This window comes from Odontesthes bonariensis, chromosome 6 (assembly GCF_027942865.1).
Source record: "Odontesthes bonariensis isolate fOdoBon6 chromosome 6, fOdoBon6.hap1, whole genome shotgun sequence".
NCBI lineage: Eukaryota > Metazoa > Chordata > Actinopteri > Atheriniformes > Atherinopsidae > Odontesthes > Odontesthes bonariensis.
This window is the reverse complement of record NC_134511.1, coordinates 25,949,165-26,065,144: the sequence shown is the minus strand read 5'-3', so window position 1 is coordinate 26,065,144 and position 115,980 is coordinate 25,949,165. Positions and strand designations below refer to the sequence as shown.

The following is a 115,980-nucleotide window of genomic DNA, read 5'->3' as shown; positions in this document are numbered from 1 at the left end:
ATGATAATTAAATTAAATAAAATTCAGTTGTAAGCTAAACTAAAAAGGTAGGTGTGGAGGGGGGCGTGGTGCATCAGGTGCAGAGGGGAGGTGTGAAGGGCTCAGAGGACAGTGGGAGGGGAGATGATTGGCACACCTGCACATCATCAGCTAATCATTCTCCCCTTTATCAGTAGCGTGCTGGTCCGGGCAAGAGGACAGAGAACCGTGAGATGACCGGTCGGAGAGACAGCAGGAGGGACGAGAGCAACGTACCGGAGAGGACGGCGATCATCCCCTGTGTGCAGCCTAGTGAGCCTTGGTTGGCACAAATAAACGGTTAACTCTCACGAAGTGGTCTGTGTGTGTGTTGGGGAACCCACGGTGGCACGAATCTTGCCACAACTGGCGCCCAACGTACCCCAACACCCAAGATGACGGAGCCACAGCAGCCGGTGAACACACTAGCAGAAATGCTGAGAGAAGTGGCTAAGATGAGCCACGACCAGGCCGCCGCAAGCAGACAGCACCTGGCGGCTCTTCATACTCAGGGGGAAAAGCAGACACGTCTGCTGGAGGCGATGTTGTCCCAGGCAGGGGCAGGGGCACCGGGCCCCTCACTTTCTGGGATGACCATCCATAAGATGACAGCGGGGGATGACCCTCAGTCATTCTTCGAAATGTTTGAGGCGACAGCGACGGCGTGTGGCTGGCCCACGGCCCACCTTCCGCCGGTCCGGGAACGGTCCAGAACGCTGTACGGTAAGGATTCGGGGGGGTACACATCAGGCGATGGTGGACTCGGGCTGCATGAAGTCCATGGTTCACCAGAATCTGATTCGGCCCGGGGCTTTGATAGAGGCGAGCTGGGTGGATATTAAATGTGTGCATGGGGATATTCACAGATACCCTATTGCGTCAGTGGAAATTCGATATAAGGGGAAAAAGCAAAGTGTGAAGGCTGCGGTTAGCTCCCGCCTGGGGCACCCTCTTATTTTGGGTACTTATTGGCCGGGGTTTGATAAACTAGTGGGGCAGTGTGTGGGGGTGCGCTCACGACCGACAGAGATATGGGATATGTGTGCTGTGCTCAGCGGTGACGCGAGGTTGTCCGACACTGCAGACGGGGAGGGGGAGCCGGCGGCGCCTCCGCAGGTTCCCGTGTTTGACTCCATGGAAGATTTTCCACTTGAACAGTCTCGTGATGATACTCTGCGCTTTGCCTTTGACCAAGTGATACGAATTGATGGTCATATGGTGCGCCCTGGTGCAGCGTTAACGTTTCCACACTTCTCATTACGGAAGGACAGGTCGTACCGAGTGAGTCGTGACACTCAGAATGAGGAGATAGTTACCCAGTTGCTGGTACCAAAAAGCTGCCGGGAAATGGTTTTCCAGGGGGCTCACTACAACCCGATGGCTGGACATATGGGGTATGAGAAGACACTGAACCGTGTAATGGCCCGATTCTATTGGCCTGGCATTAGAGCGGACGTTCGCCGCTGGTGTGCGTCCTGCGCTGAATGCCAGTTGGTTAACCAACCGGCCATCCCGAGAGCGCCGTTGCACCCGCTACCACTGATTGAGGTCCCGTTTGAACGGATCGGGATGGACCTCATCGGGCCATTTCACCGGCGCACACGTGGATACCGATTTGTGTTGGTCCTCGTGGATTACGCAACTCAATATCCAGAGGCAGTGCCGCTGCGCAGCATATCGGGAAAGAGTGTGGCGCAAGCGCTGTTTCAGGTTATCTCCCGAGTCGGGATCACGAAAGATACTCTGACTGATCAAGGCACCCAGTTTATGTCACGAATACTGAGAGAACTTTATGGATTATTGGGCATCAAGTCTATTCGAACCAGTGTGTACCACCCGCAAACTGACGGCCTCGTCGAGCGCCTGAATAAGACTTTGAAGTCCATGATCCGTAAGTTTGTGCACGATGATAAGCCAAATTGGGATAAGTGGCTAGATCCTCTGCTGTTTGCAGTGCGCGAGGTTCCCCAGGCCTCCACAGGATTTTCTCCCTTTGAACTGCTGTTTGGCAGGAAACCACGTGGGGTTTTGGACCTGGTAAAAGAAAGCTGGGAGGAAGGTCCAAGCCCTAGCAAAAACGAAGTTCAGTACGTCCTGGACCTGAGAGCAAAAATCCACACACTGGGTCAGTTATCACGTGAGAATTTGCTCCGGGCCCAGGAACGTCAGCAGCGGCTGTACAACAGAGGATCTAGGCTGAGACAATTTTCACCGGGAGATAAAGCGCTTGTATTGCTCCCATCTTCCAGCTCGAAATTACTCGCCAAGTGGCAAGGGCCATTTGTGGTCACACGGCGAGTGGGTGACGTTGACTATGAGCTTGTGCGATCTGACAGGGGAGGGGCGACACAGATTTACCACCTCAACCTCCTTAAAGCATGGAGGGAGACAGACGCACAAGCCTTATTCAACACCATGTTGAGACTCACCCGGGCGTGACAGTGCGTTCACGACCCTATCGGTTACCTGAACACAAGAGAAAAGTGGTTCAGGCAGAATTGAAAGCTATGTTGGAAATGGATGTAATAGAAGAGTCCAACAGCGCCTGGTGTAGTCCCATCCTTCTTGTAGCCAAGAAGGATGGGACTATTTGGTTCTGTGTGGACTATCGCAAGGTGAATGATGTTTCACAGTTTGACGCCTATCCTATGCCCCGGGTCGACGAGCTCCTGGATCGCCTTGGCACAGCTCGATTTTTTACGACGCTGGATCTGACCAAAGGCTACTGGCAGATTCCATTGTCTCCAGAGTCCAGGGAAAAAACGGCCTTCTCCACTCCGTACGGATTGTACCAATTTGTCACATTTCCGTTCGGGTTGTTCGGGGCCCCAGCCACATTCCAACGCCTCATGGACCGGTTGCTGCGGCCGCATGCTGCATATGCTGCCGCCTACCTGGATGACGTTATCATCCACAGCAACAGCTGGGCAGAGCATGTGCAGCAGGTGGCTGCGGTGCTTGAGTCACTGAGGCAGGCTGGGCTCACGGCCAACCCGAAGAAGTGTGCAGTAGGTTAGGCTGGACGGCTCCCCGGCCTTAGTCGGGCGGTGGGGGTATGTGGAGGGGGGTGTGGTGCATCAGGTGCAGAGGAGAGGTGGGAAGAGCTCAGAGGACAGTGGGAGGGGAGATGATTGGCACACCTGCACATCATCAGCTAATCATTCTCCCCTTTATCAGTAGCGTGCTGGTCCGGGCAAGAGGACAGAACTTTAGGAACAACTAAAAGGCCGGTACCAGTGGACCTCAGGGTCCGCGAGGGCTCATAATTTAAAAGCAGGTCAGATAGATAAGAAGGCCCAAGACCATTAAGACATTTGTAAACAACTAAAAGAACCTTAAAATCAATCCTGAAATGCACGGGGAGACAATGCAGCGATTTTAAAACTGGTGTAATGTGTTCCCGCCCTCTGGTCTTTGTCAGCACATGTGCAGCTGAATTCTGTATTAATTGTAGGTAATAAATACTTTTTTTGGGAAGACCAGAAAGCAGGTCATTACAATAATCTATTCTACTAGAAATAAAAGCATGCATCAGCACCTCCGTGCTGGCAAGAGAGAGAAATGGGTGGACTCTAGCAATATTTTTAAGATAATAAAATCCTGTCTTTGTTACATTTCTAATATGTGGGATAAAATCCAGCTCAGAGTTAAAAAAGAACACTCAGATTTTTCACATGTTGAGAAGATTTTAAGTTTTGTAGTTTTGGTAAAATTATCTCTCTCTTGTCTTCAGGACCAATAATTAAAACTTCAGTCTTGCCCTGGTTGAGCTGTAAGAAATTCTCTGCCATCCATGACTTTATATCTAAAATACAGTTTAAAAGAACATTTACTGGTTCTAGGTCATCAGGAGACACGGCAATGTAAAGCTGTGTAAACTAATGCCATGTCTCCTGATGACATCCCCAAGTGGCAACATGTGCAGATTAAAAAGCAATGGGCCTAAAATTGATCCTTGGGAAACCCCACACTTGATTTTATGAATTCTCGAGGAGCATGTATCCATACTTATAAACAACTGTCGATCTGTGAGATAGGAGTACACTGTAAATGCAAACAATGTCCTGACTTAAGATGAAATAGTGAACTTAACTTAATTCATACTAGTTTTTTAAGTTTACTTTCTTACACCGAGTTTCCTGCACTTTTTATCCGCATACTTGTTTAATTAAGTTATATGAACTTGGTTTTTCTGAGTGCGTAGCATGGTTTGTGGTATGAGACCTGAGTTACAGAGCTGTGCACCCAGGGCTCTCAAGTTTTCAAGTTTGCTTGGAGTGAGATTCGGGCGGGGAAGGGGCCGGGCCTTGTGCGCGGCGGGGTTTCTTTTGGATTTTTTTGGGGGGGGGGGCTGGTCCCTTGCAGTATCCCATCGCCATAAACTAGCTACTTAAGGAACAAAGAAATTGTTTTATTTATACCAAAATCACAAATCTTCACTTTTACACTAAATTCTGCTATATTTGAAAATAAATTGTTTTAGGTATGCAAAGTCTTATGCAAAGTGTTGTTGTAAGTGTTTGTGGCAGATTTTGATGCTTGATGACTGATATTGGGGGCTCCCATTTAAAGCACTGTGGCTCAATGTCAGCCATTTTCACAGTCATGATGGATGACAGAGTTCCATTCAGAGCCAACGTGTTCCTGTCTTGGTTTTATTGAGCCCCACCATGGAAAAAACCCTCTCTGCATCAGCATTTCAGTGCGGCAGAACTAATACCAGTTTGGCAATTGTAGATAGCCTTGGGAACCTGCTCATACCAGTCACCTTTGAAAAAAATTAACCATGGAAGCCTAATTACACTCCTACATATTTTTCATTTTTCATTAAGTTGCTCATGTCAAAGGATGTGTGCTGAATATTTAGGCCTACTACTCCAACGAACACTTTAATCGGCAGGTATTGGTCTTTTACAAAGAGTAGGAAAACTATAGTAACTAATAAAAGATTCAAATAAATGAAGATGTGACCTGCTGTCTGCTGATGATCCTGGCGGTTCTCTTCCACCTCCAGCTCGTCTACAACTTCTGCATGCGTGCTTGCAGCTGAAAGCTATTTCAGACCTCACCCCGCAACAAGAAATTCTCTTTTCTGATTGGCTGAGAAATTCTATTTTGTGATTTGCCGATGGGTTGCTGAATCAAGACAGCTGTACCAGAGCTATAGTTCTGAGCTGTACGAGCGCACAGTAACCTGCCATTGACTCGTTTATAGTATCGGCCATTAGAATTTCTGTGCGACGAAGTTGATCATTTCTCAGCGTGAGAAATGGCATGTGTGGCGTGTGAGCGTGTGAACTTGTTGAAATGCGTGTGTCTCACGCTCATTGCGTGAGACTTGAGAGCTCTGTGTGCACCCCAGTGCGCATGTCCATTTCCGGTTAGCGCGCATCTCCGAATGATGCCAAACTCATGCAAGAGGTCAAAGCCACGCACATGGCCCCAGTGCTCTCACGGAAGGTTAACTCTAGCGTCGGTTTCGCTATGTGTAAAGCTTTTGTTTTTAATCTTGTCAATATGATTTAATGTTTGGAATGAGAGTTGTTCGAAGAAAGCCGACAACTCTTATCTCTCCGACTTTCTGTTGTCATGTTAGCTTGTGTGTGTCTGCGCGTGGGTTCACAGAGCAGACGTTAGCAGCAGCTCAACATGAGCGAATCCGAATAAAAGTGATTTGACTCGGCCTGGAGCGAGCCCCAGTCAATAATATTGTTAATATGTAACATGTCTCCGCCGGTTCCTGTCTGCTAGCAACTGGATTAGCGTGCGCTGCTAATTTAGCTGTTTTTGAGTTGTGTGGGGGAGGGGGGAGGGGATCTTAGGTGGTGTCTCTGCCAGTTAGAAAAAAGGAAACCTTGGTCACCAAGACCGTGTCTGCCACCAGGGTACCAGGTAACCGTCTCCCAGCCAGACCAGCACAGCAGCCGCAGCTTTTCGTCCCTCTACACCTCCCCCGTCACTGCTGCTTCTTGAAAAGAAGCTTTCTCAGTAAACCGGACCAAAATCCTTCCGAGGTATTGTCACTCTTAGTAATTTTTCTTTCATGTTTATTTTTGTGTCTTAATTTGATCCACCATTGCAAAATTATAAAATTAAAAACCTTTGTAAGAAAATGATGAGAAATGTGACAAAAAGTTTTTTTTTTTTTTTATTGTCTTATAGACAATTGTTTGCCATTTCCAAAACAGATTCGGACTTTACAAGTTCACAAGTAAAGAAAGGACATTCCTAAAAAAAAAAAAAGGTCTTGGATTGTGGCTAACTGTCCTCCACTGAGGAGCAAATCAGGTTTATTGTTCTTCATTCAGGAATTCTTTTCATGGTTTCTCTGTTAAATGATTTAAAACATTTCAAATTTAATAATTTTAATTATTTTATTCATGCTATCAGTAAAATGAGACGTAGGTGAATATAGACTAACAAGGTAATACAATTAATTCACTGATATTGAAGCTCAACAGATAACTGTTGTTTCGTTAGATTATTTTAATGATTAGTTGATTTATCATTGAGTAAATTTGGTCATTACTTTCTGAGAAATGAATGTATATGACAGTCAAATATACTATTGGCATTAAATGACTACCATGGTGGAGTTAAAGGTAGGGTAGGAGATCCTGGATTTTGAGTCCAGCGAAGCTGCATTTTAAAAATACACAGGTAAAAAGTCCCAACCCTTTTCTTCACTTTCCCCCCGAAGGCACGCCTCTAGAGTACATGAACGAGCACAAAGGTGCACGAGCGCTGTTCTGACAGCAAGCATTGATCGTTGCCGTATTTAGTATATGATAACTATACGTTTAATAATGCTAGGTGCTAGCCAAGCTGGCTCTAGTTTAGCTTCCTGCCAAGCTTCTGGACGCGTAATTCGTTCACGGAGCAGGGTACGCGCACAGGGGGAAGGAGGGGGAGGGAGGAGCAGATTGCAGTTTGATAGACGGCATCAGAATCCAATCATTGTTAACGGTCCGTTCAGTGTGATTGGATAGTGTTTTTCCTAGATTGTACGTTCTAGAGGCCACTAAAACTTTCATATTTGTGTCAAAACTTTTAATTAATTGGTTGCAATGGGGGTGTGAAGAGTATTTCAAGCAATATGTAAAAACATGTTCCAGAAAAAGATCCCCTACCCCAACTTTAACAATCCATTGGATGTGGGTTTTTTTGTCTGTTAAGGTATTTGCCGAGTTCTACAGAGTTACCAGTAAGAACCTCAAGAGAGACTTCTACAAAGCTCTGGACCGCCATACCACTCGTCTCATTGACCTCTTCAAATCCAAAAAAGGTGTTGTCGGCCAAGGTGTTGATCGCCTCCTCCAGCCAATCAATACACAAGTAAGTATTGTTTCAGATTCTTCATCCATACCACCTTATGGTAGTGTGCAGTAAGCTTCAATTAGGCCTACAGCTGCTACTACAGTACAAGTAATTCTTTAGGATTCAACATTGTAACTCTAACACATATATCCACAGAATTGTTTATTTTTATATAATTTTGCTTTTATATAGTCTTCTGCTTATTGTTTTTTGTCATCTTCTCCATGAGACCAATGGCATCACCACAACACGCACTGCTGTCCTGCAATGTTTGCCCCTGTATATAATGATATGACCATCATACAGTGCACATTTTAGGACATCATCAGACCCTAGGTTCAATTCTCAGATTTCAGAAAAAACAGCATTGTTCAAGTCTGGTAAGAAACAAACATCTTTTGCCAAAGCTTAGGCAGGGCTCTAGACTAACTTTTTGCACTGGTGGCACTGGTACACCCAACTTTTTTTCTTAGGTGCACCAGCACAAAAGTTAGGTGGACCCAAATTTTCAAACGCATTGCATTTAACATCGCAGTTTTACAGGTTCACTTTTTTTATTTATTTATTTTTAAATCGTTGTCCATATAGGCAATATTGACTTGTAAACGATCAACTAGCAATCTGGTCAAAATAAAGTTCTTTATTTTCAATTCATTTTTATTTATATAGCGCCAAATACAACAAATGTCATCTCAAGGCACTTAGTAAGTCCAATTCAAGCCAATTAGAATTCAATTAATTAATAATAATCATAATTCATAAAATAATCCAATTCGTTCATATAGAGCCAATTCAAAAACAATTTCCTAGCTAAGAAAACCAACAGATTGCACTGAAAACGTTTTGTTTTTCGGTCCAATCTCCCGGCCTGAGCGTGCCTGAGGCGACTGTGGAGAGAAACGACTCCCTTTTAACAGGAAGAAACCTCTGGCAGAACCAGACTCAGGAAGGGTGGCCATCCGCCTCGACCAGCTGGGGTTTGAGAAGACAGAAAGGGGGGGGGGGGGGGCCGCGGCGGCGGCGGCGGCGGCACTGTAACACCATTCAAAGGATATCTGTTGGAACAGGGAAACACAAGTTAATGACCACAATAATATCACATATACACAAAGAGAGTAAAGTGAGGAAAGGTGTGACAGATGAGGCCCCCCAGCAGTCTAGGCTTATAGCAGCTTAACTATGGGATGTTTCAGGATTACCTGAGCCATCCCTATTCAAGGTAAACACAAGAAACTTGTGCTAACGAAAAAATAAATAAATAAATAAAGGACCAGACTCAGTGAGTAATTCCCTATACTCCCTATATAGATCTGCGCCTCACACCACAACAACCATCTTTTTACAGCCACAAGCTACCTCAGCCTCTCACCAACTGCACACCAGTCACAGCGGGGTGGGGATGCAAACCCTGGTTCGGGTAGGGGGAGAAATAAAAGAGGTAAGATAAGCGGGAATGGGATTCAAACCCTGGTTCGGGTAGGGGGAGAAATAAAAGAGGAAAGATAAGTGGGAATGGGATTCAAACCCTGGTTCGGGTAGGGGGTAATGAAAGTATAGAAGGTGCCAGAGGTGGAGGCAGGACAAGACACACTAGCAGATACAGCAGACAAACTCACCTAAACAGTCCTATAATCACTAAAAATACCAGCAAAAACAAAGCCATACAACTCACTCTCACCAACTGCACACCAGTCACAGCGGGGTGGGGATGCAAACCCTGGTTTGGGTAGGGGGAGAAATAAAAGAGGTAAGATAGGCGGGAATGGGATTCAAACCCTGGTTCGGGTAGGGGGTAATGAAAGTATAGAAGGTGCCAGAGGTGGAGGCAGAACAAGACACACTAGCAGACACACTATCAGATTCAACAGACCTAACTATAAGCTTTATAAAAAAGGAAAGTTTTAAGCCTGGTCTTAAAAGTGGAAAGGGTGTCTGCTTCCCGGACATTTACTGGCAGCTTATTCCACAATAGAGGGGCCTGATAACTGAAGGCTCTGCCTCCCATTCTACTTTTAGAAACTCTGGGAACCTCAAGTAAACCTGCAGTTTGGGAACGAAGTGCTCTGTTAGGAAAATATCTTACAATGAGATCTTTAAGATATGATGGAGCTCGGTCATTAAGAGCTTTATATGTAAGGAGAAGAATCTTAAATTCTATTCTGAATTTAACAGGGAGCCAATGAAGAGAAGCTAAAACTGGAGAAATATGATCTCTCCTGTTAGTTCTCATCAGAACTCTGGCTGCAGCATTTTGGATCAACTGAAGGCTTTTCAGAGAATATGTGGGACAGCCCAATAATAAAGAATTACAGTAATCCAATCTTGAAGTAACAAATGCATGGACTAGTTTTTCTGCATCACTCTGAGACAAGATGTTCCTGATTTTAACAATATTACGAAGATGAAAAAAGGCAGTCCTAGAAACCTGTTTTATATGCGAGTCAAATGATAAGTTCTGGTCAAAAATAACTCCAAGGTTCCTCACTGTAGAACTAGAAGCCAAGGAAATACCATCTAGAGTAACTATATAGCTAGATAATTTCTCCCTGAAACGCTCAGGTCCAAAGATAACGACTTCAGTTTTGTCTGAATTTAGAAGCAGACAGTTCTGAGTCATCCAGGTCTTTATGTCTTTAAGACATGCTTGTAGTCTGACCAACCTATTGGGTTCATCTGGTTTTATAGATAAGTACAGCTGAGTATCATCAGCATAGCAATGGAAATTTATGCCATGCTGTCTAATAATGTTACCTAATGGAAGCATGTATAAAGTGAAAAGAATCGGTCCAAGCACAGAACCCTGGGGAACTCCATGACTTATTCTGGTGTGTGAGGAAGATTCTTCATTTACAAGAACAAACTGAAATCTATCAGATAATAATGACTTAAACCAGCCTAATGCAGTTCCTTTAATCCCAATAACATGTTCAAGTCTGTGTAATAAGATACTGTGATCGACCGTATCAAATGCAGCACTGAGATCCAACAGGACAAGCACAGACACAAGTCCGCTGTCAGAGGCTAAGAGGAGATCATTGGTAACTTTCAGCAGTGCAGTTTCTGTGCTATGATGCACTCTGAATCCTGACTGAAACTCTTCAAACAGATTATTTCTGTGTAAGTGATCACAAAGCTGAGCTGCAACTATTTTTTCAAGAACTTTAGACATAAAAGGGAGATTGGATATAGGTCTATAATGAGCCAACACTTCTGAATCAAGAGTAGGTTTTTTAAGTAAAGGTTTAATTACAGCAACCTTAAAAGTCTGAGGTACATATCCTGTCAACAAAGACAGATTGATCAAATCCAATATGGAAGTGTCAATTAATGGGAAAACCTCCTTGAACAGTCTGGTTGGGATTGGGTCTAAAACACAAGTTGATGGTTTAGAAGAGACTATTGCTGTTGTTAGTTCAGAGAGATCAACTGGGCAGAAGCCGTCTAAATATAAATCAGGTTCTAAAGATACTTCTAAAGCTGCTGTACTTGATGATACATCACTGATAATAGTGGGAAGGACTCCATCAATCTTCTCTCTGATAGAAACAATTTTATTAATAAAGAAGCTCATGAAATCATCACTGCTGAGAGTTAAAGGAATAACTGGCTCAGCAGAGCTCGGACTCTTAGTCAGACTGGCTACAGTGCTGAAAAGAAACCTGGGATTATTCTTCTTCTCTTCTATCAATGATGAATAATAAGCAGTTCTAGCTTTACGAAGGGCTTTCTTATACATTGTTAAACTATCTTTCCAGACTAACTGAGACTCTTCTAAATTAGAGGAACGCCACTGTCTCTCCAGATTTCTTGCAGTCTGCCTTAAAGCACGCAGCTGTGAATTATACCAAGGAGCCAACCTCTTCTGACTGATTACCTTCCTTTTCAGAGGCAACATTGTCCAGTGCTGTACGCATTGAAACTATAGTGCTGTCAACAAGAGAGTCAAGTGCTGCTGGAGTAAAGTTTAGGTAGTCGTCCTCTGTCATATCTGCACATGGCAGTGAAGAAAAGGATGATGGAATTAATTCTTTAAATCTGGTTACAGCATCCTCTGGTAGACACCTTCCATATGTAAATTTCTTCTCAGAAACTGTATAGTCAAGTAATGTAAACTCAAAGGTTATCAGAAAATGGTCAGATAAGACAGGGTTCTGAGGGAACACTGTTAACTGTTCACTCTCAATGCCATAAGTCAGAACAAGATCAAGGGTGTGATTAAGGCAGTGAGTCGGTCCATGAACACTCTGAGAAAATCCAATAGAGTCCAATATAGAATTAAAGTTCATATTCAGGCTGTCATTTTCAACATCTACATGAATATTAAAGTCACCCACTACAATGACTTTATCTGTACTCAGCACTAACTGGGATAAAAACTCTGAGAATTCAGACAGAAACTCAGAATAAGGGCCAGGTGGACGATACACAACAACAAACACAAGAGGTTTCTGGGATTTCCACTTTGCGTGGGAAAAACTGAGAATCACAGATTCAAAAGAGCTCAAACTAATCTTGGGTCTAGGACTGATTAGTAACCCTGATCTGAAAATAGCTGCCACTCCTCCTCCTCTGCCTGTGGTTCCAGGAACGTGAACATTTAAACAGTCAGAGGGAGTTGATTCATTAATGCTAACATGATCCTCCTGCTGCAGCCAGGTTTCTGAAAGACAAAATATATCAATATGATGATCACAAATCAACTCATTCACTAACAGAGACTTGGAAAGGAGAGATCTGATATTCAGCAAACCACATTTAATAGTTTGATGTTTTTGTTCAGTTAAAGTTTTTGTTTTAATAATTTCTTTTTGCACAAGAGGATTTGCTCCTTTTGTGTTAATTGATTGGGTGGGTAGCAGCAGGTGGGAAGCTGCAGAGAAGTGTGTAAGACTACAACTCTGCATCCTGGTCTGAACCCTGGGTTGTCATGTTTTAGGGTGGCAAATAAATTCATCCATATTTCTAGAAATGAGAGCCGCTCCTTCCAAAGTGGGATGGATGCCGTCTCTCCTCATCAGACCAGGTTTTCTCCAGAAAGATTGCCAATTATCTATGTAGCCCACGTTGTTTGCTGGACACCATCTAGACAGCCAGCGATTGAAGGTGGACATGCGGCTAAACATGTCATCACTGGTCAGATTTGGCAGGGGTCCAGAGAAAACTACGGAGTCCGACATTGTTTTGGCAAAATTACACACCGATGCAACATTAATTTTAGTGACCTCCGATTGGCGTAACCGGGTGTCATTAACGCCGACGTGAATAACTATTTTACCATATTTACGTTTATCCTTAGCCAGCAGTTTTAAATAGGATTCTATGTCGCCCGCTCTGGCCCCTGGAATGCATTTGACTATGGCCGCTGGTGTCTCTAATGCCACGTTTCTGAGACCGTTAAAAAGTGAGAATAAAGATCTGTAGGAGTGTGTTAGAACAGAACAGTAAGCTATAGAGTTTAACTATGCAAAATTGTGTAAGTTATAGATCGAAATAAAGTGATTATCAGTACTCCAAGTGGAGCAAGAAATTCCACAGTGCACAAGCAAGGTAACAGGAAGTGATGCAACACGTCTTACCGCAAAGCGTCACAGCGGAATCCACAGTGTCAAAGGCTGCTCAACTCAAGGGCTGAAGGAGAAGACAACTCAAATAAGGCATGAAGCACAATTCTACAAACTAACTGAATTTAACTTACTAACTACTTACTGAAAAAGTGTTGGTGCTTAAAGTGCTTCACTGGCCTGAAATTTAAACTTAAAACATCTCAAGATAAATTAAATAAAAAGAAAATCTAAATTAAAATTGCAAGTGTTTTAAGGGCTTCAAACTGACCATTTCATGGCTCAATGTCTTATGGACTATCCTCCATTGCAGTCACATGCCCCTCGGATTGCCAACTCCTGTACTTGGGTTAAATATATATATCAGTGTATTCACCGGTCTTCCTCTCCTCAAGATACGGCCGTACAGAATGACGCATTCCTGAACGATCAGGAATGCCATGTACTCACTGTTTGCAATTAGCACAGACGTCTTTTTTTTTTTTTTCAACGTATCTGCGATGACTCCTATAAATTTCGCGCACGCGACATCATTGCTGTACATCAGGTTTACGTTCAAGCTATTTTTCTTCTGAAGGATTATTTCGGACTTGAACTTAGTGAAGGGAACTTTTGCAATATGGTCGGCAACGTTAAACTTGATTATCATCTCGGCCTCGTCCGATGATGTGTTTGCTGCCGCCTGCCGCTGAAAGGCAGCGGGGAGAGGGGACACTGAGCAGGTAATGTGTTTCATAGATGCGTTTTGCTTTTTCAGCATTTCAATTCGAACCAGTCACAAATACACTATTGCCACACTTTACAGTAAATGCAGTGCATTATATTATCGGCTTTACTGCATCTTAGCCAGGGAAACTGGTCAAGCCACTCTCTTGGAAATGTATACACTTTACCCCTTTTAATTTCAGTTGGTTCTGGCTCGGAGTCTATCGTATGTGGCTCATTATCTGATGCTAGCTCCGGATGCTAGCTCCGGACCAGGGCCTGACATAACGTGGGAGGTTGATTGTTCCGTGTCAGAGCATTAGTTCGAATCAGGCCTTAACTTAAAGCAATACTATGTAACATTTCTACCTTAAAATAACAGCTTGAAAAAAATTGTGCGGCTAAAATGAGTTTTAATATTACGATTGGCCTGTCTCCTATGCCCTTCGGGGGTCTGAGTTGGAATAACTGCGCTATGTAACTTTGCTGGACCGGCCCGGGAGCTGAGCGGAAGTACTTCGACTTGCTTTCTGGCACACCTACCGCAAAAACAAATAGACCCCTCTCACGCTCCCAGGTACATTTGATTACTCTTACCTTCTCGGTCGACATAGCTCGCACCTTCTGACTCCTCGCCGGTTCGTCAACAAACGTGAAACGTGAAAGCGAAAGGGTGTTGTATTTGCGACAGTGTAACAGTACATTACCTCCAAGCCTGTAGGGGGAGCTCCATAATGGGCTTTTTGAGATGTTACATTGTATTGCTTTAACGAAAAAGTTGTCAATCATTCTTTTCATCTTATCACCCGCTGCTACCTCCACTGTTTATCTGATGGGCCGAGGTTCATCACCTCTGTCTGACTACAGGATGTGCGTGTTCAAACGTACACGGGCCAATCAGAGGGGGGTCCCGCCCTTCACTATCTCTGATTGGTTTACTTTTCCATGCCAAGGCCCCCCAAACAGTATTAGCTTCTGGCCGGGGACCCCCTTTGCAAACCACAGACAATGCTACAATGTATGTAAAGGAACATCAACATTTACAACGTATTTTCTTTCTTTTATTCACGGACAGTAGCTCGCTGTGTGAATGCAGCAGATTGTCTGACTAAATCTTTACTAAATGCTCTTCTTTACGTCTGAAGAAGTCTACCGTTTTTTCGGACTCTGCCAGATGTTTTTGTATCAAGTGACGCTGAAGTTTCGAAGGTTTTAAACACACATTTGAGAGGGTCTCCAGACGCATTTCGGGCAATCGTGGCCATTTTTCTGTACGGCTGTAAAGCCAGACTTAATGTATGCTGCCTCGTACTTTCTGATTTTAGTTGGCCAGTTCTTAGGTTTTTTTTGCAGCAGTGTCCTCCACAGAAGGGCTGTTGGTCTGTTCCTTCAGTCTCTTCCTAGTCAAAAATCTGTCCATTTTGGCTAGCTACCTACACGCTAGCTTGAGGAGCAGAGCACCTTCAGAACAGGCGCAAACCGCCAGGTCTACGATGTTTTGACTGGTAGCCAGTCAGAAAGACAAGCATGGCAAATAACATTATGATATGATATATAATTATAAATTGTATTTTACAATACTGTTTAAAAAAAGTGACTATTTTTTTACAATGATGTTTAAAAAAAGTTGGATTCTATTTTTGCATTTTTTTCTTCCCTCCAATTTTCTGAGGCCCCCCCTAGTGCCCCGTGGTGGCCCCCACTTTGAAAACCACTGGTTTAGACCACGATATGGGTCTAAATGTGTGTCTGTTGTTGAACCACAGGGAGACTTTCAGAGTCGCGCAGACTTTTTTTTTCCTCCTCGAACGGGTGGTTGCACCTGTGCGACCTCAGATTTTTTTTTCGTTGCACCACTGAGAAAATGGGTCGCACGTGCGACCAAATTGGTCGCACTCTAGAGCCCTGTTAGGTGTAGTGCACCTGGGCTGCAAACAGCCAATGGTTAAATTCCCCAAAACTGAGGTCAAGTTAGATATTATAGTCCGCATTCACACTTTGCAAACCAAACATATTTAAGTGGGGATGTCACAACATTAAACAAGTGACATATTTTTAATCAGTTGGCAGTTACAAATTTAATGCCTCACATGTAAAGCTGAAGGAAAGTAATTTTCCATCTTAGTCTATGGTGAAAATGTTTAATTTCCATTTCTGCCTGATATAAAATTGGGTTTAGAGGGTTATGTCACTAAATTGCAACTACACATCTATGTTTTGTATGATTTTCAATGCATGCAAAGTTTGAGCCAAATCTGAGCTTCCCAGATGAAGTTGTGTGTGTGTGTGTGTATATATACACACATTTTTAAATGCTTTTTGATAAGGCTTAGTGCTGAAATGCAGTCATTTCTACCTGCTCGTAATCTAAAGGGCTCTCTAAAACTTTTGTGCAGACACTTTGATCCTAAGAGTGAACACACTATAACTGTGGGTCTTAACATCCGACCTAAATTTATTTGTGTTTTATTTTGAATGCAGGTTACGGACACTGCAGAGGACTTCACCCATGTTTTCTCTCCTCTACTCACTGACTGGCCTGGTTATCTGCTAACAGAAGGGTTTGGACGAGAGCGGAACGATTAATTACAGTATTAACAAAAATCTCCACATGGCTAAGTACTACTATTCAAATTACAGTATGTGTAATTTGTGTATATGTTGTGCTAAAGAGATGGTCTGACCTTTTTATTTATCTATCACCCCAATTGTTCAGCCAAACTTTACCTTTGATGGTCAGTTTCAGAATGAACTGCATGTTGATTGTTGTCATTGTCATTTACAAATACTGAAATGAAAATAAAAAAACATGTTCATAATGCCATTTTGTGAATTTTTATTTTTAAGTTGGATAAACTAAGATATGTTAAGTGCATTTATTTAAAATTAAGTAGTGCTCACTTACTTTGGCACAGTATATTAAGTTAATGTGACTTATTTTTATTGAGTTCCTGTCAACTTTATTGAAGTGGATTACACTACGATGCCTCAAGTGTAATTTATTACAAATTTCAAGTGATACCCACTTTTTTTGGCAGAATATATTAAGTTAATGTGACTCAAAGTATTTGAGTTGTAACAGCTTGATTTCAATTAAACTATACTGAGATACATTAAGTTCTCACAACTTCAAAAAAAGTAGGCTCATTTAAGTATAATAATTTCACTCTACTTCACACAATTAAGTTTGTTTACTTACTTTTCCCAAGGTAATCGGTTTCTTAAATTTCTTTAAGTAAACTCAACTTGTTAGATCTGGTGATCTACTGTATCAAAAGCTGCACTAAGATCCAGCAACACCAGGACTGAAAGCTTCTATGAGTCCGTGTTACAACTGAGATCATTTTGTTACAATTGGCAGCTATGAATCTGAGCGAGTGGCCATGACTTGTGGAGTCCCACAGGGGTCAATTCTTGGACCTCTTCTGTTTAACTTGTATATGCTCCCTTTGGGTCAGATATTGCAGAACTTTAACATCAATTATCACAGTTATGCAGACGATACACAACTTTATGCGTCTGTCACCGGACGACTGCAGCCCAGCAGATGTACTGTGTCAGTGTCTGGAGGAAGTAAACACCTGGATGAGAGAGAATTTTCTACAATTAAATTAAGACAAAACTGAGATCATTCTGTGTGGTAGCAAAGAGAAGAGGGTCAGCATTGGTAAATATCTTGAGACTCTGGCCCCTACAATCACTGACCAAGTTCGTAACCTTGGAGTGTTGATAGACTCAGATCTGACTTTCAGCAGCCACATCAAAGCTGTCACCAAGGCAGCTTTTTACCATCTCAGAAATATCAACAGAATTAAAGGTTTCCAGGAGAAACTCATCCATGCATTCATCTGCAGTAACTCCATTACTGGACTTCCCAAAAAGAGCATTAAACATCTGCAGCTCATCCAGAACGCTCCTGCTAGAGTTTTAACCCGGACTAAGAGATCTGAACACATCACACCAGTTTTAAAATCTTTACACTGGCTTCCAGTCAGTCACAGAATAGATTTTAAAAGCCTGCTGATGGTTTACAAATCCCAGAACGGTTTAGGCCCAAAATACATCTGTGATATGTTTAGAGAATATAAACCTAGCAGAGCTCTTTGATCCAAGGACTCAGGTCAGCTGGTCCAGTCCAGAGTCCAGACTAAACATGGAGAAGCAGCATTTAGCTGTTATGCTGCAAACAAGTGGAACAAACTGCCAGTGGAGATTAAACTTTCACCAAATGTAGACATTTTTGAGTCCAGGTTAAAAACATTTCTTTTCTCATGTGTCTTTGCATGAAATCTGCACGATATCTTTGAACTAATCTAGACTGTTGCTTGTTTTTAATAATTTTAATTCATTTAAATTCTTTTATTTGTTTCTCTTTAAATTCTTTTATGTATTTTTAATGCTTCTTCCACTCCTCGCTGCAATGCTTTTATTTTATGTAAAGCATTTTGAATTGTTTTGTACATGAAATGTGCTATACAAATAAATTTGACTTGACTTGATTTGAAGAGGTGTCAGCCATGACAGCCTGACAGTGTCTAAAGCCTTCAGCATCTCATGCATTTTATCCATCCTCAACGTCTTACCGCTAGGAAGCTCTTTAACTAGCTCAGCTCCCTCTGTCCAGGTGATGAGACAGTCTTACCCCAATTCCACAGACTCTGTCTCCTCAACGGAGGACATGCTGACCAGATTGAGGAGATCTTCAAAGTGCTCCTTCCACCGCCCGATGATATCCTCAGTTAGAAAGCAGGGGTATGTCCCAGGTTGTGCCTGGCCTGGGACAGAACTGCTGTCTCTATGTCACTGAATGGTTTGCTGGAGCATCCTTGAGGCCAACCCGAAGTCTTCTCCATGGCCAAATTCCTCCCATGCCTGTGTTTTACCTTCAGCTACCACCAGCGCTGTTGCCCTTTTGGCTACTGTCAACTGCTTCAGGTGACCCCCGAGACAACGTAGCCCAAAAGGTTTCCTTCTGATAGCTTCCCTCACCACCGGCATCCACCAGCAGGTCCTCCTGCTCCAGCCACGACAGGCACCGCCAATTCAGGCCACAGCTCCTGGAAGCTCCATCCGCGATGCAGGATCTGAACACGGTCCATTCAGATTCCATGTCCCCATCCTTCCCCGGTAGATGAGAAACAGATGTGTATAATTGGAATATAATTTGTTTTCTAAATGTTAATGTTCTGCTATTAATTTTGACAGTACAGTCCTTCCTCAAATCTTCTCATTGTTGAGTTTGTTTTATTTTAAACTGACAGCAGTAAGGTGCACTGTAAAAAAAAAGTCCTCTGTAAAATAACAAGAAAAATAATTTGAACAGTACATTCCTGTATTATGTATGAAAGGATATTACAGATAGGATGGTGGTATTGGACTTTTAGGATTTCGCCTGTCCCCTTTCTGGATCATTAACTTCTCTACCTTCTCTGTGTATGCCCTTGGCCTGGAATAAAACTTTGGATTTTTGGATTGTAACCTGTTTTTAGTGTTCTGAATATGAGTTCCTCTTCTCAAAAACTGCTGTACAAAGGAATGAAATGCACAGATTTTCTTTAAATTGATACATAACTGGTACCTATGAATGCTTTTTTACTCTGTGTCTCTCTGTCTGGAAGGTTTACTAAATCATCTTCAGACAGACGGATGCCTCTGTTCAGGGTTGAATGTATCGAACCGTCTTACGGATCAGACATATTGTACTGACTTTTCATGTCTGTTTTTATTTTCCATAATTTTTTGTTGTTTTGTTTTATGTTTTTTTCCTTTTGACAGACTAGCAATGTATGTCACTGTAGTGAGCCCCCTAAGAGGATGAGCTGTAATACCTTTGATGACATTAATTGGGTGGAGTTTGTAATTTGTCTAAAACTTTTGACTTCATACTTGCATACACTCCCAAAATTAAGGCTGTTTTCTTCACTCTGTAAGTGACTATGTTAATATGCAAACACACCATATAATTGTGGTGGCCACTATGATCACAAATGTTACACACATGCTAACATTGTTGGCATGCTTTGTTCTTGTTAATCCTTGTTTCAAACTAAATCATTGTGAGATCCACTGATTTACAATGGTTCTTCTTGCACTCGCTCTCTCTCTTTTCTCTGAAATCTAATCAGAGGTACAGAGTAATCCATATATGTTAATGATATTATTCCAATTGAACAATACCTTGTTGTGGGAACTGGAGTCAGATAACGTCACCCTGACCTTACGTTCTCAACTTAATTTGATGTTTGTGTGTGGCCTGCTAAAAGTAAGTAAGAAAGAAACATATATCAGGGTTTTACAGGTTGGCAGGATCCAAATCGGGGCTGAGACAGAACAGGTGGACAGGGCCGCTGACAGGTTTGGCTGGGCCCGGGACAAAATCCTCTGAAAGATTTTATTTACAAAATGAATGAATAAACATGCAACTGCAGAGAAAGGTCTTCCTGTGATTCATAAAGAAAACTGTGTGACTGGGCTGCAGCTCTGTGAGGGAATAGGTTGATTAACAGGGTAGCTTGGAAGCTGGAAACTTGAATCCTGATAAGTACTGACCGGTGGCTGGGGAAGGGGTAAACATGAACAGACTTTCACATGGCTGGCTCGTGGTGGTAATCCTTGGCAGTGCAGTGTGACTATAAAACCTCTGACAGTGCAGGAAAGCTCCGTGATGCTGAGACTGTGACAAATGGTTAGTTGGAGATCCTTTGTCCAGATTCCTCTGTTAACAAAATGACAAAGTTCTGTACTGTCATTCTTTTCACGATTTCTAGCAAACTTGAGCTAGTCATGAATAGTTGGCCGGTGAAGTTCCTACTAGGAGTGAAGAACGATCTGGGATCACACCAGATATATATGCTTAACATCCAGTACTTTAAACATTTACATTTTGCTAATATAACCTAGGATCCTTACATTTGAAACTCACAGCAACTCGGGGTGGTCCTGTTAGAACAGTGTAACCTACATAGAGAGACAAAAAGTTAGACTGCTACCTGCTGCTTGCTTAGATGATGCAGGAGTTGAAGGACAGTGCTGGTCTGTGGTATATAGTTCCAGGCCACAGCTAGGTCAAAAACGTATTTCAACATGAAAACCAGCTTTCAATAGGAGCATTCATCCAACCTATGTTTTGATGTCCTTAACTTTAGGAACAGACAGGTTTTGCTTATCATCGTTGATTTATGAGAATTAGGGGGAATACCCGAAACAGTTAGAATGTGGTTTGTGCCTACAAGGGTGGTATGACATTGTGCACCTTTCCTTTGCAGAGCTACAAGAACAGGAAGAGGAACACCAGTTTGTGGTTTACACATGTGAAATCAGCAATGTTAAAGTTTGGAGTGCCACTAGTTGCTGTGTTAATTCTGCAAAGAGCTGGTGCATTAGCAGTTTAACAGCTTATCTAACAATTGCGAGACAGGGTTGTGTGGTGGTAGGTGTTTTTGGTGAGGGTTTTTTATTGTCTCTGGCCCAACTAAATATGAGAGTAAATTGGCCTATAGTGTGAATATTATCTATGTTTGAGAGAAAAGATGTGAATTTAGGTTCGATTTTGCTTTTTTTAAAAACCCATCTAATTTAGAATGACTGTATATAAAAAATATCTAAATATTGTTGCATTATTGTTGTAATGCTACTGACCATTGGTTGAAGCTGTCACACCCTAGTGTGAGTGTGAAGCAAGAGATGAGTCAAAACTTAGGTGGGGGCAGGATTTCCTCCAAGCAGTTGAGGAGGCAACACTGTGGTGGCAGCAAACAGTCTGATGCCATCTCATGAAGGTAAGAAGCATCCTCTCTTTGCAAACTACCAATTTCACTGACAAAGTAAACTGATTTAAGTAAGAAATATTTTACTAAGCTGATAGAATGCTACTTTATGTATCCACAATAGGTTTTCATTCAGATTTATTTGTGTTGGTGAGTTAGTTTTATAAACTGATTTTGTGTTGTCACCATCTATCAGGATGTACCATCTATGCAACCCTGTGCCAGTTTTATTTCCCAAATAACCTCAGGATCAACATACACAATAAAGTTATTTTAATGCAAAAATGCGAAAGAAAGAAACAGAAAATATATCTCACACATATACAGTATATAGTAGATATATAGATAGATAGATATATTTATCCATATTTGTATATATAATTTGTTTCTTTCTGACCGTGCCATTGATCTCAATCATTATTCTTCCTTTCATCATGTTTGTCTACTCTCTACTACTGATGACTACTCTATCTGCTTGATATTATTCTGACATAAATGCTGTCAAATGTTAGATGTGTATTCTCACAGAGCATGTGAAACTATAATTATACCTCAGATCTACCCTTCCTTCCCTTTTAGGGTTTCATACCAGAGATCTGTGCCCTTTTGACCTGGATTACACCCAGCCATGACAAGATCTGAATCCAGAGCCCTCTGCTTCCTCTTCCTCCTCCTTGTCCTCAGCTTCTTCTCACCATTGTTGTATTACAGTTTCTTGGACTATAAGCTCTATCCGCATCTATACACTCCACCAGTTCTTCAGAGAAATATAAGCATTTTGCTTTGGCACTGGCCATTTGGCCGTTCGTACAGTCTTGATGGGAACAAATGTCTCAAGATGTACAACATCAGCCATTGCTTCCTTACTGATAACACATCCTCATTCTCCACTGCTGATGTGGTTGTGTTCCACCATCGGGAGCTGAGCAAAAATCGGTCAGTTATGCCCCTGCACCTGGATCGCCCTATCTCCCAGCGCTGGGTTTGGCTGTCCCTGGAGCCTCCTGTTAACAATGCAAACCTCAAGCAGCTCAATGACTTTTTCAACTGGACAATGAGCTACAGGCGTGATGCAGATATATTTATCCCTTATGGAAAGACCATCAGAGGCACTTATGAGCTGGGCTTTCAGACTGCTTCAAATCGCTCCTGCTTTGTCAGCTGGGTGGTCAGCAGATACCAGCTAAACCAGACTCGTACTGGTGTTTACCAAAGTCTAAAGAAGTACATCCCCATTGAGGTATATGGAAAATGGAACAAGAAACCTCTGCCAGAGAAGAAGCTGCTATCCACTATTGGAAACTGTCTTTTTTATCTGGCTTTTGAGAACTCTGAGGCAAAGGACTACATTAGTGAGAAATTGTGGAGGAATGCGTTCCAAGCAGGGGCCATTCCAGTGGTTCTTGGCCCGAATAGGGCAACCTACGAGGCTGTGGCTCCTCCTCATTCCTTTATCCACGTGGCTGATTTCAGGAGCACAGCAAATCTAGCTGCTTATCTGAAGCATGTGGCTTCAGACAAGCAGGCCTATGAGGAGTTCTTCCGTTGGCACCGGACTCACAAAATCAAAACCTACACTGACTGGAGAGAGAGGCTGTGTCAGATCTGTGTTAAATATCCAAGTTTACCAACCAATAAGCTGTATCATGACCTGGAGGGATGGGTTAACAGCTAAGATTTTATCTCTTCATGCTTTTAGGGGAATTTATATATTTTGATTGGAACTCCTGATCCTGCTAGGCCACCCCAAGCAAATGTGAAAAACATTACATAAAGTGAAATGCTTCTTAGTTAGTTTTACTAAAACAAATGTGAACTGCACACCACAAAAACAGATCTCGAGTGGCTGATTGGGTTTGCTATGTGATGTGTGAAAATGCAGAAGTGGGAAGTTGTGTGTAACCATAAATAAGTCTGTTGCATTTGCTCTAACCAAGGAAGCATGTTGTTCTTGTTGTTCACAACAAACTCAGGATTAATGAACAAAAAATACATTTATTTTGGTTTTTAATTGTTTTGTGTATGTCTACCCACAACGTTGAAAGTGCTTCAAGCTAAATAATTATCCCGTTCTGAGATTTAGCTTTACAAAGGCAGATTATTATACTAACTATGTAATGACCAGATCAGAAAACCCGATAATTCAGCCAGACACAAGTTTAGTGGTAAAAGGTTTATTGGATCAAAGGTGCTGGACAGGAGTTGAATGTAGCTGGAGTCCGGATAATCCTCCAATAAGGACGTGGATCCATGATGGTCAGAGTCCGCTCCAGGGTACGGAGAACAGGGCCAGAGATGACAGAGTCAGGGGTAATCCAAGGTTGGTATGATCCTGAGGATCCAGGGAGGTCTTCTGGAAGCAGAGGGTTATAATCCACAAAACTGATTCAGGCAAAGGTCGGAACAGGAAATCAGGAAGACAAAGTAGAGAGGTGAGGCTAGACATCTGCTGGCTGTGAGGCTTACGATAATCTGGCAGGGATCTCTGGCAGGAAGGAGTTGATATAGGCGGAGTGCAGAGTGGGAGAGAGCAAACGTTAATCAGGCACAGGTGAATATCATGAAGGCAATTAGTGTCAGAGCAAGGAGCAGACCAGGAAATAAACAGATTCCAGGCTGCGACATTACAAACTATACTTTTTTATATATATATAATCTTTGGCTAAGTAGATGAGAATTTGAGAATTTAATTTGCATTCAGCTGTAAAAACTAGAACCTTTTTTCAGTTTATGTGACATGTGTGTCCTTATAAACTTCCATCCATCCATCCATTTTCTGTACCCACTTAAAGGGATAGTTCGCCTCTTTTGACATGAAGCTGTATGACATCCCATATTAGCAACATCATTTATGAACATTGACTTACCCCCCGCTGCGTCCTGTGAGCGGAGTCCCAGCTGAGTTTTGGAGTTGACGAAGGTAGTCCGGCTAGTTGGCTGGGGACACAAAAATAAAGCGTCTTGCTTCTCAAAACAATATGCGTTCAAAAGAGTAATACATTTGCATCACAAAATCGTTGTACAGGAAAAAGTCAGACCTCACATCGCTTGGTGCTATTTTTGCCTCCCTTGATATCAATGCATCCAATGTAAACCGTGCAGACCGAAGAGCAGACCCAGCAGTCCCCTGCTTCCGAGCAGTAAACACCGTAACATGTGCGGCTATCGCTAGGTGGCTGGGAAAAAATCTGGAGCATGCGCAGAACGCAACGTCTAATTCACCACGTGCTTCAGCATCTACAATCAGGTTTAGTGTGACTTTTAACTGAGTTATCCCGGGGTCTTAATCCGATCGCGAGTAACCCGATTAGATTCAATTTCTTGTCAGATTAAGGTGTAAACATGAATTTAATAACTCAGTCTCATTGTAATTTAGCCCTTAATCCGATTTTTATAGTGCCATGTAACCCCACTGAGTGTCACATGGCCCACCACATTTTTACTGTACAAGGAACCTTGGAATGATCTTTTACTGCCTTTGACAAAACAGATTTGTTCAGTCATCAAGATGAGATTTTTTCAATTAAGACTACGCAGTAAGGTGAGGACTTACATTCCTTTACATGACTTTGAGAGAGTAGTTCATGTTTCCCCCATCTTCTCGGTGGAAAGAAACAGTATGATAATATCACACCTGTTTTAGCTTCTCTACACTGGCCTCCAGTCTATTACAGGTTCCAGTTTAGAATCGTATTGCTTGATTTCAAGAGTATCAAAGGCATGGCACCACCTTACCTGTCTGAATTTTTACAGCCTCAATCTCCATCCAGAGCATTGAAGTATATAAATAAATTGCTTTTGAAAGTAATCAGATCCAGGCTAAAATATAGAGGTGATGGAGCCTTTTCAGTTGTGGCTCCTAATCTTAGGAACAGCCTACCTTTTCATGTCATAGCAGCTCAGATCATTTTAAAACTTTGCCTAAAACCTATTTCTTCTCACTAGCTTTTAGGCCTGAGTGGCATATCTAGACTTTTATCATGCAAGCACTGTTTGTATTTCATTCATCTATGTGATGCCCCACTGTTTTATTTTTAACTCAAATGTATTGTTGTTTTCAAGAATCATATCTGTATTTATTAGGGCTGGGCAACGATTAAAAATTTCAATGTAATTAATCACATGATTTCCCTGATTTATCACGATTAATCGCATTTGTACGCAAAATCCAAAAATGAATTCAAAAGTTTATTACTAACGTACTAATGTCTAGTTTTAAACATCGTGTTCTTAACTAGATTTATTTTGGACATTTTATTGCTTCTTATCTCTTCACTGTGATACTTGCATTGAAAAGCTGTTTTCAGTTCATCTATGTACTTTGGTATCTCTCCCAATCAAATACATTTTAAGTAGGGCTGGGCAACGATTAATATTTTTAATCTAATTAATCACTTGATTTCCCTGATTAATCACTATTAATTGCATTTGTATGCAAAATCCAAAAATGAATTCAAAAGTAGTGTATAGCCTTTAGCATTTAGTTTTATTTTAAATGTGCTGCCATATGAATGAAAGTGCCATAACATTTGTTGTGCAAACACACTTTTAACGTCAGCATCTTTATGTAGTTTTTATGTAGAAGCCTCGCGCCACTGTCTGTTTCCTTGAATGACTTGCTGGTATCAGTTGTGTGTTTTGCCTTTAAGTGATATTTTAGACTGGAACTACTACGCTGAGAAGACAATTCAACTTGGCAGTGTTTACAGATGACTTTGGTTCTGTTGACTCCGCCGTCTGGAAGAACTTTAAAATGAAAATGGCCGAGTAAAAGTTCCGTACCCTTCTCCATGTTTGGTGGATCCGCCGATTGCTTTCTTTTCCGGTTCCGCAGCAGACAGCAACAGACTTTTACAAAATAAAAGCCTGTGAGCAACAGACTTTTACAAAATAAAAGCCTGTGAGCAACAGACTTTTACAATAATAAAATAAATAATAAAATCTGCGTTAATGCGTGATAAAATATTTATCGGTGTTAAATAATAACGAGTTAACGCGCCCAGCCCTGTATTTATTCAGCTTGTATAGCGCATTGGTCAGCTGCATTTGGGTTCTTTTGTAAATGTGCTATAGAAATAAACTATGACTCGACTCAATAATTAAACTCATCCAACAGTCAATGGCTCATGGTTAGAGACCGTGAAGGCAGACGGATGTGTTAAATGATGGTGTGCAAAAACTGTTATTAGAGTAATTTAGAGCAAGCATGAGAAACTTCCTTAGTTTTTCTTTTTTGAAAAGGCATACTTTTCAGAACCTCATCAGGATAAGAAACTGAAATCATAACTAAGTTGTAGAAAGGATTCTTAAATTCTACAATCCATTTTCTTTTTTCTTTCTTTTCGTCACAAGTTAACTTGGAAGTCTGACGGGGATTTGACTCCAGTAAACATGACTTCACTGTAGCATGTGAGGACAGCAACAGTGTGGTCCTCACAGAATAATTTAATATACTCATAACTTCCAGTTTAAGACTGAAAGTTGATTTCTGCCTAGAAATGGCTTGATTTCATTCAATAGTCTCATATTTTCAAAACTATATCGCATCCAGTCCAAAGGACTGATAGGATACCCTTAAAGTGTCATAAATACAACTTTTAACCTGCCAAAAAGTAATTATAGCTCTTAGCTTTAGACTGAGAGTAGTTAATATCACTTTTTTTTTTTTTTTTAATTATCATGTTATTCAGGTGCCTCATGAAATTAACTCTCCGCATTTTACCCATCCAGGTTGGCACCTGTTGAACACACATGCACATGCACAGGGTCACATACTCATGAAGACAGATGCCGTACACTGGAGCGGTGGGCAGCCAATCACAGCACCCGGGGAGCATGGGGGGTACGGTGCCTTGCTCAAGGGCACCTCGGTCGTGGCAAAGAGGTGGGCTGCCACCTCTTCTGTCTTGTAATGGCTAGAATTTGACCAAGGACTTTATACTTTAAAGATCCTACTCCACCTTTTCCATTGCATCTTCTGTAACACATTTAAAGGAACATTACATCTTATTTAGGCAGTTTTCATTCTTTGCTGTTTCTGAAATAGTGAAATTACTTGGAGTGAAAACATCTAGTATAAGTAGTATAAAAAAGCTTTGATACACTTTACTAAGCAGTCATCATAGGGTCTTAACTTTTTATAGCCCTTTCAATGTATTTAAAAGGTGAAAGAACATATATGGATTGCAATTTATATAAGTCCTCAATTTAAAATGCCTTCCTGACAGAAACGTTTTATTATTAAGATGGGAGCTGTGATAATTTTTTGGTAGTTTAAAAAAAGTAATAATACAATTTTTAGATATTCCAGTGAATGAAAAGCACTGGAATCTTTAAATTTGGGCTCTTTATTGACAGTGAGTCTAAGACGGAGGGTTGTAAAAGGTTTTAAAAACAGAAAGAGCCTTTCAGTCTCAAATAGGGAGCCGAAATCACTTTTTTGACTCCCTGAATAGGATGTAATAAACCTTGAATGTGAACATAAATTTGTAAGTGTAGAAATTAAATAAATAAATACATCATTAAATAATTACTTAAAATTGGAATTAAATACATAAATCATTAAATGATATTTAAATGTCATTAATTAATTAAAATACCAATTAATTTTATGTAAAAAACATATAATTATTTCACTATTTAATTATTTCATGGTCCTTGTGTTGCTGTGCATCATTAATTCATTTTATCTGTCAAACTCGCCCATCAAAGTCAGTGGGCGGATTCCTAACACTTGCTTGGTTACCCTGCACATCAAGTCAAGCCAAATCGATTCCAGATAATGGATTGATGCAGAGCAAGTGGACACATTCCTATACACTGGGTGGCGCTATTCACCTCTACATTGATTTAGAGCAGGGGTCGGGAACTTTTAACACTCAAAGAGCCATTTGGACCCGGTTTCCACAGAAAAGAAACACTGGGAGCCTCAAATACTTTTTGACAAAAAAAATGAAGATATTGCTTTTTTACCTTTAAACAACTATAGTGTGTTGATTACGAAATCCATGAAGTGCTACAGAGAAAATGACATTTTATTTATGTAATGAACACATTTTGAACTCTTTAAAATACCAATAATAATAAAGAAAAACACGTCGAGTTGAATGTCTCTTTCTCACCACAAATTAGGCATGCTGGTAAGCCACTCTCGTCAGAGGTAAAAGCTAAGGAATCTGCCCAGGCATCATAAAATGTTATATTTTCTTCAGATATTTTTCTTTTCTTACATTTCTCCATACTTGGCCAACCTGGGCTTGAAAGTCTCGATAAATGCACAGCACAGCACAGTGAGGAGGTGTGTTTGTACAGACAGCTGTACGAAACTGCAGTGAAACAGCACAGGGAGCAACGTAAACTCCCAAAATTGCTGCACAGAGATTGGCAGAACTTTGGGGAAAGAGGGAGAGTTCTGTAAGAATGTGTGGAAGAAGCTACGGGACAGATATGTGAAGGCAAAGAAGAGGGCAGAGACTCTGTTGATGCCGGGGGCTTCAGACCTTTACCTCTATTGACTGAATTAAAAAATTAAAATGATCTGAAAACTGCAGCAGTATCATTAATTACAGTATTCTTGCTCTTGACAGCGGCATTGTTTTCTTCTCCACTTTCGTGGTTGTAGAGTAGAGGTAACCTTAACGTAGCAGCGCCACCTCTGTGACGGAGAAAATTGCAACTACTCGCGCAACGACTTGCGCCACTATATAGGGTCCTATGGCGGGCACGAACTCGTGACGTCATCAACACCGCTCGCGCGAGCAGATGCGGCAACCATGCTAGAGCCTTAACGGTGCGTTCACACCAGACGCGGTCGGGCGACGCGATTACATACAAAGTCAATGCAAAGACGCGATTAGACGCGGATTCGAGCCGGCGGCGCGATGAGGCACGGTGAGGCGCGGTGAGGCGCGGTGAGGAGCGGTGAGGCGATTGCCGCCACGCAAGTGAAAATCTGCGATTCGCGCGAGTTAAAAAAATCCAACTTTGGCGAAATATTCGCATCAGACAGCCTATCAGCGTTGAGATTCTGGACGACAGTGACGTGGAGACAGATGGACAGGCGCTCCGCAGCTGAAATGGAGTCGTGTCTGTGACATGCAGATGGGACTGCAGATGGATATTAGCTTCTAAGCTACAATCTGGTGCAGGTCATCTCTTTACTTTGTAATTAATGTACTTTGCACATGGTCCCTGACTAAATAAAATAAAAAAATTAAATCACCGCCTTCTCCAGGAGTTCCGTCTGGATGACGGCCGCCTCCAGCGGCACCCCAGGCCCACCAGGACCCAGCCCGACGACCCGCTCGGGAGGACCGGCGCCGCGATCTCTCGGCAGGACACCAACCACAGGCGCCCCGCAGCTGAAACGGAGCCGCGGCCCAGCTGCGGAGCGCCTGCAGCCGGCGTTCCGCCGAGAGATCACGGCACCGATCCTCCCGAGCAGGCCACCAAACTGGGTCCCAGTGAGCCCGAAACACCGCTGGAAGCGGCCGCCACCCAGACGCAACTCCTGGAGAAGACGGTGAAATTATCCGAGCTGAATGCACCACCGGATGATGTCACTTACCCAGACACGACGGCGTGTGCGTTTCAGACGAATCTCGGACTGCCACAGCAGGTACAAGGACACGATGGTACTTATATCAGCCATGGATAGCCCCTTGAGCTATTCACTTGTTTTTTACTCGCGCGAAGGAGGCGAGTGAATTCAATTTACACCCACGGCAACACTCGCGCGAGTAACGCGGTGCGATCACTCGCACTGCGTCTGGTGTGAACGCACCGTAAGGATGAAAGAGCCGCAGGTGGCTCCGGAGCTGCGGGTTGCCGACCCCTGGTTTAGATACTCTATCAAACAAAACTTTATTTGCAACCACTAAAAAACTGTTGCGTCCCGGTACCAGAGAAGCAGTGGAGTACTTCTCCTAAATTTTCAGTCACTCTGTGGTCAATATCGTTGTCGGAAAGTTTATTGAAACAGCTTCAATAAATTCCTCCACTTTATTTGCCACATCCTCTGGGTCAGCAGCTCCTACTTCAGACCCAGACCAAAGCAATCATCAGACTAGATTAGCGTTAGTCTCGGGCAGAGCTTCGGTGGAGCTGGAGGAGGAACGGCTGTCGACACTTGATATAAGCAGGAGGTTGGGCCAAGCAGGACTGGATAGTGTAGGGGTGAGATTGCCACCTTTCATGTGGGTGACCTGGGTTCAAATTCCCTGTATGAAAAGTACCTCCAGCAGTGGTCCTTAGGCAAGACCCCCTTAGCCTAGACCCCCTTAGCCTACCTGTGTAAGTTGTTTTGTATAAAAGCGTCTGCCAAATGCATAAACATAAACACAAACATTAAAACCACTTGGAGTTCAGTTCTGGAGAATTGCAATGAAATCATAACGAAAAATGACAATATTTCTTTTTTTTGTCTTTGTTCGTTGGGGTGCCAGCCTTTTGTTTGTGTTTTTTGTTTTCGTTGCCCGTTTTAGTCTTGCTGCTCTCTGCTGGTTCTTTATATTGCAAAGTGAACAAGATGATCCTCTGCTCCACACCAAATTATTTTTTCCAGTAACCAGTCAGCATTTTTGTGAATGAGCAAACATTTTTGTCGCTTGAATCTGTTTACCTGGAGTTGTTTTTTGGCCAAGTAATAATGCATACACCAAAGCTCTCAAGTTGCTTTAGTAAGTACCTTTTGTTTGATGTGCCGTCTCGCAACACCAGCCCAAAGCTTGCAATGGGACAGTGAGAGAGGAAAGCCTACCCAACGCACACCATTGAGAGGCCTGCAATGAGCTGACTGATGAATGAACCACGGGCAATCCAAGGATCCACAACGAACGGGAGGACCTTGGAGGATCTTCAGGCTACTTGGAGTGGAGGACGGCTCTCGGTGGCTAACTAGCGAAGCAGGAGGACAGAGCTTAGGACTGGAGCGTGGCCGTGAGTCTGGAGTACCCTGGATTTAGACTGTTCTTAAATTGACTTTTAAAAGGAGGCTTTCTCCTTTTTAAGAACAGACATTCTTTTATTCTTTTAATTTTTTATATCATCATTGCAGTAAATTATTGTTGCATACAATTGCCCTCTCCGAGTCGGGAATGAGATCCTTCCCCAAGTGGAGGAGTTCAAGTATCTCGGGGTCTTGTTCACGAGTGAGGGACGAATGGAGCAGGAGGTTGACAGGCGGATCGGTGCGGCGTCTGCAGTGATGCAGGCTCTGCACCGGCCCGTCGTGGTGAAGAAGGAGCTGAGCCAGAAGGCGAAGCTCTCGATTTACCGGTCAATCTATGTTCCTTACCCTCACCTATGGTCACGAGCTGTGGATAGTGACCGAAAGAACGAGATCGCGAATACAAACGGCCGAAATGAGTTTCCTCCGCAGGGTGTCTGGGCTCTCCCTTAGAGATAGGGTGAGAAGCTCGGTCATCCGGGAGGGGCTCGGAGTAGAACCGCTGCTCCTCCGCATCGAGAGGAGTCAGATGAGGTGGCTCGGGCATCTGGTTAGGATGCCTCCTGGACGCCTCCCTGGTGAGGTGTTCCGGGCCCGTCCCACTGGGAGCAGGACCCAGGGAAGACCCAGGACACGTTGGCGAGACTATGTTTCTCGGCTGGCCTGGGAACGCCTCGGGGTCCCCCCAGAAGAGCTGGAGGAAGTGGCCGGGGACAGGGACGTCTGGGTCTCTCTTCTAAAGCTGCTGCCCCCGCGACCCGATCCCCGGACAAGCAGAAGATGATGGATGGATGGATGGACAATTGTGTTCGGGTTGTTAAGTGCTGCTCGCCCTCGTAGTCAAAAGAACCTGGTACTGTAGAGGTGGTGGCGGCTTTGAGAGCGACCCCACCTCCGCGTATCACAAATATAATTAAAATGAATTTATCTTTTAAAACATGACACGTTTCCTGGAGTTCTTGAACTACAATTAATAACTTTTTTTGGTGGGGAGAAAAAAAAGATGTTTCACTTAAGGTCATATAAATATCAATTCATTTTATTTCAGCTTTATAATATCCACATGCAAGCTAAACGTGGTGGTAACATATTATATATAGTCTCAAAACACTTTGTATCAAAGGTAGCAAGCCAAGATGGTTACATCTTCCTTTAATAGACTAATTCACCCTTAGAGAGTGACCAAAACAAAGGCTTTTGCTTAGCTTGCAGCATTGGTGAAGGGAAAGCAGAGTTGGGGTGGCTCTAGCTCAGGAGGAAGAACAGATGTATGCCAATCAGCAGGTTGATGATTCCACTCCCACATTCCAAAGCATCCTTGGGTAAGACGCATAACTACTGATGGGTCCACTGGTGTATTTTATTCAGGATAGATGACAGCTTTTGCAAAGGAAAAATAGAAAAAAATCCATCTGGGATGTGCCGTGGGTAACAGTGCCAGTACCATCAATTTGGAACAATGAGCCTCATGCAAAAACATTTTCATATATTTATTCTAAATTTCTCTCACTTTTTTCGTACAAAGATCTCGTACGAACACGCCATGTCAGATTCAACAAACGCTCTTAACTTTAAAAAAAAATGTGTGTAAACGACCTGCGTAAATGATGAATGCCACCCGTGCGTATTTAAGTGCACGTGCAAGAGGATAGTAAATTTGCATACTCCACGCCCTAAATGATACCATATAAGGCTACGCTTCCGAGTCATGAGAATGGCATCAAGGTGCAAAAAGAACAACTTTATGGGCTCTGAGATTGAAGTTCTGCTTTCAGAGATCCAAAAAGGAAAACCTGTTATTTTTAGCAGTGTCAGCAGTAGAATTACGGGACCTGCTAAAGTGAAGAAATGGGAAGTTATTACGAGTGCTGTTAATTCCGTGTCACCTGTAGTTCGTAATGTCACCAAAATAAAAAATAAATGGTTTGATATGAAAATGGCTTAAAAAAAAATGGCCAGGCGCTCGATGACTGCAACTAAAGCCGTGCAATCAGTTGTTGCCTCATCATGATAGCTCTTTGATGGGGCGGTCCATGAGGGGGGGTCTTCTGGCATGTTGTCTACCGGCTGGTTCAGGTTGTGGGAGACCTCCGTTCATGGCAATATTGTGCAAAACGCAGAATGCCAGAATAATCTGGCATGCCTTCTCTGGGCTATACAGCAGTTTTCTCCCCGCTGTATCGAGACACACCCACCTGGCCTTCAGCACACCGATAGTGCGCTCCAAAACAGCACGGGTGCTTTGATGCGTATATGTGTGCAGTCTATTGCTCCGATTATGTTTGGCAGTCCAGCCATGACCTGAAAGTCCCTCTTAATTTGTACTTGTTCGACAGCAGTGTATGGGAATTTGATGTACCATGGGTGATAAACTGATGAGAGTTTTGATGACCAAGGGGAGCGCACGACTCACAGAGGACTGGGACACACCCAATCTATCTAATCTCCCTCTGAAAGGTTCCCGTGGCCAAAAATCCAAGGGTGGTGAGGACCTGGATGTCCACGTGTGGTGGAATTGGGTTTGATCGTCGTGTTTCGCTCTGGAGTTGTGGCTCTAGCAAGCTGCATATTTGCAGCAGCACAGTCCTTGGCAGTCTAAATCACAATGTCAGCCATTCGTCTGTCTCCGCAAGGATATCTACACGGTCTCGGAACACACGCTCTCTTCCAAGAGCCTGACACACTAGGGTATCCAAAAGTAGCAAGTCAGCCGCAGGTTACACTTCCTATTGACCTTGTTATATACAGAATCAGATTAACCTTCAATTAGTGTATCATTTAAGTCAAACAGAATAATGTCAGCATCATTATGGGGTATAATGCATATATTTATTTATGATTGCTTCAAAGTAATTAAATATACAAGATTTTAGTCAAGATTCAAAAAGAACATGTAATTGCTACATTGAAAAAAAAAAATTCTTGCAAGCTCAATGTCACAGTTGCCAAATTCCATATATTAGGCTTTTATTGTCACTGTATTTAAAAGAACAAGAGGGGTCATGAATATTTTATAATATATTAAATTTGGACAGCTTCTTCCCATTTCTGAGGTAGGTAAGAATGATCTGATTCCTCACATACCAATGACTTTTGCAATATTGTCTTAAATGTATTATTGAAAGTCTAAACTTGCAAAATTGGCTGTCCCTGACAATAAGATGTAAACAATTGTCTGTCTACAAAGAGCTTTGCATTTTTTTTTATGTTTCCCAGTGAGTACTCAGTAGGATTAAGAGATTTTACTTTTTATTTTGTGGAAAAAGTTCCAGAGAACACAAGTAATATAATTTCCCTTTTTGGGATTAATAAAATAAAGTACCCTGAAAAATACAGTCCCTAATAAGGAAACTATCGCAGAGTGTTTTACACTCCTCATGAACCCAGGGGAACATTTACATTACCCCTTATGTACAGATGACAAAACCATAGGGCCAATCCATGTTAGTCTGTTCTCATATATACAAGATAGACTCTCTGTTTCAGAGTTCAGATAAAGACTTCAAATTATTTTAAAATCATATATCTATATCTCTCAATGTGTTTGTGTATGTATGTATGTATATATATACATGTACACAAACACAAACCCACACACATATATTTTAGTGTGTGTAAAATAAAGAAAATCCATAATAAAACTGGTTTCTTACATGGCATCATCAGTCCATGCATACAGAAAGACTGAGAATAAAATTGCTACATAACATACTTACAGATTGTGGTGCTGCATGGAGCATGCTATATCAAAATTATATTTATTCTTGAAAAATACTGAAATAAAACCAAAGTCTACTGTTAGAACTCATTTCTTCAAGAGCACTTACTGATAAATAAACACATGTGTTCATGGACAGATAACAGTGAACTGATACAAATACTTAACTATTCCAGTGGCATCAGAAAACTATGCAATGCATTCTGCTTCAGTAACACAGTTGGGCTCAAACAGATTTGCTGTATAGTCTTCTTCCTGATCAAAAGTTCTCTGATACAGGTTAACAGAAAACTAAACAAAAGAAACTGTGGCTATAGAGTGAGAGACACTTTTTTCAGATTAAGTCGTGCTTCATAAGTGAATCCAATACTGCTGAGTTTTTAAATCGTTAATCTGTGCCTCCCTCCACATCCTCATCCTCTCCCTCCTTCACTCTCCCTCCATGTGCGGTGCCTTACTTTCTCAACCCTGTTCTTGAAAATGGCTGGACCTGGAAAACAGCAGTGTATGTTTAGTGTGTACATTTATGTAAATTCAATCAGTAATCCACACAAGTGCTGCATTATAAATACGAAACATCTAAATGTCCAGGTTTACTTGTGGAATCTCAGCAGGTAAAGAGTGGAATCGTCAAACAGAGGGTTCTTCACCTCCATTTCACCAGTCTGAAGATAAACAGAGTGTAGTTCATAATTAGAAATAAAATCTTTTCTTAATTAAAACAAAAAAGTACGCATGCACAGTACAATTAACCATTCAGTGAATGAAGATATTGTTCTGCTTCATTGTGTTTGAGTTTGCATCAGAATCTTTATGATGTCTTTACTATATCGAATAATGTTAAATATCTCAAGATATGCATGAATGTAAACAAACAATAATAGTGGCTCTGTTGTGTTGGAAAAGTCTACAAATAAAATAAAAAAATCTAATAAAGAAAGGACAGTGTTGTGTGGCAAATTTGATCCACTGCAGCAGATGAAATGAGAAAATGTGTGTGTGATACTTATTTTCTGTCCTGAAGTCATACTAACATTTAGGGTCATCTACTGTCTGAAATGTATTAAATATTAATAACTATTAGCGAACTATAAGTTCCTGAGAAGGAACAAGCCAAACACGAGATTAACACAGAGCCGTTTCCATATTTTTGGCCACTGTGGTTTGAAGAACATGGAAGATATTAAGTTGGTTGCAATTTGAGCCACCAAAAAACACTACATATAACATACTGGGCCTACTTTTTATGTCTCTTTTGTGTGGTCTTAATATTATTATTATTCTGATATGAACAAACAGTTTTACAGTATCAGCTGTGATAATCAAAAATGTTCTCACTGGTGCCAGTCCAGGACACTCATACACAGTGAAATCTCCATCCTCATTCTCCTCATCTGTCGATGCTCCTGAGTCAGGAACCTTTGGCTCGTCCCTGTGTCTGCAGAGGACACACACACAACACAAATGCAAACACATTAGGTATTCAAGAAGGATAATACAAGAGGGCAGAGGGGCAGGGAGGCATAAGACAGATACACATGATCAGGAAAGATGAGCGGGAGCCAATGAGGTGACTCACTTCTCCAGGGACAGCATCTGCTGCTTCTGGTGCTGGTAGTGGTACATCTGGGCGCTGTGGGCCAGATTTTTGTCCCCAGGCTGGAACACACCAAGGGGCAGGTGGACGTAAGAAAATCAGTCGTCTTCAAGCACACCCAGTAACTTTGTAATTCTGAACTCCCTGAAATTCCCTTTTCAGATCTTGTTTCTACCGCACAAGCTCAAACTGTTTAAAGGACAAGCATGTTTGTCATTTTTTGGTATTTATTGGTGTAGCATGGCTTGAGCTACACAATTATGCTGGACATAAGTTCTGGAGAGTTTGGAACTATATATGTCTATGAATGTACCAAGGAAGTGTAACATAAATACATGGTCTAGTGAGAGGTCTTTAAAGAGCTTTTAGCAGCTTTTTAGTCAACACTGTGTACTTCACTTTGTTTGTGGTAATACAGAGATTTTCTGCTTACAGAGTTACAAAAGGTGTGAGCCCTCATCATTCCGTGAGCAGGGTAGTCCACCTTTTGAGTTAGGTGCACGCCTTTCTGCAATCTGAAACAAACCAAAAAAAATAATTAGGTGATGCATTTGAAACTGACCGACATGATTGCTGCTTTGATTTGAACTATTTTTAAATTTGCCTAAAAGATGTTCCATAACATTGAAGATGAGCAATACAAAAGTAGACTATTGTGATATAACCTAATAGTAAATGAACTGTATTTATTTAGCCCTTTTCTACCCACTCAAAGCACTTTTACACTCAACATGGAGTTCAGTGTCTTGCCCAAGGACACTTCAACATGTGGTCTGAGGAAGCCGGGTGTCAAACCAGCAACCTTCCAGTTTGCAGATGACTGCTCTTCTTCCTGAGCTGCAGTCGCCAAGATTAAGTACTGTCCAGGTTTTAGGCCATTCATATGTAAACACCATCATCTTTGTCCCTCTGCCATAGCTGCTCGTCTGTGTATGCTCTGTCCTCTCACCCCCCAACCAGTCGAGGCAGATGACTGCCGTCTGGTTCTGGTAGAAGTCTCCTCCTGGTAAAAGCAGGATTTTTTTTTCTCTCCGCTGCTGCTTGCTGCAATGCTTTCTGTTAGATTCCTTAGCTAGGCAACCTTTTATGAAAAGGCAAATAATAATACTGTTATAATAAATTTGACTGAATTACATAACAAACTGAATTTAATTGGAATTATTCTTATTGGACTGAATAGAACTTCTTTGTTTTATCTTTGAAAGTACCTTGAGATCACTTTTATTGTGAATTGGTGCAGTAGAAACAAAATTAAGTTGAAGTTAATTTCATACAATAAATTTGTCAATTCAGAAGATATAAGATAATAAGGGAAGTGTTAAGAATTTTAAGCAAAAATAACAAGGAAATATACTTGCTTCCATATTCTTAAATATGTTTATGTGCTATTTTGCTTGGTTTTATTGGTTAACTTAGATATCTGGATATCTTGTTCCACAGATCACACACCCGTCGTTTCTTTCCTATCTTTGAGTTTTAGATTGCTGATCAGACAAAACAAGCAACTTTAAAATACCTCCTCAGGATCTGGCAGGATATTCTGATATTTCAAAGCCGTCTAGAAATTATTAATGAGATGGGGGAAAAATAATGTGCTTGCAGCCCTAAATGTAAGCTGTCCGTAGTTTCGGGCAATATTCAACTTGCACTTGATCATTTTTACACCTCAAGCTTTAAAACTGACAGAAAATTCTGAAGTAAGTCTGCAGGCGATTTATTTATTTTTTTTCAAATCTCAAAAGGAAGAGCAATGTTCCAGCTGTCATTTTAAAATATTGAGGGAGAAAGATATATCTTACCTGACCCAGCAGGACCCTGCTATGATCAATGCAAGTGAACCTGCCACCACGAAGACGCTGCTCATGACTGAGAAAACACAGAAACAGACGGTGTGCAGTGCAGGTCTGCATGTGGCAGAGGAGGAAACTGTCTCTGTCTGAGAGTTCACTAAACTGAGTGTCAGTTTGTCAGTAGTGGCTCTACAGTATCCAGACCAGTAATGGAGTGTGACAGAACTAATTGGCACTAACATACAAGTTCTATTGTGTACTATCCTGTAGTACCATCAAGGTCAGTCCCGAGATTTCAGTGGATTCAGAACTCACAAAGAAGATCATTTAACTAAGCTGGTCTAAATGTTCTGCATTGTAAAGTTCTCAGAATGCCTGTTTGCGTCAAGATGGATGCTATTCCAAATTCATTTTCAGTCTTTTCTTGTAAATGGGGCAGTTAAATCAGACTCCCCTGTCAGAAGTCTTGATCATCAGTCTTGACAAAATCAGATCTCCAAAATCCTGCAGGAGTGGGATCATAAGTAATGGGGGGTACGGATATCAGCAAATACACACTGAATCTGAACTTCTTCTGCTTTTATCAAATTATATCTTACTAGACTGTGTATTATGTGTTTAACAGTCTGATTTTCTTACGATATTTTTTCTCTAGTCGAGATTCCTGCTTGCTGTGGAATAAACATGTAAACCAAACTCAACTTAATCAGTCTCCAGAGTTGTTAAGTTCATTTCAGATCATCAAATGAGAACAGAAGCTTCAAAACCCTCTGTCTCGTTCATATGCCTGGAGGGTACCTGACATTATGAGCAGCTCTTCATAGAACTGAGGTCAATCTCTCCAACAAGTAAGAGGTTGTTGCTAACAGAAAAGACTTACTGATGAGTACATGATCAGTAGAGGGGTGGGGGAGGATGATGGGATTGCTGAGCAGAGCGGGGGTGTGGTTTGTGGTGGTGCTTGGAGGTGTACTGCTGAAAGAGACACTCTGGCTGGCGGGCTGTTCTGTCAGTGACTCTCGGCTGGGCTTATCGAGCTGCTTGGATTTGACATCCTGGAAAGGGGGGGCTGAGAGAAAGAACAAAGAAATTTGAGTAATTCTGGCAGCAGCGATTTGATGGTGAAAATAAAAAAGGGAGGGGGGGTGGGGTAGTGGACTGTTAAGTACCTGGCACCACAGATTCCATTCTTTGCTCATTGATAATGGTGGAGAGGAAATCAATCTCCTCATCTAGCTCCTGGTAGGTGTTCACCTTACCTACAATAAAGCAAAAACAGAATTTGTCATCTCCTTTAACAAAACACTTGTTTCTACACAGGCTCAATCTATGCGCCAGATCACTGTGTTATGAAGGGACAATGAAAGTCAAGCTGCAAGGGCCATGATATCCTGACTTTTATTATCCAAATATTACCAGAAGTCCCCAGTTTTCATTATATAAATCTTGGATTTATAAATGTAAATGTCATAAATGTAAATCTAAAACTACTGTAATTGTTCTTATGGGGTCATTGATAACTACTGATAGCCGTGGGAGTTAAGTCAGAGGAAGTCACACCGGCCTGAGAGCAGAGAGATGCGGAGGGTGTGTCCTGAATGTCAGTTGTACTTAGTAAATGTGGGAGAATAATTGTGTGTGTATAGACAAAGTACCGGTCAATAGTACACACTTACCCATTCATTTTGAAAGTCTAGGAGTGGTTGAAAGCCTCTATACTCTGATCACTTTAAAGTGAGTTTGGATGGCAACAGACGCAGGAGAGATAGGCAAATGTGGATCAAGGTAGACAAGGTTTTCATTAGAATCATGGATGAAATGTGTTGCTGTAGCAACAGGGAGGATAGAATGGGATAACAAAAGAAAAAAAAACCTGGTCCATAAAACTCCTATTTTTTTATTCGAGTCCCGCATCGGACGGCCCTTTGCTGCATGTCGTTCCCCCTCTCTCTGCCCCATGCATCCTGTCTCTCTTCAACTATCCTGTCCATTAAAGGCATAAAAGCCCCCCAAAAATTATATAAAAAAAAAAAATGTATCTTGTATTTACTTGAAGATGTTTGTCCTGTTTTTGTTAACAGCCTTGTTAGGCCTGTTTCTGGTTTATGTTGCTGGTTTGGATTTATTGCATTGGGGTCCTTGAATGCTTTAGTACTTTTCTATTCTGTGACTGCAAATGTCATTGTTACAATCATATTTTTATGTTATCTTGTTGTTGTAGTGTCTCAGGTTTCTAGAACATAATAATTAAGCTTTTATTTAACTGTATATCTCCTTGTCTCCATCCTGTGAGATTGTATTTTGGCCCGTCCTTAATTTGTTACAGGAGTGTTAAAAATTAGCCTGGCTGACGTGTCCACATCTCGATGAGATGGTGGTCTGGGAACTAGGTGTGCATTTTCTCGTATTCGAGGCGTGGTTTACGAATGCCTAGAGCCGTTTATTGGGCGCTACGAATGTCTATCAAATGGTGTCTGGTTCTTCCCATGCTGCTTTGCGCGCGATTCATAGCCAGTCGTATCACTTATACCAGATGACGTATGTAGAGCGACAGAAATTCGACGAGGAAGAAGAAGAAAAAAAAGTCAAATAAAAGTAAACTTGCGTTCTAAGCTACTTAAAACACTTTCTAAGGCTGCATCGAACGGTAACGTTGTGTCCGCTGCCATGTTGGATTAACACTCTACAAGCTTCGGTGTCGCGCATAGACATCGTCATCGTCTTTTTGCCCTCCCCCCCCCCCCCCCCCCCCCCCCCCCCCCCCCGTTCTGTGATTGGTTCCCTAACTCAGGCAAAAATAAGGGTGGTGGTTTCTAGGCTGCCTTTGCAGTGAGAATGAAATTGCGCGCAAAGCAGCATGGGAATTCCCAGGCTAGTTAAAAATGCCATTTTGAATTAAAGAATAGGGTGTGGTTCAGTTGTTGTCTTTTGCTTACTAGATTACAGATTTTGGGAGGAGTTAATAAAATCTTTTGAGGTAGCTTAGAAGTGTGTTCATACTTCATTGGTTAGAATTTACAGAGCTGTGATGTGCATTGTTGTCTCATTTGGCTGGTGAAAGGTCAATGTGAATAGATCCGATTGGAAGCATCTGAGTAGGGCAAAAGTTAGGGCAACGCCCTTAGCTTGAGTCACATCAAAACGGGTTGAGCAATGACCTAGCTCTAAATTTTCAATAAGTTAGCAAGGATTAGCATTAGCAATAAAGCTAATATTAATCTATCTCCAAACTAGCAATCACAATAGCAACAAACTAAATTAGCCTAAATTAGCCTAGCATTGAATTAGCATTGTTTTTTTTTTTTAACCCAACTTAGAGCAGAAGCCTTTTAAGCTAACATAATTTAACATCAACATTAACACCAGCAGTAGCCTAGCCTAGTGATAGGCATATTTGGCAAGATACAATTTGACCTGGCCTAATATCAAGATAGCATTAGCATGAGCCTAACCTACACATAGGCGTGCAAAACGTTTAGGGGGAATGTCCTCGTTTAAACATATTTTCCATGATAATTGTGGGCCTGACAGAGAGGAGAAAAGGTTAAGATAAGTTAAGAAGATTAGACAGAAAATGTCTTTGGAAGAGGTGTTGTGGATTGGACCCCAAATGTCATTGACAGGAATGAATTTATTTACTTTATTCATCATCAACTTTGAGGTCAATAATAAGAGACCTAATAAGAGAAAAAGAAAAGATCAACAGAGTTGGAAGCTTGGCCTGAGAGCAAAGTTTTTAACTAAAGACCAGCTGAGCAGCATCACAGTAAATAATGAATCACAGAGATTAAAAGCTCCAAACGCTTTTTCAGATGACAGACAACCCCCAAACCATCATGCTGCTCCATAATGTTACCAATTTAAGTTTATTAGTTGTTCTCTTTGTCATAAATACTCTCACCCTAAGATTATCTCATCTCAACCCTGCTTCCTTCTTCTCTCATTCAGCCCTGAGAGTGAGGACAGTCCAAACAATACGTTTATCTACAGATTCTGGGTGCTGGTTGATCAGTGGCCTATACTTTAAGAGTACCAGAGTCATATATAGTTATTTAGTAGATGAGTTTACAATGTTAATATAGGTTAAGTTTTTTCCTAGAGCAATTCTTATTAATTTATTTATTTATCTTGAAATTAGGGCTGGGCGAGTTATTATTGTGTTAACTTGTTAATTATTTAACGCCGATAACTATTTTATTGCGCATTAACGCAGGTTTTATTATTTATTTTATTATTGTAAAAGTCTGTTTTCAAGTCAAGTCAAGTCAATTTTATTGTCAATGCTGCCATATGTGCAGGACATACACAGAATTTAAATAGTGTTTCCCTCTTATCCCTGGTGCAAAACAGCAATAAACATGAAGTAAAAAATAATATATATATATATAAAGTAGGAGGTAAAAAAAATATATATATACAAGCTAAAAGATATATAAAAACAGCAATGGCAAATCTGTATATATACATATATATATATATATACATATGGCAGTATAAACAGATTAACAGTATAAACAGAATTTACAGTATGGACAGTGAGCTATGTACAGTTTGTGTGGGTGAAGCTGTCTCTCAGTCTGCTGGTTCTCACCCGGAGGCTCCTCAGTCTCCTCACGGAGGGCAGGAGTCTGAAGAAGCAGTGGATGGTATGGGTGAAGTCACCCGCAATGCTGAGTGCTTTGCGGGCCAGGCGTGTGTTGTAGATATCTTGGAGGGAGGGGAGAGGGGTGCCGATGATCCTCTCAGCTGCTCTCACTATGCGCTGCAGGGCCTTCCTGCAGGATGCAGTGCAGCCGCCGTACCACACAGTGATGCAGCCGGTCAGGATGCTCTCGGCGGTTCCACAGTAGAAGGTGTGCATGATAGGGGCTGGTGCTCTGGCTGTTTTCTGTCAGTAGAGGCGCTGCTGAGCTTTCCTGGCCAGCAATGCGGTGTTACTACTCCAAGAGAGGTCCTCAGTGACGTGCACAACCAGAAACTCTCTCCACAGCATCACCATTTACTGTCAGTGGAGGGTGATGGGTGGGGGTTCTCCAGAAGTCCACAACAATCTCCTTTGTCTTCCCCACATTAAGAGAGAGATTGATGTTTCTGCACCACGCGGCCAGTTGGCTCACCTCGTCCCTGTAGTTTGACTCATCGTTGTTGTTGATGAGCCCCACCACAGTAGTGTCATACGCAAACTTGATGAAGAGGTTGCTGCTGTGTGTTGGTGTGCAGTCGTGAGTCAGCAGGGTGAAGAGTAGGGGGCGGAGCACGCATCCTTGGGGGGCCCCTGTGTTCAGTGTGATGGTGCAGGATGCGTTGCTGCCGACCCGGACTGCCTGTGTCTTCTGGTCAGGAAGTCCAGCAACCAGTTGCACAGTGAGGTGTTCAGTCCTAGACAGTCCAGTTTCTGTATCAGCTGCTGGGGGATGATCGTGTTGAAAGCTGAACTAAAGTCTAAGAACAGCATCCTCACATATGAGTCCTTAGTGTCCAGGTGAGTGAGAGCTGAGTGAAGGGTGGTGGAAATTGCATCATCAGTGGACCGGTCGGCCCAATATGCAAATTGGTAAGGGTCCAGGGAAGGTGGGAGGATAGATTTTATGTGCTGTATGACTAACCGCTCGAAGCCCTTCATGATGATCGGGGTCAGTGCCACAGGGCACGTTGAAGCAGGATGGAGAGGCTTTTTTTGGAACAGGGACGATGGTGGTACTCTTGAAGCAGGTGGGAACAACAGCTTGGCTCAGGGAGGTGTTAAAGATGTCTGTGAGGACATCTGTGAGCTCTGCACAATCCTTAAGCACCCGGCCAGGAATGTTGTCAGGTCCTGCAGCCTTGCGAGTGTTGATCCTGGAGAGGGATCTCCTCACGCTGGCTGAAGACAGGGACAGCCCCTGGTCATCTGGAGCGAGTGGTGCCTTCTGTCAGGGGTGCTGTTGTCAGCTTCAAACCGTCCAAAGAAGTTGTTCAAACTGTTCAGTAGAGTGATGTCATTGTCACAGGTCTGTGGTCGGGGTTTATAGTCTGTGATGGTCTGTATCCCCTGCCACAGGCTCCTCGTGTCTCTGCTGTCAGTGAAGTGGTGCGTGATGCTGCGTGTACACCAAGAGCGACCTCCGCTACCTGGTAGCGGAGGTCGCTGGAGAAGCTTCGCTTGAGAATTTGCTTTGGTAGCTTTGGTAGCTCGTGACGTCACATTTAGAATGTTCAATTCTTAAAGGCCCCGCGGCTGTGCAGCACCCCCCGCGGAAAAAAACATGAGGAAAGAGAGGGCAGGGACACGTGTTGTTATTTTACAATTTCAAGATATACATCACTTTACAAATGATGTAAACTACATTAGGTACACCTGAGAAGAGCAGGAATAGCAGAGGCAGCTGTGAAAATAAACTAAATTCGAAATAAAATCCGAAATAAATCCAAAATAAAACGTAATTGCAGTGAGAAAGGTATGTGTGGGGTTACTACACTATTGTATTGAAGCACTCGACACGGCAATTGCAACAGTCTCAGGATTAAACGACTATTGTTTGGATAGGAACTAAAGTTTACACGTTTGTTTCCGCGAACCCCGCGGATTGTCGGACCCCTACAATCTGTGGATTGTCATTGGTTTTTCGCCGAAACGCGTCATAGCTCATTACCATAATGTTAGCTTGAGTTTAATCGCTGGAATCCGCTCTGGTCGCTCAGGTAGCTTCGCCACTGGAGAATCCGCTCTGGTAGCCCAGGTAGCTCACCCTCCATAGAGAAATAATGATTTCCGGCGCTCAGGTAGCGTAGGTCGCTTTGGTGTACACGCAGCATAACCCTTCTGCTGTACTGCTTCTTTGCTAGTTTGATGCCATGGGACAAGTTGGCTCTTGCTGATCTCAGACCAGCCTCATCACCTGCTCTGAAAGCAGCAATCCAGGCTCTCAGTAACCTATGGACTTCCCCCGTCAGCCATGGTTTCTGGTTGGCCCGTACTGTGATGGTCTTGGTGTCTGTGACATCATCAATGCATTTACTGATGTAGGCAGTAGAGTGTCTGAAAACTCCTGGATGTCGATCTGGTGGTTGTAGGTGGCTGCCTGCTTAAACATGTCCCAGTCTGTGGTGTTAAGGCGCTAGCATGGTTGACCGCGTCTGTCACGGCGGTGGTGGACCGTGACGTCAAAATGAGGTTTCAGGCCTGGCACTTCCCTTGAAAAGACGGCGCAGCGCATTGTCGTGCACCAGTCGATTTTTTGTAACTTGGCGGCGCCACCAACGAAAAACCGGATGGACCAATGTGAGACCAGGCTCAGTGAGGAGGTGCGTTTGTACAGGCAGCTGTACGAAACTGCAGTGAAACAGCACAGGGAGCACGTAAACTCCCAAAACTGGTGGACAGAGATTGGCAGAACTTTGGGGAAAGAGGGAGAGTTCTGTAAGAATGTGTGGAAGAAGCTACGGGACAGATACGTGAAGGCAAAGAAGAGGGCAGAGACTCAAAAAGTGGTGATTGCCGGGGGCTTCAGACCATCACCTCTTTTAATTGAATTAAAAAATTAAAATTATCCAAATACTGCAGCAGGATCATTAAAGACAGTATTCCTGCTCTTCATTGTTTTCCTTCTCCACTTTCGTGGTTGTAGAGTAGCTGTAACCTTCACGTAGCAGCGACACCTCTGTGACGGAGAAAATTGCAACTACTGGCGCAACGACTTGCGCCACTATATATGGCAGGCACAAACTCGTGACGTCATCAACACCGCTCGCGCGAGCAGACGCAGCAACCATGCTAGAGCCTTTAAAGCAGTCCTGAAGTGCTGAGGAGGCACCCTCTGGCCACACACCCGTACCTGCTTCTGGACCGGTCTGGTGACTTTAACCTTTGGCCTGTATGCTGGCATTAGCATTACAGTGACGTGGTCTGAAGCGCCACGATGAGGAGGGGTGAGGCCTTGTATGCTCCTCTCAGTGTTGTGTAAACCAAGTCCAGTGTGTTGTTTGCCCCTGTTGGAAAGTCAATGTGCTGGTACAACTGAGGAAACACTGTTTTGAGATTTGCATTGTTGAAATCTCCAGCCACAATGAGAAGTCCCTCTGGATGGGCTGTCTGTTGATCACTCTATCGTTGTTGTTACAGCTGGGAGGGATGTAGACTGCAACAAGCAGGATGGCAGAAAACTCCCTCGGTAGATAGAAAGGCCGACACTTAATGATCATAATCTCCGCAAGGGGTGAGCAATATCTTCAAACCACCACAGTGTCCTGACACCAAGCATCCCTGATGTAAACACAGACCCTGCCACTGCAGATCTTACCTTTTCCAATGAAGGCTCTGTCTGCTCTGTAGCATGTTAGCTAGTCAAACTGGATGGCAGAGTCCGGTATGTTGTTGTTGAGCCATGTTTCGGTGAACAAAAAAACACAGCACTCTCTCACAGTCTGCTGGGTCGATTTCAGAAGGTGTATGTAATACAGTTTGTTGTCCAGGGAGCGTACATTGGCGAGTATGATGGACGGTATAGTGGGCTTGTGTGGATTAGCCTCTAGCCTGGTCCGGATACCCCCACGCTTGCGGCGCTTCCTCTGTGGGTGTACTGCAGTGGTTGGGTTCCATGCTGAAGCGGGCCGCTGGAGTAGACCGAGGATGTGTAGCTCCTTAGTGTGTGCCAGGTTTAACTTGCTGAAAAACTGTTTTCCGATATCAAAAAGAGTCCCCCGGCCTTATGTGCGCCTCGGGATGGACAAACACAACGAGAACATAAAATCACTCGAACACACCGACGAAGACAAACATGTATACACCACATTGTCGGGACAGAGAGAGGCGGCTGCGTCCGCACGTGCCGCCATCTTGAAAGAGAAAAACCTGTTGCTTAAAATGTATTTGATTGGGAGAGATACCAAAGTACATAGATAAACTGAAAACAGCTTTTCAATGCAAGTATCACAGTGAAGAGATAAGAAGCAATAAAAAACTCTAGTTAAGAACACGATGTTTAAAATTAGACATTAGTACGTTAGTAATTTAGTCATTTATTTTTTAGTAATTAGTAAATTTGTTGCTGAATTAAGATTTAACAGCTCTCTTAAAGAGTTAACGTTCAGAAGATTTCAGATAAACAAGCAGAGCATTTAAAATATTTCCTCCTTTCATTGCAAAACTGTCTAAAGAAAAGATGTTTCACAAACCGAGACTTCATAATTACATCCTGAAGCAGGTGTGAGACTAGACAGTCAGACCATGTGACAAATGTGAAATATCAGGATTCAACAGCAACATCAGACAGTCCGAAGTCAAACAGTTATCATCTTAAAGCAGTAAAGGTTAGCTCTAAATTTGAGGTTAGCGCTTCTGCAACGACATCACAAGTTACTTAAAGGCCCTTAAATAATAAAGTCACACTGTTGGGACCCCATGAAATGTTTCTGATTCAAATGGATAAGGAAAAAACAAAAAACTTAATGCTGATCCTGAACTGTTTGTGGATGGCTCAGCATCACGAAACACAGCCACTGGTAAGAATCAAATTTGGTATTAAGTAACAAGTGAGAATTATGTTGATTATGCTGAAATTTTAGCTTAACGCTCGGAGCTGAATTAAGAGGAAAGGCAATATTTAGCCTAAACAGGTTAATCAGTTACTCATTGAGAAGAAATGGCTGCTTTCTTGATGCTGTGCTGCTCCCAAAATAATATCTAACCACAAACATTTCTGTCCTGCAGCAGAGAGCAACACAGGAGCAGAAACTGCAGTGGAGGAGTTCAGCAATTAACATACGGACGGGACTAAGTCTCGTCAGGGGGGTGGATGATATAATAATTAATCATGGTTTACTAAAACTTCTCGCGTTTCCCAAAAATTCTGTGTGAGTTTTTTTCTTCCTTGGTCTTTGTTCTGCGTTGTCTTGTGTTGTGTCTCTGTGTTGATGTGTTCTCTAAATGGTTTGAAGTTTTGTCCACAGCAAAATAAGTTGATGGTACTGCATTTCTAATCAATGCTTTACAGCAGGTTGGTGAGTATTTTGGTATTGTCCTAAAACACGGTTCATATCAACTGGCCAGTTGCTTTATTTTTTGGGGTTCATATGAAAACTTAATTGGTCGACCAATGAATACTGGGATTGAACCTTTTAAAAGGCAATTCCTGAATGTAGAACATTGTGAAAATGACATGTTGCATTGTTGTGCTGCTCGGTTCTCTTTCCTGCTAACATTCATCCTCAGGTTAAACTAACTGCATCAGCAGCAGAACCACTACAGGACTCACAGCCAAGCGACGGACAAGGTGTCCATCTGAAATTCTGGAAGGCTGTGCCCATCATACCAAGATGATGGTTGAACAATCGCACAATCGCATCTTCAACTACTGTCAACAAAATACATCTGAACTCTCTCCTTAATTGTCCTAAAAGCAGATTAGTTAGGGATAAGGGGGGGTAAAGACCCCTTCATGGAAGTGAAGTGCTCGTAACCTCTCCTTCCGAGTTAACTCCGGATCAGAATGCTGAACTCAGGTTCAGCCAGAAGAAGAACCAAACACCAAGCAGTGACAGGATTGGACCAGAAGAGACTGAGCTGCACTTCACGACTCTGCACATGGTCATCATAAAAGATTTTCACTTAAAATAAATTGTCAGTTATTACACATCATTGCATCATTACTCATCACAATTTCTCAACAGGGTCATATGGCCATATTCACATGTCATGGTTAAATGCTGTGTATTGTTTTGTGTTTTGTGACGATCCGCAAGGAGGGTTGTTGAGTTGTTTAATGTATTGGTTATGTTTTTATTTCCCAAAAAGCCTTTTTGTTGAATCATTTAGTTAATTCCTCTTTCATATTGTTGCTGAATCATTTTAAGTTTACCAGTTACCAATCATAGCCAATCATACATGTGTCCATTGGCATTGGTGTGAACCAACTGTTCGGAGCGGGACCTTAGGCACTGAAAGAGTAATTAAGTGGTCGGTCGCCAAGTGGGATTGGGGAATAAGAGAATTTTCCCGTGAATAAGAACATGAGTTACAGTAGTAGCAGTCAGCGGGTTTTTCGCTCCTATGCGCTGCGAACAGTGGACGATGCTGATGGTAATGTTAAAGGTCTTAAACAATTTTTGGGCTCAAGTCTTATTAATACTGAGATTTGATAGTGTTTCATTTTTGGTTCAGGGTTTACGTTCACACTCCATATTATTTTAGTTTTAGTTTTCGTTAATCATGGGTGGTGATTGGTTAGGTTTTTAGGTTAGATTTTTTTCTTTATTAAATCACCAATAAGTGATTTCAGGGGGGATTATGTAGGGAGTAGCAGGGCCTTGACACTGCTCGAACCACATATTGTTTAGGACCAGAATGAACTCTGTCTACACAATGACAAAGATGTAGCAGCATTCTCAGACAGCAGGCGCCAGATAGAGATTAGGATTGGGCCACATACACACAGAATGATATCAAGAGTATAAGAAGATCTCACAAACTAAGGTTGTTGGGAAATTTCCGTGCATGCTGAAATGAACATGTCTCTGTGACAGTCTGTTCAATAAATTCCCCATAAGAGGCTACAATGGTGAGTCCGGCTCCTTTTTCTCCACAACAAACTAACAACAGCAATAGTCTCTTCTAAACCATCAACTTGTATTTTAGACCCAATCCCAACAAGGAGGTTCAAGGAGGTTTTCCCCTTAATTGACACTTCCATATTGGATTTGATCAATCTGTCTTTGTTGACAGGATATGTGCCTCAGACTTTTAAGGTTGCTGTAATTAAACCTTTACTTAAAAAACCTACTCTTGATTCAGAAGTGTTGGCTCATTGTAGACCTATATCCAATCTCCCTTTTTGTCTAAATTTCTTGAAAAAATTGCTGTAGCTCAATTTTGTGATCATTTCCACAGAAATAATCTGTTTGAAGAGTTTCAGTCAGGATTCAGAGTGCATCATAGCACAGAGACAGCACTGGTGAAAGTTACCAATGATCTCCTCTTAGCCTCTGATAGCGGACTTGTGTCTGTGCTTGTCCTGTTGGATCTCAGTGCTGCATTTGATACGGTCGATCACAGTATTTTATTAAAAAGTCTTGAACATGTTATTGGGATTAAAGGAACTACATTAGGCTGGTTTAAGTCATATTTATCTGAAAGATAAATATAAGATAAGTCAAATTTATCATTTGACTCGCATATAAAACAGGTTTCTAGGACTGCCTTCTTTCACCTTTGTAATATTGTTAAAATCAGGAACATCTTGTCTCAGAGTGATGCAGAAAAACTACTCCATGCATTTGTTATTTCAAGATTGGACTACTGTAATTCTTTATTATTGGGCTGTCCCACATATTCTCTGAAAAGCCTGCAGCTGATCCAAAATGCTGCAGCCAGAGTTCTGATGAGAACTAACAGGAGAGATCATATTTCTCCAGTTTTAGCTTCTCTTCATTGGCTCCCTGTTAAATTCAGAATAGAATTTAAGATTCTTCTTAATGACCGAGCTCCATCATTTCTTAAAGATCTCATTATAAGATATTTTCCTAACAGAGCACTTCGCTCCCAAACTGCAGGTTTACTTGAGGTTCCCAGAGTTTCTAAAAGTAGAATGGGAGGCAGAGCCTTCAGTTATCAGGCCCCTCTATTGTGGAATAAGCTGCCAGTAAATGTCCGGGAAGCAGACACCCTTTCCACTTTTAAGACCAGGCTTAAAACTTTCCTTTTTGATAAAGCTTATAGTTAGGGATAGCTCAGGTGATCCTGAAACATCCCATAATTAAGCTGCTATAGGCCCAGACTGCTGGGGGCCTCATCTGTCACACCTTTCCTCACTTTACTCTCTTTTTCTCCTGTTTAATTTCTCAAATGATATTATGTTCAAGTGACATTGTGGTCATTGTGTTTCCCTGTTCCAGCAGGTATCCTTTGAATGGTGTTACAGTGTTTGTTGTCCCCTCTTTTCTGTCTTCTCAAACCCCAGCTGGTGGAGGCGGATGGCCACCCTTCCTGGTTCTGGTTCTGCCAGAGGTTTCTTCCTGTTAAAAGGGAGTCGTTCCTTTCCACAGTCGCCTCAGGCACGCTCAGGACGGGAGATTGGACTGAAGACAAGTTTCGGTGCAATCTGTTGGTTTCCTTAGCTAGGAAATAGTTTTTGAATTGGCTCTGTATGAATGAATTGGATTATTTTGAATGAATTGAATTCCAATTGGCTTGAATTGGACTATACTATTTAAGTGCCTTGAGATGACATTTGTTGTATTTGGCGCTATATTAATAAAACTGAATTAAAATTAAAAAAAACTGAATCAAAGAGTGTAATATACATTTCAATAAGACTCAGGAAAAGTGCATAAACTTTAATATGATGATTACAACAAATCCAATGAAAAGATTTAAAAGCAAAGCAAAAGGAGGAAAACAATCCAGGGTTAGATAAATATTAATTTCAAATGAAAACACTGCATCACTCATTTTAAGACATGGTAATGACAACAATGGTGAATAAAATGTGCAACTTTACTGGATGGGAAATGAATAGTCAACCGAGGAGTGGGCCACTAAATGAAACATACTGCAGTGACATACAAAGGCAAAACTTTGTGAGGCTCTAAACCCACAGAGTTGATTGCTTCTGTGAGTGTAGAACAAAGGGCCCTGGCAGAGATGAAAAAGAAATGGCCAGACTACGAAACAGCGAGATTAAATGTTTTATCTGAGCACATATAATTTACATACAGCACTGTGGTTTTCAGATAAAACCTTTTCAACAGAAGCAAAGGCTATACATGTAGCACTGCATTCAGTGTTAAGTCTTGTGATGAGAGTAGTTAGTGGTGACCTTTGGTTTCAGCTCCACCCACAAACAGTGGAGCTACATACAAACCAAAAAAGAAATACTTTACTACTGATGGTTGGGTGGTAAAGCCTTATAAGCCAGAAGCCATGGCCCCCAGACTGACTAACACTCCTGCTATTGTTTTTGGAGGGCATGAAACAGGAACTGGGATATATGAACTGTTGATATTTGGGAAGTATAAAAATGAACATGGCATGACAATGTGCAGATTCAATTCAATTCAATTCAGTTTCATTTATATGGCGCCAAATTACAACAAATGTCATCTCAAGGCACTTAGATAATAAAGTCCAATTCAAGCCAATTGGAGTTCAAAAACTATTTCCTAGCTAAGGAAACTGTGGAAAGGAACGACTCCCTTTTAACAGGAAGAAACCTCTGGCAGAACCAGAACCAGGAAGGGTGGCCATCCGCCTCCACCAGCTGGGGTTTGAGAAGACAGAAAAGAGGGGACAACAAACACTGTAACACCATTCAAAGGATACCTGTTGGAACTGGGAAACACAAGTTAATGACCACAATAATGTCACATGTACATAATATCATTTGAGAAATTAAACGGGGGAAAAAAGAGAGTAAAGTGAGGATAGTGTGATAGGTGAGGCCCCCCAGCAGTCTGGGCCTATAGCAGCTTAACTATGGGATGTTTAACTATGAGCCATCCCTAACTATAAGCTTTATCAAAAAGGAAAGTTTTAAGCCTAGTCCAGATGGTCCCACAAACTTTCATCTGGATCCTGTCAGTTCCCAGTGCATGTACAAAGCACTGTGTCTTCACAGGTGATCTAGAAACATCCCATAGTTATACTGCTATAGGCCTACACTGCTGGGTGACCTCCCATGATGCACCTCTTCACTCTCCTCTCTTTACTCTTCATGTACATTTGACATTATTTTTGTCATTAACTTGTGTTTTACTTGCGTGTAAAATTAATACATGAAAGTCATACATTTCTATTAGTTTGATTATTTATGAGGATTTCGTTTCATATCAGAAAACCAGAACACATCAAATCAAAAATCAAAATCAAATTTTTTTTTTTTATACATCTTGAATAATTTTTTCCAGAAGGCAAATCCCATTTCATCCAAAATCCCACTACTCATTTTTATGAGCACTCTGAAAACCAGCTGATATGCATTCTCTGGACAACTTTCTCTGTTTATGTGAGGTGGGCATAATCAGGGGCTGTACAGTTCTAATACACAGAAATTAATGACAAGAGGTGAGGTACACACATCTGTCTCAGCAGAGAGAACATAGACCTGTGGACCCTGACAAACGCAGCTGCTGCATCCCATGTGTGCACAGAGAGAACTTGCAAAGTCCACACAATCTGGACAAGGGGAAGGGTGCTGTGAGAATCATGTACTTCGATTTTTCCAGTGCCTTTAACACCATCCAGCCCCTCAGATTGAGAGACAAGCTCGAGCAGATGGGTGTGAATGCCCACCTGGTATCCTGGATTACGGACTACTTGACAGAGAGACCACAGTTTGTCAGTTTAAAAGACTCCCTCTCTGACACTGTGGTCTGCAGCACTGGCGCTCCACAGGGGACTGTGCTCTCACCAGTCCTGTTCACCCTGTACACATCAGACTTCTCCTACAATACAGAGTCATGCCACATCCAGAAGTTTTCTGATGACACTGCTATTGTGGGGTGTATCAGGGAGGGGCAGGAGGATGAGTACAGGAGCCTGGTGGATGACTTTGTGAAGTGGTGCAGACACAACCACCTCCAACTGAACACCACTAAAACCAAAGAGATGGTGGTGGATTTCAGGAGGTCTCAGCCTCCTCTGTCACCAGTCCTTATTGAGGGGGTCAGTGTGGAGGTGGTCAACACCTACAAATACTTCGGAGTCCACATCAACAACAAACTGGACTGGTCAACCAACACAGACGCCATTTATAAGAAGGGTCAGAGCCGGCTCTACTTCCAGAGGAGACTGAGGTCCTTCAATGTCTGCAACAAACTGCTGTGCATGTTCTACCAGTCTGTTGTTGCCAGTGTCCTCTTTTACACTGTGGTGGGCTGGGGAGGCAGCATAAAGAAGAGGGAAGCGGGGCGACTGGGCAGGCTGGTGAGAAAGGCAGGAGCTGTCGCAGGCACTGAGCTGGACAGCCTCATCACAGTGGCGGAGAGAAGGACACTGAGCAGGCTGCTGACCATCCTGGACAATGTTCACCGCCCACTGCACAGAACTTTGGACAGTCAGAGGAGTATTTTCAGTGACAGACTCCGGTCACTGGCATGCTCATCGGACAGGCTGAGGAAGTCCTTTGTCCCCAGGGCCATTCAGCTGTTCAATGCCACACGCAAGGAGAGGTGAAGCAAGATGGACTTGACTGTGTGAATCATTCAACACACCCTCCTCTACTTGTTATATTAGCCATTTGCACAGACTCTATCATCATGCACTCTCCCATTTGCACTGCTCACACTTTATCACACACACACTTTGTTTTTGCACTATCTGCACACTCATCACAAGCATCCCACTCCTCTTCTTGTACAGTTTTTGTTCATTCCTATGTGATCTGTGATCTGTGATGTTAGTATGCTGTGTTGTCTGTGGTTGTGTGTTGTGTTGCACTTGTGTTGTATTTTGTATTCTGATTCATAATCAGTGTATTCTGTATAAGCTATCTATCTATCTATCTATCTATCTATCTATCTATCTATCTATCTATAAGCCCCCAGTTGGGATTCAAACCAGGAACCATGCAGCCACTGTCAAATTTCCTCTTTGTGACACTGGTATTACCACAAACAATTATATTAACATTTATTCTATGAAAATAAACAAGCAAGTGGAAGATAACAGTGACAAGAAGAATTCATTTAACAATGGTAGGAATGGTGATTAAGTCCAATAAGCTGCATATTATGTTCGGAAATTCCAGTAATTTCAAGTAATTGGCAAAATTGTCTGTTTTATTAAAATGTTAGAAAAGTTCTCAAGAAAGGGTTTCTATTGATTGTTAATGATGTTGGTGAGATATGCATTTCCTGTAAAAAGAGCAATAATAACTATGATTAATCTGCGGTCAGTACTGGAGAGTCTGGTTGAAATGGTGCTGGAGCCCATCCCAGCCGTCATTGGGCGAGAGACAGAGTACACCGTCATCAGTCCATCACAGGGCCACACAGAGACAAACTCCTAGGAACAATATAGAGTCACCAGTTAACCTAACATGCATTTTTTTGGATGGTGGGAGGAAGCCGGAGTACCCGGAGAGAACCCATGCATACACAGGGAGAACATGCAGACTCCACACAGAAAGGCCCCAACAAAGAATCCTCTTGTTATGAGGACACGGTGCTAACCACCACACCGCTGTGCAGCCCCTGTGTACCAATAATTAGGCTTTTTGTGCTCTTATTTACAAATAGATTATTTATGTTTCCGAAATGTATTTCCTTTACATTACTGGCGCAATTGTCTTTTCAAGGGTTACTTGTTACTTTGATACTTAAAAGTACATTTCAGAGCCTTTACCTGTCACTTTTACTTGAGTTAGTAAGTTGCGTCAATAATTATTTTACCATAGTATTTTTTACAATAGTTAACGTACATTTACTTAAGCAGAATTGTGTGTACCTTTTTCAAACTTTTAAACCAGAAGGAGCTTTTTCCTGTCCATGTAATTTTTTTGTTTTCCAAAAGTTACTAATTTCAATCATTTAGTTGAGAAAACTATTCTTCAATATATTTTGAAACATTCCAACAACAAGAATACATAGGGACACCCTGATATCGTGCTATCCATCTCTAGCATCTGTGCGACCCACCAGATCCTAAGGAGGTACAGCTACTGTAAATGTTACAAAAGACAAAAAAAAGTCTGAAAAGCTAAACAGAGAAGTTAAAACTGTGTAGTAACGTTTATGCGTTTTGTACTTCCTTTACAATGTATTCTGAAGCTATTCCTTTGGTGTTGGGGTGCCATTGTCTCAGCAACTACACTTACCATTAAAGAAAAAAACTGCAGTAAATCCAGCGCTTTTGAGGCACTGGTATTATTGGTTATGGTGCTGTGTTCACATCACAATTCACTTGTGCAACGACCACTTTGGTGAGCATAATCGCAGTTTTTATATAATGACAAGTATTTCTATTTCCTCATTATTGACCTTTAACAGCCTTTAACAACTGGGGTCAGGTTCAACAAACTCTGAGTCTATTCCTGAACTCTGAGTTGATAGACTCTGAGTTTTCAGTTCCAGAAACGCTGATTTGAGTGAGTTTAGTCAACTCTGAGTAGTTTCACCGAGTTTTGCGTGTGCACCACAACTTTAAATAGCCAGCATCAATGGAGCCTTGATTCGACAAGTCACCATGGCAACGGGGAAGAGGAGGGGCAACATTTTTCACCAACCTCGAATTGGAAATCTTAATGCGCTCATACGGCGAGTTTCAACATGTTTTTAGAAATGAGTGCACCGCTGCAGCTGCAAAAGCGTAAGTTTAAATGTAGTCCTTTGCAATCACAATAATATTACAGAGGAAACTGCTTGAATGGTAGCCCATTCATTTATTTCATTTAGGTGCAATCCCGCGAGGAAGTAGCACACTTTGCACTTGTTTCTCTGGAGTTGTGGCTCCAGCAAGCTGCATATTTGCAGCAGTACAGTCCCTGGCAATCTAAATCGCGATGTCAGCCTTGTCAGAGACATTCATCTGTCTCTGCAAGGATATCTACACAGTCTCGGAACACACACTCTCTTCCAAGAGCCTGACGCTCTAAGGCATCCAGAAGTAGAAAGTCAGCCACTGGTTACACTTCCCATTGACCTTGTTATATACAGTCAAATTAACCTTCAATTAGTGCATCACATAAGTCAAACAGCATAATGTCAGCATAATTATGGGGTAAAATGTATATATTTATTCATGATTGCTTCAAAGTAATTGAATATACAATCCATTAGCAAAACAAACTTGATTCGAATAACAGCGGACTATTTTACGTGACTCCTACGACAGGTCTGGATCACTCATAAATTCTATTTATACTTAAAGAAAACTCAAAATACGAAAAAATTGGTGAATGCGGAAATTCTCTTAAATCACTCGAACGTACGACTTAAAGGTAGGGTAGGAGATCCTGGATTTTGAGTCCAGCGAAACTGCATTTTGAAAATACACAGGTCAAAAGTCCCAACCCCTTTCTTCAGACTTCCCCCCGAAGCCACGCCTCTAGAGTACATGAACGCGCAATGCTTGTTCACGAGCACGAAGGTGCACGAGCGCTGTTCTGACAGCAAGCATCGATTGGTTCGGCTAACTTTTGCTAACTTTTTCTCATGGCGGATTCACAGGTAAGAAAATACCTTTCAACATCATAATGAACCGTTTAATAATGCTAGGTGCTAGCCAAGCTGGCTCTAGTTTAGCTTCCTGCCAAGATTCTGGGCACGCGTAATTTGTTCACGAAGAAGGGTACGCGCACAGGGGGAGGGAGGAGCAGATTGCAGTTTGTTAGACGCATCAGAATCCAATCATCGTTAACAGTCCGTTCAGTATGATTGGATAGTGTTTTTCCTGGATTGTTTGTTCTAGAGGCCACTAAAACTTTTCATTTTTGTGTCAAAACTTTTAATTAATTGGTTGCAATGGGGGTGTGAAGAGTATTTCAAGCAATATGTAAAAAAAATGCCCCTACCCCACCTTTAAGAACCAAACTGTGCGTACGAACGGTTGTTGCATGAGACCCAATCTGATGATACAGTTCCGTGGGCAAGGGTAGCAAGAGTATGCCTGAATGAATTGGTTGTGTTCTATTAGTTAAAATATGGTTATTCCTCCTTTTACACAGTTTTGACCCGTAGTTCACTTATTTAGAGATTTTGTGAAATAACTTAAGACAACTGTTTGCATATGTATACTGTATGTGGTTTTGTGAAAAAAGAAAAAAAGGTTAATTTGGAACCATAAATATGTATGTATGTATTTATGTATGTACAAACATAAAATTACAAAGCATACTATCAAGCCAGATCTGCACTTGTTTAATATCCTATGCATTTTGACAACTACTTTCCTTTTAATAAAATATTTTTGTTCAAGAATATAGCCATTCCTAGTAAAATTTTTGTAAGGTTAGATATTTGATACAGTTTCCAACGTTAGTGTCACTATCATATCAGAATGGTATGTGTTTTTAAAAACAGCAGATTAAGAAGTATGAAGATGCTCTTAAATATTTGCTATGTTTGCAATGCTTCATTTATAATAAACTATACTGATATTATATGAATGAATTGGATTATTTTATAAATAATTATGATTACAATGAATTGAATTCCAATTCGCCTGAATTGGACTTTATTATTTAAGTGCCTGTATTTGGCGCTATATAAATAAAAATGAATTGAATTGAATATGTTAAATACAGCTGATCAAAGTAAGCCACAATGTGAACAAGAAAAAATGACAGTAATGATGTGTTCAATCAAGTTTAACACATCATTACTGTAACACACACAGAGGACATCAAAAAACAAATAAAACAGCATAAAGTTTGATGTCTACTGGTATTAAACTTTTCACTTATTTTAATCAATTTATTCAATACACAATCAGTCTTGTATAATTGATCAAAAACTACTAGACAGAAGCTTACAAGGCAAAATGTTACATTTACAGAAACTTGTATTTTGCGTACAGGCTTGTTATCATTTCTCGAAAGCATTGGCAGTACACGGAAGCAGAGACTCGCAAAGATCATAAGTTATGTCACACAGCTGATGCAGAGAGACACTGGTATTACACCCACTGGGGTTAATGAGGTCACAGTCATGCAAAGGTACACTGATCAGTTAAGCCTGGTTTATAGTCGGTAACGCAAGACGCAAAGCAAGCCCTTGCGCGGTTGCAAGCCCCCCCTTGCGTGGTTGCGTGTGTCACCTCAATTTTCTAAACTTCACGCAAGACGCAAGACGCGAGCAGAGCTATAGAGTAGCCACTCTGGACACGAGCACAAGCCACTATCTACATCACATCCGGCGGCGTGTTCATCTTCCGGTTTCATCCCCTAATAAAAGACCGCTGTTTTCAAACGCCAAGGTAGAAAGCGAAGAAGAAGAAGTATGAATCCCATAGACATAATATATATAATATATTATGTCTATGATGAATCCACTCGAAGAGAGACTTGCCGAAGAGGTCCTGGCGGTGAATTTCCTTTCATCGTAGTAGGCTTGTCATTGAAAAAACCCGCTACTCCACCTACTGTCCTGGCGGTGAATCGCCACGCAGCACACGCAAGCGCCGGCAAAGCTAAATGAAGCATAAACGTCTCGAGCCATTAACACAAGCGCAAGTTTAAAGTAAGCACTGTGCTGACTGCTCAAGTGGTGTTTGTCTGTTTTGTGTTGTATTGTGACATTAGTAATGGAGAAAAGATTCGATGCAATGCTTGGTTTTCTTACTTCTTTTAATTTATTTAAAGATTGCTGAGGACAGAAATCCCACACTAATCAGCACTTTTGGTCCGAAACAAAGCGGACTATAATTGTTGTTGCATGCAGAATCCCGAGATCCACTGGAAACCAAAATGGGATTCCTTGAATGTGTACTTGGAAAATGTTTCTCACACTTATTGAGACCTAATAGTTGTCCTGTGAAAAGAACTTAACAACCTCCTAACAGCATCCCATGGCACCATCTAATTGGAACAGTTATAGAGAATGTGAAGACACATAACTCCATGTTGTATTCTGGGATGTTATCTAGATTTTTGTGTTCTCCCATTACCTCCATTCTAGACCATTTAGTCTGATTAGATTTTCTTTTGTTTGATAAAACTAGTCACATCTAGTGGAGATGAGATGGAGAAAGAAAACGAATCTTACAAAGAGTGATTGAATCATACAGCTCATCATCTGCTATTTAATAAGCCAGCAACACCCAACACCAACACCCGTTTTATTAGGCTAATTCAAGTAGATCAATTAAAATACTTCCAAATAGGTTTAGCAATGTAATTATGTATAAAGTCAAGTGTAGTGGATGTTATTAGTCACTATGTTGATAACAAAGATGTATTTTAATAGTGAAACATATCAAAAATGAGATTTTTTTAACTTGCAATGGACAGTTATGTTTAACATTTGGATATCAAAATCAGAGAAGGATTGTGTGGAACGTGTGCATATAAATTCAAAGTTGTGCGAAAATAAAAATCTCTTAAATAAATAAAATTACTTTGTTACATTAACAAAATTTGCAGTTAATATTTGTCTGTGAGAATACAATCTACAAATACAACGTTAAACTTTAGAGTTGCAGTTTCTTTATTATGATTACAAAGATCAATGTACAGCTGTGAATAAGAATTTATTCTTTGTGTATCAGAAGTTATTCTTTGCATATCGAATTTATTCTTTTTGAATACGAATTGGAAACAGTGGTCATACGTGACAGGGTCACAGCCTTATCAATGGAGCACAGGACACATGGATTCCACTCATTGTGCATCCGTCGTAATGTATTCTTTCAAATTAATGGCGCAGAGGTGACTGTCCAACAAAGATCTACAGACACGGACCAAAATCAGGTCATTTTAAACAATTAAAGCGGCACTATGCAACTTTTTCATGGTCATAAAATTGCTTGGCAATCATCAGATAGCTTGGCTGACCCGTTCTGATGAAAACGGTGACATTTCCATCTCCATCTGGTGGCCCTAGCCCGAAACAGCGCTTGCAACTTTGCCTGTGGCGCCGCGTGCTTTGTTTACCTCTGGAAGTCTCGCGACACACGAGAGCCGAGAACTACTGCTTCACGGCAGGTCTAAAGGGCTCTGAGCCGAGCCAGGGAGCCTGATAAGACACACCTCTCTCCATTAGCTGTCGACGGCTAAATTGAATGTGGTTAGCTTCTAGAGTAGTAATATATAATATGGCTAGACTGTCGCCTTATTTTCTACGGAGCTCCCCCTACAGCTTTGGGGTGTGTATTGCATGGTAAACAAACCCCGTATTACTGAAAGTTGCATAGTGCCGCTTTAATGTATACTGACACAAGTTATATAAATATAAAAAACACAAAATATTATGGGATTATGCTACCTGTCATTAGGCAAGTAACTTTACTGGCTTATTTGTTAGGTACACTTAGCAGATATTTTTTAACATGGCACACAGTCTGGTGTCAATGTTGAACATGAGATTAAGCTCTCCACAAAATGTCAGGCCAGGAAAATACGAGACGGCTTGTTGAGAGTCAGGCAGCCGGAATGGAGACATCTTCACAGGCAGGACAACTAGTAAAGGCTGAGTTATACTCGTTTATGCTTCATTTAGCTTTGCCGGCGCTTGTGTGTGCTGCGTGGCGATTCACCGCCAGGACAGTAGGTGGAGTAGCGGGTTTTTTCAATGACAAGCCTACTACGATGAAAGGAAATTCACCGCCAGGACCTCTTCGGCAAGTCTCTCTTTGAGTGGATTCATCATAGACATAATATATATAATATATTATGTCTATGGGATTCATGCTTCTTCTTCTTCTTCTTCGCTTTCTACCTTGGCGTTTGAAAACAGCGGTCTTTTATTAGGGGATGAAACCGGAAGATGAACACGCCGCCGGATGTGATGTAGATAGTGGCTTGTGCTCGCGTCCAGAGTGGCTACTCTATCGCTCTGCTCGCGTCTTGCGTCTTGCGTGAAGTTTTGAAAATTGAGGTGACACACGCAAGCACGCAAGAGGGGGCTTGCAACCGCGCAAGGGCTTGCGTTGCGTCTTGCGTTACCGACTATAAACCAGGCTTAAAGCTGCACCAAAGCAATGGCTCAGATGCAATGGCCTACAGTCATCAGGAAATGGCTGGGCACGTTTCATCTCTATGTCTTTATGTCAGTCTATGTAACTGTTTTTAAATTGTCACCTGTGGATCTTCTGGATCACTTACATTTGTCTTTATCTCCATGCATTATTGCATGATAATTAGGGTTACAGTTAGAATCGTGTATATCATGTGCATGCATTCAGCAGCAGATCTGTCAGCACATTTTATATAAAGTTTCTGGATGAGTGTAATAAACATTAGAATCAACAGCGGTTATCAGTCTTTGCATGTTTCATTTATGATGCAATTATTACAACAAAATATAACAATGGTGAAGCCAAAAGAAAGAATAAAACTAACAGAATGTGTGATGGTTTCAGTTATTGTGAGAGATCATTTTCCAAGATCAGTCAGTATAAGCTGGAGCTCTTAGTCTCCTTTGGGTGTATCTAATGGCTGTTTGTCGAGCAGAACAAAGTTCAGCAAGAAACTTTTTTGTGGTCATACATACGGTGAAAAATGCTTTTTAGTTTTTGCCTCTCTGCAAAAAAGTCCAGGAAACGATCTGAAAATGTAAATATTTGATGACTTGTCAAAAACGGGAAAATTATTTTTAGAGAAATGTGACAGATACAAAAGATCCACGGGTAATGATTTAAAAAAAAAAAAAAAAATTAGCCCTGTCATGTAAAAGCAGAAAGCAACCAGATATCTACCCACAATAAGTATCCAACCACCTACCTTTAATGAACTGACTAGAGTGATGAGCATGTCTCTTCTTGATGACACAGCGGCCATGGGAATTCTCCACAAGATGACTCAGACAGGGGCCGCAATGTGAGCTGCCTGGCAGGCAGAAGTGTCGTCGTGCGCGGGCACAGTCCAAACTGTGCGGACATGGGTGAGATCCTGTGAAAGATGACACAGCAGAGGCATTAGCAATTCAAAACCTAAAGTTTTGTGTGTATGTGTGTGGAAAAATTGATTGCAAAAAAGGCCACACAATTAGCCTGGCTGACGCGTCCACATCTCGATGAGATGGTGGTCTGGGAACTAGGTGTGCATTTTCCCGTATTTGAGGCGTGGTTTACGAATGCCTAGAGCCGTTTATTGGGCGCTACGAATGTCTATCAAATGGTGTCTGGTTCTTCCCATGCTGCTTTGCGCGCGATTCATAGCCAATTGTATCACTTATACCAGATGACGTATGTAGAGCGACAGAAATTCGATGAGGAAGAAAAAGACGCTTTACTGTGTATGAGAAGACGATGGCGTTTAACGATTATTGTCGTTTGTGCAAAGTTAATATGAGGGTAGAAGGCATATAACGTTGCGGTAACGTTGTGTCCGCTGCCATGTTGGATTAACACTCTACAAGCTTCGGTGTCGCGCATAGACATCGTCATCGTATTGCTGCCCCCCCCCCCCCGTTCTCTGATTGGTTCCCTAACTCAGGCAAAAATAAGGGCGGTGGTTTCCAGGCAGCCTTTGCAGTGTGAATGAAATCGCGCGCAAAGCAGCATGGGAATTCCCAGGCTACCACACAATAGTAATTGTAAAACTATTTTAATTCAATATTTTTTTCTAAATCAAACCAAGGCACTTCAACTATGTTTTCATTATTGTAGAATAATAATTCCAGTGTGTTCACAACTGTAAAACATGCTATTTATATCCAATGGAAGTTTGGGTCATCCTCCTCACCCCTCCACTATGTTACTACAGTAACTCAGAGCAACAATCCAAACATAGGGTCCAGTCGAATAGTCCAAAAAATCTATCATCTTTAACCTGGAAACCATCATGGGGTGAAGGAAGGGTGGTAGGAACATTTTTTAATGACATTCTTAGGGGACCATGCTGCAATTAGAATCTGACCACACCTCCACAACAAGATGGCGGCGTGTGCACATACTGTGGCTTCTCTCTCTCCCGACAACACAACATCTTTGTATAAAGCTGGATTTACAGTTGACGCGTCGCTCACGGCGGTGGCGGCCCTTGACGTCAAAATGACGTTTTAGGCCTGGCGCTTGCCTTGAAAAGACGGCGCAGCGCGTTGTCGTGCACCACTCGATTTTTGTAACTTGGCTGCACCGAGAACGACAAACCGGATGGACCGATGTGAGACCAGGCTCAGTCAGGAGGTGCGTTTGTACAGGCACCTGTACGAAACTGCAGTGAAACAGCACAGGGACCACGTAAACTCCCAAAACTGGTGGACAGAGATTGGTAGAACTTTGGGCGAAAGAGGGAGAGTTCTGTAAGAATGTGTGGAAGAAGCTACGGGACATATATGTGAAGGCAAAGAAGAGGGCATTGCTCGAAGTGGTGGTGACAGGGGCATTGTTTTCTTCTCCACTTTTGTGGTTATAGAGTAGCGGTAACCTTCACGTAGCAGCGACACCTCTGTGACGGAGAAATTGAACTACTGGCGCATCGACTTGCGCCACTATATATAGCCGGCATGAAATTGTGACATCATCAACACCGCTCGCGCTAGCAGACGCGGCAACCATGCTGGAGCCTTAAGTCGCAGTGTTTTTGTATGTCTTTGTTGTCGTCTTCGTCGTGTGGTGTCAACCAACATCTGAAGCAAACTTACAAACTTTCTGCTCATTATTGTCAGAAACACTTTTCAACCCAAACCCAAACCCAGCGTACGTGGATATGTAACAAGGCAGCGGTCTGCTCCGGAGGCCTGGACCAGCCCCGACCCCCACTCCTGCACCTCACCCAGAGTGGAGGCGCCACAAGCGGCGTGAGAGGAAACAGAAGAGGTACAAGCGCGGAGGTATCTGAGCCAGGCTAGCAGCTAGCCCTCACAAGCCGGCCATCCCAACCATCATACTAGCTAATGTATGCTCTATGGACAATAAAATGGACCACACACAGCTCTTAAGGAATACCCAGAGGAACGTGAGAGTAGGGCTGTTGCGGGAACCGCAAAAATGAAATATCGCAATTAGGGCTGTGACTCGATTAAAATTTTTAAACACGTTAACTACAGGCTTTGAAATTAATTAATCGAAATTAATCACATTTTAATCGCATATACTTTATCCTTTAGAAAATTAACATTTTCAACAATATTTCAACAAACACAGAACATATCCCTATTTGAAATCTGAATGTAGCATGCATGAAAACACAGTATATAGAATCTTGAATGTTAAGCTGCGTTGGGCCCCCGTTAGCTTCCACGCTAGCTGCTACATGTTTAGCATTGAGGTGATATTTGAGGCTTGATCAGGGGCGGCGCCAGCGGTTTTTCGTTGGGGTTGCTATGCAGTTGCTGCATGAATGTGAGGGGTTGCTAGTCAAAACAGCACACCCCCCCGCGCATCAACGCAACAACGTTACTGACCCATTACTCCACCGTCTGCATGCAGCCTTGCATAGTGTAATGTAGCCTTGCATACTGTAAACTTTAAGTTATCAGCGGAGCTTACTGCTCACAAGCAGACAGATGTCGCACTGTGCGTTGTGGTGGAACAGCTGCATAGAAGGTCCAGGGGCAAGACAGCCCCAGCCCGTGTACGCAACCACACACGCACACACAGGCATACCTGTCCATCTCATTCATTCATAGCCCGTTCACTGAGGATAAAATAGCCAATCCACAAAGGCTACTTTGCCCACTGTGTTCCTCAAATAAGTTTTGATCAACTTCATCTTGGAAAAAAAGAGCTGGGAGTGAATGAGCTACAGTGCGGACTTTCTATTTCATCTCATCTGACGCACAACAGTTGTAGGCGACAACTTTCAAGAGATAGTTCTACCTGGCGGGCTTCCAACAGTAGCCTCGTACAGTGCTAAATCACACAGGCACAACATTACGTTCAAACTTGTTGCTCACACCAGTCTGTCCGCTGCCACAGCGGACACATAGCCTACTCAAGCCAATCTACTCGCATCACATTATGGCAGAGGAAGCATGCTGGCAACCTAACATAAAGTAAAAAGTGTGTCCGTTATTTTCAAAAGATGGTGCTAACTGCACTGACACTAGGCTACTTAGCAAGTAGCTCTAGATAGACTGCACGCACCTAGAGTCGACTAACAAACCAAGTCACAAGAAGACTATTTGATAATAGTGTTTCGGCGAGCATATGAAAAACAACTGGGATTTCCTACCTTATTTGTGTTACTTGAAGAAGGACATTCTCAAAATCGCCATATTCCAGTTAGAATCGCCAAATATCCATTTAGAATTGCAGGTAATTTAGAACAGACGTGATTGGCTGACTGTAGAATGACATCACCACAGCTACTGTAGATCTAGGAACAATGTGGATAGCCGTTTCACCAGTAAAGCCGGTGTTTTATACCTTTCCATATGTATATTTATCAGCTAAAGAACGAAAAATTGGGATAGGCTACCACGCAGAAACATACGTGATTCTTTACTTCTTAATATTGTTGTCGTTGTTGCACTGCACTTCTGTTCTTTGTGAGCAGTAAACCTGCCTCTAGCCCCAAAGTTGGGGTAGCTATGGGGTTGCTGAGCACATTCTTGGGGTTGCTATAGCAACCGCAAGCAACCCCTTAGCGCCGCCTCTGGGCTTGATACGCTGCGGTGATACGCGAATTCCTTGTTGCATAATCTGCACAAAACCACGCTCTTGTTGACGCTTCCATCCGTCTGTATTTAAAAAAAAATAAAAAATTATAGTGTGCGATTAAAATGCGTTTTTTTTTTTAACGCGCTAATATGTGTGTAGTTAATTAATTGAAATTAACGCGCTAAAGTCCCAGCCCTAATCGCAATATGAAGAAGCCCACTGCGCTTCATGATGGGCCACCGCCATCACCGCATGTCACCTGATCTCACCACAGCACACGTTGAGAAGGAGACAATGGCAGTTGTACTGGTATCAAAACTAAATGTTACTTCGCCCCTTTGGGAGCTTTTTGGCTTTCGGACAAATGAAAAGAGGGAACCAGCCAATTTAAATGAGGCAATCTGTAAAATCTGCGGCAAAACGGTTCAAGTAAAACGAGGAAACTAATTTAAGGGCTCAACTAGCAAGCTACCATCCAGCTATTAAGACGCGGTTGCGGCCGCCTCCTAGTCGTGGAGCAGCTCATGTCGGGGCTGGTCGACAGCTTGGAGTTGGCAAAGCCTTTGCTCGAGTCGCCAAGTACAGCAGAGACAGTGACAGACGTAAACGCCTAACAGCCGCTGTTACACGGTGTCTGGTTGACCTGCTGAAGTCACGGACAAGCACGTCGGCAACCGTCCCGAAGAGAGCCAGAGCCGACCTGGAGCTCACTCGCTACCTGCAGGAGGAACCCATCGACCCTAATGAAAACCCCCGGGCATGGTGGCTCAAAAACCAGGACATTTTCCCTTGCTCTCCACAGTCGCACGCAAGTACATGTGTATTTGTTAAACAAGTGCATCATCCCAGAGGGTTTTCAGTGTGGCTGGAAATGTTATCACCCCTCTCAGATCCTCTCTCAAACCGCTTAAGGTTAACAAGCTGGTTTTCCTTCCGTGTAACATGACCATGTTAAAATTGGCTTTGTTCTTAGACATTATAAATGAAATAGTCTCTGTACTTTTCCACGATGACCTAAAGTGATCCAGGCATAGTGAGACAAAACAATTAGCCTGGGAAAGCAGGTGCAAGATTCACACACACACATTGTTTGGCTGATCCAGAGAATATGACGAAGCATGTTGAACCTACTCATGTCCAATCATACTTGGTTGAGTGTGAGTCCAACCTATGTGAAATAATGAGACTATAAATACAAATGATACCCGGAAATCGGGGCTCAGTCTGACGGATTTCCTGCAGGAGCTCTGTTCCACTGAGCCCAGCGCTGATATGCTTAACGTGTGACTATCAATAGATACTTTATTTAACTTGAGATTCCTTCGGCTTGTTCTTGAGCTTCCAATGAAAGAATCGAGCTAACAACCGAGCTATACACCATCGGCATTTTTTTTGTGTGTGTGAATGTGAAGTTGTAGTACCTGGTACATCTCATTTTGTATACTTAATTAAAAAAAAAACAAAAAAAAAAAACAGGCACTTGTTTTTTTACTTCAGTAAGATGCTGCAGCCAAATTTGCATTTAAAAGTTCAGCCTTCTTGTGATATCTTGGGATATAAATTAGTAGATACCGAGACTTCATAATCCGTTGAACTTGCTTTATTGCAGTTACCAACATTGGCCATCAGAATACAGGATTAACCTGGGGGAGTCACGTTACAACCTCTCCTGCTACATACCCCCGCAACATAATGCAATCGGGCCAAATAACAGCTGTGGCACTTCTCGTTGGCAAACTTGCAGTCCTTAGCTACATGGCTATCTCGACCACATCTGTAGCATTTCCTCATGTCCCACTGGGGTTTCGCGCGGGCGTCGCTCACCTTGTTCACAGACCCCATTGCTCTGTTCCATTTAGCATGTTCTTTCACGCCGTACAAGTCGACAATGTCTCTATTTGCCGCCTCCATGGCTTGTGCAAACTTGAGTGCTTTGTCAAAAGTCAATCCGTCCTCTGACAGCAGCCTCTGCTGTATCCTGTCTTCATTTATGCCACGAACCAACCGATTTCTCAGCATGACTGTCAAAGTATCTCCAAAGTTACAGTCCTGTGCCAGCTTTCTCATCTCTGCCACAAAGTCACTCACACTTTCTTCAGGCTTCCTATTTCTTGTATTAAACTTCCAACGTTGCATTATTTCACTTGGTTTTGGGTGAAAATGATTTTTCAACACTCTTACCAGATCATTGTATGAACGATCTCCTGGTTTCTCGGGGCTGAGTAGGTTCCTCATCAGTGCGTAGGTCTGGGCACCCACACCGCTTAGCAGCACAGCAAGTTTCTTGTCTTCGTCGTCGATTTCATTTGCGACGAAAAAATGGTCCAGAATCTCGCAGTATTCTTCCCATGACTGTGACTTGCTATCAAAAGGAGCCACTAAACCCACCGTAGCAGCCATCTTTCTTCGCTAAAGAGAGCACTATTAAAATTGGCTTTGTTCTTAGACATTATAAATGAAATAGTCTCTGTACTTTTCCATGATGACCTAAGACAAAACAATTGGGAAAGCCTGGGAAAGCAAGGGCAGATTCACACACACACATTGTTTTGGCTGATCCAGAGAATATGATGAAGCATGTTGAACCTACTCATGTCCAATCATACTCGGTCAAGTGTGAGTCCAACCTATGAGGCTATAAATGCAAATGATACCCAGAAATCGGGGCTCAGTCTGACGGATTTCCTGCGGGAGCTCTGTTCCACTGAGCCCAGCGCTGATATGCTTTGACGTGTGACTACCAATAAACACTTTATTTAACTTGAGATTCCTCCGGCTTGTTCTTGAGCTGTCATTGAAAGAATCGATATAACAGCACCAATCTTCGTCCAAGCTAGCGGCACAACGTCAATAGCTCACTCACGGACCGTTAGCAATAGCCTAGTTTCACTTCACTTGCTACGCTAGCACGGTGCTCGTTGTCTTACTGTAGGCTTTTATCCTCGTCGCCATATGTGATATCTTGGGATATAAATTAGTAGATACTAGAGATGCACCGGATCCTGATTTTTAAGGTCCTGCCGGATACCGGATCCACTGCTTAAGATCCTGCCGGAACCGGAACCGGATCCTACTTGGATCATCAGCTAGTACATTATAATGCAGTGAAAACCACTTTACAGTTCATTTCCTTTCCTTAACAGATGAAATACGCAATAACTTCTAACATTATCTATTTTATTTGAATATAGTCACTTGGAACACACCGCTGAAATGTTCAGCTTAACGTCATTTGTGTACAGGCTTATTGTTATGTTCAATCCAAAGAACAAATAAAGAGAGCAAAAAATGACATTATTACTAAAGAGAATGAGGCCTGTCATAAACAGCAAGCCATAACGTGCTCTTTGAAAAGTAAAAGAAAAGAGTAAAAGAATCCAACAAAACATAGGCCTACTGCATTTACAAACTAAAATATAGCAAATTTAGCACATGTATTACTCTTGGATACAAAATTTTAATAGGCCTGATAAATGTAATGAAAAAAAATGTAGGCTAATAGTAGCCTATTAACTGCAGACTGATTTTTTTTCTCAGAAAAAAACAAAACACTGGGAATCTTGATTATCATCATGAATGCCTACAGTCATGGAACATAGGCTATTTCACTTCTATTTCAAGCACTTAACTGTAGGCTTAATTAGAACATTAAATAAAGTGTGGCACAAAAAACTCGAACCTACTCTCCTCTAGGTTATATTATGAACAACTTCTATAGCTAGCTTTCACAGAAAATGAGCGTTTCCTTTCAGAAAAACAAGACCCTCTGCATTAATCGGCGACAGCCGGTTGCGAGTGTGAGAACGGATGTCTCCAGCGGTGCTGAAAAGTCGTTCACTGGGTACAGAGGTTGGTGGTGGGCAGAGATAAACTTTGGCCGTTTTTGACAGCAATGGAAAGCGCTGCAGATTGCCTTTCCACCACTGAAGCGGGTCTTCGGTTAGAGGAATCAGTGGCTCGCTGAAAAAAAACGCTGACCTCTGTTTCGGCGGTTATCTTCTTTAAACATTTAACGACGTAATCACGTAGTGCTTACGTGCTGTAGGATCCGGTCCGGTTGGGGCACCAGGTCCGGCAGTAACCGAACCTCGTCAAAAACGCCACTATCCGGCCGGAACCAGACCCCGGATCCTGGATCCGGTGCATCTCTAGTAGATACCGAGACTTCATAATCCGTTGAACTGGCTTTATTGCAGTTACGAACATTGGCCATCAGAATACAGGATTAACATGGGGGAGTCACGTTACAACCTCTCCTGAGCCGGTCGTAGGTACACCCCGCTACATAATGCAATTGGGCCAAATAACACTGGAGCCCTCTATTGGTGCTGAACTTTCATAACAGCTACTTCATGAAACTTTCACCAAATGTAGATATTTTAAATCCAGGTTAAAAACATTTCTTTTCTTATGTGTCTATGCATGAAATCTGCACGATATCTTTTAGATTATCTGGACTGTTGCTTGTTTTTAAATTCATTTAAATGATTTTATTAGTTTCTCTTTATATTCTTTTATGTATTTTTAATGCTTCTTCCACTCCCCACTGCAATGCTTTTATTTTATGTAAAGCACTTTGAATTGCTTCGTACATGAAATGTGCTATATAAATAAATTTGATTTGATTTGATCGTTGTGTATGTTTCACTGTTTCACTCTTCATGGCCTTCTGCTCTGTACAAATATTTGTCCCAGATAAACACATATAGACCAACATATTTTGAGATACTGAGTTTTAGTTATTAGCCTCGACTTTTGTCAGTGGTGCCCTGTAGGTAATGATTTCACTAATAATTGAATTGAATATTAATAATTGTCCTTGAACAATTATCAATCTTGCTAAAATGCTATTAACTAATCCAGCTCCTGCTTGAGCCCCAACAACAGTAAAAATGAAATTATTCTGGAGCAAGATTTTTTTATGGAAAGAACTAATTACAATCCTAAATAAATATAAGGAAACTTAAATCCCTTGCCTTGGCTTCTGCAGGAAGGGACCAGTGTTGTCTGTCTGGTGTAATAGGAAGCAAAGGTGGGAGGATGTGAAAACAACTAGGAAAGGGACATATCTTCAGAAAGGGACACTTCCTTAGCTGACACATAAACATGCAAAGCTCAGTTTGCAGTGTATGAGGACAATGTGCAAAGCCCCATCATAGTGAATTGAATAAAAGTGTAAAAGATAAAATATAAAAACACAGAGAATAACTAAAATATTCAAAGACAAAATTTGAAAATGAAGATAAAAGTAGGAATATTATATTTTAAATGTCATGGTTTTTTTATTATCAAAAACATGATTAAAAAAACAGAAAAAAGAAAAGAGCCCATTTAAATCTTGCATCACAACATTTTATAGAAAGACCTGAGACATGCCTGTCTGTGCTTCAGTTGTTTCAACTACCTACAATTCCTACACACTTCCCATGATGCTATGTGGACATATTCAGTAAATTGCTGGATGTCTATCATGACCATGTGACCATGTGTCTATCATGTGACATGCAAGGAACACATTTTCTGAAGATGTGCCATGTTTTTTCTCTTTTTTTGGTTAAAATGTTATCTGAATACATCCCTGTGCTCCATCACGCTATGGACTGAAGGACAAGACTGTACTGCCTTAACTTAACAGGTCAGATAGTTACACAGGGCTATCTGGGAATCCAATATAGAAATGTGGAAAACAGCAGTTGAGGTAAAAAAAAAGCATACGTTAACAAAATATTTTTTTCTAATAGTTTTATTTTATTTGTTGTTTTGTCTGTTGACTGTGCTTTCTTTTACTTCTCTTGCATTGCTTTTTTTTTAGCCAACATAATTATTTGAGACTTATAAGGCAGAAGTCTTCATCTTGGACCAGACTCTGGGACAGCTCCCCATGCCACAGTGTGATTAAACTAGACCGAGCTATCAGTATTAACCCCTTAAACTTCCTTATTAGAATCACCTTCACCACTGCAAGAACCTGAATACACGTTGCCGTGACAACTGCCATGGCAACTGAGGGGGGGTGACATCATTTGAGGGGTGTGAGTCATCACACGAATACACAAGTCACTGAAGGAGGGCTTGTCTCAAGGTACTATGTCATATAGATGGCAGAGACTAAAGGCTGAGTTATACTTCTTTTAACTGCCCTTGCGCTTGCGTCTTGCGCGTATGTTAATGGCTCGAGACGTTTATACTTCATTTTGCTTTGTCGGCGGTTGCGTGTGCTGCGTGGCGATTCACCGCCAGGACAGTAGGTGGAGTAGCGGGTTTTTTCAATGACAAGCCTACTACGATGAGAGGAAGTTCACCGCCAGGAGCTCTTTGGCAAGTCTCTCTTCCATAGATTCATGCTTCTTCTTCTTCTTGTAAATAGCCGGTATTTTGTCAGATTTTCAACACCTTGGAGGTCTAAACGACTACTTTCTCGCCTGAAAATGTTTCAAATGTTGCTAAAGTTATATATTTACAGAGTTTAGCCAATAGGGCTCGGGCACGTAACGTCACTACGTGAGCGGCGGCCATACTGGAGGCTCAGAACTGTTTTGTTTACATTGTTTTCCACTGCGCGCAGGCGTACTCCCGCCTGGTCTCGGAACTTTCTTCGTTGGTTTATCTATTTTACTTATTGTCTTTGCCACTATGGTCGCACGTTGCTGTGTCGTGGGGTGCAATAGCGTAAGCCGTGACAGGAATGGGGGGGAAATCGTAAATGGTTTATCTTTTTAACGGTTTCCTGCTTGGAGGCACACCCACGGAGACCAAGTGTCCGAGATAACAAAGCGTCGTCGACTAGCATGGATCGCTGCTGTAAGACGACCAAGCATAACTTTCCACTCAATCCCGGTGTCGATGAGAGTGTGTTCTCTGCATTTTCATTCTGGTAAGTTACAGACTTTTGTGTGCTGAGGTAAAGATCCCCGCCTTCACAAGAGGACACTGTCAGTTGGAAGCAAGGGATGTCTCAATGGGTTAAAAGCGGAGGACAAATTTCGTGTGTATGCATGTATACATGACAATAAATCTGATCTTAATCTTAATTTAATGTGGAAAATACAAGGAAAATTGCCCATCTCCAAATTCACGTGGAAAGGGCGATTGGAACTGTCAGAAACAATACACCTTTTTGTCAGCAAAAGTACCTATCAACATAGTTTTGCCATGCGAAGGTGAAGACAAAACATTCTTTGACAAGATTGTGTCTGTATGTTGTACTCTGACCACCATGAGCAGGAGTGTTGTGCAAAGTTGAAGTCGTCTGAAATAAATATGCTTTGAGATACAGCCAAGTGTGTGTGTTTCATTATTTATTTACAAGTAGAGTAACATGACAAAAGTGTAAAGTGTCATTATAATTGAAACTGTTGCAAAGTATAAGCACTGGCACCACATACTATATACGCAATTATGTCCGAAAGGGTGAACTTAGGCAGTAAATCTTCGTCGACAATCCATTCCTTGCTCGGTATTTCATAAGGGTCCAGTCCGTTTATAACGCCAATCTTCTGCATGTACCGATCTCTGGCTTCCTTCTGTAATGTATCCCGGTATATCCCACATCCTTTCTTCGATTTTAACATGCTTTTCTCTCACTTTTCTCTCACTGTTTGGTCCTTGATCTCCGTCTTGCCTCAGGGTTTGTTTACGAGATTGTGCCTCCAATATGGCGACCATATCCCAGAATGCAACGCGTGTGCCCGAGCCCTATAGCTTAAGCGAAATCAGCTTTTCAGGCCGGCTGATTTCGGCTCGGGCAGGAGTTAAGTGCACTGTGTGTAAACGCTCTGCATACTGTCAGATCGATCAAGTAGTAGGCGGTTTCGACCACAGCCAGTGGCTTGCGCTTGCGTCTTGCGTGAAGTTTAGAAAATTGAGGTGACACACGCAAGCACGCAAGGGGGGGCTTGCAACCGCGCAAGGGCTTGTGTTGCGGCTTGCGTCTTGCGTTGCATCTTGCATTACCGACTATAAACCAGGCTTAAGGCCCCATCCACACGTAGCCGGGTATCTGCTAAAACAAATATATTTTCCTGTCATCCACATGAAAACGCATAAAAACGCATCGTAAACGAATGTTTTTAAAAACTCCGGGCAAAGTGAAGATTTTTGAAAACTCTGTTTATGCAGCTGCGTGTAGACGGAGAGAACCGGAGTTTTGCGTTTTCGAACGTCACAATATGCGCCAAACCAACAAAAACAAATCTGCTCTGACGTCAAACGTGCGACCATTGTTTTCAGAAGAAGCATGGATGCCTTGAAAACTGTGGTGGTTACTATTGTGCAGGCGCTGTTTACTGCCGTGAATTTACACGCCCAACTACTGCTCCAAGAGCACAGGCGACGGGCAACATTGCGGTCGGTGATTTACCCCCTCATTACAACTCCACGTAGGCGCGTTCTTCGCCGAAATCGTCGACGCCAGTTTTGGATCAGACCGGGACGCACTGCAAGCTGGTGGGAAAACTTTGAGATGGAAGTCGTACTCCCAGAGGAATGGCGTGACAATTTCCGCATGTCCCGGTCCTCACTCCTGTCGCAGTCGGACTTATTACGTCCTCATATCGAGGGGCAGTCCACTGTCATGCGATCACCTGTAAGTGTGCTTAAAAAAGTTGCATGCACACTGTATTATTTAGCTGACGAGGGCAGATTGCGCAAAACTGCTAATGCATTTGGGTTGTCAAGACAGGTGGTCTCAAACATTGTCAGGCAGGTGTGTAGAGCCATAACAGTGGACTTGGGACCCCAGTTCATACACCTACCAACAACTGAGAGTGCAGTGCATTCACTAGTTGAAAACTTTGAAAAGATTCATGGCCTCCCTCAGTGCATGGGTGCAGTGGATGGTACACATGTGGGGATTAAGCAGCCTTCAGCAAATTCCACTGATTATGTGAACAGAAAGGGTAATTTTACCTTAAATATCCAGGCAACATGTGACTATAAATACTGCTTTATGGATGTGGTAGTGAAGTGGCCAGGAAGTGTCCATGATGCCCGGATGGCTGAAAGTTACGTTATGATTCTGTCATATTTGGAATTGTGATTGACATTCAATTAGATATCTTTTTATACACACACACACCCATACATGTATAAGATGTTTTCTAAATGTATGATTAAAACAACTGAAGCTGAACAGCTATCAAACTCTAAACCATAAACACAGCGGCCTCCCCTCAAGACTACACCAAAGTTTGCTAATCTATGCAAAGCTTTACAACAGGATGATGAAGAGCACAATCCACTCCCATTTCTCATAGCCACGGTGTGAACCACAAAGATCCTGTTTGTCTGAATTCTTTCTTCTGTCAGTTCATTTAATTTTTAAAAGCAAATTCTAATTCAGAACACTGATTTTAAGAGTCTTAGACTCATCTCAGTCAGTGTGATGTAACTACAGACAGAGCACAGGGAGGCCTCTGAAAATATCTGCAACCTGAAAAGGAGTGAAAATAAGTTATGTAGCGTAAATAAAAGCTAACCTGGTGACAATCAAATTCCACTTTATTATACTCATCATCAATCAGTTGTTTTTTTTAAAGGATATTGTAAAGGATAAACTTCTCTTTGCACCTGCTGCACTTGGCAAACTGCCCACTTCATATTAGTCTCTTAACTGTACTGCTTTGAATACATCCACATTCAAATATAACTGGCTTCAGAGCAACTTTATCAAGACTATTAATGTGCATTACTTTGTGTCAAGTATTTCTGTATTTCTGTCAAGACTACAACTGTCTTAGCGCCAATGACATTCCAGCAGCCTCAAATGTATTTTTTCATCAAGTCAGTTTCCTAGTAACTCTTTGTCCTGTGTTTGATCAAGAAATAAGGGAATATGTTCACTCCCCTTTGTTTACCCTTCATCTCGGAGCTGAAGTTACGTACCTACCTGTTCATTAAAGTTGTTGAAAAGGTTTTGCAGATGCAGTACTGGAACATGTATTCCATAACTCAAATCATATAGATCTTTTCTTAACTTTAATAGTCTTCACTCAGCTGTGCTGTTTTCAGTAAACATTATAACATATATCATACTATTAGACAAAACTGTTGGAACTATCCATTTATGCTTACTGAAAAATTAACAGTGTCACATGTCGTGACAGAGAATTCAATATAATTTCACATGTTGTTTATTTTAAGCTTGTGTTACTGCATGCAAATTAATAAAATAATAAACTGACTGGAGGTGTAGAGTTAACATTGCTGCCTTTCATGTGGGTGAGCGGGGTTTGAATCCTGACCCCCTCGCATGAAAGGTGCCATTAGGGGTCCTTAGGCAAGACCCCCTTATGCTACCTGCCTAACTGGGATGCATTAACATAAACATGAAGTTGTTGATCCATGATACACAAGTTGAGTGTTTTCTATGCATGCTGTTGACTTGACTTCCAGAGAGTTGCAGAAATTTGATAAATATTTACTTACTACGAATATTGGGTTATCAAACTTTATCAGCTTTCTCTCCCACTGTACATAATGTTGATTATTGTTAAAATTGGCTTTGTTCTTAGACATTATGAATGCATATTAAACAGTCTGTACTTTTCCACACGATATATGACCTAAAGTGATCCAGACATATTGAGACAAAACAATTAGCCTGGGAAAGCAGGTGCTAGATTCACACACACACATTGTTTTGGCTGATCCAGAGAATATGACGAAGCATGTTGAACCTACTCATTTCCAATCATACTCGGTCGAGTGTGAGTCCAACCTATGTGAAATAATGAGTCATATAAATACGAAATGTACACGGAAATCGGGGCTCGGTATAACGGATTTCCTGCGAGAGCTCTGTCGTGCCGGGTCCAACGCTGATATACTTCACTTGTGACCACCAATAAATACTTTATTTGACTTGAGATTCCAATGAAATAATCGAGCTAACAGTGTGATAAATAAGGGTTAGGGTCACAGACCTACTCACTGCCTTAATCACACCCTTGATCTTGTGCTGACTTATGGCATTGAGAGTGAACAGTTAACAGTGTTCCCTCATAACCCTGTCTTATCTGACCATTTTCTGATAACCTTTGAGTCTAATAATACATCTATTTCTAGAAAACCAGATTTAAAGAGTTAATTTCATCATCCTTTTCTTCACTGCCATGTGCAGATATGACAGAGGACGGCTACCTAAATTTTACTCCAGCAACACTTGACTCTCTTGTTGTTTCAATGCGTACAGCACTGAAAAATGTTGCCCGTCTGAAAAGGAAGGTAATCAGTCAGAAGAGGTTGTCTCCTTGGTATAATTCACAGCTGCGTGCTTTAAAGCAGACTGCAAGAAAGCTGGAGAGACAATGGTGTTCCTCTAATTTAGAAGAGTCTTAATTAGTCTGGAAAGATAGTTTAATAACTTATAAGAGTTATTCCTTTAACTCTCAGCAGTGATGATTTCATGAGCTTCTTTATTAATAAAATTGTTTCTATTAGAGAGAAGATTGATGGAGTCCTTCCCACTATTATCAGTGATGTATCATCAAGTACAGCAGCTTTAGAAGTATCTGTAGAACCTGATTTGTATTTAGACTGTTGTCCAGTCGAACTCTCTGAGCTAACAACAGCAGTCTCTTCTAAACCATTGTTATTCCCAGTCTAGGGGTAACCAAGGCACAACATAAAAGTGTCCCATCTTCCTCAGGTCTCAAGCAGCCACGGAGACATAATTTAGAGGTTTAAACATAAAAGTTTTTTAGTTGTATAAGAAATATAAGGTTCACTTGGAATTAAATGATAAACTTCTGGATGGGCCAAGGCCAAAACAACAAACAAACAAAACCATCAACAGGAGGGAAAGCGACCCTCCAAACAAAGCAAATCAAAAGAAAAAACAATCACTTGCCTCCCTGGTCTAATAAAACAGGAGAAACTTAAAAAAGAAAATAATAAGGCAGCCCACCTTACAAACTCCAAGTTATGATTGTACAAAGTTACGCTCAACATGACTTGTGGGAACAGTGTGGCTGGTTGGGAGGATAGGAAGATGAGTCCTCTGCTGTCATCATCCCAGGTCTTAAAGGGTTAGTTCGCCATTTTGCACATTAAGCCCTGTTTTTAGGTAGTCTGGGTGAATTATAGATGTTCTGATCACAATTTGGACATTTGGTGCTGAACGGAGCATTTAGGTATCCACTGCTGCAGCCCCCCCACCTTTGCATCGAGTCAATGACCACTCAAGCAAACAATCATAAAACGGCATTAAACTTTCGTTTGAAAAGACATGGAACTTACCGTGTGGTCAGTGGTGGACAGCGATAAATTGACCCGAAAATCGCAGCGAAATGTGCCTTCTAACAGTTGTTTTAGCATTTGGTGGACCTATTTTTCCGGACACCGTTGAATAGCAGCAGCAAGACATCCAGCGACATACAGCGCGCGGAGTAATACTAGTCAAACCAATACAAATCAATGAAGATGGACAATAATGGTAATATAACTTCTCTGGAAGCGTATTTCGCGGTGATTTTCGAGCCAACGTATCGCTGTCCACCACAGACCACACGGTGAGTTTCATGTCTCTGCAAACAAAAGTTTAATGCCGTTTTATGATTGTTTGCTTGAGTGGTCATTGACTCAATGCAAAGGTGGGGGGGCTGCAGCAGTGGATACCTAAATGCTCCGTTCAGCACCAAATGTCCAAATTGTGATCAGAACATCTCTAACTCATCCCAGAATACCCCCAAACAGGGCTTAATGTGCAAAGTGGCGAACTAACACTTTAACAAGAGCTTCTTTCCCTGGTAGCCAATCCTCTATGGGCTCTTGGAGTGTTAACCAATCAGAGCTTGGTACCTGCGCACGGCAAATCCCAACCAGACTGTTCAAAGGAGGTTTTCCCCTTAATCGACACTTCCGTATTGGATTTGATCAATCTGTCTTTGTTGACAGGATATGTACCTCAGACGTTTAAGGTTGCTGTAATTAAACCTTTACTTAAAAAAACTACTCGACTACTTGATTCAGAAGTGTTATCGACCTATATTTAATCTCCCTTTTATGTTTAAAGTTGTTGAAAAAATTGTTGCAGATCAACTTTGTGATCATTTCTACAGAAATAATCTGTTTGAAGAGTTTCAGTCAGGATTCAGAGTGCATCATAGCACAGAAACTGCACTGCTGAAAGTTACCAATGATCTCCTCTTAGCCTCTGATAGCGGACTTGTGTCTGTGCTTGTCCTGTTGGATCTCAGTGCTGCATTTGATACGGTCGATCACAGTATCTTATTAAAGAGACTTGAACATGTTATTGGGATTAAAGGAACTGCATTAGGCTGGTTTAAGTCATATTTATCTGATGGATTTGAGTTTGTTCTTGTAAATGAAGAATCTTCCTCACACACCAGAGTAAGTCATGGAGTTCCCCAGGGTTCTGTGCTTGGACCGATTCTTTTTACTTTATACATGCCTCCATTAGGTAACATTATTAGACAGCATGGCATACATTTCCATTGCTATGCTGATGATACTCAGCTGTACTTATCGATGAAACCAGGTGAAACCAATCACTGGTTAGAGTCTAAGCATGTCTCAAAGAAATAAAGAGCTGGACTAAATTTTCTGCATCTAAATTCAGACAAAACTGAAGTCGTTATCTTTGGACCTGAGCGCTTCAACTGTCTAATTATATACTTAATCTGAATTAAATTTCCTTGGCTTAAAGTACTACAATGAGGAACCTTGGAGTTATTTTTGATCAGAATTTGTTCTCTGAGTTATATAGAAAAAAAGGGTTGAAGGAGCGCCTTCTTTCACCTTCGTAATATTGTCAAAATCAGACAAAACCTTAACCCCTATTCACACCTTTGTACCACTGTGGGCACCGTGGGCTCTACAACACACATCAGTGTAACATTTGCATTTCTGGTACACAAAATGTGGACATAGAGATGGGTAGTACACAAGTTTCAAAATCCTGCTGTTATTCCGTATTAGAGTGTATGTGATAGTCTGTGTTTTTCTTGTCATTTGGAGGTGTCGCGTCGAGCTAAAGAAGTGCTGTCTCTTGGCCTGAAGAGTTACATTGTCAGAGAAAGGACCTTTTTTTCTCCAAAATTGTAATAATAGAACACAAACCAGCTAGAGGGGAAACTGTGGATGGTGCACCAGTATAAAGAGAAAATTGTATCTGTAGTCTCTCTAGTTACACTCTAGCTCTGAGCATTAGTTTTAAGGTAATGGTCTTTTAATCTATTTTTAGCAATGTATCATTAATTATTTGACAAAATGTACAAAGTATGTAATTAAAAGTCATTGTTGTACACTGAGCCCATCATTTTGCCATTTTAAACTCCTTTTCAGCTTTCATAACTTCACTTACATTTCTATTACAAAATATAAGGGACTAGTACTGTACTAAAGTTTGTCAGTTTTATATTCATTTTTCCTCATTTTTGTTACAAAATACTGTGAAATTGCCCTTTACAGTAACAAGCTTATCTGGTTTTATTCACGGTTCTAAAAATAGACACTGAACTGAATGTAAATCTTTTTATAATCTGTGAAATTTGGAAGCATTTGTGAATAGAACTCTCCATCTGCCTGTCATTGCTGTACAGTGTCTATCTATAGCATATGTTGGGAGACATAATAACTAAGAATAAGTTGTAAAACATGGCAACTTCACTGTGTACCAAACATGGAAACATTACTGTGATGACAAGATGCCTGAATGTCAGTTGCCAAACAAAAGTCCCTTAACAAAGAGGGGAAGCCATGTACCAAGTATACTGTGTAAGGTTAAAAACATGGATGATGTTCTAAAACAACTGGAAGTCTGTTGTTGAACCTCAACCACAGGACTGTGCTATGCAGCTCATGGGGACAATTCAAGAAGTACTTAAAAGAAATCAGTGGGTTATTATCAGTAGTCAGGGCTAAGGACAGAAACACAAGAAGAGCTCCAGCACCCCCACAGAACCCCAGGATACATCTGGAGGCTGCTCCATCTCAGGAGGCAGCACTCTGCTCTATAGAGAAGACTGTAGGCTACTCCGCGCGCTCCCGGCTGCTTAACCCACTATGCCACCGAGCGGCGTAGCATGTACCTTTGTTACAAAGAGCACACACTCTACTGTAGTTTGCTGTGACTCAGTTCCATATACAGAATTCTGCTGCTACAAATACACAAAAGAATCCAACAGAGATTAATCCACCTTTGAAAACAGGCCACAAAAAACCCATTGTTTCTTTCATAAAGTTTGTTTCAAAATACAGTGAGCTCATGTTTTAGAAAGCTTTTACAAACATTGAGGATTCCTAAAGTGGCACTGAGATATAAATATAACAATGTGTGTGATGATGCACTGTCATCCATATCAGTGACAGAAAGCTCTTCAGCTGACAGCAGGAAGGTGATCCTGACAGCAGCCAGATGACAGGCAGCACCTCGTCTATAATCAACCCCAACATCCACCAGCAGGGCAACTGACACACCCTGCAAATATTTTCTGTGATCCGTTTCTGCAGCTCGTTCATGTCCACACCCACGTCACTGGGTGAAGGAGCCTGTGCCTGTGATTGGTTATGACTGCAAGTACACAAAATCCCACGTGCCTATTAAACCGAATGTTTACAGCTTTGATGATTGTGAACTTGAAGTAATGTGTCTGCTTGTAATCACTTCATCTCCTGGTTTAAACAGCTCATTTTTTTATGGCTATCTTTCAGACTGTGACTGTGTCACATCTAATCCTCCTTTTAAATGGATATATCAATTAGTGAGTATTACAGTTGCCATGCAACATATTATTTCCTTCACACAACAAATGATTTCAAATAACTTAATAATAAGTATGCAAAATACTTTCTAACCTCAATTGAAAAACAGCAAATACTCCAAACTGAGGACTAAAGTTTGTTCTATCTTATACCCCTTTTCCACCGCCAAGCTAGCCCTACTCTACTCGGTTCGATATAGCCCGACACTACACTACACGACACGGCACCAGTAACATTTTCTTTTCCACCCAAACCGTGACCTGGAAGTGGGCAGAGTCGGCCCGTTCACCACTAACGTGACGTCGGTTTCAGGTGACTACAAAGTGTCACGCCGCGGTTAGTCAAAAGTAAACACAACGATGGAGTGTAATGTGTAATGCAGTTGACAATCCATATTGTTTAGTTAAACCAAGCTCTTTATTAAAAAAGACAGCACAAAAGTAAACAGCAGGAGTTGTCTCAGATACAGGCGGTGACGCCAGTGTTGGTGCCGGTGGAATGCAGATAGCAGCTGTTGCTCAGCTGCAGATTGCGATGCCAATGTCGGTTCTGAAGCCTGCGGGATTGGAGGATCTTCGCTGACCTCAGCAACCGAACACTCAACGGTTGCACAAACCGAGTCTTGAGGGGGAAAAAAAAAAAAAGTGTGAACATACGAAACACATACACGTAACCGCATAGGTGAGACACTGTGCTAGCCTTCCAAAACAGCGTTGTTTGCTAGCTCACTCAGAACAACTTATGAGACACCTGCGTAACTTTTTACACAAGTTAAAGACTGAACATGTATTTGTTACGATATAAAACATGTATTTGTTAAGATATAAGCGTTGCACCAAGGGGATAAGAACAACACTTACCATTTCCCATCGCCTCCAACAAAGACGTCGTCGAATCCACGCCGTTCGCCGGGCGGTGACCGTAAATGCCGTCCATTTGGTCAAACCACTTCCATGTCTTTCGGTTTGACCCACTCCGGCTGTTGTGGTCCTTTACCTGCCGGTAATCACTCTTCAGCTTGTCTCGGTACTGCTGAGAATTCCGGTGATAGCCATGGTTAGCTTCTCATTTCGTGTTGCTCCGTCTTCCTTCTGTATGCGGTCCTCAGCCACCACACACAGAAAGGTCTGCTCATCGTCCATGGGTTGGCTTTCCTTCTCTGGTCTTCCATCTTCGCAATTCTGTTTATTCTCTGTTGCTCTCGCAGGTGTGTTTTCATACATGGCGGGTGATTATTTAAAGCTCCCCGAGCTTCGTTGCGTGTATGACGTAATTTAACCTGACCAATCAGTGGACAGCACTGATCGCGTGACGTTTTAGCACCGACTAGTACCGACTAGACCCACCTCTGAAGCAGGTACTAGCCGCTGCTAAAAATCCTAACGGGTCCCACCTTCAACCCGTGGTGGAAAAGCTCCCAATCAGGGTAGAGCGGGACCGTGTAGAGCTGTGTTGGTACAAAAATGTTCGGTGGAAAAGGGGCATTAGTGACCATTTCCTTTTACATGCAATATACACAAACACTCATGCAATAACTAAAGACAAAGTGGAGTTCTTGCACTGAAAAAAACAACTCATAAGATTTACTTAAAAAACCCTTTGTAAGTATTTGCACTCAAATGATTTAAGTAATATTTAATGCTGCAAAATCAAGTAAATTTGACTTACCATAAATATAACAGTTTTGAAGATATTAAGTAACATTTACTTAATTACATCTAAGTTTTAAGTTATATTTATTTAAACAAATGAAGTAAAGTCTACTTGTTTTTCATAGGCAGGAACATCATTTTACTCAAAATTTTAAGTAAATTTTTATATATCTGTAGTATTTGCTGTTATGAAGTAACTTAGTAGATTTTAACGATACACTTTCAGAGTAAAGTTTATGTAGTATTTCTAGGTTTATGCACATACAACTACCAAACATTTAAATTGTATGAGGAAACCTAAGTAAAACTTACTCTTCCCCCCTAATTCATGTATTACATTAATAAAATGTTTAATTTTACTTAAGAAGCTGGAGTTCTTACTGAATCTTAAAAATACAAGGTAGAAATGATGACAGTTACTCTAATAGAGTTTACTTCACCAAAAAGTCACTTTTTTCAGTGTGTGCACCGTGTGCTAGAAACCATTAAAGAAAGAAAAAACTAAACTATTGCCTAGCCTACTACATGACCACTGGAGCTTCCACCCAAATATGTTGAGGTCTCATTTTAGTCATCAGTGGGTTATTATCAGTAGTCAGGGCTAAGGACAGAAACACAAGAAGAGCTCCAGCACCCCCACAGAACCCCAGGATACATCTGGAGGCTGCTCCATCTCAGGAGGCAGCACTCTGAAGACTGTAGGCTACTCCGCGCGCTCCCGGGACACTCCCGGAAGACTCGCATTTCTTCTTTGCACCACGGTCAATTGCTTCTTACCTTGCAAGCAGGTGCCCAGCGCCAGCAGGGCCGCAAACAGCACAGCCCGGTCAAGCAGCGGAGCCCGCATCCTGGGCTGAGCTCCGGCGGCTGAGCTCATACAGAGACCAGGCGGAGGAGGAGCGGGCGGAGATATAGGAGAAGGCGGCAGTGACGGAGACTCGCTCCTGATCATCCCCCCATCCCCTGGTGCTCAGGCAGAAGAGAAGAAGAAAGAAGAGAGACGATCATCTGCTCTGTCTGCAGCAGGGTGTCCGGTTTCTTCGGATCTACCTCAGTGATGAACAGATGCTAAGCTGCCTGATCTCGACTCTTTTTCCTCTGCTGCTGAGCTGAAGCGGAGGCACGTAAAACTGTGACGTCAATACGCTGCACTCCTTCCTTTTTGACACCAGGTACTGTTAGGAAGATTTTAGTCAATTGCAGTGCGTGGTCCCCAACCCTGCTGCTTTCATGTGCTTTTTGACAGTCACACATATAGTTGCATATACTGTATAAATCAAATCCAATTTATTTGTATAGCACATTTCATGTACAAACAATTCAAAGTGCTTTACATAAAATAAAAGCATTGCAGCAGGGAGTGGAAGAAGCATTAAAATACATCAAATAATATAAAGAGAAACAATTAAAATAATTTAAATGAATTTAAAAACAACCAACAGTCTATATTTCATGCATAGACACATGAGAAAAGAAATGTTTTTAACCTGGATTTAAAAATGTCTCCATTTGGTGAAAGTTTAATCTCCACTGGCAGTTTGTTCCACTTGTTTGCAGCATAACAGCTAAATGCTGCTTCTCCATGTTTAGTCTGGACTCTGGACTGGACCAGCTGACCTGAGTCCTTGGATCTAAGAGCTCTGCTGGGTTTATATTCTCTGAACATATCACAGATGTATTTTGGGCCTAAACCGTTCTGGGATTTGTGAACCATCAGCAGGCTTTTAAAATCTATTCTGTGACTGACTGGAAGCCAGTGTAAAGATTTTAAAACTGGTGTGATGTGTTCAGATCTCTTAGTCCGGGTTAAAACTCTAGCAGCAGCGTTCTGGATGAGCTGCAGATGTTTAATGCTCTTTTTGGGAAGTCCAGTTAAAAGAGCGTTACAGTAATGGAGTCTACTGGAGATGAATGCATGGATGAGTTTCTCCTGGTCTTTTTGGGAGAGGAAACCTTTAATTCTGTTGATTCTGGTGACAGCTTTGATGTGTATATTACAACATTTAAACCATACTCGAAACAGCTTTAGTTGAGATATTTAAACATTTTATTTTTTATAAGTCAAAGATCGCACAACCAAAACAGATTAAAAAGATTAAAGATCTGGCAGAATAAATATTCTGTGTAATGTGGCAGCAGTGTGTCTCAGTGTGTGAATAAAAAGGCAAATACTAACTTTCCATCAGAAAGTTAGTATTCTGTTGTATATTAAAAGAAATGAGTAAAATCAAAGTAGTTGCTCTGTGTGTTGTTAAAGGCGATGTAAACCCTCCATACAGCCACAGGGGACTGACTGAATAAAAGCTGCATTCTCACATATGGACATGAAGCACTGACCCTGGAAGAGGTTTGTTTGTGTTGTATAATTTAAAAATTAGCGTTTTATTTTGGGGATTTTATCAGTCGGCTTCCCTGCCACCTTGTTTGACCAATGCTTCTCGCAATAATCTATGCAGCACTGTCATTGTAAGCTTTGGAGTTGTGGACAGGTGATGGGCAGTTTCAGGTAAACATGTTAACAAAAGTAGGGAATGTCATTCACTACTCTGCAAATGCTGTTTCATGATTAGCTGCAACAATATAAGGTTTTGTAAGGATTTTACATGTGACAAAAGCTTCACAAACTTCTGTGCAGAATGCAGGAGGCAAGATGGGTCAACGCTTCACCCATAGAGCTCTTAGATCCAAGGACTCAGGTCAGCTGGTCCAGTCCAGAGTCCAGACTAAACATGGAGAAGCAGCATTTAGCTGTTATGCTGCCAACAAGTGGAACAAACTGCCAGTGGAGATTAAACTTTCACCAAATGGAGACATTTTTAAATCCAGGTTAAAAACATTTCTTTTCTCATGTGTCTATGCATGAAATCTGCAAGATATCTTTTAACTTATCTAGACTGTTGCTTGTTTTTAAATTCATTTAAATTATTTATTTACTTTTATGTATTTTAATGCTTCTTCCACTCCCTGCTGCAATGATTTTGTTTTATGTAAAGCACTTTGAATTGTTTGTACATGAAATGTGCTATATAAATAAATTTGATTTGATTTGATTTGATAGCACAAGCTCATCATAGGAAAGCTCTCGCTTTGACTCAAAGTGCTTTTCAAGCACTGCTCGTTGTCTTTTCATGTCTGCAAATTCAGTTCGAAGCCTTCATCTCAAAGTTCATAGACCAAAGGTCACCAAAGGTCACCACCTACCCCAAGAAACACACATACCATACAGAACAAACCACTGGAATAATCTTATAGCTACATCTGTAAGTTCCTTAACTTTTACATTAATATACTGGTACATCAGCACTGGTTGTTTTGTGTCACTGATCCGAGTAGATATCAAACAATCAGACTTGTGTTAGCATAATCATGATAATGTAAACTTGCCTTCCTTTATAAGAGTTTTTTTTTACCATTATGATCCTCAAAATTGGGGTTTCCATCCCTGCTCTGACATAAACAGCTGCAGGTTTTTGTTCCAACCCTGCAGCAGCATAGCTGACTTGTTTCATTCAATCAGCTGAACTGGTTAAGTCCTTCAGTGCAGACCTCTGACATAATCAGATCATTCTTGATTTCCATCCATCCATCCCTTTTCTATACCTGTTTAATCCGTCGGTCAGGTCGCGGGGGTGCTGGAGCCTATGCCAGCAGTCAATGGGCGAGAGGCGGGGTACACCCTGGACAGGCCGCCAGTCCATCACAGGGCCACAGAGGCAAACCAGACAAACAACCACACACACTCACTCCTAAGGACAATTTTAGAGTCACCAGTTAACCTAACATGCATGTTTTTGGACAGTGGGAGGAAGCCGGAGTATCGGAGAGAACCCACGCATACACGGGCAGAACATGCAGACTCCACACAGAAAGGCCCCGGCCGGGAGTTGAACCTGAAACCCTCTCGACGGTGCTAACCACCACATCACCGTGCAGCCCTTGATATCTACCTTTCAAATTATCAATTGACTTAATCTATACCAAACATATTTTAAGTATAAAACTTTTTCAAATGAATACGGCCTGTCTGTCATCTGTACCCAGCAATTTTCTCAGGAGCAGAATCGAAGTGGGCTGGATGCATTTTTAGAATTCTGATTTTTATCAAATAAGGTCCAACAGTGGAGGGAGAACCAGGCATTTGACACTGGACAAAAACGCTACACTATCACAGATCAAGGAAATTGCAAAGGATCTGTTTTTTTCTGAAGGCCAATCACCAACGGGATTTGCAACTGACTTCACATTTAATATGCGTTATAACGCGTTAAATATGCGTTATAATCTCTGGAATTATACACACTGAATTTTAAGAACAATCTAAATTTAGAATGTTGAAGCTTTACCTTTGATTATGTGCATTCTGTGTCAGATTCTTCAGAGGACAGTGAACTCTTTAAATAGGTAATGTATGCATTCCTGAAATAATTAGAATTTACTTGTGCCAGTTTTTTCAATGTGAAAATTTGCTGATTTATTCATGACAAACTAAAATATCTTTGGACCAAAGTTAAGGACCAAGGTTAAGCTGTCACAGTTTTTAAAACAATTTTAACTTTACAATGACTAAAATGATAATGCATATATTTTAACATCAAAGCAATTCTACTTTAAAATAATTTGAATACATTCAATCCAATTCAATTCAGTTTATTTATATAGCGTCAAATTAAAACAAATGTCATCTCAAGGCACTTCAATAATACAGTCCTATTAGAGTTCAATTCATTGTAATCATAATCCAATCAAATCCAATCAATTAAATTCAAAATTAGTCAAATTCATACATACAGAGCCAATTCAAAGACAATTTCCTAGCTAAGGAAACCAACAGATTGCACCGAAACTTCTCTTCAGTCCAATCTCCCGTCCTGAGCGTGCCTGAGGCGACTGTGGAAAGGAACGACTCCCTTTGAACAGGAAGAAACCTCTGGCAGAACCAGACTCAGGAAGGGTGGCCATCCGCCTCCACCAGCTGGGGTTTGAGAAGACAGAAAAGAGGGGACAACAAACACTGTAACACCATTCAAAGGATACCTGTTGGAACAGGTAAACACGAGTTAATGACAAAGGAAAAGGGAAAGTTTTAAGCCTAATCTTAAAAGTGGAAAGGGTGTCTGCTTCCCGGACATTTACTGGCAGCTTATTCCACAAGAGAGGGGCCTGATAACTGAAGGCTCTGCCTCCCATTCTACTTTTAGAAACTCTGGGAACTTTGGGAGTGAAGTGCTCTGTTGGGAAAATATCTTACAATGAGATCTTTAAGATATGATGGAGCTCGGTCATTAAGAGCTTTAAATGTGAGGAGAAGAATCTTGAATTCTATTCTGAATTTAACAGGGAGCCAATGAAGAGAAGCTAAAACTGGAGAAATATGATCTCTCCTGTTAGTTCTCATCAGAACTCTGGCTGCAGCATTTTGGATCAACTGAAGGCTTTTCAGAGAATATGTGGGACAGCCCAATAATAAAGAATTACAGTAATCCAATCCTGAAGTAACAAATGCATGGAGCAGTTTTTCTGCATCACTCTGAGACAAGATGTTCCTGATTTTAACAATATTACAAAGGTGAAAGAAGGCAGTCCTAGAAACCTGTTTTATATGCGAGTCAAATGATAAATTCTGGTCAAAAATGACTGCAAGGTTCCTCACTGTAGTACGAGAAGCCAAGGAAATACCATCTAGACTAGTAACTATATAGCTAAACAATTTCTTCCCAAAGCGCTCAGGTCCAAAGATAACGACTTCAGTTTTGTCTGAATTTAGAAGCAGACAGTTCTGAGTCATCCAGGTCTTTATGTCTTTAAGACATGCTTGTAGTCTGACCAACCTGTTGGGTTCATCTGGTTTTATAGATAAGTACAGCTGAGTATCATCAGCATAGCAATGGAAATTTATGCCATGCTGTCTAATAATGTTACCTAATGGAAGAATGTATAAGTTGCCAGAGATGGAATCGCCTGAAAACATTTTCTTTGAGCTCATCGAACTGGATGATTTGAGCGCTGAAGGCATTGTCCGCAAGCTGTTGGAATCCTTACATCGCGCAAACTTCAACGAGGACTTCCTCTCAAAAACACTGGTTGCTCTTACCTGTGACGATGCGTCAGTGATGCTTGGACGCAAGAGCGGGGTGGCAGTCCGACTTCAAAGTCTCTTCCCAAGCCTTGTGGTGTGGCACTGTGCCGCGCATCGGCTGGAACTTGCAGTAGGTGACGTGGTGAAAGAAATGGCAGCTGTCAATCATTTCAAAATGTTCATGGATAAACTGTACTCATTGTACAGCACATCAAACAAAAACAGAGTTGAGCTCAAGCCAGGGCCGGGGTGGGCCATTTTCTCAGTCCGGGAATTTAATTCAAATTCAGGCCACTCTGATATGGAGTGCATTATCCTTCAGACTGCACCTGATCCTCTGAGGCTACAGAAAATGTTCATTGAGAGTTGTCTATGTTGCTGGAAAACATGACACACTTTATTTATCCTTTCATTCACTGATTAATTCATTTATTTATTTAATTGTGGTTGTGTAAAATGATTTGCATGATTTAGTCTACCACCCTACCACCTTATGGTTTTCTTCTCTATGCCAATATTTTACATCACAAATGTCTATCTTGACTAACTACAGCATCTTCCTCTACCTGGCCCTTCAGTAGTCGTGCCCTCCTTGGGATCATCAGGAGCACTGGAAGTGGTCTGCTGATCTGATGCTAGAAAGGCTTGAACATGAAACATGATGCTGATTCCCGCGGATAGAACGCGCGTGCAGACTCTCCAGTAATTAAAAAAGGCAACTAAACACCCCAACGTGCTCGCGCTGCCCCTGCCCATACTGCCCCTGCGCACGCGAACCATGTACAATATTTGCATACAGCCCTTCTAAATAATTATATTTATTTTAATTGCATGTTTGAAATGCATTTAATAACAAATATCAAACAACAAATGTGATCGCCCCTATAATATTGCGTTAGTAACCACATGTGCGCGCCTGTGGGAATGCAGGCTACAGTTGATGAGGAGATAAAGCCTGATAAAGCGTTAAGCAATTGTTCATCAGAACTGGACTGTAAAGAAAGTGTTCGGTTCTTCTTTGAATATAGGAATACACTTCTAAATCATATAAATTGTGAGATTTTACATATTTAACAACAAAAGCTGTCAGATGACAGTTGAGCTGACATTGCAAACGTTCGCCACGTTATAGTCTATCTATTTGATCAAATTCACAACCAGGCCTGCTATTATCCATATCTCTCAGTAACCTACCAGCTTGTCTTGAGAAAATATCTGTCAATTTGGCACATTTGGCTGCCACCTCCTGTCTTTTTTTTAGCTTAGCCCTCTCTGTTCCACTTGGCCTCTTTCTACCCTCCATCACTGACGCGCTCTGTTTCGCGCCATTGTTCTTTAAAAGACGAGCCATGGGCCAAACCATCTGAAACATTTGGGAGGACAGAATTCCCTTACATGGTAGAACCTATTTAATCTGCTGTGATGCAGCAGACGGCTGCGTTCTAATGGTGAATTTATGCAGACTACAGTTGAATTGATATTAATGCAAGAATAAGATAAGTGACAAAAATTAGTTACAACTATTTTCCCCATGGGCCAAGCAGCCTAGGTCGATGGTTTGGTCCGGTATAGGTCCCGGATAATACCGTTGCCAAACCGGCATTGGCTCAAAGAATGCGCAGACGCACTGGACGTTCAGCTGTGTAAAATTGGCCGGGTGTTGGACACAAGATGGGTGTCATCCAGTCTCAGAGCTGTCGAAGCAGTGTGGAAAAGTTATCCTGCCCTCCACAGGCATTTTACGCAGGCAGCACAGGGTCCAAGCCGTGACAGCACAACAATAGAAAGTTACAACGGGCTGGCAAAGCGCCTGTCGTCTCATGCATTTGTAACCTGTAGCAGACCACCTTTTGGTTTTGTGAAATGCTGTTACTCATTTCGTCCACTAGAGGGCAGCTTATGTTGGTTATGTTAGATCTGGTTCTTTTAGTAGGAGGCTCAAGAACGGACCGGAGTAAATTCAAGTGAAAATGAAGTCTTTATTGGTATGGCAACAAGTGGAGTATTTCAGCGCTGGTCTCAGTCTGACAGAACTCTCGCAGGAATCCGTCAGACCGAGCCCCGTATCCCCGGTTACACCTCGTATATATGTCTCCTAGTTTCCCGAGGTGGATCCCTTGTTGATCAAATGTGATTGGATATGAATTGTCTAACTCAAATAATGTCTGTGAGGAATTCAAATAATGTGTGTGTGAATCTGCCCTTGGTTTCCCAGACTTTCCTGATTGTTTTGTCTTTCTACTCCTGGATCACTTTAGGTCATATGGAAAAGTACTGAGACTTATTTCATTCCTAATGTCTAAGAACAAAGCCAATTATAACAATCCCCCTTTTGAAGTGATTTTATCATTTCAACTAATTCAGTCAAATAACTGAGGTAGGAATGTATTCTTCTGTATTGTGTCACATCTGTATTAGCAGTAGCAAGACTTTAGCAGCCACCCCCCAAACTGCAAGAGCCACTTACCCTTTGAGATGTAGCACAACCAGTTAGGAGATATGTCATCCCCCTTTTGAAGTGACTTCATGTATCATTATGTAAGCTCATGTGTAAGCTGGTCTTCTTTGCAATTAAAAGCAGCAAGCAAATCTTCATTGCACAGGCATGGAAATAGTAATCATAATTGTAATGCTTAAGCTACACTTTCAAATCAGGACTATTCCATCATTTTACTCGGAACAGAAACTCTTTCCGAGAGGGTTAAGACCTTCATAAGTCACTGATTATAACTCTGCAAATAAGCACATTTAGAAAATAATTGTGATGCGTTAGCAAAACCTTCTATATCAGGAGTGTTAATCAAGATTCTAGAAATAGAGACTCTTTTCTAGTAAGTTTAAAACCTTCCCCACTCAAATGATAATAACTCCGCAATGAGCACATTTCTTAATAGATTATATGTAGAAAATACTAATTGCTATATGTATTGTGTGTATGTGGCCCCGAACCCATCCTCCGTGTGGACTCTTTGTTCATTATTGCCTAAAAGCTTATGTGGCTAGCAAGGCCTTGCTCCCCCATAAGTACCATAACAACAGAATACTGATTGATCAAACATTTTCACATCATTTCTATTCTACTGACACTCAAACATTGCATAAGGCAATTAGCATCACCAGCAGGTTCGTCCACCGTTTGCAGCGAATAGGAGCGAAAACCCGATGTATCCGGGAAAAATTCACCTGTGGCCCCATTTCCACTTGGCGACCGACCAACTTATTACCGTTCTAAGTCTAAGGTCCCGCTCCAAACAGCTGAGTCACCCCACTGGCAATTGACATTCTAAAAATGATTCATTATCAGCCTTTAAGAGGAATCAACTAAACACTTTACAAATGAAATACAACACATTTAATTTTAACCAAGGCTCGACTATATGAGTATATTAGCCTCTTGAACAATTATGATTAACTTTTCTTTTAGATTATATATCTTTCTTAGATGACCACGTGACGAGTCGTGGGGTCTCTTGTGGTCCAATCCTGTCGGTGCTCGGTTCTCCTCTTGGCTGAACGTCTGTTCAGCATTCTGATCCGGAACTAATCTTGGAAGGAGAGGTCCCCAGTACATCACTTCCCTGAGCATCCCCTCCCTAACTAATTTTCTTTTGGGATAATTTCGTTGTGTAGTTCTCCACCATCATCTTGGCATGATGGGCAAAGCCTCCCAGAACTCAAGCTTATGAGTCCTCCGGCCATGCGTCCTGTAGTGGTTCTGAATCTGTGGAATAATATTAGCAAATCTCGCAGCGCAGTAGTGCAAAATGTCATTTGCACTGTATTTTTATACTTAGGGCATCTCTCTTTGAAAGGTTCAATTTCAATGCCCAATTCATTCTTAATTTATTTTTCATATGGACCCCAAACAAAACCAAACCAAAATAAAAAAAATAAATAAAAAACAAATAAAAAAATCATAAAATAAACATAACCCAAAACAAAACAACTGGCCAGTTGGTATAACCCTTGCTTTTAGGAACCAGAATAGTCATCAAACTGCAATGCAGCCCTAATGAGAAATCCAGTACCATCACCTTATTTTGCTGTGACAAACTTCAAATCATTTAGGGAACACATCATCACAATCAACATCAACATCAGCACAGTTGGTATAATCCTTGTTTTTAGGATAATTCTGCTGTGGAAAAATCATCGTTCAGTTTTGGGATCATAACAACACACAAACAACACTCAACAGCAGACAACACAGGTTAGGACAACAAATGACAGACAACAGATGACAAACATATATTGCATTTCTGGGTTTGCTCAAGCAAACGTCATATTTTCATTGGGGCCTAAGTATACAAACAGTGGTTTTCATATTATGAGTTTGATTCCATGTCTTCCTTTTCCAGGTCCGGGACGTCTTAATGCAAAAGAAGATACAAACACACACAGAATTTTTGGGAAAATTGGAGAAGTTTTAGTAAACCATGATTAATTGTTAATTTATTGCCGAACTGCTCCGCTGCAGTTTCTCCTCCTGTGTTGTTGTTTGCTGCAGGACAGAAATATTTGTGATTAGATCTCATTTTGGGAGCAGCACAGCATCAAGAAAGCAGACATTTTTCCAATGACTAACTGATTAACTTGTTTTGGTTAAATATTGTCTGTCCTCTCTTAATTCAGGTCAGAGCGTTAAAAATAAACTTTCAGCATAATCTGCTTTATTCTTACTTGTTAGTTAGTAATAATGTTGTTTAATTCTTACCAGTGGCTGCGTTTTTTGATGCAGAGCCGTACACAGACAGTTCAGGAATAGCATTAAGTTTTTTCCGGTTCTAACTGAATCAGAAACACCTCATGTGGTACCAACGGTGTGACATCAGAGCTGTTCCTGACCATAACATGATACCATAACATGTTTTCATACAGATATTAAAACCATAGGTTCATTTTATTTCTTTATTTATCCTAATTTATCCTTTATTTTTGTTTGAGGATCACGTTGTGGTCCCTGCTCCTGATTTTGCTTCCAGTATGTGTGGCATGTGTGTGTGTGTGTGTGCGTGGCTTTATATGTGAGTGTGCATGTGTCTGTATGTGGCCTTGGGTTTCACTGCTTTGTTTTATCTGAAATATTGTCTTGGATGAGAAGTGCTATGTAAAGTGCTATATAAATAACGTCTGATTGATTGATCGATTTAGTGTAGTAGATTAAACACTTTCTGGTCATCTCTAATGGAACGTCTTCCGATGACCCAAAACAACTAATTACAGAACATTTCATTCATCCCATTCATATCCTTTTTCTATCAACCATCACGCCACCTATTGGCGTTCTTCTCCCTCAGGTAGCCCTTGTCCCCCAAGCCGTTAGTGCCCCCTTTGGGAACACCCCCTTTGGGATCTCCTCAGCCCCCACTCACCATGGCCATCGCTTGGCAACCGAACCTTTTTCCCACATTCACACAAGTCCTCATACTGTCCCAAAAAAGGGTGTGGACAGGGTATTTTTCTCCCCGTCCAGGCCTCATATAGGACAACCTGAAAACATTCATATATAGGTCACATATTATATATCATATAAAATAGTAGGTTAAATAATGCATAATATAATGCTTAATAGGGAATAGCTTCAGCCAAAGTTAAGTCTGTGTCTGCATAGATCTTTATTTTGGCTTTCTAAGCTGCCCTGTGCTCACTGTTTTTAAATGCGCCATAAAAACAAACCTTGACTTGTCTTGTTATGGCTCAGTCTTTGCTGCAGCTGTCCTTTCTGTATTTTTCCAATGCCCTAATTTATTTAAACTTCTATGAAGCACTTTGCTGCTTTATTAAGTTAGCATATTAATTGTTTCTTAGATCTGCTGCAGTTAAGTAGTTTAATGATTTAGTTAAATAGTCAAATGGTTTAGTTTGAATCTAAATATTGGTGATAACTATTGACTCAGAATTGGTGATCTGAGGCTGAGGAAATTTAGAGCAGCTAAAATTTTAAAGTCAAGTTAATATCTCCTAATAACAATAAAGGCTAAGCCTCAATAACTTTAATATGATATCAAATTGTTTGACATCTGAGCGTCTGGCCGTGATATTAAATCCTAAATCCTGGTTTTTTAACTTATGTCGTATGGTCTGACTGCATGATCTCAGTCCTGTTGCAGGTGGAATCATAAAGTTTCACTTTGTAGAAAATTTTTTCAGATATTTTTTTTTTTAATTAAAGGAGCAAATCTCCTAAACACTCTTCTAGTGTATTTGACTTTAGCTCTTTAAGAGAGATGTTAAATCCTATTTCAGCAACAGTTTTTATGAATGTCTCAAACAATGTTCTTCCTGGATTTTATTGTTTCTTATCTCATCTCTGCGATTTTTTTCATTGTAAAGCTGTTTTCAGTTTATATACATATTTTGGTGTCTTTCCTAATCATATGCACTTTAAAATAGATGGATGAATCATTACTATTTGCTCTAGTACAAAATTAAACCTATATTATAATCAGTATATCATTATAAACATAGGCCAATGATCACCCAGAGTCTGGATTGTTTTCACTCAGGTCTGAATGAGAAAAAAAGCAGGGTTGAGAAAAGACAATCTTAGGGTGTGCGCATTTATGACAAAGAGATATAAAATATATATATAAAATTAAATTGGGAATATTATGGCTCAAAAAGTGTTTGAGGCTTTTCATTATTCATTATTCATTATTTCCTGTAATGCTGCTGCACAGCTGATCTTTAGTTAGTAACTTCAGGCCTCAGGTCAAGCCTCCAAATTTGTTAATTCTTTCTTACAGGTCTCTTATTAGTGCGTTGATGCTGAAAAACAATTATTAACTTTTGTCAATAAACTTTGGGATCAAATATATCATATATCAACTTTTTCCTTCTGTATTATGCATGTGCTTGATTCTTACTCTCTCGTTTGTTTTGAAAACATTTTGAACACACACACGCAGCCTCAGTGGAGCAAACTCGCACACTCTTTTTTCTGCTTTTCTCCTGTCCAATTTATCTGTCCCTCGTTTTACTTCTCACCCCGGGACCATTTCTTCCATCTTTCTAACGTGTCCACCAGCACCGACCCCAGCGAGCCGGATTTGCATTTTTTCCAGTCGTCAATCAATTTTTGTGACATATTCAAAAGTTATACACGTGTTATTCAAAGTATATGGAAGGCCTTAGTTGCCCAAATGCTGAAAGTTGTGAAGAAACTTCTACGCAGAACGCTGTGTTCTGTGCGCTCCACCTCTCGGGGTTACCCCACTTATCAAAGCATTTGTTTATTCCAAAACTTTGGGTCACACCATAAAAATACTGATTTCCCCGAACAAAGCGACCCGTATAGCACGCGCAGCCACTTGTTCTCCCCTCTTTTTATCTATACCAACCCCAATATTGAACAGAAACCACTCGAGATCTGCTGGCGCAGTCAAATATCTTCGAGCGGCGAACCCCACCCCACAGTTGCATGAAAATAAAAAAAATCTGACCCTGTGTCCTACAGTATAAATTTATTCTTGTCAGACCGACTGTCTCGGGATTATAGACCGCTTCGCACCCCGGAGGTCTCAATCCCTCGTTCTAACTTTCGTCAGAGGAGAAACCTTCCGTGTCGGAATTCCACTAATTTTATTTATTTACTTAGTTGACCCCCTCAATTTAGGGATTTTATAAACTACTTCGGCCACACCTAGCTATTAGTGCACGGAAACAATTTGAAGACAAGCTCCCCGCATGGGACATTCATTTATAAAATGAATTTACCTTGTCTTTTATTTGTTCAAATTCACTTGTCAGGACACTTATTCACTTTCCCTATGAAAATGAAGTCTTTATTGGTATGGCAACAAGTGGAGTATTTCAGCGCTGGTCTCAGTCTGACAGAACTCTCGCAGGAATCCGTCAGACCGAGCCCCGTATCCCCGGTTACACCTCGTATATATGTCTCCTAGTTTCCCGAGGTGGATCCCTTGTTGATCAAATGTGATTGGATATGAATTGTCTAACTCAAATAATGTCTGTGAGGAATTCAAATAATGTGTGTGTATCAATCTGCCCTTGGTTTCCCAGACTTTCCTGATTGTTTTGTCTGTCTACTCCTGCATCACTTAAGGTCATATGGAAAAGTACTGAGACTTATTTCATTCCTAATGTCTAAGAACAAAGCCAATTCTAACAGTTATATGAGTTAAATCTTAAAAACGTCGTAATAAGTGTGTTCAAAATTATATTCCAACATGATTTGGGTATAAATATTTCATTGATGATTTAAGTTCATGGTAAAAATGTAATTATTTTGTTTTTTATATGTTTATTGCTCGTTTTGGAGTTTAAGCTAGTATTGAGCTTTTATTTTGAAGCATCGCTAAATCTCCAGCTACTTCCTGGCAGTTTTCGGTCCTCCTGTAACGACAACGAAAATAGACGACGATACGAGTTGACATAAAAGGAAAGTAAACAAAGGCAGCAAGGAAAATTAAAGCCGTGATGGTAACATAAGAATAAAACGGCGAAGGCTGACGGTAATAGCAACCCCTCGAGGAGGCACAAGGTAGAGTGTTTAGTGTTTGTGGTCATGTTTATTTTTATATTGGGAAGCTATGCTAAGCTAACTTTGTGTACCTGCCGTTGTGTATTGCTTTGTGTATATAGTAGTGGGAACAGAATGTAATTGTGTTTTCTTCATTTTCTGTACAGTTCTCACGTTGGTCTCGCATTGATATAAGGATTTCATGAAGTTAATTACGGAGCTTGCATGAGAAATAAAACATTGTGAAAACCATCAGTTTGGGTCCACCATCTTTCGAAGGGTATGCTACAGTGAGAACTTCACCCCGCAAAGGACCAGCTACAAATTACCACGTGCATCGCCACTCCGTCTGTGAACTCCATGGTCAAGCAACACAGCACAGAGCTACTCTTCAACATCGTGTGGTAAAGTGATGGCTCAAGGGACGGTAAAGACTGCAAATACAGTTAGAATGGATGCTTAAAATGAACAGATAAATAATCTTCAAACAGACATCGAAGGAAATAGAGGATTATTAAATCAAAGGGATGAAGAAAACATGTCATGGCAAGAATTAACGGAGCTAACTAAAAAAAAAGATACACTACTATTTGAGCCTCAACCAATGAATGAAACTGAAGAAATACAAATACCACGTCATTCAGAACGCAAAAGTGTACCCACAGCGAAGTTTCTTGCCTATCAAAAAGAGGAACAAAGTAAAAGGGAAAAGAGACTGCTTAGTCTTTATGAACAATGGAAAACTCAACTTAGATCAGCAAAAGAAAGCCTAAAGCAAAACACATCAGATGAAGAACTAGCTAAAATGGCAGACACTGTTGAAAACGGAAGGGATGACATCTTGAAAATGTATAACGAAATAAGACAGAGTGCCACCCCATCTGCAGATCTAAGACGCAAAATAGATGCCTGTGAGGCAGTCACTCAAGATATTATGAGAATAATTAATGAACGCTTGTCTGGAATAGACAAGGTCTTTGATGCAGAGCAAACTCCGTGAGCTCCATGCCCATAACTATGCCCACTCCATATACGGGACTGCTTCTCAGTCAGCCAAAAGTCACTTCTCTGAAACATCAGTTATGGCCGCGAAGAGAGCTGAAGTAGTCGCAGATCTTGCTGCAAAAGAGGCTCAATGTATACTAATGGAGGAAGAAAGAAAGCAAAAGGAAAAACTAAGGATGATGGAGTCTGAATTAGAGCATTTGCAAGCAGAAAGGGACAGAAAAGTAGCACTTGCCAGACTGGAAAGCTACTACAGACAAATCAGACAGGAAACTGGCAGTCAACCCTTACAACAAGAAGACAACAATCTGCCTACACAGCAACAAGACAACAGATACAACAGGCAGACCCTCCCCATTCCCTTTGTGCATCACCAAAGCTCTTCCCTAGTTCCCCCAAATCCCCCCACTGACATCTCCTCTCTAGCCCAAGCATTACAAGACAGCATAACCATTAACAGACTCCCCATGCCAATGCCCACAGTGTTTGGAGGAGAACCTATCCACTACATTGAATGGAGAGCTTCATTCAAGTCACTGATAGACAGAAAGGGCATCTCATCGGCCGACAAGCTTTATTATCTAAAGAAACATGTCAGTGGCCCTGCTCACAAATGTATTGAAGGAACCTTTTTTCGAGATGATGATGCAGCATACAGAGATGCATGGAACAAGCTCAACCAACGGTACGGACAGCCATTCGTCATTCAAAGGGCTTTCAGGGACAAGCTGTCAAAATGGCCAAAAGTGCAAACCAAAGATGCTGAAGGGTTGAGGGCCTTCTCTGACTTCCTGAATGCCTGTCTCCAAGCTATGCCTCACGTGAGAGGTTTAGAAATATTGAATGATTGTGAAGAGAATCAAAAGCTGACACAGAAAGTCCCAGAGCAACACATTCTCATTCCCAAAGCGTCAAAAACTGCAGCTTGGGTAGTGGTCCTACGCTTCAAGAAGTGACGCTGTAGGCACCATTCTAGCGTCACTTTAAGACGCGCAGCGATGTTGGATTGATACGAGACCGTGGCACTGTCAAGTTAGCAACAACACATTTACCCACGTCCGGGTGGAATGAATTAGGAAAATAAATATGCAACCTCCGTTTACACTTTCAAAATAAATCCCGAAGAGAAACGTTTCATATTTTATGAGCAAGAGTAATACTACCACTAAAGACTCTAGTGGTTTCTTCCTATTTCATAAATACAAATCATGTTGCAACATTATTAGGACAAAACAGTGTAAAGTTAGTTAGTTGCACAATTAGACTCGGCACTGTCAAGTTAGCAACAACACATTTACCCACGTCCGGGTGGACTGAATTAGGAAAATAAAAATGCAACCTCCGGTTACACTTTCAAAACAAAGCCAGAAGAGAAACGTTTCGCATTTATTATCGATTATATACTTATGAACCTCTGGCAATATTCTACTAGTCCGCAGACAACAGACTCTAAACTGAAAGTCTTACATAACGCATATACATCATGTTCTGTATAGATAAATGCATATTTTATTCATCAAATCACGTGATTTTGCAAGCATAATCATGGTTAAACAAATGTGTTTATTTTTTATTCGTCTGCCTGTGTTGTAGAATTCTTCTTAAAATCATTATTGAAAAAACATTCAAATATATAAACCGCTGGACAAGAGTCATTGGAGTCATTTCCTGTATTTGTGACACGTTGATTTAGCCACTGAAAGTGCCGTTAAACAATGTAATTAAATATGAAATATGAATGTTTAACCTCACCAGCCACTGCCACTCCCCCTCCCCTTTAAGAGACCTGTAGCAGGTCCTGATTGAACGTGAGCTCAGATTATGAGCGATTTTTTTTTTTTTTTTTTTTTTTTTTTTTTTTTTTTTTTTTTTTTTTTTTTCTCATCAGTCACAGAAATAACCATCGGACTGACTTTTCACAAGACACAAATCATTTTAACAATCGCGAGATTTGACAGTGCTGAACTGTCTATGGTGCTGAATTGTCGGTCTGTTTCACCAAATAGGATCAAACTAAACTAACTAACTAAAACTTAAATCAGTTTTTGAACCTGTCTCTGGTACAACACAATCTGCTTTCATTCATCAACATGACGTTCACAACACTTGAATGAGGTTTGGAGATCGGGAGTGAGGTCACGTCCATTTGTGAAACAGGAAGTGTCTAACGTTTCATATTGGCGCAGATTGTAATGCTATGTCATAGAAAATCTTTGTGTACTATAAAACAGCTCCCCAAAAGTGATGTGGCTGCCTACAATATAAGTCAACAATTCGAGAAATAGTCTAATGTTGAAATAAGGCTTAATTAACGTGGCACGTCACAGACAGTAACTGCAACGGTGGTGTAACTTGAGTAGATGCTACAAAATATTCATTAACATATTTATTAGCCTTTTCACTCACCGGACTGCATATACTCCTGCATACTGTACATGTCATGTTATTTTTTCATTGCTTATGGTATATATGATACACACACACACACACGTATGGCATAATTAAAACATCTATGTTGACTGGGTGTGTGAAATGAACATTCAAAATGATCTTTCAAATCTTTATTTTTACTCATGCACACTGAGTAACCTGACTAGAAGCATGATAAAAAGAATAACATTCAAAATACAGGTGTCTTAAAGACGCACAAACACAGGCACATTAAATACAGCTGAAGTTGCTGGCAGGCTCCCAGGTGTCTTCCCAAGTTTTGCCACTGAAATGCAAATAGGTGTAAGATCATTACATATACCACAATATAATTTTATATCATTGGAGTATCATAAAACAACTGATTACTTTCTGAAGCCTGGTACTGAACTAGTATGGAACCTAATATTTATAAAGCATACTTTAAAAAAGCTTACAGGAGGGGTGTTCACACTTTTTCAGCTTGCGAGCTACTTTTAAAATGACCAAGTCACAAAGATCTACCCACTACATATACATATATATATATATATATATATATATATATATATATATAAATGAAGTGTAATTACTAGTTCGGCTTTACTAAATGTTTGATATATTCAGTAAATGTATGCTATTGCGACCCTATTTTACAACCCTACTAGCATACCGGAAGAATTAGCTAACCCAAACCCACGTTTATAGTGTAACAGTTAGAATATCTGAAATAGACCAACATTTCTACTTTTTTAAAACATCAATCAACTAAATAAAGTGTAATAACCAGTTCAGCTGCACTTAATATTTGATATCTTTTTTAGATATATCTTTTTACAACCCTATTCTCAACAATACTTTACAAACCAGAAGAACTACCAACATGGTGCTGATTTGTATCAAGCTGCATGGCGCGGCACAAGGGAATTGTAGTTTATTTTTTAAAATTGTATATTTCCTAGAAATCGAAGTTGTAAATACTAAATTATAAATAAAGCATAATGGGAGATTTAAAGGAGTGGGAAACACATTTGTGTCATCAGATTTTAAATATTTTATTGTTAAATTTGTAAAAAAAAAATTAAATTTGATCATATTTGACAGTGCCCCTACTTGGTGACTATACTCATATGGCTATAGTCACATAGGTGAAGTCAAGAGCTCTCTATCATAGTTGGTCCCATGTCTGTAGCTCGTTCTGTTGCTGAATGACAAGCCTTCCAACATGCACTAAGGTCATGGTTCAGAGGTCAATATCTCAGGGTAGGAGCCACTTAGGATCTTCACAATGACATATGTTACTCATCAGGTCAAGGCCTTTCCAAAAATGTCTTTAATTTTGGCCTACCACAAAGTTTAATTTTCACCTCTGTTTGGTGACAGCCTCTATCAGGTGTAGCTCCTGAGACCCTTTGAGACTCCAGCCTGGAAATTTTTGCTTATACTTGGGAAAAACCTTCAAGGTATTGATCTATATAGTAAAATCTATATCTATCTATATATTTATATATCCATATCTATCTATCTATCTATCTATCTATCTATCTATCTATCTATCTATCTATCTATCTATATAAATAATATATATATATGTATAAAATTATATATATAGTCATAATCATAACTATAGTCATTTGAATATACTGGGTGCTTTCCCTATGTCCCTGTGTCAATGTGTGGAATGTAACAAAGAACCAAAGTACTGTAATTTAGTACAGTAGTTGTAGTTTACTTTATCTTTTCTTCGTGTCAGTTTATGCTTTTACACCCTTACACTTCAGAGTAAAATAGTCATTTTTATTCCACTACAAATTGCCGTCCACTATATTTGCTACGGAAATGTAATTCCCCTGGGATTAAATAATAATAATTATTAAAGTATTTCTGATTCTGATACTTGCTTAAGCCTACATAACCATTGATGTACATGTCTGCTTTAATGGAAAAAGTCAGGCTGATTAATAGATGTGATGAAAGAGTTGATATATGATGATGAAATGTGGTTTGCTAACACAATCAACCCTTGTCCAGTTAGATGTTGTAATATATAATTACATCAAAACACTGTTAATATAATGAAAATCCTATGTACGTCCTCTGAATCTCTCCTCTTGCCATATACTGAATTAATGTACTCTGAAAACATGTGGGAATTGCTCAAATATGCACTTAATAAAAACTAAGTCCAACCTAAAATAGCAGTAACATTCATAGACACAATCACAAAAGTAGCTTCACTGTGCTTTTTTTAATTTCACAATTAAACAATAAAGATCAACTGGAAACAAAACCCCTAAGAAAGAACATCAAAGATAAGACTGTACAGGACAGTGATTTGTGTAGTAAAGGTGTAAATACAACATTAAACAGGAACTTCCCACAACCCAGAACAACAATCAAACTTTATGAAACATCGCAAAAACAAAAAGCAACTAAATACAAACAAGAAAAACTGTCATCTCCAACTTAAACCTGACAATGAACACACAAGTTATTTTTATGGATACTGTCAAACATTCAGTCATATTTATAGTACAGGTGCATTTAGAGCATGAGGGCAATAGCACTACAATTTATTCCACTACATCCACATCCGATTCTGAATCTTCAGAGCTAATTTCAAACTCATCTGAACTCTCATCTGTGTCCATTCTGTCAGCTGCTGATGACAGCACATGCAGGTAGTGTTTTCTTGTATGCCGCTGCAGTTCTCTCATCTCCCACTGCCTCCTGCGGATGAGGGAGGTGCGACCCTTCTTTTCGTTCTCTGTTAGAAGTCCTTAAGAAGGGATAAAAAGGGTCACTATCCAGGCAAACAACAAAGTCTTTCAAAATATAAACATAACTTGGTGAATCATAGGAGATACAAAAATTCAAGTACACGGCTGTATTTACTTTGCATGGTGTCTTCGCTCTGATGATGAGACAACTCAGACAAGACCCTGGCATGGGCTTTGAGGGACTCCCAGTGCTGCTTCATTTCTTTGACAAGGATCTTCTTCTCCTCTTGAAGCCTTCGAACACCCATGACCCTGTCGAAGACGTCCTTCTTTGTGCTGAAATCAGCAGAGCCTGTAATGCATTGATATGAAAAGTTCAGACCACTGTAAATAGCATGTGGCCTTAGAGATAATTTCTATCATACATATGCATACTATGTCGGTATGCATGTATGTCCACTGGAACACCTAAATATAAGAATACTAGTGATGAAATGTGTATTCACTGAAGTACCGTACATGTAGTAAGTATAAATTTGAAGTGGTACTTCTCTCTTTATGCTCCTTTATTTTACTTAATTTCAATTATTGAACTTCAACTTTTAATACTTTTAAGTTTACTTTACTGATTATACTTTTACTGAAGTAACATTTTACTCATATCAGTAATCGGAGTATATTTTTACTGTGTAGTATTAGTATTTTTACTTTGTATATAGTTTTAAGTACAGGATATGATACTTATTCCATCACTGAAGAATACGCACAGTACATGAAATGCATACCACTCTGTGTAATTTGCCAAGGCCAGGGATGTTCTGTGTCAAGAATACTGTCCATGGACACCGCTTGCTTGGCTGGAACAAGACTGTTGTACTCTGTGACCATGGCCTTCAAAGTGGTCTTCTGCTGTCTTATTTTTCGGCGAATCCTATTTCGACCTTTGTTGCTGTCTGGAAACCAGAGAAATAACTCATTTGAATACAAAGGTGGGGGTCCAATACATGAAACACTACTTTATAGAACTGTATAAACATTGTTATTGTAAAGTAAGTATAGAGACATTTCAGATTGTAATCTGAAAAGGTCTAAAATGTTAACATACCATTTTTCCGGTATAGGAGTTGAGTTCTCATCTCTATGCTGGTTGTGAGGGCCTCAATCTTCTTGCACAAAGCTTCTGGTGTGCCTTGATGCTCAGTTTCTCCTGGAAAAAAAGTGATTGCAGTCAGTGTCAACTTCACAAACAACACAAATGTTTTTCCATGTCAGATAATGTTTCACTTTCTTGCCATCTGCCCATTCTTTCACTTCTTGCACAAATTCTTCCACAGTTTGTTCATCCAGTTGATGCTGGGCTTTCAGGGTTTCCAGGTCCCCCATCTGGATATTTAGAGCTTTAGAAGTCTAAAATGACAAGCAAAATCATGACAATAGCCTAAAGGTCATTACAACATGTACAGTGCATGAATGCCACTCAAGTCATGCAAATATAACATGTGTGGCAAGCCCATGTGCATTTCATTTATCTACACTGGGCCATTGCTGGGAAATAATATTGTTTCCGTTTACCTTGTGGTATCTCTGAGAAAGTGCAGTAGCCAGGTTTTGACATTTCTGCTGGTTCCATCTTATGGCCAGAAGTGTCAGCATGTCATTGCGTCCTGCAGGTACACAAAGATAAGTTCTGTAAAAATTCACTTGTGATAATATGAATGTCTTTAATTCTATATACAGAGGTACAATTATATCACACCTGCTTTTGACATATGCTTTGTGGTGACTGCTATCCTGGAGAGGAAAGCATTACACTGCTCTACTTCCTCCCCCAGTGTTTTACCAGCACCTTCTTGATTTGCACCACTCATTTCACCTGGACAGCGGGACACAAACATAAGCATCAAAGATATTTAGTACAGCAAATACAATTCAAGCAATGCCCAACAGTCATTTCTAATTAAATTAAAGCCTAATCAAAATGGAAACAATATCTAATATGCTCCTTCCTGGTCCATGGGGGAGGGTAAGTATTGTGTAAATTAGTTGTAAACCTTACGAGTAATATTGCTTACAAACAAACAGATATACAGACTGATAAACAGAAGTCATTTGATAACATTACAATACATGTATGTATGTATTATACCAACCTCACATTTGAAGTCATGTGCTTTGGCATGTACAACTGACAGGAAGGGTCTCATTTTCTGAAGGGGCTGGAGCTCAGGACAGTTGGTGCTTACTCTTTGTAAGTATGGCCAATACTTGCACACAACATCCATACAAAAAAAGGTGATGTCATGCCTGGGTGCCAGCAGCTGCTGCAAAAACATTGGGTATGCAAATATTTCACCCCTGAACATATTAAGGGCAGCCAGCAAGACCCCGTGCCTGCACACTGCCAGCTCCAGTCCCTCCTCATCCACCTTGCTGCTTGATCTTTGGGAGGTCTCTCTGGCAGCCGACCACTCCCCACCACAACTGCTCCGTCCAGTGACCTACATCGCAGAAAATCATAATTGACAAATAATCTCATCAATAGAAATTACAGGGAACAATTATACATTTGGAGATAAGGAGACAAGGAACAGATTAGGTACACAGGTAGTTATCACAATATATGAGAGTACTGAGAGACTACAAATTATATTGTTATTATAATATTCAGATAGAAATGCAAGTCTGCTATTACATGTTTAGATTTGCTGTGGATGTGATCCACAAATTTGGTCACATCTTCATCCTTCGCAATGAAGACACCTTCAAAAATGGCTCGCTCCTGAGATCTACAAAAACAAGAAATAAAAAGACTTCAACGTTTCAAAAGGGATAGGTGGTGAGGTACTTATCTATAGTCAGTGTTTGGCCTACAGTACACAGTGTTCAAACAGCCCTTTTCCTCGGCACTACATAGCCTCAAACGTAGAACTTGCATATTCCTTCATCTAACCTTAACTGTGCCACGCACAACGCATAATGCTGCAGATCTGATAGCAAGGTAAAGTGGTTGGAATATACTTGATATAGCATACACTTAAATACTGGATGCTGTTTTTTTTCCAGGTGGGCCTTTTATATGTGGCTAAAACACATTTGTCTGCTTCTCCAAACTACAAGCAGGGGATGGGCTGACCACTGTCTGCTGTAGGTAACAGACTGGCCATGGATGAGTACCTCATACAACCCCACTTCAAAACACCTAAACTATACTTTTAACATGTCATATAGTAAAAGGTTACTTGTACAAAACATAACTGACTATTTTGCCATTTAAACAGTGTGGGTGTGTTCATTATTGTATACCTTGCTGTACTTTTGAAGCGGTAATGCTTGCGGTTTCCATCCACCGAGACAGCAAGCATTGCTGGGGTACAAGCAGGACAGATGAATTTCTCCTTCTTGCAGGTGGAGTCGACCTCATATTTTACAGCAGCCCATTCAAAAAAGCTTTTTTGGAAGCTGTCTGACGAGATCTTACCAGTCTATGTTAAAAGGAAAAAGCACATAACACATTTTAAAACAAAGACCTTTCCATTTCAAAACACCAGCATATTTATGATCTTGTAGAATGAAGAAAGAAATACTGACGCGGCCAAAGCGAACAGTCCGCTTCTCAAGCATTCTTAAGTAGGCCTGAAAGGACATCCCTGGCGATGCCATCTTCATGTCCTCAAATGTATAAAACAGGTCTGTCTCATAAATTGTTGAAAAGTGAAGGGTGGCAGGCCAGTATCCACTGTTTACGAGGTCATCCAGTCCTGCAGTCCAACGTGCCTGGCATCCCTCACAGGTCAGCTCAGGCATGTTGAGATCATACCGTCCTACAAAGTAACATTTACATCACTGTAATGTTAAAGTTGCCATGCTTGGAATGTTATGCAGCATGTGACATATACTGTATTTCCAAGTGATTCAGTAAAGCCTGCTGACTTGATGGGTACTATCATGTCTAAGTTATTTGTAAAACCATAATGTGCTCATTTTTGAGACATTAAGTTTTTGTGGGAGTTGTTGTATAAAGGTACAGAGTTTTATTCAAGATTCAAGAAGTTTTAATTATCCCAAGGGAAACTGCTGTGCAACAGTTGCAATACAAAAGTAAATACATAAATAGGAATAAAATGAGTACAACCAAAGTAAATATTTAAACTGGACAAACAAAATCTTTTGCATAATTACCATTTATTGTGACCAAAGCAACTCCCTTCCCTTGGATCACCCTCAGTGCTTCTGGGGGACAGCCACAGATGCTGACAGGCATCTCAATAGGTAAAAATCGGACTGAAAGACATTACACATAGGTTAGACTAATTCATAATTACTGACACAAACTCACTCAGAAAAAGCAGTATGGAACTTACCACAGTTTGCAAGAGCCTTCTCAACAACACAAGTGGTTGGAGGCAATGGCTGGAAGAAGCCAGCACACATGGCCTCTCTGTTGTGAAGGACTGAGGCCTTACTGTGTCTGCTGATGTCACATTCAGCGCAGAGAAAGGGACTAGGGAGGCAATCTCTGCATCTAATAGCCACGCAGTTGTTCCCACATTGACTGCAGATATTTGTTGCCACATTCTCCTTGGCCAGCATGCTATTAAGAAGAGATGGTCTTTTTTCCCTCCATCTCTCAGAAAAGAGAGCATTGCGAATGCTCCAATCCTGAGAAGCGAGAGGAGCCCTTTGGTCTGCTGCTACTTCAGTAAGCTCTTCATCAGAACAGCTCAGGGAGTGTTGCAGATCTTGCAGAAGACATTCTATTGCAAGAAAATACATGGTATCAGTGGGCAAAGGTTGTTTTTGGATCATATACATACAACTAGCAAAAAACATGGACCTCATTGTTACACAGATAACAATAATAGATTATTATATGACAGATATATAACAACAGCAGGATACGTTCTCATAAAGCTTGTTTTGGAGAATTTGTTTTGTTCAAGAGTTAAGTTTGCATATAATATATATTAATATAAGACATTATGCACAGAACATATGTAATGCTATACATACCAGCCGAGACTGAAGCAGTCTCTGGACCAAAGGTCACCTCTGGATTAGGGTGCGAAATAAGACCAGTCTTACGACGGCGTTCAACTGTAATGCAGAAAACAAACATCTCTTAAAGCAGCATATTTGTCTAACACTTATATTTGTTTTCAATGTACCTGTACACAATCTAAATGTATACTCTCTATATTACACTATTAGTTGATAAATAGAGAACCTAACAGTACAATTTTTGGGTGGGGGTCTTTTGGAAAAATAATTCATGTGAGCCAAATCATGCGTTTCTTTTTTCAGGATTTTAGATCTATCAGCAATGGCACATTGATCTAACCTGGTATCATTTAGCTTAAAATTTTGATAATGAATTCAAAATGTTGGTTATAGACAAGTGATATTGCTGTGATCAGTTAAAAACCAAACCCGTAGAGATCATGTGGACTTGACAGAACTGAATTGGTCTAAACGGTCTACGCTGACATTCAGGACTGAAACCATTTAAAATATCTAGAATATAAAACGCTAACCATGACTGGATTGCTTCCGCGTCGCACTTGGCCTCTTGGAAATCGTGTTTCCGTCTGCGTCTCTCTGCGTCCACCGCACATTCAGCGGTCGTTGAGGTGCTGCTGCTGCCCCTGCCTCAACCCCCCCAAGGAGGTCGTCAAACTCCTGCTGCTGAACCAGTTCATCCAAGCTTTCCAACATATCGCGTTCTTCTTGCGTACTCATCCTCACACACGGAAAAGCTCAATCTCTACGTGAAGGGATAGAAAAATACAGGGTTAGCTTGCTAACGCGAGCACTTGGCTAGTTAAAGGGCTAGTTTAGCGATGCAAACTAACGTTAGCTGTTTTAGGTTATTGTATTTAACTACAGATAGCTACTAGTTGATGTTTCATGGGCAAATCATGAGCAAATCTATAACTCAGCATCGTTGCATTTGCTTTGTCGCTGACTTTTCAACAAAACTTGTCTTCTTACCTCAACTGTTCCAAGTTCAACAGCTCCAAGCTCCCGATATCCATCAAAATGCAGAAACGTGCGCGCCGCAGGAGATGAAGTCGACACGTCATACATGTACGCAGAGCTATACTCTATAGCTGTGCGTACGACAACAACGGCAAAGAAATAAAATAAAAAAATAACCGTGATGTATAATCATAATTGTACATGTAAAGCCACGTGATTTGATAAATAAAATATACATTTATATAGAGAGATTGTGCAACTAACTACTCAATGTTTAACTTTGTTTGTCCTAATAATGTTGCAACATGATTTGTATTTATGAAATAGGAAGAAACCACTAGAGTCTTTAGTGGTAGTATTACTCTTGCTCATAAAATATGAAACGTTTCTCTTCGGGATTTATTTTGAAAGTGTAAACGGAGGTTGCATATTTATTTTCCTAATTCATTCCACCCGGACGTGGGTAAATGTGTTGTTGCTAACTTGACAGTGCCACGGTCTCGTATCAATCCAACATCGCTGCGCGTCTTAAAGATGCACTGAAACGAATGTTCATCTATCATTCAAATTAAATTTTTGTCGTTTTCTAAAACCATCAACCCAACTTGAACTAAATTTTCCAGGCATAACTTGTTAAAACGGCCATTTAAAAGTGTGAATTATGTGGCCTTTGGTGCGAAATTGGCCACGTGACCGTGACGTCATAGGGTTTACTCCCTTATTTGCTAGTATGGCTGGCTGTGAAAACAACATACATTTGATGGACCTATATCTCATAAAGGAACCAAAATTCTGATACAAACATCAGCAGGTCAAAAGAACACACCTCTAACATTATGTGGAAAAACTTTCGTTGAATTTAAGCCACACAAATCGATTTAATATCTATATTGAAGAGGCTCTCTGCACCTCCGTATGGGTAATGGCAATTAAAGAAAGTTACCATTTTCGGCACAGGATCGGCGGCACAAAACAGCCATCGCTCCTACTACACGCTTATTATTATTAAGATGTTATCAATCAAATGACACAACAGTGTATGTTTGCTGTGGTAAACTGGAAAAGATTTGAACATGCCGGTTTCGCAGATATGGCATTCTGCTGCGCTGTCTTTGACACGTTGAAACCTAACGAAGGGGCACTTTGAAATCCAGCCACTTAAAAAAAACGTATGTGATAATAACATGGTTTTAATGTAAGCTTAATAAACAATGGCGTGGATTAACGGGTCGGAGATCCTCCAGTGCGCGGCCCCATCTGCGGATCCTCACGGGTCGGCGGCAGGGAGATGGGCACCCGGCCTCGGCACGACTGACAGCAGCCATCGGTAGGAGTAATCCACGGAGCCTCGGATGTCGTAGCCGGCGCAATCACAGCAATTCTAGCTGGATATATGTGTAGACCGAAGAGCAAAGCGAGCAGTCCCCTGCTTCCGAGCAGCAAACACCGTAACAGGTGCAGCTATCGGCAGGCGGCAGCACGCAGTGATACGGTCCACCGTGCTCTCAGCCAATAGCAGTGGTCGACACTTGCCTCTCAGAAGCGAACAGTAAGCGAACATTATTATATATAAAAAAAACAAGTCCAGTAATGTCCGATCTGGAAATTTCAGACTCACCTGTCTTCGCGCCCCAGCAGTAGTTCGAGCAGGGACAGTCTCCGTCGGCACACCAGGTCCAGCGATGTCAATAGTTGGAACAGCTTCAGCTAAAAGACGTCTCCTATTCCCAACCATTCCCGCGATCTCCACATTTTTAGTGAAACAGTTGTGATGGAAATGTACGGAGCACAACACGGATGTTGAGGACACTTCAAAATCACGACGATGCCTCCGTACAAACTGTATCCACCGTGCTCTCGTCTTTGCCTTCTCCTTGTCAGCCTCAGTTCCAGTAGTTTTTGGTTTGGGAAACATGTGCAGAGAGATGCCTTCAGTGAAGCTGCTATTTTTGCAACTAACACCATTTGTTCCTCCAGCAACACAATATTTTCTGCCGTGCTTTGATGTCTTAGCCATAGACGCCGCCATTACAGTTAGACTACGAGAACTTCTGTGTCAACCCTATGACGTCACGCATTAAAAAAAGAATTCGCACAAAAAGACAAAATGTGGCTCCTTTTGAGCCCGTTTTAACATGACTTCCTGGATAAATTATTATCCAGACAATATCTCATTTTAATCGCAAGGCTTGGAACCTTTAGAATCAGCAGCAAAAACTGTGAAATTCCAACAATTAAAATTCGTTTCATAAGCACTTTAAAGTGACGCTAGAATGGTGCCTACAGCGTCACTTCTTGAAGCGTAGGACCACTACCCAAGTTGCAGTTTTTGACGCTTTGGGAATGAGAATGTGTTGCCCAGAGTGGCAAGCAGCACGCTGGAATCGCCGAGTCTCCATAGCTCTCATGGAAGGTAGAGACTTCCCCACCTTTGAAGATTTTGCCACATTTGTGTCAGTAGAAGCGGAGATAGCATGTAATCCAATCACCTCCCTGCATGCTCTGCACGCATCCAGCTCATCCTATGTCAAAAGAAACACAAATGAGGCAAAGGGAAACAAAGTAAGTGTCTTCAGCACTCAAACAAATGCAAACACTGAAAACACAAGGTCGAGTCATGGAAAAGAAAAGCCTCCCTGCATGTGGTGCAAAGATGACAAGCATCAACTGTCCAAGTGCACAAAATTCAAAGACAAGTCCCTTGAAGAAAGACGAACATTCATAAAAGACAATAAACTGTGCTATGGATGTGTCAAACCAGGTCACAGTGCCAAAGAATGTCGTCACCGCCACACTTGTGAGCTGTGTAAAGGAAGGCACCCCACCTGTCTGCATGATGAAAATTACAAAAGGCAAGAGGAGAAAGACAAACCTGCAGTGATGGAAAGAATGAAATCTACAGCTAATGTGAACATAGCTTCAAACGGTACAAGTGAAATTGTGACAGCAAGCCCACTCTGTGTCACAAGAGAAGGTCAGTCATACAGCACCTCCATGATCGTCCCTGTGTGGATCTCCTCTGCCACACAGCCATCGAAAGAGCAGCTCGTCTACGCACTGCTGGACACCCAGAGTGACAGCACCTTCATTGAGAGAGAAGTAAGTGATTAATTGCAACCAAACACTTTTCCTGTACAACTGAAACTCACTACTATGTTGGGAGAGAGCACGATTATGAAAAGTGAAAGAGTAGAGGGGCTCCGTGTCAGATGCTATAATTCAAGCATCTACATTGATCTCCCTCCTTCATACACAAAAGACTGTATCCCCATGAACCGTGATAACATACCCACCCATCAAACGGCAAAACAATGGCCTCACCTAACAGCAATCGCAGATCAGGTACCACCTCTCCTTAGCTGTGAGGTGGGACTCCTCATTGGGTATAACTGTCCAAGAGCTATAAAACCCAGACAAGTGATTGATGGAGCTGACAACGAGCCCTATGCCGTCCTTACAGACTTGGGATGGAGCATTGTGGGCTGCTCTACACCTGGCCTCAATGAAAGACAATTCAGTGGCCCTCATTTATCAAACTTGCGTAAGACGAAAAACGTGCGTAGGTCGTGTGTACGTTCTTTTCTGCGCAAAGGTTGGCATTTATCAAATCCATCGTGAGCGCAGGAAAGATGAAATCGCCACGACAGGTCTGAGGCCGTGTACGCACTTTTCCATTTTGACTTGCGGTGACTGCAATAGCATACATAAACAGCAGCGTCACTAGTGCGTGCCTTATGAGTCGCAACAAATCCCTTGGTTAAAATTACAGACTTATCACTTCAAAGAAGGACCATGTTTTATTTGACTTCAACATAAATATAAACATAAACGCAAATTAAATAAATTAAACAAGTACAACTCCGTAATTGGAAGAGTGATGGCTCATTATTCAACCGCGCACCCTCACACCGAACAGGAGAGGAGCTTTAACACTGCGCACTGTGGAGAGGTTAGGGCACCTAAAGGGCAGGTGGATCTGTCTCTCGGCTGCGGGGGAACCCTTCTATATACGCCCGAAAAGGTATGCAATATTATTATTGCATGCGGGGTTCTCCATACATTGCCCAAAAAAATGGAGTGCCATTTCCAGATGTACATCCAGAGGACCCCGTACCCAGAGATCCCACCAGCCTGCACATTCTGTTATTCAAGGAAAAAAGACGTAGCTCCGATCAGGCCAGCCACCCTCTCCTCCAAGGCACTCAAATCCAAACCTGGATCAGAGCCCCCCCCTGTTTGTGACATGCTGCGTCCGAGAGCTGCGACCTTTTTTGTGGCCAATTTCATATCGGACCACTTCTTCCTGATCTTATTGGAGAAAAAGTAAAACATCGTTCAATTTTAGATTTCATTTAATCTGGAGTTTATCACATTTTATTGACCATCACAGTAGGGGAAAATACATAACTCGTCCGGTCTGCGATTTACATCGCCAACGCTGTTGACAGCCGTCCCAGCTGTCAACAGCGTTGACAGCGTTTCTTTGCCGTCTTTTGTCTATCCATGTCGCAAATCTAGAGGTGCGGCCCTTTTATAGAAGGCGTGGTTAGGATCATTACGATGGATTTCACCCGCCAGATTTATCAACAGCCGCTCTGTTTTACGATGGGATTGGTGTGGTACGCATGTTTTGTAAATCTCACTTGAGCTTCTGCGTACGACGAGTTCTCCGCTCATATCTACGATGCTTTCTACGACGGCTTGATAAATGAGGGCCAGTGTGTGTCACAGAGTCACGGTCAAGGAAATTCCCCCAGTAACGCCAGTGGATGTGATAAGCGTCCTGGAGTCAGACTTTAAGGACACAAAAGAAGATGACAAAACTGTCTCACAAGAGGACCTCATGTTCCTGAGCCAACTCAAGGATGGTATAAAGAAAAATGCCCAAGGACACTACGAGATGCCTCTTCCATTTAAGAAACGGCCCTCCCTGCCTGATAACAAAAGGCTCGCTGAAATCAGGCTCAGTCACCTTCGACGAAAGTTCAGCAGAGATGAGAAATACAAAAGAGACTACACAACATACATGAAAGAAATCATAGAGAGAGGTGATGTGGAAGAGGTGCCTTCTGATGGAACTCAAGGTGAGCGGTGGTATATTCCACATCATGGCATATATCACCCTCAGAAGCCAGACAAACTACGTGTTGTGTTTGATTGCTCTGCAAAATATGGTGGCACAAGCTTAAATGAACACCTGCTCCCAGGGCCAGACATGATCAACAACCTAACAGGCATTCTCATAAGGTTCAGACGGCATCCCATCGCTCTTCTCTGTGACATAGAAAAAATGTTTCACCAATTTCATGTCCAAGAGGAAGACCGCAACTACCTCCGGTTTCTCTGGT

General features: G+C 41.3%; 3 protein-coding genes and 1 long non-coding RNA gene across 5 annotated transcripts; 1 reads left to right on the top strand and 3 right to left on the bottom strand.

The window, feature by feature from the left end:
- Positions 1-21,330: 21,330 nt before the first annotated feature.
- LOC142382943 (alpha-(1,3)-fucosyltransferase 7) lies at positions 21,331-23,333 on the top strand. Its single transcript, XM_075469069.1, has 2 exons — positions 21,331-21,379; positions 21,947-23,333. The coding sequence occupies exon 2, from the start codon at positions 21,996-21,998 to the stop codon at positions 23,040-23,042; it is 1,047 nt and encodes a 348-aa protein (XP_075325184.1). The 5' UTR covers positions 21,331-21,379; positions 21,947-21,995; the 3' UTR covers positions 23,043-23,333.
- A 10,787-nt stretch (positions 23,334-34,120) lies between these two features.
- On the bottom strand, positions 34,121-85,086 carry npdc1b (neural proliferation, differentiation and control, 1b). Of its 2 annotated transcripts, XM_075468146.1 has the most exons (10): positions 84,742-85,086; positions 62,766-62,933; positions 39,588-39,677; positions 39,299-39,487; positions 38,428-38,494; positions 37,062-37,143; positions 36,611-36,690; positions 36,370-36,469; positions 35,629-35,696; positions 34,121-35,521 (listed from the first exon to the last, which is right to left on the bottom strand). In XM_075468146.1, the coding sequence occupies exons 1-10, from the start codon at positions 84,914-84,916 to the stop codon at positions 35,494-35,496; spliced, it is 1,047 nt and encodes a 348-aa protein (XP_075324261.1). In that variant the 5' UTR covers positions 84,917-85,086; the 3' UTR covers positions 34,121-35,493. The 2 variants fall into 2 exon arrangements, with proteins under 2 accessions (XP_075324261.1, XP_075324262.1); XM_075468147.1 differs by having other exon boundaries at positions 34,121-35,696; positions 84,742-85,085.
- Positions 85,087-105,804: 20,718 nt separating this feature from the next.
- LOC142382942 (uncharacterized) lies at positions 105,805-106,503 on the bottom strand. Its single transcript, XR_012769973.1, has 3 exons — positions 106,413-106,503; positions 106,229-106,320; positions 105,805-106,063 (listed from the first exon to the last, which is right to left on the bottom strand). It is a non-coding gene; the product is annotated as an uncharacterized LOC142382942 (long non-coding RNA).
- Positions 106,504-107,418: 915 nt separating this feature from the next.
- LOC142383028 (uncharacterized) lies at positions 107,419-110,248 on the bottom strand. Its single transcript, XM_075469145.1, has 7 exons — positions 110,188-110,248; positions 109,667-109,750; positions 109,018-109,410; positions 108,836-108,937; positions 108,245-108,477; positions 107,970-108,138; positions 107,419-107,435 (listed from the first exon to the last, which is right to left on the bottom strand). The coding sequence occupies exons 3-7, from the start codon at positions 109,244-109,246 to the stop codon at positions 107,419-107,421; spliced, it is 750 nt and encodes a 249-aa protein (XP_075325260.1). The 5' UTR covers positions 109,247-109,410; positions 109,667-109,750; positions 110,188-110,248.
- Between the last annotated feature and the right edge of the window lie 5,732 nt (positions 110,249-115,980).

Excerpts from the sequence above, each read along its gene's own strand:
- LOC142383028 (XM_075469145.1), bottom strand. The coding sequence starts at position 109,246 with ATGCTGGCCAAGGAGAATGTGGCAACAAATATCTGCAGTCAATGTGGG. Across the intron at positions 108,938-109,017 it reads GAAGGCTCTTGCAAACTGTG|TCCGATTTTTACCTATTGAG; the intron begins GTAAGTTCCATA and ends AATGTCTTTCAG. Across the intron at positions 108,478-108,835 it reads TGCTTTGGTCACAATAAATG|GACGGTATGATCTCAACATG; the intron begins GTAATTATGCAA and ends GTTACTTTGTAG.
- LOC142382943 (XM_075469069.1), top strand. The coding sequence starts at position 21,996 with ATGACAAGATCTGAATCCAGAGCCCTCTGCTTCCTCTTCCTCCTCCTT.
- npdc1b (XM_075468146.1), bottom strand. The coding sequence starts at position 84,916 with ATGATCAGGAGCGAGTCTCCGTCACTGCCGCCTTCTCCTATATCTCCG. Across the intron at positions 62,934-84,741 it reads GCTGGGCACCTGCTTGCAAG|GATCTCACCCATGTCCGCAC; the intron begins GTAAGAAGCAAT and ends CATCTTTCACAG. Across the intron at positions 37,144-38,427 it reads GCAGGGTCCTGCTGGGTCAG|ATTGCAGAAAGGCGTGCACC; the intron begins GTAAGATATATC and ends GGTTTGTTTCAG.